A 144,179-nucleotide genomic window follows, 5' to 3' on the forward strand; every position below is an offset into this window, starting at 1 on the left:
TCCAACAAGATTTCTGGCACTTGTGATGAGGTGTGGAGCGACATACTGTGTACAGCAGGGATGATGTCTCAGGATCAGGGAGTGCTGCACAGAAAAGACCCCTCTCCCCACTGGGCCTGTGTAGTTCTTGAAAGAAAGAGGCAATTACTGCTTGTAAATCCCTGCTGGCCCTGCTTCTAGTGACTATCATAGTAGAAAGCCTCATTGGTGCCAACTGTGCTTGAATCCCAGCTCAGCCACTCATTTTTAATAGCAACAGCTCCCCTTCCCTGTCTACTAGGCACTAGGCTATTTCACATAATGATGATCACATGTAATCATCTCAACAACCTCAGGAAAAGACTGCCATCATGATCAATTTTACACTGATACATTTTAGATTTTACAGATGCTAAAGCTGAAGTCTAGAGAGGTTTGAGGAAATTAACCCATGGAAACACAACTTGAAAATGATGAAACCAGATGTTGGGTCTAAGCTTGTGTGATCCAAAGGCCAGGCTCTCAGAAAATCGGAGGAGACAGTAGGGTGTGGAGCTTGAGTGATCCTGGACCAAGCCACTGTCCCTTTGGAACCCAGTTTCCTCCTGTCAATGTGGGAGGCTTGTGAAATACTCAGCATCATGCCCCAAGTTTTCTCCAGTTTGGACCTCCTGCAAATCCATGCACCACATGTTCAGCCTTTTCTCTGTGGCCAGATGCAGGGATAGGAGAAAATATTCTCCTCCTCCCAGGCAGCATTCACAGGAGCACAGTCTCAGTCATCCTTTGTGCTCAGAGAAAGGTTCCCGGAGTCCCTGTCTTTGTCTGGAAATGCAATTCCCAAGGAAGTTGGAAGCTGCTTTGTCGGCTGCATCTTTGAAATATATCTGTATCTGATCACTCCTTATCACCTGCATTGCTCCCACCACCCTCATGTCCTGTCTGGCTTGTAATAGTCTTTTAACTGGTATCCTTGCTTCTCCTGAGCCCCCACAGTCTGCTCAACATGGCAGACATAGATCAGATGACAGAATTTCCCTGCTCAAAACCTTCTAAAGATTCTCCTTTTCTCACTGAAGATAAGCCAAGGCTTTCAACATGGTCTATAAAGTTCTATCATCTGCCCCTTGCCTTCACCCCATTATCCCTCTAATGGCAGGATGAATTCTCTACTTAAAATTTCAGCCTGCTCCCTCTCAGCAGTCCTATTCCTTTTTCCTTAGTTCTTATGACTTTCTAACAAGCAATGAAAGTGAAAGTTGCTCAGTCTTATCTGACTCTTTTTGATCCCATGGACTATATAAACCATGGAATTTTCCAGGCCAGAATACTGGAGTAGGTAGCCTTTTCCTTCTCCAGGGGATCTTCCCAACCCAGGGATCAAACCCAGGTCTCCTGCATTGCAGGAGTGTTCTTTACCAGCTGAGCCACAAGGGAAGCCCAAGGGAATCCTAACAAGCAATATAGGCTACTTATGTTTATTGGTTGCTATCTATATCCTCCTGATAGAATGAAAGCTCCAAAATGGAAGGGCTTTTGTTTATTTTGTGCATGGATATATCACAAGAACTGAGAATAGTGCCTGACAGCACTTAGGGGATATTCAATAAGTATTTTCTAAAGTCAGTATTAATTGTTATACAGAAACACACATCTGTAAATATGTAATTTAGAGTTTATATTATAAGAAGTAGATTTAAATATTTTTAAGTGTGTGTGTTAGTCACTCAGTTGTGCCTGACTCTTTGAAACCCCATGGAACCCACCAGGCTCCTCTGTCCATGAGATTCTCCAGGCAAGAACAGTGGAGTAGGTTGCTATTTCCTGGGAGTGGGTTGCCATTTCTTTCTCCAGGGGATCTTCCTGACCCAGGGATTGAACCCAGGTTTCCCGCATGCTGGGCAGATTCTTTACCATCTGAGCCACCAGGGAAGGCCAGGGAATCACCAGGGAATCCATATTATAGAAACATTTTTATAATATGGTATAAAGTATATTTATTTATTCCAACCCTACCTTTTGGGCTTCCTTGGTGGGTCAGTGGTAGAGAATTCACCTGCCAACTCAGGTGATGTGGGTTCGATCTCTGGGTTGGGAAGATCCCCTGAAGAAGGAAATGGTAACTCACTCCAGTATTCTTGCCTTGAGAATCCCATGGACAGAAGAGCCTGGCAGGCTATAGTCTACGCGATCACAAAAGAGCCCAACACGACTTAGCGGCTAAACAACAACAACCCCTACTTATACCGAATTAAAGAGAGAGAAGGAGAATAGCAGGAGGGGAGAAGAAAGTATGGCGAGGGAGAGAGTAAGAGAGTGAGCAAGAAGGGGAGATGGAGAGGAGGAACAAACCCTCTTAAAGTTGTTACCTGAGGAACGTCACACTCTAACAGCACATGCCTTTCAAACCATAGCTTTCAACCCCTTAGCTACTAACCCCAGTCTCCTGCCCTTGAATATTTTAGACTTTCATATCTTCATTTGGTTGGTTCAGACCCTCCAATATTGGACCCAGCTGGTCTCTGTGGCTCCCTGGATATGCATCTCATAAGTAGGAGGCATGATTTCAGGTGCTGTAAAATGTGCATGCTGAGCTCTCACAGACAGTAGAGTCTTCAGCGCTCTGCTATCCTCTGAATTCTCTATCAACCTCTGCCTGATCCCTTATAACAGTTACAGATTCCTATTGGGTCTTGTCATCATTTGGGCATATATCCTCTCTCCCTGGGGAGGAAGGAATTGAAGCAGCTAGCCTGTGATGGATTTTCTTTCCCTGTTACTGGCAGACTCTTCCAAGGGAAGGAAGGAAGGCAGGTGACCTGGTTGAATCTCCTTGTCAGCAAAGTAACCGGATCTTTGGGAAATAGACTAATGGTATTTCCTAGAAGGAGAGTCTTTTCCCTATAGATTTCACTTAGCAGAATGTCTTTGGTGTGCTTAGGGAAACATATCTGGGATCTATAGGTTTATGAAGCATGATTCCCTGGAAAATGTCTTATCAGCTATACAATTTTCTTGGGTATAAAATGAAGATATGTCATAATCCCATGCTCCCTGCTATGTAAGGCAACCCACAGCTCTTGCTTAGCAGATCTATCGGTGTGGGGCCTGAAAGCACATATCTAATGTGGGGAGATGGACACATGGGAGACATGGGAGAGCCCAGACCTCTCTCTATTTAGTCTCTGCTTCCTGAAAGTTGTATTCTTGAATTATTAATAAAGCTTGATATTGGGTAAGATCTCTGATTCATGTAAGTTTGATTGAAAATCTAATCCTTTATACTAGCTCAATTTCCTATTAGACCATAGTGTCGTGGAAGGTCAGAACTATATCCAACTCATCTCTGTGGGCCTGGCATTGTGTTTTTTTATATGCCAGCTGTTCAGTGTATAAATATAACACAGTATTTTAAGGGATTGAGAACTGATTTAAAATGTAGCAACATAAGTTTACACAAAGGGAAATGACACACTTGCTAACACTCTGACCATTAGTGTCTCTTTCTCCCTGCATTGGGTATAATACATTTTCAATGTAAATGCAATTTATTTCTTTATTAAATTCAAGAGTTCTTTACGTTGATGTCATGAAAATTGTAAGATGGTTAGGGCTTTTAAAAGTTTTTCCATTTAAGTTAAATTATAGGGATTGTAAGCATATTTTGAATGTTGCTTTAACATTCTGGTTCATAGGAGGTCATCAATCAGTGGTTGTATTCAGTAGTGCCAATTTTGACTTTCCTCAGCCTATACCACATTCGTCATTTGTAGTTCAAATTGATCCCCATGTAAAAAGGTAATTTATATCTGTAATGAACAATACAGCTTGTCTAGGCATGAAATCTCAATTTGTTTCATTGTGGTTGTGGATCTAAGTATGGAAATTTTCATCTTCATATGGGGCAAAAACCTCCTAAGTATGGGTTTATGTGTTGTGTTTGGGGGTATTTATAGGTGCCATATACTTCAAAGTGTCTCCTTTATGCTCTGTAATTGTGTCCCAAATCACCAGCTCAACTGTCACTCCTTTATAAAAGTAAGAGATTATTCTTTTGTTTCTCCAGAGAAGGCATCTGTAAGCACTCAAATGTAATCTAAATAGTGCAGCCTAATATCACAATGACCTGTGACAGAGTATGTAATTTATCTTTTAGGTTTCCCTCCAAGGCAGAGCCTTAGAAAACGACTCTGATGAAGGCAGTTTATTTGGGGTGTGATTCCAGGAAGGTAGAAGGAGGTAGAGGAGCAAGTCAGACAGGGAAGGGGGAAAAGTCAATGAAAATCATGTTAGAGAATTCCTGCTGCTTGTAACCTGGCCTCCTTCTAGCTGAAGATTGTCTAAGGAAATGTGAGAAATGCACATCAGGATTAAGTGAAAACCAAGGACTTCCTCTGACATCCATCCTTTGGTTGTGAGGGTTGCCCCTGGGGGTGTTTAATCTCTGGATAACCCAGGACACCAAGTGCAAAGGCTGAGCAAACACAGGACAAGGTCCCAGTCAGAGAATAGCAGGGAGGGAGTTCCTGAAGTGGGCACGATGGATGGGACAACCACTGCACGTACAGATGCGAGACCTTGGCGTCACCCGTGTCTGCATTGGTTGGTTTATCCTGTGATCTAGAATCAAAGTATGAAAGGACAGAGCAGAGATCAAGTGAGTTGTTTGGGAGAGAGAGGATAGGATGAAGAAGAGCAAAGTGAAAAAGCATTGAGATGACATTCCTTGAAGACAGAAAATCGAGGTGAGTTTCAGTGTGGGGAGCTCTGGGAGAAGGAACTAAAGATCATGCTTCAGAGTTGACTGGAACCTGCCTTGACTCTTTAGGTACTTCTGAACTTTGTCAACTTTGTCACAATAACAAGAGAGTAGGGTTGTGCAGAAGGTAAGAGTTTTATGAAATCTCTCTCCCAGCTCCACCACTACTGATTTCTCACTTAGATGGATCATGCTTCATCATTAGCTTTCTTGGTTCCTTAGTGCTCTTTTCCATGGGCTCTTTGGTACACTTGTGTGGGGATGGGGTCAAGTGCGTAAAACCTGCCTTTCTGCACCATGGCTGGGCAGGGGGCACAGCTCCAAAACTTGTTAACAATTAACATCCACCTTGTTTTTGTCATTTAGTGCTTAAACTTTCAGGGTGACTTGGATCTTACGTAGGCTTTTCCTCAAAAGGAGTGTAGTGTTTTATTTGTATGGATGCATATGCATGTTCTTGCGCCTTGTGCTAACTTTCTGTTGAATGTCTGTTTGAAACTTCTACCCAAATCCTGCACAAGATTTCCTACCTGAAATTCAGCTGTAGACTTATAAGTGGTTTACTCGCCCTCCACTCTCCTTCCCTGAAACTTTTCCTATGTATTCTCTACTCTGTCTCCAGATTAACCTTTTTCTAGCAGAACTCATTGGAGAAGGAAATGGCAACCCACTCCAATATTCTTGCCTGGAGAATCCTGTGGACAGAGGAGCCTTGTGGGTTACAGTCCATGGGGTCACAAAGAGCCAGTCATGACTGACTGAGTGACTGAACAACAAACAGCAAGCAGAATTCATATCACTCCACTTTTCTGCTCAGAAATATTCGGGTTTTCCAGTGTACATCAATTTAAGCACACATTTCCAAGCCTAGAAATCAACATTTTTTTCTCTGTAATAAGGCTCTAATCCAAACTTATTTAAATGTTTCCCACTATGTCCCATTGTCACATAACACTAAAGATTATAACCCAGCTCTTGACTGTTCATTCCTAATCTGTAGACTTTGTTCATTTAGCATACTATTTTTCTTGAATTATTTATTTGTTGCTCACTTTTAAATTGTCTTCACAATTTTGTCTTTTCCAGAATGTTATGTAGTTGGAATTATATAGCATGTGACCTTTTCAGATTGGCTTCCTTCACTTTGTAATAAAGCATTTACAGTTTCTTCAAGTCTATTCATGGCCTGATAACACATTTCATTTTAATACTGAATAGTATTTTCTAGTCTGGGTATAACACAGTTTATTTATCCATTCACCTATTGAAGGACATCATGGTTGCTTCCAAGTTTTTGCAATTACAAATGAAGTTGCTATAAGCATCTGTTCACAGGTTTTTCTGTGGGCATAATTTCTAATTCTTTTGGTTAAATACCACAGAATTTGCTTGCTGGATAGTATTGCAAGAATGTAGTAGTCTTCTCTTATCTGTGGGGGAGGTGTTCCCAGACTCCCAATGTATGCCTGAAACCTTGGATAATACAGAACCTTGTGAATACTGTTTTTCCTACAAATGCATACCTAAGATAAAGTTTAATTTTTTAGGCACAGTAAGAGATTAATGACAACTAATAATAAGCTAGGACAATTATAACAATATACTATAATAAAAGTTATGTGAAGTATCTGTCTTTCTTTCTCTCAAAATATCTTAAAACTTAATGCCTTTTCCATCCTAACTAAGCACTTATCAAGCATTGCAGCCATAACTTGTAGTTTGAGGTTTAACAGCAAACCTAGCATGAATTTCTTTTTCCTTCACAACTTCCCTGATGGAAGATTCACTTTTACCATAGAGCTTAGCAACCTCAGTGCATAATATTTTCTCTTTTCTTAAGTTGAGCGTTTACATCTTTTCACTTAAAAAAAATCACTTTACATTTTCACTTAAAAGGAAGCACTTTATGGCATCTCTTGAGCATATTATTCAAATTGCCAGCATCACTACCCCGTTCTTTGGGGCCATTATTAAGTAAAATAATACAATCACCGAGATAGAGCAGCTGAGATAATTGAGAAGACTTATTTTTTAGTTGCTTATTTGTGTCTGACTCTTTTTTGACTCTGTGGACTTCTCTGTCCATGGGATTTCTCAGGCAAGAATGGGTTGCAATTTTCTTCTCCAGGTGATCTTCCTGACCAAAGGATCAAACCCACATCTCCTGCATTGGCAGGCAGATTCTTTACCCCTGAGACACCAGGAAAGCCCCAGCTGAGAAGGCTACTAAATGACTAATGTACAGGATATGCTCGGAGAATACGCTGGACAAAGGGATGATTCATGTTCTGGGTGGGACCGAGCTTTAATCACACTACTCAAAATGACCTGAAATTTTAAATATTAGGAATTGTTATTTCTGAAACTTTCCATGTAATATTTTCAGACCATGGTTGAACATGTGTAACTGAAACAACAGAAAGAGAATCACCAGATAGGGAGGACTACGGTAGTTTAGTTTTGTAAGAAACCTCTAAAGACAAAACTACTGTGTCTTTCAAAGTGGCTGCATGTTTTTCCATTCCCACCAGCAATGTATTAATATTGAGAATTGCTCATATTAATATTGGAGAAGGCAATGGCAACCCACTCCAGTCCTCTTGCCTGGAAAATCCCATGGGCAGAGGAGCCTGGTGGGCTGCCGTCTATGGGGTCGCACAGAGTCGGACACGACTGAAGCGACTTAGCAGCAGCAGCAGCATATTAATATTGCTCTACCTCCTGTTGCTCTACCTTCTCACCAACATTGGGTGTTGTCAGTGTTTTGGATCTGATCACTCTAATAAATGTATGTGTTCATCGTGTCTGACTCTTTTTGACCCCATGGACTGTAGCCTGCCAGGCTTCTCTGTCCATGAAATTCTCCAGGCAAGAATACTGGAGTGGGTAATCATTCTCTTTGCCAGGGAATCTTCCTGACCCAGGGATCGAACCCAGGTCTCTGGTATAGTAGGTAGATTCTTTACCAACTGAGCCACCAGGGAAGCCTAATAGATACATAGCGGTATCTCACTGTTTCACTTTGCGTTACCCCATGACACAGGATGTGGAGTATCTTTTCATACACTTATTTGCTGTGTGGACATTTTCTCTGGTGAGGTGTCAAGATTTTTGTTCCACTTTTTTAAGGTGTCCATATATTTTATTTTAAAGTACATAGAATACTCATTTAAATTAACCTATAATCATGGTATAGCTGTATATGCATAATGAGTTAAATTCAAGAATGATCCCCACTCCATTAATGATGGTTATCTTCAGGTGATCGTCAATTTCTCCTGGTACTATTACATGTTTCAATTTTTCCAATGAAATTATATTCTTTTAAGTAGTCATTTAAAATCTATTTTAGTTATGAGGGAGAAAATTTCAGTGTTATTACTAGCTATTTCTATTTTCTCTTTTATTGAAGCTTCCCTGGTGGCTCAGATGGCAAAGAATCTGCCGGCAATGCAGAAGAAGCAGGAGAGCTGGGTTTGATCCCTGGGTCAGGAAGATCCCCTGGAGAAGGGAATGTCAGCCCACTCCAGTATTCATGCCTGGAGAATTCCATGGACAGAGGAGCCTGGCAGACTACAGTCCATGGGGTTGCGAAGAGTCAGACACAACAGAGCAACTAACACTTTCACTTTCACATGTCTTTTGCTGTTTTTAATAGTTTGACAATCATTCTTATTGACATATTTCTCCTTTAAATAAAAAATATTTTTAGTATTAAGATCACCATAAACAAAATTGAAAGGCTGCTATTGACTCATTTTAAAATCAGATTATCTGTTTTCTTATCATTGAGTTTTGAGTTTATTTTGGATAATAGTTCTGTATCAGATGTCTTTTGTAAATATTTTCTTCCAGTTTGTGTCTTGTTTCCAATTCTTTTGATGGTATCTTTCAGAAAGCAAAGATTTTAAATTTTAGCAAAGTCCAGCTTGTCGGTTATTTCTTTCATGGACTGTGTCTTTTGTGTTGTATCTAAAAAGCATCAATATACCCAAAGTCATTTAAGTTTTCTTCTACATTATTTCTAGGAGTTTTGTAGTTCACCTTTTACATTTAGGTCTATGACCCATTTTGAGTTAATTTCTGTAAAGGATGTAAAGTCTGGGTCTAGATCCATCTTTTCTGTTTGTGGATGTTCAGTTGTTCTAGCCCCATTTACTGAAGAGACTGTCTTTGGTCCACTGTATTGCCACTGCTCCTTTGTCAAAGATCAATTGACTATGTTTATGTCAGCTGATAGGTCTGTTTCTGGATTCTCTACTTCATCCCATTGACCTGTTTGTCTGTTATTTTGCCAATACAACATTGTCTTGGTAACTTGATAGTAAGTCTTATAATTAGGTACCCTCTCTCCTTCAACTTTGTTCTCATTTAGTAACATGTTGGCTATTCTGAGTCTTTTGCCTCTTTATCTAAACTTAGAATCAGTTTGTTGATATCTATAAAATAATTTGCTGGAATTTGATTGGGGTAAAATCAATTTTCTCAGAAATCTAGAAATTAACTGAAAGCTTACAGAAATCTGTGGATCATTTAGTAGGTAAAAATGACTGAATCTCAGTAAGAAAACTGATGTTTGTGGCATTTAATGTGCCCCATTTTCATCCCATGCTCCCTAGTTCAGTGGTAGCCTTGAAAAATCAGTCTGCATGCCTGGTACTAGAGATAGCCGAATGGAGCTTGAGCTCTTTCAAAACCTCATTCCCAAAGAACTGTTATGACTTGCTTTGCCTTATGGTTTCCTGGAAGACCCTAATCAGAAGACTTTTATTTGACTTGAGCTCACCCAAGGCTTCCCTGGTGGCTCAGAAGTTAAAGAGTCTGCCTCCAATGCGGGAAACCCGGGTTCGATCCGTGGGTTGGGAAGATACCCTGGAGAAGGAAATGGCAACCTACTCCAGTACTCTTGCCTGGAGAATCCCATGGACAGAGGAGCTTGGTAGGCTGCAGTCCACAGGGTCACAAAGAGTCGGACACGACTGAGTGACTTCACTTTCACTTTCACCCAAGGCTAAAACCCTTTCTCTGGGTCATTTGTTGAAAACATTTAGAAACAAATACAGGTACTTCACAGGTGCCTCAGGTGATGGATAACAAGACAAACAATAGACTAAACACAAGCTTAAATGAATTACCTGAACATAATTCTTATTTGCATTCTTCACTGAAGAATGAATTATCTGCAGGTGCTTTGAGAAGTTCTAACATATTCCTGAAAGATCTAGACTACCATATGCACATGTGTGGCCGTGTACACAATTGTGAATGATGCTAGAAGATCCTGTGCCCTCACCTTTGGTTGACCTTGAGGCTCTGTATAAGTAAGAAGTAAAGGCTAAGGCAGAGTCATACGCTGCCTGGTTGAATGTGGAAGACAAACTTCAACCTGCACACAGAAGCCCTCGGCAAAGACTGGAGATTTATTCATTCAGACAATTTAAGAAATTCTCCATTCAGTCATTGCTGCTGCTGCTGCTGCTGCTGCTGCTAAGTCGATTCAGTCGTGTCCAACTCTGTGTGACACCATAGACAGCAGTCCACCAGGCTCCGTCGTCCCTGGGATTCTCCAGGCAAGAACACTGGAGTGGGTTGCCATTTCCTTCTCCAATGCATGAAAGTGGAAAGTGAAAAGTGAAAATGAAGTCGCTCAGTCGTGTCCGACTTGTTGAGATTCCATGGACTGCAGCCTACCAGGCTCCTCCGTCCATGGGATTTTCCAGGCAAGAGTACTGGAGTGGGTTGCATTGCCTTCTCCACCATTCAGTCATTAGTTGATTATAAAGCTGAGTAGAGACGTCAGTTGGACACAATTGAAGTGACTTAGCAGCAGCAGCAGCAGCAGCAGAGACCTCAGTGGTAGTCCTTGACAAAGAATATATATTTTATAGACTTAGCTCAGAAAAGTCACAAGACAAACAACTTCAACAAGCAGCAACAACAAACCCTGGTGGAGGGAAGTGAGGATCTGATTTCCAGAGTTGCTACATTATATTATTTGAAATGTCCAGGTTTCAACAAAATGTATGAGACATACAGAGAAACAAGAAAGTCTGACCTATACACAGGAAAAAAAGCAATTAATCGAAACTATGCTTCTGAGAGAGGGAGAAAAGCCTTGATTCTCCTGTTATGTACAATCCTTTGAATGTAAACCAATTGTCTCAGGAAGTAAAGGGGAAAATCCCTACCCTGGACTGCAAGCCTCCTGGAGAGACAAATTTGGTTACCCTAGAAATGGGAGCCAACAGCTTTCAGTCTAACACTATTTAACTTCCAAAGTTTGCTTTTTAACCCAAATTTTAGTTTTATTTGCTTGGAAAGTCCTAACTGTAAGAAAAGTAAAAATATTTTCTCTACTGCTGTGCAGTCATTTGACTGGCTAAGATGACGGCCACCCCAAGGAATGCCTACAAGATGTAACAAATTGGATGATGCTACAGTTTGGTTTATCCAGGATGGTCCCAATTCATACATGTTGTAGCTCAGTTAATGCTTGTTGATGATTTTAGTGCCTTCTTTCATTTTAAAAAATCTCCCAGTGTAATAATTAGTTATGCCAACCCCCCACAAAACTTTAATGGTGCCTGTTTAGCTGTAGGAGCGTGAAGGAAAGCAGGAGGCAAGGAGATGGGGCCTGGGTACCAACTAATTTGTCAACCGGAGTGAGTCACACATTCGTAGATCTGAAGTTTCATTTTATACAGGCAGTATTCAAACTTGATCCCATATTTCTAAAGCAATTGAATGTGACCTGGGAAGGGAAATCTAAGTTTCAAAAAATTATAGGAAGTCGATAAGATTCAGCTAAAGAGAATAACAACGGAAATTATACAAAATAGTGAAGAAATGAATCAGCGCTGAGTCACAGGTAATAAGAAAAAAAAAAAAAAATAGCCCTGGTCCATTTTGGAGATGTGAATCAGAAGAGGAAGAAAAGAAAAGGAAACAATCCCAGAGGAGTTTGGCTTTCAGGGAAGCCCGGGAGTCAGTGAGTATTGATTCTTACCTGAATTTATCCTCAGGAAACACTTGGATATTAATAATGCATCCAAGGAGTATCATCTGAACTAAGCTCCAGTGTTGTTGAATCTAAGCCTTTTGCTGTTCAGTACGGGGTGGTGAGATGTTGAGGAGCTTACCCAGGGCTTTCTTGTCCAGAGATTTCCTTCAAAGATCCATGGAAGGGCTTATTGGTGGCAACATCTCTGAGAGGCTATCATTAATCTCATTTGCCTCTTGGTTTCTCAAGCATTTTACCCAAATGTCTACTGCAGATTTATCACATTAAGTTGTTTCTATCAAGCATCTTCCCGATGCTCTTACAGGGCAGGGCTGAGTTTTATTCACCGTGGTAATGAGTATCTCAAGATTTGGAGACTGTCATACTGAGTGAAGTAAGCCAGACAGAGAAAGAGAAATACCATATGACATCCATTACATATGGACTTTAAAAAGAAATGATACAGATGAATTTATTTACAAAACAGAAACAGACTCACAGACTTTGAGAACAAACTTATAATTACCAGGGGGCAAGGGTGTGGGGAGGGGATCGTTTGGGAGTTTGGGATTGACATGTATACACTGCTATATTTAAAACAGATAATCAACAAGGACCTACTGTATAGCACAGGGAATTCTGCTCAATGTTATGTGGCAGCCTGGATGAGAGGGGAGTTTCAGAGAGAATGGGCACATGTATATATATGGCTGAGCCACTCTGCTGTGGATCTGAAACTATCACAATATTGTTAATACGCTCCTCAGGTCATTTGATGTTTTCATACTGAATGACGTACTGAATCACAGTCCCATGGACTCTGCTTCTAGGGATCCTATGATGTGTTTTGTGTGGTTTTTTTTTTTTTTTTGGTCTGGGCACTTAAATTTTTCTCATTCTCCCGAGCTCAGTCTCCTTTCTGAATTGGCACACATGAACTCATTCTCATTCTCTTCTGTTGCATTCTCATTCTGCTCAACTCTCTCTCTCTCACACACATACACACACACACACACACACACACGCATACACACACACACACACACACACACACACAGTATCTTTCCAAGGGAAGACTTCAAGGGCTCACTCTTTTCAAATCACTAGGGTCATCCTTTGAAAAGATTATGGCTCTCTGGGATTTTATTTTCTCCTTCAGTCATCAAATACACACTCTACCAAAATTTTAAATCCACTAGTCACATACCTTATTTGAAATCGTTTCACTATTTATAAAGTGAGGAAAACAACATCTGCCCCCTCAAAGAGTTATTGACAGGAATAAATTGACTTATATTCATGAAAATAGTATTCAAATAATTATGTTATTACTCCTTTTGGTCAGGGAATCCAAAGTAGCCTGTGTCTGATAAAAGCGTGAGTTGTGTTATTGAAAAGGTTAAAAAACAATTGCAACAAAACATATCAGCCAGGTGGAAGTTGGTCTCTGTGAAAGGCAGCTTTAGCTTCAGGCAACAATCATAGGTTATTTAGTGAACATCTAAAGGCTGGGGCCACTGGACAATGTTTGGTGGGTGGTCAGAACAGCACTATACAGATGGTGGGAATGTAATGAATACATGCTGCCTCTGTGGATATTGATGATGGTGGCGGTGGTGGTGATGATCACATCAAAGGTCATTGCATTTATGAAGGTTGGCACAATAAAGTGGTATTGATGTTTGCAAAGATGTAGCCATTTTTCTAATGATGCTCTCTGGAGGTCTTCTCATGTCTAGATTCACTGATGAATGGGCAATTATTTTCCACTGATCTGGTTCTACTCTGGCTTTCCAATTTCCTGCCTCACTGCAGAGCTAATCAGAGGATATTTGCAGTGGAATTTTGCTGGTTGGCTGAACACCAAGCCTGACAGCTGTGTCTGGAGAGTCACAGGCAATTAACCATAGAGCTCTCTTTCAATGAACCAGTTTTTCAGGGATTCAGTGATGGACTGAGATCTTATGAAATAATCATGTGAGTTTGGCCAGGGAACAATGGGCTACATTTCATGACTCAAGACACATGACCACCTTGACAATTTGACAATTTGACAATACAGTCAAATTTCCAGGGAAATAACCAGACGAGTTTTAGAAGAAAGCCAAGGGAAACAGGATAGTCACCACATCATCAAGCAATACTAATCCACAGTCTTTTAGACATCTCTGGTGGCAATTAAAGCTCCTGGAGAAAGTACATTGGGCTTCTCATGATGCCAGGGTACAATTTAGTAAGTTACTAACATGTTTCAATAAATTAACTAAAGTTTGGGTGACAGTTACCATCTGGGGACTAGTTTTATTCCTGCCTTATTTTAAAGTTAGTGTTGTTTCTCCTGGAGGTACAACAAGGCTATAATGGTAATAAAATAATCCTTGGTTCAGCCTCCACAAGCAAAATCAGTGGATCCTTAGTGGTGCCCCTTGCCACAAACTGAAAAATAATCCTCTTTTTTTTTTCACAGGCATCTGGGACCTGAAGTGTGATCACCAGGGCTCCCTTCTTCTACTTTTATCAATCTTACTGGGGCTCCAAATCTCTGGGAGGCAAGGCTGTTTTGTGTCTTGGCCAAAGACCGGTCCAGGAGTCAGTGGATGGGCAAATGTACCAGTTCAGCTGCATAGCTCTGGGTGAAACTCTGTGCCCAAGGTTGGTTCTCAAATCTCTTCTCGTTTCTTAACTTCTTGCCGTTGGCAATCTCATGGCTCCGACTAATAGTATGCACAGGTTCAATAACTCAATGTTTGTTCAACCAATATTTACTACCTGCTCACTATGTACCAGGTACTGTTCTTAATGCTTGCTGAAACACACACACACAGACACTTTCTAGTGGTAAGAGATAAACAATGAACAATTTAATAAACAATTAAAGAAAATATGTAAAATGAAGATGATAAGCACTGGGGAGAAAACTAAAGCAGGGAAAGCAGAACCAATGAGGGGGTGGGGTTAACAGTCATTTGCAAGAGAGGCTGGAGGAAGTCTTAATGTGGAGATGGCATTGGAGCAAAGTCCTAAAGGAGGGAAGAGAGAGAACCATTGGAGAGAGGATCATTGGAGGGAAAGTGCTCCAAGCAGAGGAAATGGCCAGGGGAGATTTCCTGGGGTAGGAGTAAGCCTGGTGGGGCTTGTGGTCCAGCCATAAGGCTGATGTTGCTGGAGCTGAAGGACGAGGGAAGACAGCAGAGGAAGACGAGTTCTGAGAATTAGGAGTACCCATCAGGTGGGGTCATGCAAGCCTTTGTGAAGACTTTGGCTTTTACTCATTGCAAGGTTCTAGCTGAAGGTGATCCAAATTATGTTTCAGAAGGACCACACTGCCTATTTTAAGAATAGATGGGAGGGATGGGGTGTCGCAAAAACAAACAGCCAAACCAGTTGTTTCGCTGCAAGTTTTCTTTTTGTTTTAGGTTTGAAGGATTCATTAACAAAAGAAACTACTCAACATACACACAATAAACAATTTCAGTATTTAATAGAGGATTATTTAACTTAAGTATACAATCATTAAAAGAAAAGAGAAGTAGAAACAATAGAAAACTGTAACACCACAAATATCACAAAATTAGGTCGACCAACATCGAGACGAATAGTGCTGGAAAGTCCCTCATTAATAGCAATCTGCAGGCCCCATTGGGAAAAGGTCCTGGGCAGTGTGTCTACTCCAGGGGGTGAGACTTCAGACTGCAGTTTCGGGGGCTCCTGTTTATAATGCCAACATCAGTTTGCAGGCAAAAATGCAGCTTTGGTTTTACTTTAACCTTCTTACAATGCTGTTTGTTTCACCTTGTGAGTCATAGGATTTCATGAGACCCTGAGGGGTTGACCAGACCTCCAAGGGCTCAAGACTTCTAAGGGCTGCTCACTCTGACTTGTGCTTGCAGGCAGGCATGGAGTCTGGGCAATGTCCAGGCAGGTCAGAAGCAGGTCAAAGGCCTGAACAAGAACAACACTTGGTAAGACACATCTATAAAAAATCGTGGTGGCTTGGACCAGGGTAACCATGTTAGAGGAAAGAGTGATTAATTTGGGGATGATTTATAAGCCACGGCCAACAAGATGGGCAAGAACAATCCCAAATAGACATCTCTGATTGGCTTCTTTCTCAAGTACCAGTCCCACAATTTTAAACTGTGTCTGGACTATGCCACCTGATGACTTTTTAGCACTCCATATTTATCATGCCCCTAACACCAATCCCATTCTAACCACCTCTCTTCTTAATATTTTTCCCCCTGGACAAACGAACTTAGAACCATGTAAGTCTTCCTCACATTCACACAGAGTAGTTGATAAATTCTCAAGATTCTTTCTGCCTTGCCTCTGAATCCACAGCTAGTCCTACTGGGACACTGAAGTTAGTCTTCCCTAGTCTCCCTCTTGAAGATTCAACTCCACTGATACTGAATGTCTATTATGGACAAAGCCCTCCTGGAAATGCAAGGAGGGGTTGAATGCAACCCAGCCATCCAGGTGGCTTGCTAATAATGAGATGAGATGGTAGCAAGACAGGAAGCCTCTTGCTGGTCACACAGCAGCATCCCAAGACTTGGGTCTCTAGACTTCAATCACACTAGGGCTGGGGGTGGTGCTCACAGCTCCCATGAATGCTGAGTTGGCAGATGTGGGCTTCAGCCATATCACATCCCTCTTACATCCCGGCTCTTGCCATGTCCTTGGCCTGCTGATGAAAAAACCAACAGTCATCATCCCAGAGAGTCTGGACTTGCTGTAGTGCAGAACCATGAATTCTGATTCACACACTCAGAGCTTGAGCCTCAGTTCTCCCACCCATTCATTTCAGGCCTTTGATGAGCTGATTAATTCTCTCCAAGCAAGATTCCTGGAGTTTAAATGTAGTAAATATAAACTGGCTTGCAGAGTCAGCATTTCATAAACAGTAATGTGTACAGGAGGCCTTCCCAGGTGGTGCTAGTGGTAAAGAGCCTGCCTGCAAATGCTGGAGAAATAAGATACTTAGGTTCGATCCCTGAGTAGAAGACCATCTGGAGAAGGGCATGGCAACCCACTCCAGTATTTGTGCCTGGAGAGTCCCATGGACAGAGGAGCCTAGCCATCTACAGTCCACGGGGTCACAAAGAGTTGGACATGACTGAGCGACTATGCATGTATTCTGCATATTGGATGTTGTATCTCCTCTTTTGGTAAAACTTTATGATATACTCAATTAGTTTTCCTAAAACACATCTAGGTTTGCTACATTGCCTGTGTGGTAATTTATCTTAAAAGAAAAGCCTCAAGGAATGTAATGTATATGTGTGTTTTTAAACTTTAATCCATATTTATTTTTAGATATTTGACATCTTCAAGCCTTTTCAGCAATAGAAGCCACCTTCTCTTCCTTTAAAGACCAGAAAATAGAAAGAAACTTTTTCCCCCATCTTCTTATTTCTTTTGGGATAACTCAGTAAATTAGAAAGTATTGTATCATGTGCCTTAAACATTCCTGGGTTGGGCAATAGGGGTTACAAGTACATAATATTTGTCCTCTGTTTTCAAGGGTCTTATAGTCCAATAGGAGAGACTAGATTCATATATAAAACACTAAGAGCAATACAGTTGCAAGAGAAAATCTAAGCAATGAGATGATTATGTGAAAAAACAAAAGAAGGCTCACACTGAATACCAAAGATTGAATAGACTGGGCTTGGAGAAAGGCAGGGAGAGGAAATTCCAGTTTATATTGGTGATGCTCTGCTCTGATGTCTAATGCCCTGTTACAGATTATTTGCCTAGTAAATGTCTCATTCTGAAAAATCCACATTTAACACTGTCATACTCAATTGAATTCAAAAATTCATTTTAGAGCCTTTACCCATCCCTTCCTACAGGACCCCTTTGTAGCCCCCAGCTTGGAAATTTTAGCTTTCCCTGTTATTTCTAGTATTCTCAGCTGAAAGTGGGACCTGCATTAGGCAGACAAACCCTGATAAGGAAACTGGGGTCACAAGTCAGCTTTTCTTTTCTCTGGGAGTTTTCAAACACCCAAGGAAAGCAAAGCTTTTCCCCATGGAACCCAGATTGCTTAGGTCTCCAGTTTAAAGCCAGGAGGTTCCCATTATGCAATTTGTTCCCACTGTTTCTCTCACTTCACACTGGAATGTTGATCTTAAGCAACTGTCTCTTCTACAAAAATACACAGGGCATCTTTTAACACAATATCTCTTTTTATTTCATTTGGCTGGGGACGGGAAGTTTTGTAAAAGGGAATTTAGAATTTAACTGAGTTTGGGTTAATCTCTCTTGAAAATAAAAGGTAGATTACCGTTTCCCTTCCTTTTCCTAGAAGAGATCTAAATTCAGTTTTATTTCGCAGAACTTGCTGGACTTATGTCTGGGCTTTTTCAAGGTAAGAGAAAGCTCTTTTCTTAAAACCCAATGGCGCCCTCAAGTGGCACAAGCTTTGCTTCGTAGAAAGTCGAGAAATTATTTTTTCAGTAACAAAGCTGCAGTTAGGTTTATCCTCTTTTAAGATGACTTCTAAGTTCATCCTTATTAGCCTTGGATTCCTGGAGGACTTGAGACGCTTCTTGCTACCTGCTGCCACGAGGAAAGAACGGAGATGCCTGCATTGATGCGACAGGGCATGCCTGACGGATGGTTTCTCAGAACGTTCTCATGGGAAGGGTGCGATCGCTCCCAGAATCAGTGGTTGTGCTGAGTTAAGGCTTGAGCAAGGGAGGAGACTTGAGAAAATAGGTAAAGGATTTGAACCTAAGCCTACCTTGACCTTCTCCCTCACACACATGCAGTTTCAAGCAAGCACAATGATTTATACTTCACAAGGTAGTAAATAATGCTCCTGAATTCTTAGGTTTCCTCTCAAGTGTCAGTGATCAGGTTACTGGTGGGGTGAAGAACTACACTGGTCACTAATTTTCAAGGCTGACTTAGAACAAAGAATCTTTGAGGCATTCTAAGGAGATAGATTCAGAGCTTCCCATGGGCTGACAAATCATTCACCAGACCTACCACATACCCCCGTGCAACAGGAGTGACATGGCCAACAGGAGAGGCAGGCCAGCCAAGGGCTGCGGCTGAGTGGGCCAGTGTCTGTTGCGTGGGTGTGTTACTAGTCACTTGGTCCAAAGAACTAGCTTCCTAAGAGCCAGGAAGCACTGCCCCTCCCCTCACTCAACCAGGATGAGTGGTTTGATCCACAGTCAGTGCAGACCTAACTTGGCACATGCAGACATGATCTGGGGTGTGGGATGGCAAATTGCTTCACACAATATCAGTCAGGGGAATAACCTAGAATGATTCTCGGGCTTACAGTTTCCCAATAATTTTGGCATTTTACACAGGCAAGGGTCAAAATAATTATCTAACAGCTTAAAAACTAGGAGTAAGGAAGAAAAGGCTTTCCTAATGTCTCTTCATTGCTTGGAGAATGAAAGATCAATTTCAGCAAAATGTCTTTGAGATGTATGCACAAGTCAGGAGGTTCATCAGCTTCTGAGACATCAGGATTCTGTCGTTGTTGCTAAACTCATTAATATTCCCAGGAAAGCAATGGATACCACTCTGCGAATCCTGGGATTACAAGTCCACACCGACTTGGGAAATGAAAAGAAGCTGAAAGAGCCAAGAAAGAGAAAATACAAATAGAGGTGGGATTTGTTGGCACAAAAGAGAAAGAGTTTCTTGGTTTTGCTGCTTGCTCTTCTGGGAAAGGAACTAACTAATTTTTGCAGCACCAAGGTGTTTTCATAAAGTTACAAGACTGAAAGATCAGCAGAGTTTCATCATGGAGAAGGAGGTCTCACGCTCCATGCTTTCTCATAATGCATGTGCCTGGGAGGTGGGGACAGCCATGTAAAGGACAAGACAGGACTTCTAGCTCTTTCAAAGAAAGCTGAGCACAGTGGGGAAAGGATTGAGACCAGGAGACACTCCCTGGGATTTAGGATCATTATTCATACTGACCATTGGAGGGCGCCTGTGAGTCGTCACTGCCCAGAAGCCCAGACAAGAATTTTTAGACGCAGATTCAAACGTATTGCAGGGTTTCTCAGCCTCAGCCCTGGTCATACTTTTTTTTTCTTTTTAATTTTTTTGTCCCTTTTTTATTTTTTAAATTATGAAAGTATGATAAAACATTTATAGGAGACTTGGAAAATATAGGGCAAGGTTACATATAGTTATAGTCCTGGTAGCTCAGCTGGTAAAGAATCCGCCTGCAATGCAGGAGACCCCAGTTTGAGTCCTGGTTTGGGAAGATCTGCTAGAGAAGGGATCAGCTGCCCGCTCTAGTATTCTTGGGCTTCCCTTGTGACTCAGTTGGTAAAGAGTCAGCTGCAGTGTGGGAGCCCTGGGTTTGATCCCTGGGTTGGGAAGATCCCCTGGAGAAGGGAACAGTATTCTGGACTGGAGAATTCCATGGACTATCCATAGGGTCACAAAGAGTTGGACACGACTGAGAGACTCTCACTTCACTTCTTGGAAAATACAGGGCAAGCTTACACATAGTTCTACTACATATCACAATTGCAATTATTTTTCAAGTAGCTAAATTAAGATTTTTAGTTGGAGTTTCAATACCAAGCTCTCAAAAAAAAAAAAATAGAATGGATATAGTAGTATAAATAGAAGGATATAATAGACATGAAAAGCACTATGAACAAATTCAACATAATAAAGATTTATACAATTTTCACACAATAGTAAGAATACAAATGCTACTCAAGGTCCCATAGACTGTAAACTGAGAGACACTGGAACATATCTAGGGACATAAAACAAGGTGCAAAATTTTCATGGTCTAAAGGTGTTGAAATCATACAGAATCTGGTCTCTTAGTATTAGCACTGGTGCTCTTTTGACCAATCTTTAAGGCAAGGCAGCCGCCCTCTGCATCGTAGCGTGTCGCAGCATATCTGACCTCTGACCACTAAATGACAATAGCCCTCACTGCCCCCCTCTCCTAACCCAGTCACGACAAAAAATATCCCCAGACATTGCAAATGTCCGGAGAGGGCAAAAATCGCCCTCCTGTGGACAACCATTTGTGTCTTGAATGTTGGGTCTAGACATCAGTCAGACCATTGTTCCAAGGCTCAGATTCTCTTTCCCTAAACTCTTTCTTTACCCTGGGCTCAATAAACAACTGCACAGACACCAGAGTTTCTCTGGCCAACATCTGCAGCAATTTCTCAGTTAAAGCCCAGATACAGGGCTTCCAGTCTGGTATGATACAGACGTGCATCCTGCCTTCTTTATCTGCAGCTGTCTCTCTTCAAAACTCCTCCTCCAGTTCCACCAGAGAGAGCAGACTACTAGGGGGTGAGGCATTTACTTACATGAAGCTTCCCTTTTTCATCTGGTATACTTCTGGGCATCATCATGCTGAGGGATATGCACATTTAAAATGAGAGAACTGCCTGAAAGAGGATGTGATTTAAATCTAGTAAATGAGTCTCTAACAACAGAATTCTGGGAACTGCTGGATCTGTAGCATGGGGGCATCAATAGTATTTATCTCCTAAAGTTATAATGTGGACTAAATAGGTAAAGCACTTACAACAGTACCTGACAAAAAGTAAACAATCTAAAAAATACTAGTTGTTCTTTGTTATTATTACTATTTTATTATCTGTCCAAAAGACATGTTTGGAAAGAGGTAGACTAGCTTCCAGGCTGAACCATATTCCTTTAAAACTGTCTTTATCTGATAAATAAACATTTCTCCAAAGAAGACATACAGATGGCCAACAGGCTTATGAAAATGCTCAACATTGTTAATTATTAGTGAAATGCAAATCAGAGCTATTGTACAAGGAAGTATCACCTCACATCAGTCAGAATGGATATCATTAAAGGTCTACAAATAACAAATGCTGGAGAAGGTGTGGAGAAAAGGGACCCTCCTACACTGTTGGTGGTAATGTATATTGGTGCAGCCATTATGAAGAACTGCATGGAGGTTCCTCATAAAACTAAAAACGAAGTTACCATATGATCTAGCAATCCCACTCCTAAGCATATATCTGGAAAAGATGAAAACTCTAATTAAAAAAAAATGCATGCACCCTAATGTTCATCAGTTCAGTTCAGTCGCTTAGTTGTGTCCGACTCTTTGAGACCCCATGGACTGCAGCACACCAGGCCTCCCTGTCCATCACCAACTCATATCCATTCAGTCGGTGATACCATCCAACCATCTTATCCTTTGTCGCCCCCTTCTCCTCCTGCCCTCAATCTTTCCCAGCCTCAGGGTCTTTTCAAATGAGTCAGCTCTTTGCATCAGGTGGCCAAAGTATTGGAGTTTCAGCTTCAACATCAGTCCTTCCAATGAACACTCAGGACTGATCTCCTTTACGATGGACTGGTTGGATCTCCTTGCAGTCCAAGGGACCCTCAAGAGTCTTCTCCAACACCACAGTTCAAAAGCATCAATCCTTCAGCGCTCAGCTTTCTTTATAGTCCAACTCTCACATCCATACATGACTCCTGGAAAAACCATAGCTTTGACTAGATGGACCTTTGTTGGCAAAGTAATGTCTCTGCTTTTCAATATGCTGTCTAAGTTGGTCATAACTTTCCTTCCAAGGAGTAAGCGTCTTTTAATTTCATGGCTGCAGTCACCACTTGCAGTGATTTTGGAGCCCAAGAAAATAAAGTCTCTTACTCTTCCCATTGTTTCCCCATCTATTTCCCTTGACGTGATGGGATCGGATGCCATGATCTTAGTTCTCTGAATCTTGAACTTTAAGCCAACTTTTTCACTCTCCTCTTTCACTTCCAACAAGAGGCTCTTTAGTTCCTCTTCGCTTTCTGCCATAAGGGTGGTGTCATCTGAATATCTGAGGTTATTGATATTTCTCCTGGCAATCTTGATTCCAGCTGTGCTTCATCCAGCCCAGCGTTTCTCATGATGTACTCTGCATATAAGTTAAAAAGCAGGGTGACAATATACAGCCTTGAGTACTCCTTTCCCCATTTGGAACCAGTCTGTTGTTCCATGTCCAGTTCTAACTGTTGCTTCTTGATATGCACACGGATTTCTCAGGAGGCATGTCAGGTGGCCTGGTATTCCCAGCTCTTGAAGAATTTTCCACAGTTTGTTGTGATCCACACAGTCAAAGGCTTTGGCATAGTCAATAAAGCAGAGGGAGACCTATTTCTGGAACTCTCTTCCTTTTTCTATGATCTAACAGATGTTGGCAATTTGATCTCTTGTTCCTCTGCATTTTCTAAATCCAGCTTGAACATCTGGAAGTTCACAGTTCATGTACTGTTGAAGGCTGGCTTGGAGAATTTCGAGCATTACTTTGCTAGCATGTGAGATGAGTGCAATTGTGTGGTAGTTTGAGCATTCTTTGGCATTGCCTTTCTTTGGGATTGGAATGAAAACTGACCTTTTCCACTCCTGTGGCTGCTGCTGAGTTTTCCAAATTTGCTGGCATATTGAGTGCAGCACTTTCACAGCATCATCTTTTAGGATCTGAAATAGCTCAACTGGAATTCCATCAACTCCACTAGCTTTGTTCGTAGGGATGCTTCCTAGGGCCCACTTGACTTTACAATTCCAGGATGTCTGGCTCTGGGTGAGTGATCAAGCCGCTGTGATTATCTGGGTCATGAAGATCTTCTTTGTATAGTTCTTCTGCACATTCTTTCCACCTCTTCTTAATATCTTCTGCTTCTGTTTGGTCCATACCATTTCTGTCCTTTATGGTGCCCATCTTTGCATAAAATGTTCCCTGGTATCTCTAATTTTCTTGAAGAGATCTTTAGTCTTTCCCATTCTGTTGTTTTCTCATTCTATTATTTACAACAGCCAAGACATGAAAGCAATCTAAATGTCCACTGACAGATAAATGGATAAAGAAGATGTGATATATCTATACATCACCTTGATGTTACTTATCCATAAAAAGAATGAAATTACATCATCTGTAGCAACATGGATGGACTTAGAGATTACCAGGTTAAATTAAGTACATCAGACAAAGACAAATAATATATTAATAACTTAAATGTGGAATTTTAAAACATGATACAGATGAACTTATTTATAGCACAAAAAACAGATTCACAGCCATAGAAAACAAACTTATGAGAAAGGGGGAAAGGTGTCAGGAGTTGAGGACTAACAGATATACACTACTATATATAATGGCTTCCCAGGTGGTGCTAATGGTAAAGAACCTGCCGGCCAATGCAGGAGGTATAAGAAACGCAGGTTTGATTCCTAAGTCAGGAAGATCCCCTGAAATAGGGCATGGCAAATGATTCCAGTATTCTTGCCTGGAGAATCCCATGGACAGAGGAGCCTGGCAGGCTACAGTCCATGGGGTCACACAGAGTCGGACACAACTGAAGCAAGAGGTTAAAGAGTCTGCCTGGAATGCAGGAGACCCGGGTTTGATCCCTGGGTCAGGACGATCCCCTGGAGAAGGAAATGGCAACCCACTCCAGTACTCTTGCCTGGAGAATCCCATGGAGGGAGGAGCCTGGTAAGCTACTAGTTCATGGGGTCGCAAAGAGTCGGACATGACTGAGCGACTTCACTCACTCACTCACTCACAATATATAAAATAGATAAAGAAGGTCCTGTGCATGCCAAGGGACTTCCCTGGTGGCTCAGATGGTAAAGAATACGCCTGCAATGCAGGAGACCCAGGTTCAATCCCTGGGTTGGGAAGATCCCCTGAAGAAAGGAAATAGATAAACAAGGTCTTACTATATACCATAGAGAACTAAATTTATTATATTTTAATAACCTATACTGGGAAAGAATCTGGAAAACTGTGTGTGTGTGTGTATATATATATATATATATATATGTAACATAACCACTTTGCTGTACTCCAGAAACAACATCGTAAATTAACTATACTTTAATAAAGAAAAAAAACACAAACTGTCCTTGTCTCTAACATCTGACTCTGTGGCATCTAGAAACCTGGAACAGACCTGCCCATGAAGCAGAATTAATTTTCATGGTGAAAATTAATCCACCTTGAAATTTCCCTTTGAAGTCACCTTTGAATACTGCCCCGAGTTCAAACATCATTGAATAAATGAATGTATGAGCTATAGAGAAAATGGAAACCGGTATTTGTGAAGCACCTACACTGTGCAAGGTGCCATGAGGCTATCTAGAATACTAGACCTAACTGCCTAATTAATAAATATGAGGGCACGCAGATCATCAGGACCAAGCGGGGCTGATGAGAGGAGAGTATAAGGTGTGCGGGAGTGATGAGGAGGCAGTGTGAGCCCCACACAGTGGTTTGGTGGGGAGTGCACTTGGCAACTGAGTTGGGGAGGAGGACCGAGAGCCTATATTTTGGGCCCAGGTGTTGCAGCGCTACCTGGAAGCTGGGGCTCCTCCATCACAGAGTCCTAGGCTCACCCAGGGCAAGTTTCACGTGGGCCATTTTCACAGCAACACCAGCAGACTCTGAAACCCTAAACTCACACAAAGGCCAAGCAGTTTTTCTGAACCTTCCAGTCATGCTCTCTATATTCAGGTTCTTGATGGTTTCTGAGAAATGCTTCCTGGAGAGTAGATGGTTTAAATCCCAACTTTCGCTGAGCCTGAGAAATAGGCGCCTTCAAGAAAGGGCACAGCTATTGCCCAGTTTTCTCAGTTTCTTCCAATGCAAACAGAGAAGGGCTTTGCAGTGTGTGTGTGTGTGTGTGTGTGTGTGTGTGTGTGTGTGTGTGTGTGTGAGAGAGAGAGAGAGAGAGAGAGAGAAGTGTTGATTGCCAGTTGATTTATATTGGAAGGAGGATGAGGGTTGTCCTTGAGCGAGAGCATTAGGGTTTACTTCTATTTTAGAGTCAATCTAATATTGTCTTTGGATTAATTTACTTTAGAATAATTTGTATAAAGGGTATGACTTTTATGTACAAGTTAACTCCAGTCTTCATCCCAGAGGTGATTAACCATCTTTGAAACTTTCAGGGTTATTAATTAGTTATAGTGAATCCTAAATAGCAATCTAAATCTCAAGTTGATCTCTTGGCTCTTAAAGTATTCATACTGAAGTAAGACCTAAGAGGGCATGTAAATTAGCATAAGGAATGTGAGATAATTTTAAGTAGTGGCATTCATAGTGTGAGAGAAGGTTTGACTGGGAGCATTGTATAGGACTTGCTGTCCTTGAATGAATGATGTTTAAGAATCTGACAAGCCCAGGACTTTGATACCTGTTTTCCAGATCTAAAACCCCTTTGTCCCTGCTTCTTCTGTCTATAAGGAGGACTTTGTCACTGGATTTGACCACAAAGATGGGCGTTCATGCACCTTGGATTGGGCCTTTTATGTAAGCATGATCATATGGCCAGAGCACAGTGTGGGGTTTCTGCCACATAGAAACTGGGGATTGAATTGTAACTCTCAGTGGAATTTGTCCCTTTCATTGTTCTACTACCCAGTAGTGAGGTTCTGGTGAAGGGAAAGTCTAACTGCTCCCTCTCAGAACCACTGGAGAGTCAGCTTCCGGTTGTTCGGTTATGTTGTGTTAGTTGCTTGTGTTTGACTCTGATCCTATGATCCTGTGGACTGTAGCCCACCAGGCTCCTCTGTCCATGGAATTCTCCAGGCAAGAATACTGGAGTGGGTAGCCATTCCTTTTTCCATGGGATCTTCCTGACCCAGGTATCGAACCTGTGTCTCTTGCATTGCAAGTAGATTCTTTACCATATGAGCTACCAAGGAAGCCCTCAGCTTCTGGTATCCACCCAAAAAGAACCAGAAGTTTGCTGAATGACCAAAGGGACTTAGGGCCAATTTACAGCAGAGCAAGTAGGCCTCCAATGGCAGCTCTGGGGGCATGTAGTTGGCTAAGACATTTTGTTCAGAAGTTTCATATGGGAATACAGGCTTCCTGAGGAGGAGGGCCCTGGGCGCCCCCATATCTGTGCAGTGAGTGATGCAGTAAGCCTCCATTAGCAGGATCTCTTGAAGCATAGGAGAGCCTCAGTGAGGAGCCACAGAGCGGCAGTCTCCCTGAACAGATGCTGTGGGTATGTCAAAGCTGCGTTTTGGGCTTCTGCTTTATCAGATGACACTTTCCGAGCAGCTGAAGATGCAGATACCTCGTGATGCTCTAGCAAAATGCCTGACACAGAGCTGTGGGAATGCGGGCAGTAGGGCATAGGGCCTGAGGACTGTGGCTTTTAATCCCGACACTCTTACAAGTATTACTAGAAGGGGAATAGAAAAAAAAAATCACACTCCTCAGCCTATACGTTCTCATGTCTGATTTCCCTCTAGATTCCTGTCCTTCTCTCCCATGACATAAAAATAGAGGCTGTCACCCAGTTGCTGACCCAGAAGAGAGATGATGGGGTTACAGACTAGAGGAATAAGAGAAAAGCAGGTATTTTTCATGGCGACACGCAGAATGCCAACTTTCATGGTTTTAGGAATTCTTCCTGTAACTCTGTGGCCTGTCGGGGAATTGTGTGTGACTTGTGCTGAAGGACTAATCCTGAATCTAATCTTGCTAAAGGAAGTGGCTCACATGGTCCTGAATCTCCAGAGCTGTCTCTGAGAGGAAATAGAGGAAAATCCCCACTGGCTCATGTGTGCTTTAATATTTTTTTCCTTCAATTGAAAGCCTTGCTTCCAGTGGCAGACTTTATTTTTGGGGCTCCAAAATCACTGCAGATGGTGACTGCAGCCATGTAATTAAAAGACGCTTACTCCTTGCAAGAAAGTTATGACCAACCTAGACAGCATATTAAAAAGCAGACATTACTTTGCCAACAAAGGTCTGTCTAGTCAAGACTATGGTTTTTCCAGTAGTCATGTATGGATGTGAAAGTTGGACTATAGTGAAAGCTGAGCGCTGAAGAATTGATGCTTTTGAACTGTGGTGTTGGAGAAGACTCTTGAGGGTCCCTTGCACTGCAAGGAGATCCAACCAGTCCATCGTAAAGGAGATCAGTCCTGAGTGTTCATTGGAAGAACTGATGTTGAAGCTGAAACTCCAATACTTTGGCTACCTGATGCAAAGAGCTGACTCATTTGAAAAGACCCTGATGCTGGGAAAGATTGAAGGTGGGAGGAAAAGGGGATTACAGAGGATGAGATGGTTGAATGTATCACTGACTCAGTGGACATAGGTTTGGGTAAACTCCGGGAGTTGGTGATGGACAGGGAGGTCTGGCGTGCTGCAGTCCATGGGCTCGCAAAGAGTCAGACATGACTGAGCAACTGAACTGAAATGAACTTCCAAATACTCTGGGAGATGAGTCCTTAAGTGATTATCACTGATCTGCACTTTTGTATGGGTAAATTTCATCTACTTTTTTTTGAGTAGGTTTTGTCTATGAGACATCATGAAGACAGCTAAGAGTAGAAGGGTCCCATGGGAGTAAGGGCAGGATTGGCACTGGGGGTATTCGAGTGTCCTGACTTTTAAATTTTTCCTGGGTGTCTCTGAGTTCTGCTGTGAAATGACTCCTGGATGGCAAGTATTCTCTAGTAAACTCTAAATTGAAAAAAAATTCATATTCTTTTTTTCACCCTATATTTACTATCAGCTGTGTCTGGGCCAATCAACAAACCACTGCTCCAGACTCTAGGGGTATAAGACAAAGAGAGTGGTGAGGTGGCTTAGGGCAGCAGTAAAGATGGAGAGAAGCAGGTTAATTTAGGTCACGTTCAGAGGCAGAAATGAAGAACCTTGGATATGATGGAAAGAGATGAATGAAGATGCTTAAGGTTTGGATTTGAACCACTGAATAGATGGTAGTGTTATTTACCGAGATGAGGGATAGGATTGGGGAGGTAAAATAGAGTTCTAGTTCTGTTATGTTAATTTTGAGATGTCTGTTAGACATTCAAGAGAAGATGGCACGCAGGCTTGTCTTAGCTCCGGCTGCTATAATAGCATAAACTGGATGACTGAAGTACCAAACATTTATTTCTCACGGTTCCAAAAGCTGAGGAGTCTAAGAAGAAGGTGCTGGCAGATCCAATGTCTGGTGAGAGCTTACCTTCTGGTTTGCACTTAGCTGTCTTCTCAATGTATCCTCACATGGCAGAGAAGAGGACAAGCCCTCATGTCTCACCTTGTAAGGGCACTAATTACATTCATGAGAGCTCCAGGCTCTTGGCCTAATCACCTCCTAGAGGTCCCACCTCCAAATACTATCACATTGGGGTTAGAACTTCAACATATGGATTTGGAATGCAGGGGCAGACACATTTAACCCATAACAAGGTTTTTGGAAATGAAAGTAAGGCTGAAATCCAGGGTGAAGTTCATAACCAGGGATGTGAATTTGTGAGTCATTTCCATGTAGTGGGCTTCTCTGATAGCTCAGCTGGTAAAGAATCTGTTTGCAATGCAGGAGACCCAAGTTCGATTCTTAATACCATGGGATTGTAGCTAGAGACGAAAGAAGAGGCAGGGTTGAGCTCTAAGGTTTTGCAGCCTGTAGAGATGGCTTGGAGCTGGCAAAGGAGACTGTGGAGGTATGGTTACTGCAGTAGGAGGCTGACCAGGAGCCTGTGCTTAATGGAGGCCAAGAAAGGGAAGGGTTTCAAGGAGGGAGTACTTACCTTGAATGCTTCTGAAAATCAGGTAAGATGAGAATGGAGACGTGCCCCTGGATGAGGTGGCCAGTGATTAGTATAGGACCAGGTGCAGGGGAGCAGAGATGAGGAAGCCAGATTGGTAAAAAGAGTCTGGGAGGTGAGAAAGTAGAGGCAGTGAAAGGAGATGACTCCTCCCCGCAAAGTCTTTTCTGTGTTATGGAAGGAGAGGCATGTTGGGCTACAGGAACAGGATGGAATTTGAAGTCAGAAGACTTGAATCCTAGGACTGAGACTCATCAGTTGGATGATCTTGAACAAATACCGTTCCACATCTCAGTGTCAGTTTCTTCATTGGCAACGTGGGTTTGACAATACTGCCTGCTCCATGGAGTTTTGTTTTGCTCTTGGTCTTTAAATATTAAATATTAATATTTGCCTTTTGCCCTTGATCCCAAGAAACTGAGCATAGCTCACCTATCCAACAGATTTACCTGAAGGGAGATAGAGGCCACTCATCTACTCATATTGTAAGAATCAAGAATCTCATAGAATCTCTCTCCCGTTTGATCATGAAGACTTATCAAAATCCATTAAAACAGACATTGCATTAAAACTCGAAGTAACCACTCATTCACTTATTTTTTTTTCATTTAGTCAATGCACAGTAATTAAAAACCTATAATGGCCCAAACCGTGGGCTTACTGCAGGGGACCAAACCAAGTCTCTGCCACACAGAGTTCACATTGTAGTGTGTGAAGGCAGACAAGAAAAAGTCCACATACATACTAGACAGTGATAAATGCTATGGAGAAAAAGCAGGGGAAGTGAGACTGAGGAGCTATTTTCCACAGGTGGCTATAGAAGGCCCCGCTAGTTAGAGGGCATTTAAGCAGAGACCTGCAGACAGAGAGGGATGGACCAGGAGGACATAGGAGCATCGCTGGCAGAGGACACAGTGAGTGTCAAGGTCCAGAGCAGGGAATGTACCCAGGGTGTTGTCTGCTATGGGGTTGACTTTTCCTTAGGAATCCACTCCAGACATCCTTGATGTTTTATTGTCCCTCTGAGTTTCAAATTTCATAAACGGCTTTTTAGAAAAAGAAAGCGAAGTCTGGTAAAGTGAAGGTTGCTAATAGTTGACTACACAATTGCCATTCCTTCCATATATGGCCCTTTGGAGTTTGCCATTCAGGATGACAATATTTTCCCTTCTCTGGTAACCCCCAGATTTCCTCTTTCCAGCCTATCACAAGTCCCTCCAGTCCCATTTGTGCATCACGAAATTCCCACACCCCTCCTGATGTATAAGCAATTCTCAGGTGGGTGGGCGGGCCTTCAGTTATATCAGTATGTAAAACAAAGTCTGAGCTTCCCTGAGCCTGCCAATGCAGGAGATGCAGGTTTAATCCCTGGGTTGGGAAGCTCCCCTGAAGAAGGAAATAGCAACCCATTCCAGTATTCTTGCCTGGGGAATCCCATGGATGGAGAAGGCTGGTGGGCTACAGCCCACGATATCACCAAAGAGGCGGATATAACTTAGCGACTCAACAACAACAATAACTTAATGCTAATGTATTAAGGATGTGGGCTGTGGTGTTCATGCAAGTTCTAGGCACTTCCCTCCCTCCTTCCTACAGTGCAGTCTTCACTGTAAACTCCGAGGCTGTTGTCTCGTTTCCCAGAATGAGTAAATGAGAGGGAAGCAGTAGAGGGTGGGAAGTGGACACAGGTCAAAAGCACCTTGTAAGGCAGAGTTTCTCCTCTGGGAGATGCTTAAAACCGCAAAGTTTTCCGTCTTCTTACCTGTGTCTCACAGAAACAGCACGGCTGGCTGCCATTATCTCCATGCTGTCCAGTTACCAGAAATTTTGAAGCTCTTGAATGTCCAGCCTTCCACTTCACCAACAGAGAAACATCCCAACCCTGTACTAAAACATAGTATAGTCAATTCTACATTTTGCTTTGTGTCTGGATGCAGGGCTCTGTACCACAGGAGAAAATGACACAGTTGTGTAGATTGAAAAAAACACGAATCTCTATCTGTCTGTCTAAACTATTGTTCAACTAGGACATTGTCGAGAATGAATGGATACTGTGAGAAATCACACCTGGACAACAGGTGTGAACCAGGACTCTCTTGAACACAGAGCAGGTAATGGTCAACCTACTTATAAACAAGTTTGCACAACCAAAGAAAAGGGAAGGAGGAGCAGATCAAGAATGACTCCAAATATTGTGTGATATCATTTCATACAGAATCTAAAAATGAACTTATTTACAAAATAGAAGTAGACTCACCCACAAAGAAAACAAACTTATGGTTCCCAAAGGGGATACCAGGTGGAGGATAATTTTTTCTTTTTTCAATAAAAGGATAATTCCAAACCTTCCAGACCTGTGTTGAACCCATCTACACTTAGTAGGCATGTTTTATCCCATTTCATAGAGAAAATCGAGGCTACCAAGCTGACTTCCCTGTGCTCTGACCCATAAACTTGCCATGTATCTAAGTTCACCCTCCTCTCCTCTCCTCTCGTTCAGGACAAACCTCCACTCACATGTGAACCCCATTCCTTCTAGGACCTACCGCCAGCTTCCCCTCTCTTTCCTTAATCTTCAATCTCTTCTTTTCTGTTTTTCACCACCTAAAAACAGACTCTAATCCTAAAAATCTCTGTCTTGATATTATGACTGCCTCATCCTATAATCTAATTTCATTCCTACTCCTCTAATCAAACCCTTTGAAGTGCTATCTGCATCTGATGGCTCCTCTTCTTTGTGTCCCATCTACAGAGGCTTGAACAATTTCTGTCTCCCTCTGAGTTATTAAAGCTAGTCTCATCAAGGACAGTTTTATGGAAACTTCCCTAGTGGTCCAGTGGTTAACACTTGACGCTTTCACTGCTGGAGCCCCAGATTCAATCCCTGGTTGGGGAAGTAAGATCCTGCAACATGTACAGCATGGCCAAAAGAAAAAAACGTTAGCTTTATCCCAGTGGTCAAAACCACTGGATGACCTTTATCCTTCTTCACTGCTCTGGATGCCTTTAGCACTCTGAGCCTTCCTGATGAACACTGACAAGTCCCTCATTCTCCATGAAGCAAGATGTCCTGGTTCTCTTGGTGACTCTGTGAGACTGCTCACTTACAGTCTCCTCCACAGTCAGCTGTCACTAGTCCATTACCTGGACTAACACCATATGAAGATACAGAACATCTGGCTGTTTCTACTTCCTGCGATGGCACCAGACACACAGGGTCAAGAGCCGGTGGTCAGAGAAGGGGCTCAGAAAAGCTGGTGATGCTCTTTATTCCTGACTTGGAAACCCTCAGTGCTCTGGATCTGGAGGAGTCATGTGGCTGAGGGATCTTTTTAGCACTTAGTTTTTTTCAAGTCTCACCCAACTGTGGGGTGAAGGTAGGAGTGGACCACATGTGTAACTTGCATAAGAGGAGGCCAAACACAGCACTAAATTGTTTTTTGGGAAGCAGAGTTCAACAATTTAAAATCAACTTTTGTTCTCAGATAGCCAAAAATAGTTTTCTGTGGCTTCTTCTATTTCTTTCACTAGGGTTACCAGAACTCAGCTTTGTGTTAGAAATGCAAGTTTAGCAGAAACATCTTCCCCTAATGAGGCCTGGTGCCTGTCGGTATTATGTCTGAGTCCCTGGGGCTGTTCAGTGGGTGATTTTCCAGTTGTTGCGAAGCCCATAGGCATCCTGCGGACATATTAAACGGCCATACCCCTCGCCCTGGGACTCAGTGTAGAGCTTCCATGTGGGGCTTGACTCTGCATAGAGCCCTGTGGGGAGCAGCTTACCACTCAGAGCTGGCTGTATGAACCCCCTGTTTCTTGGTGGGTGTTACATTGAAGCCTGTGGCCTGATGGAGCCTTGATTCTGAGTGAAGCTAAATTCTTTATACCACCAGCATCTCGCACTCTTTTTATGAACTTGTTGCTGCTGTCTTCTGTCCTCACCTGACATGGAACAATGGACTGGTTCAAAATTGAGAAAGGAGTTCATCAAGGTTGTATGTTGTCACTCTGCTTATATAACTTGTAAGAAAATCTGGCCATTGGAAGCAGAGGATTCACCAGTTGTGGGAAGGTTGCAAGAATTCCCATTATGGCTACAGACCAGAGTCATCTTCATGTGGTCTGTGTTACTGAAAGGCCTCTGGAAAAGTTCAATTGTTCAAGGCATCATGGATTGCAAGAGCTGACAAGGGCTCAGAGATCCACCAGCCCAGGATGCTCAGTCTTTTTAAGTTTTGAAAGAGCCTGACCTCCATCATTGTATCAAGTCCTGTTATTTCAAAATGTCTTACATTCCTTCAATGTTAAGCTCTTCATCGCTGACAGCAAAACATGAAATGAGAACCAAGCGAAACATGAAGGTCTTGTAAAGATAAATTTGTTATACCACCAGCATCCCCCACCCTTTTTACTAACTTGTTGCCACTGTCTTCAGTCCTCACCCTCTTCAGAGACAGATCTCAAGGCCTTCATGTCCTCTTTCTTCCTGGGCTCTTAGGCCATCTCCAGTGACCCACGCTTCAAAGTCAAGCTCCAGTGCCAAAAATGGTTCTTGGTCCCCTCATGTTCATCATATATGGCCTTTTGTTCTACCCAAGGCCCTTCTAATGGGATGCTGTTCCTTGCTGACAAACTAGTGTGGCAGAGTAAACTTCTTTATTATTTATTTTGAGGAGGTCTTTCTTTTTCTTAACTGAGGTAGAATATCATGTAAGTTACAGGTGTACAAAGATAGTGATTCATAATTTTTCAAGGTTATACTTCATTTATTGTTGCTCTTTAGTTGCTAAGTCATGTTTGACTCTTTGTGTCCCTATGGATTGTAGCCCATCAGGCTCCTCTGTCCATGGGATTCCCTAGGCAAGAATACTAGAACGGGTTGCCAAATCCTTCTCCAGGGGATCTTCCTGACCCAGAGATCCAACCCACGTCTCCTGCAGCTCCTGCATTATGGGCTGATTCTTTACCACCGAGCCACCAGGGAAGCCCCATACTTCATTTATAGTTATGATAAAATATCAGCTATATTCCCTGCACTGTGTCATATATCCTTGTAGCTTATTTATTTTATACATTGTAGTTTGCACCTCTTAACCCCCTAGCCCTCTCTTGTCCTTCCTCCCTTCTGTCTCCCCACTGGTAACCATTAGTTTGTTTTCTGTATCTGTGAGTTTGTCTCTGTTTTGTTATACTCATTCATTTGCTTTATTGTTTGGAGTCCACGTAGATGATAGTGTATGGCATTTGTCTTTGTCTGACTTATTTTATTAAGCAAATGCCCTCCAGGTCCCTCCATGCTGTTGCAAATGGCAAAGCATCATGGGTGTCCTTGTGGAGGCATCCAAAATCAGAGAGCTGCCAGGCCCCCTCTCTCAGTCATTCCTGTTTTGGCACTGCATAAGGTCTATGGCACTTCGACATAACACAACATAGGGCAATGCAGGAGAGAAAACTTCAATTCACTAAGAAATAGTTTTGCGTCCACAGCAAATTGAGAGGTCAAAACAGAAATCAAGTTGAGTTTTTAAAAAATGTAGAAAATGATCACTTATGTACACGTGAATTTGTGAAGCTAGAGTTGTATACCAACTCAGTAAAATGTGGATTTATCAAGAGAACTCAGAAGAATCTCATGGAAACAAAACTCAGGAAGTACATCTGTGTTTCATGGGACTAAGAAAGCCAATGGGCAGCAACTTACGGTCTGTCTCTCTGACTGTCCCTCATAATCACCTTTTCTCTGGGACCCGGTGCCAATCCTCTCTCTGCAAAGACCTAGAAAGAGGCAAACAGCTTCCTCTCCTGACTCATGGTCCCTCCAGACCTTTGCGGACATGGGTCTTTGGCTGGTGCTCACTAAGGTGCCATCTCCACATGACTTACTGGTCTGAGATCACCACCAATCATTTCATTCTTAATGCTTCTAGGATGAAAGTTTTGAGAAGGAATCAGCTTTGACACTCTTTTCTCTGGAGTCCATGCTCCTTAGGCGAGAAACCCACCCTGCCCCAGTCATGGTGGGGTGGGGGTCAAAGGGAGGGTCGTCATGTAAATGAGACATGGCTGCTCAAGCCATCACATCATCAGAGATGTATGGCCTGGACAGTTCCAGAGAAGCCCAGTTTCTAATGCACCCTTATTAAAATTACCGCTATACTTGTCTTACACTCCTCTCAATATTTTTACATTTTATTTCAGTTTTTGGCTTTGCCAAATGGGATCTTAGTTCCCTGGACAGGGATTGAACCCATGGCCCCTGCAATGGAAGTGCAGAGTCAACCACTGAACCACCAGGGAAGTCCCAACTCCTCTCTATTGTAACTTCCTTGAACACAGGGGCTCTAATTCATTTCTGTGAATGACATCTTTTCTGTGCCTTTTCCATTTGGAAGAGTTCAATGAATATTTGTTGAGTGAATGTCCATCTCTATATTCATTCTCTGTTCTCCATATCTTCATTCCTCAGAGAACAGTGTTCAGGTTAACATCTGAACAGAATAACTCCTGTTGCTGGGGCATAGCAGGTGAATGCCAGTCAAAATGACTAGATGATTAGATCTGAGTGACTATAGGTGGGTTACATAGGTGGATTTCCTGATCAGACACTATAAACATCCTTAGAGTCACGATATTTATCATGGGCCTTTCCATAACAACCAAGCATGATAATTTCTCATCATTCTAGAGCCAACTTCACTGCTGCAGAAATTGGCTGGAGACTTCATTCAATCTTTGAAGAACTTATGTGATAGATTAGAACTAATTTAAAGAAGAGGAGCAAGTGGTACTTTATAGGGAGATAATTCGTAGTCTCTTTTTGACACTTTGAATGATTTTTCTAAATTAAAAGCTCGAAGTTTATTGGCAATCACTGCTTGAAGTAAAGAAATTCAAACATTACGTGATTCTTTGTGCACTAATTAAAAGGGCTCTATTTAAATGGCCGAGCTATCCTGATGCCAAAGATGACAAATCAGAATCATAAAATTTTGGACCTGGAGGGAATGTACAGATCATTTAACCAATCTTTGCATTTTATAGGAGAGAAAGTGGAAGCTGTGATACATTTAGAGGTAGAACTACCACTCCCACCAACCTGGTCCAAGCTTCTGCAGTCCCAGGAAAATCAGCTGACTATGGTCAAGTGGGGGATGCTGGAGATTATGAACATGATGACATACGGCGTCTTCAGTAGTTCAGATCAGTATAGTTCAGTTGCTCAGTTGTGTCTGACTCTTCGTGACCCAGTGGATTGCAGAACATCAGCTTCCCCGTGTCCTTCACCATTTCCCGGAATTTGCTCAAACTCATGTCCATCGAGTCAGTGATGCCAACCCACCATCTCATCCTCTGTCATCCGCTTCTCCTCCTGCCTTCAATCTTTCCCAGCACCTGGGTCTTTTCCAATGAGTCAGTTCTTTGCATCAAGTGGCCAAAGTATTGGAGCTTCAGCTTCAGCATCACTCCTTCCAATGAACATTTAGGACTGATTTCCCTTAGGATTGACTGGTTTGAACTCCTTGAAGTCCAAGAGACTCTCAAGAGTCTTCTCCAACACCACAGTTCAAAAGCATCAAAGCTTCCCTGGTGGCTCAGATGGTAAAGAATTTGCCTACAATGCAGGAGACCTGGGTTCGATCCCTGGGTTAGGAAGATCTCCTGGAGAAGGGAAAGGCTACCTACTCCAGTATTCTTGCCTGAAGAATCCCGTGGACAGAGGAGCCTGGCAGGCTACAGTCCATGTGGTCACAGAGTCGAATATGACTGAGAGACTGACACTTTCTACTTTCTTTCAGCTTTCTTTGTGGTCCAAGTCTCACATCCACACATGACTACTGGGAAAACCATAGCTTTGACTAGATGGACCTTTGTTGGCAAAGTAATGTCTGCTTTTTAATATGCTGCCTAGGTTGGTCATAACTTTCATTCAAAGGAGCAAGTGTCCTTTAATTTCATGGCTGCAGTCACCATCTGCAGTGGTTCTGGAGCCCAAGAAAATAAAGTCTGTCACTGTTTCCATTGTTTTCCCATCTATTTTCCATGAAGTGATGGGATTGGATATCATGAACTTAGTTTTTTGAATGTTGAGTTTTAAGCCAACTTTTTCACTCTCCTCTTTCACTTTCATCAAAAAGGCTCTTTAGTTCCTCTTTGCTTTCTGCCATAAGGGTGGTGTCATCTGCATATCTGAGGTTATTGATATTTCTCCTGGCAATCTTGATTGCAGCTTGTGCTTCATCCAGCCCAGCATTTCTCATACTCTGCATAGAAGTTAAGTAAGCAGGGTGACAATATATAGCCTTGATGTACTCCTTTCCCTGTTTGGAACCAGTCTGTTGTTTCATGTCTGGTTCTAACTGCTGCTTCTTGACCTGCATACAGATTTCTCAGAAGGCAGATGAGGTAATCTGGTATTCCCATCTCTTGAAGAATTTTCCACAGTTTGTTGTGATCCACACAGTCAAAGGCTTTGGCATAATCAACAAAGCAGAAGTAGATATTTTTCCAGAACTCTCTTCCTTTGTCTATGATCCAACAGATGTTGGTAATTTGATCTCTTGTTCCTCTGCCTTTTCTAAATCCAACTTGAACATCTGGAAGTTCTCAGTTCACGTGCTATTGAAGGCTCATTTGGAGAATTTTGAGCATTACTAGCATGTGAGAGAAGTCCAATTGTGTGGTTGCTGAACATTTTTTGACATTGCCTTTCTTTGGGATTAAAATGAAAACTGACATTTTCCAGTTCTGTGGCCACTGCTGAGTTTTCCAAATTTGCTGGCACATTGAGTGCAGCACTTTCACAGCATCATCTTTTTCAGTTTGAAACAGCTCAACTGGAATTCCATCACCTCCACTAGCTTCTTTCATAGTGATGCTTCCTAAAGCCCACTTGACTTTGCATTCCAGGATGTCTGGCTCTAGGTGAGTGATCACATCATCATGGTTATCTGGGTCATTAAGATCTTTTTTGTATAATTCTTCTGTGTATTCTTGCCACTTTTCTTAATGTCTTCTGCTTCTGTTAGGTCCATACTGTTTCTGTCCTTTATTGTGCCCATCTTTGCATGAAATATTCCCTTGGTATCTCTAATTTTCTTGAGGAGATCTCGGGTCTTTCCCATTCTATTGTTTTCCTCTATTTCTTTGCATTGATCACTGAGGAAGCGTTTCTTCTCTCTCCTTGCTCTTCTTTGGAACTCTGCATTCAAATGGGTATATTTTTCCTTTTCTCCTTTGCCTTTCACTTCTTTTTTCAGTATTTGTAAAGCTTCCTCAGACAACCATTTTGCCTTTTTGCATTTCTTTTTCTTGGGGATGGTCTTGATCACTGCCTCCTGTACAATGTCACAAACCTCCATCCATAGTTCTTCAGGTACTCTATCATATCTAATCCCTTGAATCTATTTGTCACTTCCACTGTATAATCATAAGGGATTTGATTTACCTGAAATTTTTCCCCATTTTCTTCAATTTAAGTCTGCATTTTGCAATAAGGAGTTCATGATCTGAGCCACAAGTCAGCTCCTGGTCTTTTTATTTTTGTCTTCAATAGTACATACAGCTAAGCCCATGGAAGGAAAATGAGACGGCGCTCCATCCTGAAGGAAAGAGAAAAGATGGCTCACTCTCAGGAGTGTGTGTCTAGCCAGAGTTGTTCCAAACTGGTCAGAGAAGCCCCATGGGCCTGGCTGGGGTCCTGGGTATAACGAGACTGCCCAGTGAGTTCTTACCACAAGCCAGGCACCATGCTCAACACTCAGTCCTCATGGGCTGGAATAACCACACAACCCACCTATGGGATCGGCATTACCTTCCTTTTACAGGAGTGGAGACAGAAGTTGAGACAATTAAGAGATTTGTTCAAGGTCACAGACCAAGGTCACCTAATAATACCTGAATCGTGATTTGCCCTCAGGTCTCTTAAGGAACCGAGCTTCTGTCCTTAACCAGGGATGGCGTTTGAGTAGAGGCTCCCTGGGGACACTGGTGGCCGTCTCGGGCTCTCTGGGCAATCTCGCTCTGCACTGCTTGCGTATTTACGTTTCTCTGGTTACTTGAGCCTGCCAGGAGAAAGTCTGCATGCCTGGCTCAGCCTGCCCGTCCAACCCCAGGCACAGCTACACCTCCAGCTCTTGGCTAGGACACAGCCAGCCCGGGGCGGGACCCTTCTCTGTGCCAACACTCACATTCCTCGTGGACAGCGTTTCCATTTGTTTCGAATTCGAACTTGAGAATGGTAAAGCTGGAAGGGCCTTAGAGATTTGGTGCAATCTCCATTTCCAGAAGGAAGTAACAGAGGCTCAATTTGTGTTTAACTCTTATTCATCTGCTGGTGTCTATGCACCAGGTCAGCATTGGGGATTCAGCAATAAGCTGGCGCTCACTCTGGCACCTTAAAGTCGTGTTCGGTAAGGTCCTACCTCCACCAGGAATGCTTTCCCCTCCATTCTCCACTTCTCATCAGCGCCCGCCTGCGCAGAACTCGCCGCGCAGGGCTGGCGACTCGTGCTCTCTCCGTACCGAATCTGCCGGGGCGCTCTGGCCCCGGCGCCGGGCGGAGCGTGATGGGGCGCAACAGCTGCGGGCTGCCTGAGGCTCTCCCCGCCCCGGCCCAGCCCCGGCGCTGGTTGGGGGCGGCGCCCCCTGGTCCCGCTCTGGGTCCCTGCCGGGGCCGGGGACGGGCCGAAGCAGGTAGCTCAGCAGCCACCCGGGAGCGAGCTCGGAGCTCGGGGCTGTTGCAGCGGGATGGGGCGCCTCGGGGCCCGCCGCCTCGTCCTGCTCGCCGCCTTCCTGGGGCTCTGCGGGGCGCGCAGGGCGCTTGGAGGTACGCGCCCCCAACTTCCCCACTTCCCCTCCCCGTCCCTTCCCCGGCTGGCCGCGCGCGGAGCCCGCTAGAGGCGGTGGGGAGCGGGGCGGAGGGCGCGGGCGGGAGCCCCATGTGATCCGAGGGCCCCGGGAGACCCCGCGGCCCGGCCAGTCCCGCAGCGAGCGCGACTTGGACTCTCAGGCGGGGCCTTGGGAGCCGGGCAGCCGGAGGAGGAGACAGCTCGGCCCTGCGCAGTGGCTCCGTCGCCTCCGCGGAAAACTTCCGACTCCCCGCCCCGCGCGGCCCGGCCCCTCCGGTCCCGGCCAGTTCGCGAGCCTCGGGGGCGGGCCCTGGCGCCGCGGGTCTGAGCTTTGGGGACGGACTCTCGGCGGCACTCGAACGAGCAGAAGGAAGGCTTCCTGCTGTCCTCCCTTCTCAGACTTTCCAGCCCTGCCCTACCCAGACCCTCCCTCGACTGCTCGTGACCCTCAAGAGGCCTTCAACTGCTCGCCGAGTTTCTTTTGTGGGTGGCTGCCCTCTCGTTCGGAGAAGGCAATGGCAGCCCACTCCAGTACTCTTGCCTGGAAAATCCCATGGACGGAGGAGCCTGGTAGGCTGCAGTCCATGGGGTCGCTAAGAGTCGGACACGACTGAGCGACTTCACTTTCCCTTTTCACTTTCATGCATTGGAGAAGGAAATGGCAACCCACTCCAGTGTTCTTGCTTGGAGAACAATCCCAGGGACAGAGGAGCCTGGTAGGAGGCCGTCTATGGTGTCACACAGAGTCGGACACGACTGAAACGACTTAGCAGCAGCAGCAGCAGCCCTCTGGTTACTTAAGTCCCCTCACACGTCCGCAGACATTTTCTGGACCCAATTCGCTGGAGGTGCTTTACATTTCCTTGGCGGCTTTCAGAAGTCAGAGATGGCTAGTAAAAGCACAGTGACTTTTGACATCATTGAGCTGGACACTGGGGCCTTCCCGCCCTCTCTGGCTCCTTGAAATTTATTTCACTTTATAACAAAAGACATTCTTCGAGACTTGAGAACGCATTCTCAATCAAAGGCCTTGCCAATCTTTGTGGTCTTCTGATTAAGTTCGGAATGGTTCTTTACTTCACTTTAGGCAATTTCGCAAGGAGCTCTGGAGTGATGTACAGCGCACGGCCCTGTACTGGGGCACGCCTGGCTCTCACCCCTGTGCAGACCTGTTTCAAAGTTCCTCTGACACTGGGCAGTCAATTCTGCCCTTTGAGGCATTTGCGAACTCCTCGCTCTTCATCTTCCTCCTTCCAGATTCTTTTTTCTGCCCACTTCCCGGCCTCTTCTTGCCTGGCGGGCAGGGAGCAATGGAGGGTACAGGAGTCCAGGTGTGAGGCCCCTGTGGCTGTGGCTTTGGTGTATCGTTGAGAGGGAAGGTGCTGGCTGCAGGCCAGGGGGATCTGAGTGGGCAGTGAATGGTGTTGGGGGATAGGTGAGGTGGTGATGGTCACGGCCAGGGATCTGAGTGGTCCCTGTGGGGTGATGAGAAGCCTATGGCTTTGGAATTAGGTGGATTTGAGCTTTAATCTGGGTGTCATCACCTATTCTCATAGTGACTTTGGGAAAATTTCTTGGTCTTGATGTTGCTTTTGTAAAACTGGGATGATAATTGCTTCTTTAGAATTCTTTATGAGGGGTAAAGAATCCACTTGTAATGCAGGAGACACAGGGGTTGGGGGTGGGGGAGGTGGGGGGAGGGTTTTAATCCCTGGGTTGGAAAGCTCACCTGGAGGAAGGCAGGGCAACTCACTCCAGTATTCTTGCCTGGAGAATCCCATGGACCTGTTGCAGGAAGGGGGACTCCTTCCAGGGCCCCAAAGTGGGCTCTTGTCTAACACTCAAAATGAATTGTCTGAGGAGACACATCTGCTGACAAAGCAAGAGATTTTATTGGGAAAGAACACCCGGGTGGAGAGCAGTAGGGTAAGGAAACCCAGGAGGACTGCCCTGCCAGTCAGCACGACTGCTGTGGCTCGCAGTCTTGGGTTTTATGGTGATGGAATTAGTTTCCTGGTTGTCTTTAGCCAATCATCTGACTCAGAGTCCTTCCTGGTGGTGCATGCCTTGTTCAGCCAAGATGGATGCCAGAGAGGAGGATTCTGGGAGGTGGTCGGACATGTGGTGTCTCCTTTTGACCTTTCCTGAACTCTTCCAGTTGGTGGTGGCTTATTAGTTCTGTGTTCCTTACCAGGACCTCCTGTCGTAAAACAACTCATGCGAACAATTACTATGGTGCCTGGCCAAGGGTGAGCGGTTTCAGTCAGTGTGCTTTCCCTAACAGACCGAGGAGCTTGGTGGGCTGTGGTCCATAAGGTCACAAAAAGTTGGACATGACTGAAGTGACTGATCACGCACGCAGGCAAGACCTCCACACAGGCAAGACATGGCAGCCTGGAAACTACTGGATAAACGCTCATTTCCCTTCTCTCCTACTAATGACTCTCCTGTCCTCTTCATCTGTGTGATTAGCTTGGGCATGAGACCCAATAGGTTAGATATCCATTGAGGGGTGCAGAATATGGATAGAGGAGATTTATTGAATGAAGCCCTGGAGAAGGAAATGGCAACCCACCCCAGTTTTCTTGCCTGGAAAATTCCATGGACAGAGGAGCCTGGTAGGCTACCTTCCACAGGGTCACAAACAGTTGGACATGACTGAGTGACTGAGCACAGATTGAATGAAGAATTCCATAACGTATAATTTAACATGTATACTGTTCTTTACTCTCAGCTCTAATTGCATGACAAATATCGGATACTGAGGTCTCACCAAAAGCTGCTTTCAGGCACTTTGAAGAATATATTCTTGCTTAGCCAGATGCGTAATGTGAGTTTATCTTTCTTCCTTGGGTGATTCAGGCTGTTGTTTTGAAGAATCTAATTGAAGATGCCAACTAAAAAACGCACAACGTGAGAGTTGCAAGTTAAGTTTTATATTTGGGGCAAAATGAGGAGACAGCAGGGAGACAGCATTTCAGATAGCTCTGAGAAACCGCTCCAAAGAGGTAGTGGGGAAGGTCAGTGTATACGTGATTTTGGTGAAGGTGGAGTGCATGCACTCAAGCAGCTATTTTCTACAGAAGGTTTTTGCTAGTCACAGGAGCAGTCGTCACCATGAAGGATTTTAGTGCTTTTCTAGATGTGAGGAGACTCAATAAATGCACTTATAAAATCGTCTCCTGAAAATATCTAACTATCTGAGGACCTGTTCTGCAAGTTTTTCTCAGAGCACAGAATGCCTCACTTCTAATCTCCACCCTGAACTCCTTGCAGAGGGTGTTTTGTTGAAAATCAGCAGCTGCAGTAGCAACTGATTTAGTCCTTGTAGAGGTAGATGGCAAGTATCAATATATGGTTGACAAAGGCTTAGATAAACGCTGCTGTCAGTCTTTATGTGACACAGGGTGTTATGTCCTTATGGAGTCTCGTCACAGTAGGAAATCACCTTTGTCTGGTAAGCAGATTGGGGATGCTACAGATACTCTGGTTGAGATAGTCACATCTTAATTCATTCAACATGGATTATATTACTTTACATAGTGAAAGGGACTTTGCAGATGATATCAAATTAGGGCTTTTGAAGGTGGAGAGATTATCCTGAATTATCTCAACGGGCCCTAAAGGTGATCATAGGGGTGCCACAAGAGGAGGGTAGGAGGGTCAAAATCAAAGAAGGAGATGGTGTGATGGAAGCAGAGGTCAGAGTGGTATGATTGCTGGCTGGGGTCACAAGTCAAGATATGTGATGGTCTCTAGAAGTTGGACAAGGCAACGAGACAGAGTCTCCCCCAGAGCTTCCAGAAGGAATGCAGGCATTCAAGCACTTTGATTTAGCTCAGTGAGAATGCAGGCATTCAGGCACTTTGATTTAGCTCAGTGAACTCCAGAACTCTTTAAGACGATCAATGTGTGTCATTTTAAGCCATTAAATTAGTGGCAGTTTTTAGCAGTTCAGTCGTGTCTGACTCTTTGTGACCCCATGGACTAAACAGTCCATGGAATTCTCCATGCCAGAATACTGGAGTGGGTAGCCTTTTCCTTCTCCAGGGGATCTTCCCAACCCAGGGATCGAACACAGGTCTCCCGAACTGCAGGCGGATTCTTTACCAGCTGAGCCACCAGGGAAGCCCTAACAGCAGCAATAGGAAGTTTATAGAGGGAGTGTCTGAATTAGTAAGAGATCATATAAAGGGCTATTTAATTCTGTTTGTTTTTAAACTTTTTATTTTATAGTAGAGTATGCATGAGTGCTAAGTCATTTCAGTCATGTCCTAGTCCGATGGACTGGTCCTCCAGGCTCCTCTGTCCATGGGATTCTCCAGGCAGGAATACTGGAGTGAGTTGCCATGCCCTCCTCCAGGAGATCTTCCCACCCAGAGATCGAACCCATGTCTCTTGTGTCTCCTGCATTGGCAGGTAGGTTCTTTACCACTAGCCTCACCTGGGAAGCCCTTTATGTTAGAGTACAGCTGATTAACAGTGTTGTGATAGTTTCAGATGGACAGTAAAAGAACTCAGCCATATATATGTGTGTATTCATTCTCCCCCAAACTCCCCTCCCATCCAGGCTGCCACATATCATTGAGCAGAGTTCCGAGGGCCATTTGATTCTGATTGTCAGGATAAGGCCCATGCCATCAGAGAGCAAGGGAGCTGGGAGCTTTAGAGAAGGTTCTGTCCGTGAGCAGAGTGAGCCTGGCTCCAGTACTCGCTCTAGAGCCTGTGGCTGGGCCTAGAGAGCTCCTAGACAGTGGGGGAGCAGACACAGAAATGTCTGAGTGTCACTCGTGGAGCATTCAGGATAGGACACAAGCTCTGCTGTCACTAAGGAAGGAGCTGTCAGCTCAGCCGGAGGTGGCTGGGGACCAGGATGACCACTACCTCAATTCTAGGGGTTTCTATAGGAATCTACAACGTCTACAGGATTAGCTCCCCCTGCAGTTGTGCGAGACACAATCTTTATGACCATTTTTAGCAGGCCTAGAGAACGCCCCATTGAGAAGGGGTATGGGCAGGGCAAGTGCTGGTTTTCTCTTGCAACCTGAACAGTGGGCATGGAGACTGATGTTCAGGGAATGAATGAAAGTTGAGAGGCGGTGAGACATGTTCTGCAATAGCCAGGATTCCAGGGCTGTGGATTGCTCCAGCTCTTCCTGGAAACCTAAGATTTCCATCCTCACAGTGGCCTTGGGCCTACTACTCGCTTCTCCACTACCCTCCCAACTGTGTCAGCAACACATTTAGTATAGAGATGTGGAGCCAGGGACCCATCCCACCCTCCCAGTCTAGTGAACACCTGGTCAGCTGCCCAGCCTGCAGCCGTGGAGCAAATATCTATTCACTCATTAATTTTCTTTCTTAATTCAAATGTTAGTGGACCTGACTCTTGTGGGAGAGACTGTTAGAACTTTCCCTATTGGGATTTGCTTTCAGTGAATAAAGGAGGTCTGGCTTCCTGGGCATGTTAGATATTTGTGCTAATTTTTTTCACATTTGTAAGTTTTCATCTATCTTAGAGTGCTGTGGATTAAATTGTGTGCATGTGAGCTAAATTGCTTCAGTTATATTAGACTTTGTGTGACTCTATGGACTGTAGCCTGCCAGACTTCTCTGTCCATGGGATTTTTCAGGCAAGAATACTGAAGTAGGTTGCCATGCCCTCCTCTAGAGGATCTTCCTAACTGATGGAATCAGCGTCTCTTGTGTCTCCTGCATTTTGGCAGGTGGGTTCTTTATCACTAGCGCCACCTGGGAGGCTAGTGCATAAAGTTAGTGATCTCTTGAATAAATGCTCAACGTCAGTTTGATAAAGTATGGGCCTTCAATACCATGGTGAAACACTGTCAAGGCTCTTACGGATGCATTTGTTGGGTAGAATGTGACTTTCCTTTCCAAGTGAAGTTATTCCACTCAAATGATACAGTATGAATAAGAGCTGTTTTATAACTTCAGCCCTTCTCTTAGGACTTCATCTTAAGAGTCTGTATAATGCAAATACTCTAGCAAAGAAGTTTGCTTTCATTGTTTTTTATTTTAATTTAAAAAATAATTTTCTACGCTTATGCCATATCATCTATAGAACATTTTGGAAGAAACATAGTGCATAAAAAGGCATGATATAAAGTTACCAAAAATACTGTATTATGAAAAGACAATTCTAATTTCAGTGTAACCAAACAGTTCTGAAATCTTTCTTTAAAATACTTTCCTGGTTAATTTCCGTCCTATTCTTGTTTTGCCCTTGCATAGTCACCAGACTGATCTTTCTAAAACACAGAACTGATATGTCTTTTTCCAACTGAAAACTATAATGCTTCCTTACTGTCTGCAGAGTAAGGTTCAACCTTCTTAATATGTAAGTAATATGGAAGTAATGTGTAAGTCTGCGTAAGTCACCCACCCCTTTAAGTCGGGATCCACGTGATCAGTCAGTTATTTACTCCCTAAACATTTATTGAGAATTTCCTGTCATATATACACAACAAAACAAAGGAAAACTAAAGCTCCCCTCCCAGGTTCCCTCACTTAATAACTGGCTACTCCACCAGAAATTTGGATTGCCCCCTTGGCCTCTCACTTTCCCTCTCCTGACAGTCTTACTTTTTAAATATCTCTTTAGCTTGCCTACCTCTCCCCTCTGCTTGCTTCTCCCCACCCTACCATCCCCTTGAGTCCCTTCTCTGCATTTCAGCCAGAGTCCTCTTCTAAGTTGCAATCTGGTTATGTCATGTCCCTGTGTGACCCCTTTATGGCCCTCTTCAGATAGTCTAAACTCTTCAGCTTGGCTTCTAAGCCATCATTTACAGAGTGCCTAATGTGCCCTGCACTGCTATGTGCGCGGTGAAGCTATGATCAAGATCAACAAAGGCTCCTGACCTCAGAGTCTTACCTTCTGTTTGGAGTGGTGTGGTGTTGGGACCGAATAATAGCCCAGAAAACAAATAGAGAAGATAATCAGAGATTCAAGTAAGAGTCTTGAAGGGAGTAGTCAGGTACTGGGACTGTTTTCTACCTTTGCAAACATGCATGTGTGTCCGTGTGTGTGTGTGTGTGTGTGTATGTGTGTGTGGCTGTGCACATGCACTTTGAACTGGAAGTTCAGGGAAGGCCTCAAATGGATGCAGTGGTATTTGCCCCCGACCCTTCGTGCCTCTGCCAGCTGCAGCCTCTGCAGCTTCTATCCTGCCTGCCCACTTCTTATACTGTGCTGAGCCACACTGGGCTTCTGGTTCCTCTCTTCTATCTCTCCCCACTTTTTTTCTTTCCTCGTCCTTTCCTCCACCCCTCACCAGCTCTTCCTAGAAGCCAGTGCCTTGCCTGAAACACCTTTCCTCCATCTACCCTCCTTGACAAGGCCCAGTGCTTCCGTTGTGGTCTGAATTTCCTGGTTAATAATCAGGCAACTGTAATTGCTTGATTTACAGTCTTTCCAGTCACCACTGAATTCCCAGGACCAAACGGTCTGTGTGAACAGAATATGCACATGGGATGGGATATTTACATCTGCCAGGGAGAGACCTTAGTAGATTGCTCCTTCCCTTATCCCCACTGGGCTCAAGCCAAGCTTCTGTTCTAGTACTTTCTGTTATCACTTGGATACCCTCTTTTTTCTAAACAATTTTCTCCTGTGATAGATTGGGGGTTCCTTTGTCTTATTAATTCTCCAACCAACCCCTCATAGTACCTGGCACACAGTAAACGCCAAAAAACTTGAACGTAAAACCAAAATCAAACAAAAATCCAGGAAGATGTAGTTTGAAAGAAGGAATTGAAACCAATTCTAAAGTAGGTAAAAGGAATCATATGGTCACCTACCTGATAGAAATTACAGAAACCTTCCACGCAAAGTATTTTATTTCACGGCAAAACTTTGGTTTCTATTCAGACATTTCATCATTTATTTAAGGACACAAAATCAGGAAGTTGCTCGATTTTTTGGTTCAACTTGATTCGCTTCCCTCCTGTAAAACACCCAAACACACCTTTCCCTTCACTGCAGGTAGAGACTGCCTTTCTTTTTCTAGAAACCAGTTTTACTTGTGCTTCTACTTGCTTTTTATTCTGATTTTGAGGCACTTACTAGGGACCACAAAAGTTAGGATTGACTTGGAAGTATGGGGTTTCAGGCTGTCAGGCCAGAAGTTTTAAACCTGCTTCCTCGTTTTTCCCCTGAGGCAATGGAAATTTCTAGCCACCAGCTGAGACTGGGATTGATTCAGTGCCAGAGGTGAAACATGGGAAAATATAGGGATGTTGTTTATTAAGGTTACTTAGTCATTCTCAGCAGTAGATTTTATGATTTAGAAAACATTTCCTGGTTTTGAAAACTTAACAATACATCCTCTAAGTCTGTCAAAAATCGGAGTGGGGGGTTTCAGTAACGGGAGAGCCAGAAGGATAAGCTAGTGGATTTGTAATTGCTTTGTTCAACTTTATGACTGTGTCTCTATATTCTAGTTTTATTGAATTTAATTATTAATGGCTGTTTTTAATGAGGAAAAAGGATGCTTCTGCATATCTGAGGAAGTCTGAAAGAGATCATGTTCATCTCCGTATCAACTTTGTATCTTGGTGAAAAAAAACAAACAAAAAACACTGGCTTGGTGGTTGGTTATGCTTAGGTTTTGTCTTAGCTCTGCTTCAAATTAACTTCGACTTTACCTAAGTCCGTAAGCTTCTTTAGGCCTGACTTGACTCAACTATAAAATGAAGGTTTATTGTTTAGTTCAGTTTGGTTCAATAAATAATTGCCTGATACCTGCCTACCTTGGATTGGATTCCCTAGAGAGAGAGGCTTAGGAAAGGATTCTTGTGGGAGTAAATAATTGAGTGAGTACTACCAGGAGAGAACTTTTAGGAAGTGATGGAAGCAGAGAGGGCAGGAAAAGAAACCAAGCAAAGATGGGGTCTCATCTCAGCTCTGGAATATGAAGAGCAAAACACCTCTTTCGATCAGTCATTGACTAGAGGTCGCCCTCCAGGACAGAGGGTATGATTTTACTGAAATTTCTGGATAACAGAGGTCATCAGCTAGGGGATGCATGTACCAACCTGTTAAAAGAGATCTAAATGGGGTATCAAAAATCTAGTATGCCACCTGGGTACCAGGTACTGTGCTAGGTATTGGAGAGAGGAAGGCAAAAACGATGGAGTCCCTCATCATAGGAAACTCATGGACTGGTGCAGGAGATAGATGAATAAACAAGTAATTTTAATCCCCCAGGCAAATGCTAGGATAAAGAAATGCACAATGTTGTAGGAACAAAGAGGAGAAGCAGGCATTGCAGCCTGGGTTACTCAGGAAGCCCATCTGGCCAGGCTGTTTACTACTACCTATCAGTCTTTATTCTAACCTCAAGCCACTTCTGGCTCCATATAAACCAAATGATTAGATGTACTACCCTTAGTTTTACCTTGGGGAGAATTTTCCCTCACTGGTGGTTTCATGGCCTCGCCTAAGAGCAGCTGCAGTGCAGTTGGGATCCATTTCCAGTCTGCGTGCACGTGATGATGCTGACTCAGCCATGAACCAGGCTTAGGTGTTTGGTCCTTCCATCAGCTGGAAGTAAGGGGTTTCTCCCTTATTAGGCAACCAGACTCACAAGCTGAGGAAAAGGTGCTGACACAAGAAAGGTGACGACGTGAAGTTCCAGGCCACCATGTCGTGTGGCTTGCTCATGACTTCTGGTCCTGTCCATGCTCAGTTCTGGATGTCCCACTTCTGTCCCTCGAATCTCTGCTTCCACCATCCATCCATCATGGCAATTCTGCCATGTGCGTCTCAAACTGAGTCATCACACTTTCTGTGCTTCTAGGATCTACCTTAGCTGTGAGTCCGCATCATTTATAGCCGTCTGTGCCAGCAGGCTACATCCTGCATCCCTGGGGATGTGCCCCCAGAAGTATATAAAGTCTCCCCATTTAACTTTATGTTCCTGCCCCCTTGATTAGGTATCCTTAGTCCCATGTGCATTTCCTGCTGGCACTACCTTCTGGATACGTCCTGCAGCTCCTGTAGGGTCTAGTCATGTCTCCATACTAGAGTTATATTGTGACTTAGGCTTTTGGGTCTAGTGGTCAGGAGGAGAGATGGGGGTGTGTCTTCAGGGGTTACATGTTATTTGTGGGGAGAGGTTTCTGCATCCTCTTTCAGCAAAGGGAGGATCACTTTAATCAGGGAATGGGTCTTTTCTTCAGGATCAGAGCGTTCAGAGGGATTTAGGGACACAGGGTATTTGAGCATTAATACCCCATCCCATAAGATGACTTATGAGATGTCCCCATCCCATAAGTCAAGTTTCCATTCTTTCCCAAACAAAGCCTTGGACTTGTCAGAGGCAGCCTGACATGATTGGAACTTGAACTTTGCTTGAAGCTGACAATGCCATTTTCTGGCTGAGAGTCTCAACTTCCCCTGCCCACCTGCTGTAGGAGATGAGAAAGACTTTATATGCTACAAGGGAAGCCCTTTGGCTTTCACACCTGCCTTGTAATTGTCAGCTAATCTCTCCTAGTTTTTCTTTATCTTTTCCAAAGCTTCATTCAAACTTATCAATAGACATGCAATTCCATTGTTCTCATTGCTATTACTTGCCCTATATTTCTCATAGGTTGATATTTTAGAGCTGGCTAATGTGTTCCCTTTCACTACAATACCAGTTCACCATCAGCGACTTGGGATTAACCCCTTTAGAAGGGAAAGAAGCAGAATTGGGTATATAGAGAAGCAGATTTGCAGTTCAGTTTCAGTAGAAGCCTTGGCCCTCTTAAGAGTTCTGAAGAGGGACTGATCCATCAGAAGTGTCCTGAGTTGGAGTAAGAGAACACAGCGTTTATACCCGCCACGACAGATCTGTGGGCTATCCCAGGAAGCAGGTGTGGCCTTGGGTAAGGCAGCTGTCTTCAGCATGGTCTCTCCTGCAGGGAGGTGACAATATAAGTGTAACAGTCATTGTGTAATAAGTTTACTGACTTCTTTTTTTCCTACAGCTTCTTTTTATGGTGAAAGCTACGTGAGGCTCAATATCATAGACGTTTCCTCTGAGCTATCTCTTCAGTTAAAATTTCAAACCAGCAAACCACAGGGATTACTTTTTCTTGCAGCTGGGGAAAATGACTACTGTATAATTGAACTTCTATCAGGAAACTTACGGGTAAGATTTTTTTTAATCTTTAAAAATGTACAATGATTCAGTTACTGGAGGGAAAAACAGTGAGAGAAAGAGAACAAAACGCGTGATTATTGCTATTTCACTAGAATAAAATCAGATGCCACATGTAAGGGTTGAGATCTTCCCCCAATGTTACGAGCATGTCTTAAATATTCCAATGCAAAACATTTTAATTTCAATATGTAGTCCATAAGTGTGGGAAGGGGTTTCCATGTCCAGGTTTCTCTTTATCTTTGTGAATGGCCATATTTTCTCAATAAAACACTATGAGATGAGATTGCTTAATTATGATTCTTGGTCTTTCAGGTGAGAGTGAATTTGGGGACAGGTGAACCAGTGCTTCTTTCTGAGCAAAGGCTTCGTGTGGATGACTTGGCTTGGCATTTAGTGGAAATGTACTGTGTTAAGGATCATGTCTCTCTCGTTATTGACAAACACTATGAGATGACTGGCCGGATCACTGGTGGGATGCACAATTTGCACTTTCAGCATGGAATCTACATCGCGGGCCACGATGGACTTGATGTCTCATTTCTTGATGGACAGCTCCCCAATTTCCGTGGCTGTATGGAGGATGTGGTGTTTAACCAGAGGGAGATCCTTTCCTCTCTTAGATCTTACCCTGGTTTTAAGAAAGTTTATGAGGTGTCACTAGGATGCAGTGATGAATTTTTTGCAGGAGAGGATGAAGCCATCAATTTCTTTAGCTCCAGATCCTATGTCACCTTCCCAGAGTGGAAGGTCCAACGGGATGGGCTGTTGGAATTTGCTTTGCAGACTGGAACTCAACAAGCCTTGCTTTTATTTCAGTCAGGTAGGGAAGGAGATTTTGTCGCTTTGGAAATAGTTAAAGGTCTTTTGAAGGCTCATGTAGGAAGGAATAGGAGTGATACTCAGCTCTCTTCTTTCAGCTCAGTTAGTGACGACCAGTGGCACGATATTCAACTCAGATTCACTGAAAGATACTTGGACCTGATGGTGGATGAACAAAGAGTAAGGACAAACCTGCCTTTGCAGAGCAAACTGTTTGTATCTGCAGGCCCTCTCTTCGTGGGAGGTCTTGATAGACACAAGGGAGAAGAAGTTAGGAGGTTAGGACTTGCCTCTGTGTCTGGGAAATCTGCTGGAGGAATCTCTTTTAAAGGGTGCTTAAAAGGCTTGGAAGCCAACTCAGAAAAGAAAGCATTAAAGGATGCCTTTGTTTCCAAAGATATATCTGCTGGGTGTAAAACGGAGGGCAGTGATAATGAAAACCCTTTTGCAACAACCTTGGAGAAACTGCTGCTGGCAGAAGTTCCCGTTTCCACTGCCGACTCTGAGGCGGGCAAGCCTAGTCTTCAAGATGTGAGTAGCTATTTCTTGGTCCTGAATAACTTGGAGGTCCAAGAAGGTGGGCAAGCCTTACTGGAACAAAGGCATATGAAGGTGGATATGGAGCTGAAGGATTTGGGTATCCATCAGTCTCAGATACTCTTTAAAATAAAGGAGATGCCTGTTTATGGGTTCCTTCGATTAGATGTTTCCCCTGAGCAAGGACCGGAAAAAGTTTTCACTCTGCTGGATTTGGAGCAAGGGAACGTTTGGTATGTCCATGACGGTTCAGAAGAACCTAGGGATTATTTCACATTTTCAGTCTCTTCCAACAGCAAGAGGGAAGTGCCACTGCATCTGCAAGGACATGTTTCTTATGTGTTTAATATTGTTGTCATTCCAGTAAATGATCCCCCAAACCTTAAGCTCCCTGAAGGAAACTTGCTTCTCGTGTTTGAGAATTCTAAGAAACGACTGACTCCAAATATCATACACGTTTCAGACCCAGACACAGATTCCTCGAGTCTTAGTGTCTCAGTGCTTGGCAACTTCAATTCAGATGCTGGGTTTTTAGAAAACATCAATGATCCCGGGAGAGGCATTAGTGGTTTCTCATATGGGGATTTAAGAGATGGCAATATTTTCTATGTGCACAGGGGCCATCCAAACTCCCGGATCCTTCTGAGAGCAAATGATGGAGAGCTGGTTAGCAGTACAGTGGTGTTGCGGGTCATGGCTATTCCTTGGGAGTTGGCAGTGGCCAAGCGGACCGGTGTGGCCGTACAGCAGGGTGGTTCGGTTCTGATTACACAGAGCAACTTGTCGGTGGAGGTTAATGGTGAACGCCCTGAGGTGGACACCCGTTATGTTATCACTTATCCACCTCGCTTTGGCCAAATTCAGCAGCAAGGGCCAGGTGGCGAGTGGAAACAAATCAGTACCTTTTCTCAGCGTTCTGTTGATCGGAGTCAGATCCGGTACTGTACTACATTTAAAGATTTGCAACTAGAAAATGTTACGGATCACTTTAAATTTAAAGTTGACATAGAAGGAAAAAGCAGCGAAGAGCTGGTGTTTCCTATTACGATACAGTGGCTAAAGTTTACCCTTCTGAAAAATGTTGCCCTTGAGATCAGTAAAATAAACAGGCATGTATTGAATTCTGATCACTTACAGGCCGTGACAGAGGGGGTGGAAGTAGCTGAGAGGGAACTGCATTTTAAGTTACTGAGCCCCCCTAAGAAAGGAAAATTGTTACTTGGCACAGAAGTTCTACAGATAAACTCAGTCTTCAGCCAACAAAACATTACAGATGGAAAGATAAGTTATGAACCACAGGAGAGGCCCAGGGAACATTCACAAGATATTTTCAGGTTCTTGATGGTTGCAAAACACATAGAATCAAAAGATTATACTTTCAGAATCAACTTTAAAGCAGAGAGGAGGCACATTATTGTAACGAACAGAGGATTACTTGTAAAAGAGGGAGAAGGGAAATTAATCACAAAGTCGGAATTATTTGCTCAAACCTTAGACAATCGGACTTTCCAATATACAGTCACCAAGAGTCCGCAACACGGGAAGCTGAAACTGATCCGCTTTTTAGATTTTCCTGGAAATCAGGACATTACTGCCTTCACGGATCAAGATATCCTGGGTGAGGAGCTGATATATGAGCACGATGACTCTGAGACCCAGAGTGACGAATTCCTCCTCGTGGCCTCCACCGCAGGACCAGACCAGGAGGGAGCGTTCAGGGATCTTGACACGGAGCATCTGTCTACAGAAATCAAAGTCACCATTTCTGTGGAGTTAAAGAATGACGAGAAACCAGTGCGCGTGGTGGATAAGGTCTTTCAGGTTGTGCGGAACGGCCAGCGCTTGTTGACCCTCTCAGATCTCTGCTACCATGACCCTGACTCAGATTTTGACGACGGGCAGTTGCTCTACATCCGGCGGGGCATCCCGAACGGGGACTTGGTGCAAGCCAGTGACCCGACGCAGAAACTCTACCAGTTCAGGCAAGAGGACCTGCGGGAAGGACGCGTGCTCTTCAGGCACTGGGGCGCAGACTCGGCCCGCTTTGTGTTGTTCGTGACGGATGGTGTCCATTACACATCATCCCTCCTTGAGGTCAGCGTGTCAGACCCCTACGTCCGTGTAGTCAACAACACGGGGCTGCTCGTACAGAGAGGAAAAGACAGCAGCCTCACAACAGCCAACCTCAGTGTCACCACAAACCAAGATGTCAGAACAGACCACGAGGTCGAATTCCATATTGTGCAGCCCCCAAAGCACGGCAGAGTGCTGGTCAGCAGCTCAGCGCCTGGCTCATTTTCCATGCATGACTTGAAGCAAGGGCATGTGACTTATAGGCATGATGGCAGTGGCAGCTTCGATATGTTCAACCTAACAGTGCGAGTTAAAGATATACATTTATATGTGGGAGTCTACGTGCAGGTGGACTCAGAAAGCCACCAACATCACACGCGAATTCTGCACAGCAAGACCCTTATGGTTGAAGAAGGAAAACCAGTAAAACTGAGTAGAGGAAGGCTTCAGGTAAGTGCTGGTCCCAGCTCCTAGCATTCTCCCCCTGTGGAACCACAGGGACAAATGATCTCTTTGTTTGCTCCTGAGAGCTATTTTTGTGCTGATTTCTCTCCTGGTATTTGGAATGACTTTTTAAAAATGCAGATGCCTTTGAGAAGAAAAGCCAGACGGTTCCACGATTTTGATACTGCTAATTGTTCTATTGGAAATGGAATATAACGAATCCTAAGTTCCCTTCATTTTAAAGTTGTGTGCATATGATCACACGAGTATGCATATATGTTTATAATGTAGAATAACCTGCGAAGGAGGAGGGAATGTATATATTATAGTCAATAAAGAGGTCATTACTTTTTTCATTTCTCATGGCAACACCGCCAATATTTCATTTGATCTGAGTTACATTTGTAATGTGGTGAAGCAGGGTATAAACGTGTAATTTAACAGACATAAAAAGGATTCCTAAAACAGACGAGGATACTATATTACACAGTTTATTTCTTTAGCTCTGAATGTGGCCTTGTGTAGTTTCTTGAAACTGATGGATAAATTGGCCCAGACCTGGGGAATGCCAAGGGTGAGACTTCACACCAGAAGCCGCCTGGTTTCCTGAGACTACAACTTGAGAGCCTCTAGCAGCACAGCCCTGCTGATCAGAGTTAGGGGAGAATGAGTAATCTGTGCAGGGTATGTAAACTGATTTATGACAGTTGGCCACAAATGCAAGCTATTCTGAATCTACCCTCAGGACTGCAAGCGAGTTTGCCTGCTTGCTAAATACAGCCGATAACATTAAGTAAAAATGAATTTGGACTTCTCTGGTGGGTCAGTGGTAAAGAATCTGCCTGCAGTATAGGAGACCTGGGTTCGATCCCTGGGTCGAGAAGATCCCCTGGAGGAGGGCATGGCAACCCACGCCAATATTCTTACCTGGAGAATCCCGTGGACAGAGGAGCCTGGCGGCTACAGTCCACGGGGTTGCAAAGAGTTGGACATGATTGAGCAACTGAACAGTAGCAGCAGCAGAAATGAATTCAAGTCAGAGCAATTTACTGAATAATGAGTTTTGACCAAGAGACTATGGAGCCCACCAGCTTTTTTCTCAATTATTTTTCAGGATCTTAGAGAATTTGTTTCACCACAAGGGGGTGTACACAGACTAAATCTATGGACTCTAAATCTGTCACAGAAAGTTTTGAGATGAATTTTGCTGAATCAGTAAATTAAATGTATATTTAAAATGCTGAGCTAGTTTAAAAATAGACTTTCCTTTAAAGTCTTGCAATTTTAGTACTTTATCTGCTACTTCTTCTACTATCTTTTGTTCCTTCTCTAGATACCATTTTATTTCTTTCAGCTCTATTTTCTGAGTCCTAGGTTTCTTGCCACTGTGAACTATGTCTTGATAATACATTAGTAACTGTTCAAATGTTGCTTTGTCTTTGTGATCAGGACTGAAATTCGAAATATTAGCATGGTTACCAGAACAGACCCAGGCTTAAACTGTGTCTTAACCTGGATTGTAACTTAAGCCATTTGTGAACATTAATAGAAAATAATTTGGTTCATCAAGGGTCTTGACTCTTCCATAGATTAATGTTTTTCTTTTTGTGTCTCTGTGTTGTTAATGTGCACTCAAGGCTGTGCACGAAGACCCTGTTCCTTCAGAGGCAGTGTTCATTGTTAGAACTCCGCCAGTGCATGGATACCTTCGAAGGACTTTCCCGGAGGAGGGTAGCGTGAGTACAGACGAGAAGTTCCCTTTGATGTTTACGCAGCAGGATGTTGATGATGGTTACATCCATTATGTACAGACAATGCCTGACCAACAACGGGACCGTTTTATACTGGATGTTATGAGTGGCTTCCAAGCTATGAGCAGACTTGAAATCCTGGTGGATATTGTCCCTAAACGTATTCCTCTGGCAGTACAAAATTTCACAGTCCAGGAAGGTGGCTCCAAGGCACTTCCAGAAGACTATTTCAGAATTCCAAGCAAGCATTTTGAGGGACTTGACTGTGAATTTGTTCTACTAAAACCACCCAAACATGGTTATGTTGAAAATTCTCATTTCCCAAGAGTAAAGCTGATGAAATTTACCAGGAAACAGGTAATAACTCTCAATTAATATATTTGGATTTGGATATGTTGGATAAGAAAAAATCTGGCTATTTATCACTTGGATTCACAGACTTTGGGAAGGGATGGGGCCTTAGAAGATATCTGGTCCAACCTCCCAGCAGATAGAGAAGCCCTTCCATGACGACTCCATAGAGAGATCATCTGGTCATTGCTTAAATATCCTCAGTGAGTTATTAGAGTGTTATTACTGTGATAGTTTGCTTTCTTACCATGAATAAAAGAATGATTTCCATACTTAAAAAAAATATTGCAAAGTATCCTTCAGATCCCCATTATTCCCTTTATAAGCTCCTAGGAACACACTGTCTTCAGGATGGAAACCATGAGCAGCTATCTAGCATCTTTGGATATCTTTGTCCAGTTAGCTAAGAACGTGTGTTGCTGCTTCATTTTGCTTCTAAGGATTTCACCTCATCAAGTGACTTGAATCCATTTACTAAAAACTTACTCTGTTCAAGTTACTGTGTAAGGTTTCCATGATAAGTAGACATATTTTTTTGCCTTCAAGAATTGCTGTGGGGGAGTTAGGCACATGAGCTTTAATACAAGCTGTACTGTTCTTGTCTTTCATGTAGCACTTCAACAATGATACTGTGGGTGTGCAGAATGGTCACATTTGACTCTAATTGAAGGTTTCTCAGAGGGAATAAAGTTTAAGCTAGACTTTTAGGATAGAGAGAAAGCTGGGAGATAATAGAGGTGGAGAGAGAAAGCAAAGAAATGCAAGCAAAAGGGGACTATATGGCAATGATGAGAAGGCATTGAAGTGAATGGTGTTCTGGGGGCCAAGGAATAGTTCATGAGGTTCCCAGATGGACAGAGTGTGCTGGAGGGTGCTTAAGGGCCAGCTTTGGAGATCCCTGAGGCACATGTCAAGAGGGTTAGACTCAATCAGGTGGTATTCAGAGCCATGGGGGAAGTGGAGAGTGCTGAGGGTGGAAAAGACCTTGGAGCTCAGTGCCTCTCAACTGGGGACCCAGGGGAGGTGATTCTTCACTGACTCCATGCAGCCATCTCTTAATCATAGCTTCCCTCCCAAAGGCTGGACAAACCACCTAAGATAACCACCTGCTCTCATGTGAACGGAATTTTAATTCTATTCACCCCATGTACTCTGGGTGAGAGACTGAGCTCTAAATTTTGGTTCTGTCTTAACCAATTCATTATCGTCTGTGCTTTGTATTATGAGAAGTGTATATTTAAGCATGGTTGGTTGAAATAGGCATCAAGTGTGTGTGTCTATCCATGTTGCTGTGTAGCCTTGTTCATAGTCAATATTGTATGTTCCTGATCTTCAGGTGACCCTGTTGGCTTTAAAAATAGTCACAATCTAAAAGCTGAGAGTTGTGTTTTATTTGGTGGAAATTTTTAGGACTTCAAGCCCAGGAGACAGCATCTCAAGTGACCCTGAGAGAATTGCTCCAAGGAGGTGGGGGGAGGAATCAGGTTATATAGAAGTTTGCAACAAAGCGCAGGTAGTCTGAACATCAAAAGATTATTGTTAATGAAGTAAATCAGATTAACCAAGCTAAAGAATTTAGCGCTTTTCTATTTACGGGACAATGAAAGAGCCTGGGCTCACTTGAATCATTCCTTTCACATACACCTCAGCTATCTGGAGCCAGTATCCTGCTTTCATATCCTGAGTTGCTCAGAACTCACTGTAGGGAGTGGCTACAGCCTAATGGCTGCCAGGTTGTGGGCATTCTTCTCCTTCCTGAGTGCCCGAAAGGCTCAGGAATTCACATTTAGAGAGCCAGAACATCACTGTGACATCCTTTGTTTACTGTTGTGACAGGAAATTCTCCATTTCTCAAGACCTTTGCATTTTCCCTTCTTTTATGCCTTCTGAGGTCTCCAGGGTTTGAGACATGGTCATTTTCACTTAGGGTGACACCTCACAACTCGTGGCTATCACCTTCAGTGACTCAGAGAAGGAGAGGTCTTGGCCATTTTTGCCCTTCATTCATTCAGTGAATAATTTTTGAGTGTCCGTTATGTGTCAGGTATGCTAGTTCTGAGTATTGAGTGTAAAGCAGTGAATTAACCCGGCAACAAACCCTGCCCTTATGGATCTTTCTTCCTGGTGGGGAAAGAAAGAGGCAGAGAGAGAGAATAAATAAAATAAATAAGTAAATTTCTATAAGTAAAATAGTTGAATGAAGATTAGTACTATGGAGAAAAATAGAACAGGAAAGAGAGAGAGGAAGTGCTGGGAACATCAGTGGTGTTTGTGTGTCTGTGTGTGCTGATGCTCAGCTTCAAATACAGTGGTTGGGGGCCCAAGGCAGCCTTGAGCAGACACCTGGAGGACGTGACGGATAGTGAGCTTGGTGGATATGGAGGAAGAGCATTCAGGCAGAGGGAAGAGCAAGCGAACAGTTCTGTGAGGGGAGCAGGAGGAGCTCAATGTGTGGAGCTTCACACAAGGGTGGGGGGCCATAGGTGAGATTTAGGGAGGTCCAGTATGGGAGGGCTTTTGACTTCACCTTTGACCCCTAGTGAGGTTCAGAACAATGGGGGAGGGGGAATGTGAACCGTTGTTAGTTTTCTGTGTGCTCAGTGATGTCCAATTCTTTGTGACCCCATGGACTGTAGCTCGCCAGGCTCCTCTGTCCACAGAATTTTCCAGGCAAGAATACTGGAATGGGTTGCCATTTCCTACTCCAGAGGATTTCCTACCCAGGGGTCAAAACAGGGGTCACGTCTCTTACGTCTCCTGCAATAGCAAGTGGATTATTTACTACTGAGCCACCTGGAAAGCCTGCTGTGAACAGAAGGGGGGAACTTAATATTCCCTGAACATGACTGGTGACAGGACCAAACGCTTTTTAATCTTTTAAGATTTTCTACAAGTGTATTAAGTACCTGAAGGTCAGCAGATGTTTTTCTAGCATTAGAACTAGGAATAGATACATTCCCACCAAACCCTCCTTGCCTGTAGATTAATACCTACTATCTGGCATTTTGGGCTTCCCAGCTGGCTCAGCTGGTAAAGAGCCCACCTGCCAGTGCAGGAGATGTAAGAGCTGCGAGTTTGATCTCTGGGTTGGGAAGATCCCCTGGAGGAGAGCATGACAACCCGCTGCAGTATTCTTGCCTGGAGACTCTCCATGGACAGAGGAACCTTCAGGCTACAGTCCAAGGGGTCACAACGAGTTGGACACGACTGAGGTGACTTAGCACATGCATGTGCGCACTGGCATTTTACATGGTAATTTGAGAGAGTACCACTCCATTGAGAAAATGATGTATTTCTGCAGGAAGGATACAGAGAAGGTGATGTCTATTTAAATGCTATCTTCCTAAAGCATGTTAGGTTAGAATTTCTCCTGCCCTCAGATCAGTGCCATCTTGTACTTTTTTTTTTTTTTAATAGCTTTAAACAGTATGTTCCAGGAATATGTGGTTAGGCCTATGGTCTGGAATTCTCTTCCCACGGAACTCCAAAGAAACTTTCATGCACCTGTGTTCAAGTGACTACAACTTTCCCTTGAGACGGTTCGTGAACTTTTCAACTCTTGTCAGAGACACCTCTGAGAGATCAAAAGTCTTTGCTCAAAGGAAGTGCGCCATAGAACTGGACAAAGTTGAACTGTTAAGAATGTTGGCTGTATTTTATCAAAACAAACACAACCCCAGAGACTTTTTGGAAGTTCAGCTACTCCTGTTGGGCTTTGGAAGTTCTCTGCTGTTGTATTTTGGGGTCACAGGTTCACTGAAGCTAAGTTCCCTTCTAGCTTTAAAATTCTCCTGGTGTCTGGTTTTGATCCGTACTTCCATCAGAGCCTTAAAGACATGAAAGGCATTCTGATTAAATCTGTGGCTATCACAAATCCAAGAGGAATAACTGATTCATTGGACAACTGTTTCAGAATGAAAATTAGAAAGATGAAATCAACCAGGGATAAAAGTAAACATTTGCATTTTGGTTATTACAGTGAAAGAAATCTGGCTTGATAAAATAATTTATTTACAATATATTTCATTATACTCTGTCCTCAGGAGCTTTTTGGTAGCTGTTAAGAGATGCACCAAAAAATGATTGCATTCTGCTGGAGGAGGAGGTAGCAGGTGTAACCTCACATACAAAGAGCAGTTAAGGAAATAATGCATACTTAGCTCAAAAAAGAGAAGTTTGGGTAAACTTAAAGAGTCTGAGTAGGCATGCACGCACACAATAGTTGCACTGGACCATGTGTCCCCAAAGAGCAGAAATCCAACCAGTGGATGGAAACTTCAGAGCCTAAGCCCAGCATTCTGAATTGTCCAACATTCTGAATTGTCTACAGCCTCAAAAATTAGTCTGTCTAAATACACCAGCAGAGTCTGAATTTTAATGGGTGATCTGTTGGAAGAAAGGGAAGACTATGTCACCTACAACGCATTTTAGGGTTTGAAATAGCCTTTGAACTCAGGCCTTGTGATAACGAGTCCAGCATTTTCTTTATTACCCCATGTTGCTCAGTCACTCTCTTCATCCTTAAACTTACTTTTGGGATACTGCCCTGCTTCATCAAAATTATGCCATCCATCAGAATTTGCACTCTGATTGTCAGAATCAAATTTTATGGGATGAACACATGCTTCTGTGTTTTAAAGAGATATAAAATATCCGGATTTCTCTTAGAGCATTTTTGTCATAGTTTTAAATTACATAACCAGTAGTTTGGTGATTTTTTTTGTTGGTTACAGGTAGAAAATGAATTGATTTCCTATGTGCATGATGGTAGTGAAGCACTTCTTGACAGTTTCATCATCTTTGCAAATAGCTCAGAGCTTGGAAAACAGAGTTTGCCCCAAACTCTTTTTGTGACTGTTGAATCAGTAAACGATGAGGCTCCAGTAATAACAGCCAATAAAATCCTCCAGGTGAGTGCGCCATGCTTTTGAATTTATCATAATAATACAGGGCTACCTGCTTGATTTTCTTTCGTATTATTTTTGATGTTAATAAGATATATGACAATGTATGTATAGTTGACATATTCCAGCTGGTTTTAAATAAATGTTAGTCATACCAAGACATTATGTTGATTTTGGCTTGTGCTATTCTAAACCAGTCATCTGAAATGTTATTTTCTAAGCGACAAAGGATCTAGCCCACCAAGCTACAACTTGGTGCAACATACCCATGATATCCAGCTGGTAGTTGACACAAAGAGAAAAAGGATCTTTGGAGAGTGGTGTCCTGGCAGGTGACAGAGAGGGGCAGGAAGAAAGCAAGGAGAACAACAAAGAAATAAGGAACAAGAAGCCTTTGACCTTGATTTATAAGACACTCCAGCACCAGCTGGATGATTATGCTGGCATACCCAGGAACCCACCAGGGGCTAATCTAAATAGAAAATTTTGCATTGTTAAAAATCACTGGAGTTTTTATGTTTTTATTTGCTCACAATAATTGGATCTGGGAATAGGCTTTGTAGTGCTTTTAATTCTATTACAGCTTGTTTGTTATGCAGCCTCTACATTTTAAGTGAAAAACTGATGATGGTGTTTCTAGATCTTTGGAACCCATTCCTTTATCTTTTAGTTGACTTCCCAGTCGTCGCCCAGGTACCTGGGGATAGTGTATTCCAACCGGTCAACCGTGTGGGCCTCCCCCTCTGTTTTCAGCTTCCTTTCTCCCTCTCTCCAGACTAATTTTAGTACCTGTTGACCCACTCTCAGCAAAATGATCTGAGAAGTAGGCTGTGGGCTAGTGTGATGAACTGTAGGAGTCAGTCATTATTAAACACAGTTATAAAAGTTTGCATTTATTACTGAGTAGAGTACTGTCCATCTTCCATGCTGGTGTCATTTTCACAGCCCTACGAAAGAACTGCTGTGATTAATACCCTTGTTATAGATGGGAGTGCTGAGGCTCTCAGCAGTCTCAAGGGAAGGTGTGGACTTCAAGCCGAGTGTGCCCAAGCCTGACTGTCTCACCACTGTGCTCTGCCACTTCCCCTCTTACCCATGACTGACTCAAGCTCTCCCAATGTGTCTGTGTGATCAAGGGCTGTCTTGCTAGTGAAGAAAAATCTCCAGAGCTTTTCTTCCTCTTGCTCCTACTAAAGTGGACTTACAGTAATAGGTCTGAAGCAGGCGTATTGACACATCTGTGTGCTCAGGAGCCTCGGCAGAGGATCTGAGCACTTTGCTGAGTGATGCTGAACTAAGGGGTGAGAAAGATCTAGGGGAGGGACTGGGGCTCTAGAAAGAGAAGAGCTAGAGTTGCCTGAGAGAGAGAGGAGGACCAAGGAATTAGGTAGTGAACTCTCAGGCTTCCTTATGGAAAGGAACTGAAGCCCCGCTGTGGGCTTGGTGTTCAGTTCTGAGGTACCATCAATTGTAAGAGGCACCATCAACTTAATAATAGCTTTACTATATTTAAATGTACTTGTCAATTTAAGATGTTCAGAACATTAGATTGTGAGGAGAAAAAAAGTATACCCTAGACTTTGTCTTAAAATCAGGAAAATATAGTCTGCCGGGAACCTTGCTTGCTCAATTAGTCTGGCAGACCTCTTGCCCCATCGCTGAATCCAGTGTTTTTCTCAATAATAATAAAAAAATAATAATAGTAGCTGGGAGCAGGGCCCATTGCCTTTACTCCTGCCTGTCCCCCTTGATAGCCTGGATCCAGGCCAGGAAAGATGCAACTTCCCAGTTTTGAGTTGTGTAGTCATTTGACACTGGCTCTTTCTGAACTTATTTTTTATTTATTTAGTAAGAAACTCATTTCTGCCTTGAAAGTTCTGGATTAAAGTTAGGAGACCAGAGTTAAAAGCTTGTAAACTGCCCAATTTAAGCAAAATTTCCCTGGGCCTCAGCTGAGCTTTCAAAGAATTGATGCTTTCAAACTGTGGCGCTGGAGAAGACTCTTGAAAGTCCCTTGGACAGCAAGGAGATCAAACCAGTCAATCCTAAAGGAAATCAACCCTGAATATTCATCAGAAGGACTGCTGCTGAAATTCCAGTACTTTGGCCACCTGATGTGAAGAGCCGACTCATTGGAAAAGACCCTGATGCTGGGAAAGATAGAAGGCAAAAGGAGAAGGGGTCAGCAGAGAATGAGATGGTTAGATAGCATCACCAACTCAACAGACATGAATTTAAGCAAACTCTGGGAAATAGAGAAGGACAGAGGAGCCTGGTGTGCTGCAGTCCATGGTGTTGCAGAGAGTTGGACACAACTTAGCGACTGAACAGTCACTGGGCCTCACCTTCCTCAATAGCAAAGCCATAAGCATGTTGCAGGGTGGGGTGTGTGAGCGTCTATGCGTGTGTATGTGTTCCTTGATCATCTCGCAGGCCCGCCCAGTTCTAACATCTTGTGGTTTTTATGACTGTAAACATTGTTTGACACTCTCCGAGTAAAGCTACACTTAGATGGATGAAGGGGCTATTGAGCTTCCATTTTCTGTTGGATGGAATCATTCCAGGCTAGACTGGGGGAACCTTTTCTCTGACTGGGAAACATATGAATAGTTTTGGTTTTAAAGTCAGTGTGTCTAAAATCTGGAGGTGACTAGATACGACGGTAGGACATATTAACTAGTCATGTATACATGTAGAAATAGTTTTGGTAGGATTTGCTTAAAATGGAAGAAATCTCAAGAATTTGTTTCTTCAATTGTAGATGGTGGTCATGGGGCTCTATCAATGAAAATCTTTCCATATCAAGGTGTTTAGGCTTATTTGCCAAAAAAAAAGATTTTTTTGTTGTTTAAATTGTGATGATTGTGAATAGAGGCTTTCTAGATTTCACTGATTACCAGTCATCTGGTGCAGAACATATTAATAGTGCCGGGACTCCTTAAGCATGGGTTTGTTGCCTGCTCTGGAAGCCTAGCTGGACCCTGGTCACCCAGCCTTCTAGGCATGCTCCTCTCATAGATGCTTCCCTGATGGCCTTCCCAGCTGAAGGAGCAGTGTGCCGTCCTCTGTCCCTTGACCCTGCTTTATTCTCCTTGGTAGTAAACCAATATTGATTGTCTCCTCCCATAAACGTAAGCTCCATTGGGAAGGGAATTTGCTCTCCCTTTCCTGTGGTGGCCTCACTGTCTGGCACAGTCCCTGACAAGTAATAAGGGCAATAAATTTTGACTCTCTAAGTGCTCCATGGAGTTTCTGTTGATTGGCGAAGACCTTGATGGTATGTGATAAACAGTGATGAACTGTGGTAGTTTTCTGCAGAGCACTTAAGAGGACAGAGAGCCATGGGGTCAGAGAATGATGACCTTGCAGAGAGCATGGTGAGGGAAGGTCTTATCAAGGAAGGGACATTTGAGCAGAGCCCTGTGTGTCAGGGGTTCCCAAGCCCTCTACAGGTTTGTTGGTTAGCGGTTAGCAAGGACTCATAGAACTCAGCATAGAGTCAAATCATGGCTAAGATTTGTTTCAGTGAGAGATATGAAGCTAAGTCTGCTTGGGGAAAAGGCACGTGGGGTGAAGTCCAGAGGAAGGGAGGTCAGGCTATAAGTGAACTATATGTGTGCTATATGTGTGACTCTCTCAGTGAAGTCACACAGGATGCACTCAATTCTTCTGGCAGCAAATTGTGATGATGTGCAGGAAGTGGTGTCTACCAGGGAAGATCATTAGATCCTAAGTACCCAAGATGTTTACTGGGGGCTGGAGCTCAATAAACAGGTGCCCTCTACCTAGTATGTACCAAGTCCCAGATTCCCAGGAGGAAAGCAGGGGCCCAGCACAAATTACATTGTTTGTGCTGTTTAGATACACACTCTTATTATTTTAGGAAAAGGTCTGTATCAGTACAGGAAACTTTAATAACGGAGTTCCCAGATGCCAGCCAAGTAGCGATTGGCACACAGGACTCCCTAAGGGGAAAGGCAGTCTTAGGCCTACTTTTTCTGAATAAAGGCCAGGGTGAGTGGGCTCAGGTGGGGGAGAGAGGAACCATATGAATGTTAGGAGCACAAGCATTCCCAGCAAAGGATTCAGCTAAAGCAAAAGTTGTGAGTCTGTAGCAGGTTTGGAGTGTTTGAGGACATGAGAAGCTCAGAGTGACCAGAGCAGATGGAGGGAGGAGAGTGGTCCGCCATCAGGTTCCATGGTAAGAGCTGACTGCTGGGCATAAGGACCCCCAATGGTAAACCATTTCATTACAGTAGGCTTCAGAGGAGATGGGGAAGTGGGCCAGCATTTATTGAGCCCCTGCCAGGCTCCATTCTCGAAGCATCACATGTGACTTCTCATTCATTGCTCTCATAGTCCTTGATATAGAATGAGGATTGCAGTAGATCTGGGTGCAGAAAGGTTAAATTACTTGACCACAGTCATATAGTTAGTAAGAGAGTGAGTTTTAAGCCCAGGTGGTCTCAGCAGAGTCCACTCTGCTATCCACAATGTGAATGATCTGGTTCAGTGTCTTAAAACTCCAGGTTGCAAACTGTTCATAGTCTGTGAAATTAATTGAGTGGAACAGGAAAAACATTTTAAAAACAAATTAAATAGAATCAAATAGAACAGGTAGCATCAGAATGTACTGTGTGTAGCAACGGCAGGATTGTAATATGAAACTTTTGCTTCATTTTAAACACACACACATACAAATACACATATATGTTCTAGGTTGTTGTGTAAAAAGCATCCCTCTCTTTGGGTGTTAAAGAACATTATACGACACTGATCTAGCAAATCTAAATGTTTTGATATAGATAAATCGCTTTTTAAAATTACTCTTCCTGCTCCTAGGAACACCTGACCTTTGACAGGTTGAGTCAAGTCTTAGAAGTTCATTTGTAGAAACTTCTATCTAGCAGGGACCTGGAAGTGGATACTGGAGGGATTTAGCAGAGTTAATACAGCCTGTAACAACCCCCCACCCCACCTCACCGCCAGATACTCCTTCATCAGGGTACTTTACCACATGCAAGAAGTCTCTGTGTTCAGGGGAGGAGGCATAGATTGTCACTATCAGCTTTGAAGTCTCCCTGTGAACACTGTCATCATAGGCCTACCTGCTGGTTCAGCCCTGCCCGCCCATTCGCTGCCCATCTGCCTGTACCGTCCAGCAAGAAAGGAGGTGGGGATGGTCAGACTAGGTACAATGTCTACAGACATGTCTGATTCACTTTAGGTACTGCTCTACAGCCCAGAGTCATGGTGAGGAGGGCATATACAGAAAAGGGCATATACAGAACATCATAAATTATAAAATTTTAAATATTAGGGAAAAAAGGGTTTTAGACCAGGGTATATAATGACAACCTTCCTTTTCTGTTATATATAGTATAATGTGAATGAAATTGGTTTAAAGATTTTAGAAGAAGGAAATCTTGAGCCCTAAAATTTTATGATATAATTATAATGTCTATTATCAATCTCAGTATAATTTAGACCTGATGAAAAAGAGCCAAGAGGCAGCTTATTTCGAGAGCCTGTGTTGGCAGTTTATGACATCTAAGATATCCTTTACTTTTTGCCCCTAATATTTTTTTTGTTGAAGTATGATCTCTCTGTCATATCCATGACAATGTGTAATAGCAATGACAAATGAACACAGAAAACTTCCTGGAAAAACTGTGTGTGTGGAACATATTGCAAAGTGTTCTCCAAAACTGACAACTCTTAATACAATTAAAGAAGTGCCACATGTTAGGCTTGTTAACTTTCTGAAAATTAATATATAAAGTGTATGCATTTCATCAAAATAGTAAAGCTCTGGGAGTAGTTTTTCCAACAAAATAATAATTTCCCCAAAGCTATGGTTACTAGTTACTTCTTTCTAGGGAAAATTTCAAATGTAGGGAATTATTTCAGGCAGTGATTTTTCTTTTCCTAGATTTCAGAGCATGGGAAACAGTAATAATAACTATAATTTACATAATCAAAAGAAAGGTAGTACTAAAGAACGTTCTAACAGTTGAACAATTGCGCTCATCTCCTGTGCTAGTAAGGTCATGCTTAAAATCTTGCATGGTAGGCTTCAGCATTATGTGAACTAAGAACTTCCAGATGTCCCAAGCTGGGTTTAGAAAAGATAGAGGAACCAGAGATCAAATTGCCAACATTTGCTGGATCATAGAGAAAGCAAGAATATTTCAGAAAAACATCTACCTCTATTTAATCAACTACGCTAAAGCCTATGCTTTACGCAAAAGCCTAAGCTTTTGCTTCCCTGGTGGCTCAGAGGTTAAAGCATCTGCCCACAATGTGGGAGACCTGGGTTCAATCCCTGGGTCAGGAAGATGCCCTGGAGAAGGAAATGGCAACCCACTCCAGTATTCTTGCCTGGAGAATCCCATGGATGGAGGAGCTTGGTGGCCTACAGTCCACAGGGTCGCAAAGAGTCAGACACGACTGAGCGACTTCACTTTCACTTTCAAAGCCTATGACTGTGTGGATCATAAACTGTGGAAAGCTCTTAGAGAGATGGGAATACCAAACCAGCTTACCTGTCTTCTGAGAAACTTGAATGCAGGTTGAGAAGCAACAGTTAGAACCCTGAATGGAACAACCGATTGGTTCAAGACTAAGAAAGGAGTACAACAAGGGCTGTCTGCTGTCACCCTGTTTGTTTAACCTATATGCTGAGCACATCATGAGAAACGCTGGGCTGGATGAGTTACAAGATAGGCGGGAGAAACATCAACAACCTCAGATACACGGATGATACCACTCTAATGGCAGAAAGCGAAGAACTGAAGAGCCTCTTGATGAAGGTCATGGAGAAGAGTGAAAGAGTTGGCTGAAAACTAAATACTAAAAAAAACTAAGATCTTGGCATCTGGCCCCATTCATGGCAAATAGAAGGGGAAAAGGTGGAAGTAGTGACAGATTTCCTTTTCTTGGGCTCTAAAATGACTGCAGATGTTGACTGCAGCCGTGAAATCAGAAGACGATTGCTTCTTGGCAGGAAAGCTATGACACACCTGGACAGTGTGTTGAAAAGCAGAGACATTGCCGATAAAGATCCATACAGTCAAGGCTGTGGTCTTCCCAGTAATCATGTATGGTTGTGAGAGCTAGACCGTAAAGAAGGCAGAGCGCCAAAGAATTGATGCCTTCAAACTGTGGTGCTGGAGAAGACTCCTGAAAGTCCTGTGGACAGCAAGGAGATCAAACCAGTCAATCTTAAGGGAAATCAACCCTGAATTTTTATTGGAAGGACTGATGCTGAAGCTGAAGCTCCAGTATTTTGGTCATCTTGTGCGAACAGCTGACTCATTGGAAAATTCCCTGATGCTGGGAAAGATTGAGGGCAGAAGGAGAAGAGGGTGTCAGAGGATGAGATGGCTGGATGGCATCACCAGTGCAATGGACATGAACTTGGGCAAACTTTGGGAGATGGTGAGGGCCAGTGAGGCCTGGTGTGCTGCAGTCCATGGGGTCACAAAGAGTTGGACATGACTGAGCGACTGAGCAACAACCTCAACAACAGTCGCTGATGCTTACATTGCACTTACTCTGCTTCTAACATTGTTCTAAGCATTTTGTATTTATTTACTCATCGAATCTGTAGCAACGCTATGGGTTGTGGTTTTCATTTTAAGGATGAGGAATCTGGGGCACAGAGAGACTCAGACATTTGCCCATGATCAGAAATGGAAGAGCCCCTAGTAGACAGTAAGTGACAGAGGTGAGGATGTAAGTTTTCACTTGTAGCTGTGATGCTCTACTCTGTCTTTCTTCATGGTTATAGGTAAGAAGCCCAAGGACCTGAGGAAGTAGATAGAGTGAGTTTTACTGTTATTTCCATTTTCAAAAAGAGAGAAAGCTTCAGAAATGAAGTGAGTTGCCCAAAATAATCAAGTTAGACAGTGGCAGAGTCTGGGACAAAAACAGTCCTAAATATGAATTAATAAGGCCTCTGTATTATGAAGCATTCTTCAGAGAAAGAACCAATAGGGTGAGTGTGTGTGTGTATTATTTGTTGGTTTATTATAAGGAATTGACTTACGTGATCATGGAGGCTTGCATGTCCCAAGATCTACGGGCAAGGGGGCAGGCTGCAGATGCGGGAGAACCAATAGTGTGAAGTCAAGGGAAAGTCTCCAGGCCAGAATACTGGAGTGGGTAGCCCTTCCCTTCTCCAAGGGATCTTCCCAACCCAGGATCGAACCCAGGTCTCCCGCATTGCAGGTGGATTCTTTACCAGCTGAGCCACAAGGGAAGCCCAAGAATACTGGAATGGGTAGTCTATCCCTCCTCCAGCAGGTCTTGCCGACCCAGAAATTGAACTGGGGTCTCCTGCATTGCAGGTGGATTTTTTTTACCAACTGAGCTATAAGAGAAGCCCCATGTAAAGGCTTTCCTGGTTCAAACGCAGTCAGGCAGGAAAGAATACTCTTTACTCAGGGAAGGATCAGCCAGTTTGTCCCACTCAGGCCTTCAGCTGATTGGTGAGGCCCTCTCACCTGAGATGGGGCTTCCCTGGTGGCTCAGACAGTAAAGAATCTGCTTGCAATGCAGGAGACCTTGGTTCAATCCCTAGGTTGGGAAGATCTCCTGAAGAAGGGAATGGCTACCCACTCCAGTATTCTTGCCTGGAAAATCTCACAGAGGAGCCTGGTGGGCTGTCCAGGGGGTGGCACAGAGTCGGAGGCGACTGAGTGATTCACACACACACACACACACACACACACACACACCCTAAGAGAGGGAAATCTGTGTTATTCAGCTGATTTAAATGTTAACCTCCTCCAAAAACATCTTCGTAAAAACACCCACAGTAGTATTTGACCAAATATCTGAGTACCCTGTGGCCCAGTCATGTTGACATATAAAATTAACCATCAGAGTCTTCAGATTCTCTTGCTGTCTTTGACTTTCAAACAGCATTTTCTCAAGACCTTCAGACCATCCCACATGACCGCTCATTCTCCTCACTTGTCATCGGAGCTTAGAGGAGATGGCACGGAGACTCATCTACAGCCTGTGTGGGAGAAGATGGCGGGAGGACGGGGTAGAACTGCTGAGGCTCTCAGACTCCAGATGGGAGTTCAGAGGCAGGAATCTGAGCATTCACCACTCAGTCCCAGCATTCCAAGCACACTCCTTTCTCCTGGAGTACTTTAAACAACATTGCTTTGAAGCACATGACCAATCACTGGTGGTACAGGAGGTCATTTCGGCATGACAGACTGGAGTTAGGAATTTGAGTTAGACTGTGTGGGGTGAATCCTTTGCATTTTCCTCTGAAGTATGCTCTCCTGAGTACTTTTGTACTCAGGCATGACCAGTGATTTTCGTGCATGCTTGATAAAATGTATTGGTGTCCACAAGGGGGCTTCGTTTTTCTATTTTTCACCTTTTGCTTTCAATGCTACAGTACATTTTGTTTTGTTGTTGTTGTTTATACCAAAAATAGAACTATTTGCTTGTTTCTGATAAGCACTTGCCATCACTGTAAAGATCTCTGAGAGCTATGGACAGTAGAGAAACGAAGGCAGCGAAGTCTGAAACGGTGACTTGGAGGCCTGGAGGCCTGGAAGGATCAAAGAGTGGGATAGTCCATTGACAGATATTTCACATCCCTCCTGAAACCCCAAACAAAGGCCTGGGTTTTTAAATATTTGGATCATAATTTGGATATATTGGATCATTTTTCTAAATCTAACGTCCTGTTTAAATTAAAAGTGAATTAAAAAATACATCATTCCAGGTTCAAGTGTTAATTTTTTCAGATATTTATTCCTTAAGCCATTATTTATTGGGCTTTGGATCACACTGAAATCTGAATTCAAGTTTGGAGTCTTTGTTTTCTTGTCCCTGCCCATTTGAAGTTTCTGTTACCGAAGACTAGGCATTAAATCAGGTCTCATCAAAAGCAATGGGACTTTTAACTGAAGTAAATTTTGTTTGAGTGGAAATGGAGAACTGAGGTTACTAGCTCTTGTTTTGAGTGGCAGATTTTACATTGGTTTTGGAAGATGATATATTCTAGAGGCAAGAGGGGCAAAAACAGTGTTTCACAGAATAGTAACTACAGTGGAAAACATGCTTCATGCAGCTTTTGTGTGCACCACTGGAAAAAATGAGTATCTGCGAGTCACAGGAAGAGAAATGGCAGTGTGTTTCCAAATCAAGTTCCTGAAGAAATGAAGATAAGATTCATATATGGATTTTAAAATGTAAAAAGGGCAAAACTAGGATGATTGGGCTTAGAATTTAGTTAGGCAGTCCAACTTGTATATTTTATAGAAACTGTAGCCTTTTCATGGATTAACTGAAAGCCAAAACTTACAATTTGACATTAGGTTGATTAGTATTTCTGGTAGCTATTAAAATTGATGTGCTTAGAGTTTAGGGCTGAAAAATCCTCTGTGGGCATATTCCAAATACCAAGACATAGGAGCATCCATTGGCAACACAAACATTAAACAGACAAACTACGCATCCCAAATTATGGAGGAATGCTGTGGGATGAAGCAAAATGTGCGGTGCGTATCGTAGAACAGCCAATTCATGGTTATCAAAGGGGAAGGAGATGGGGGAGGGGTAAATCAGAGTATGGGATTAACAGATACAAACTACTATACGTATAATAGATAACAAGGATTTACTGCATAGCACAGGGAGCTATATTCAATATCTTATAATAAGCTATAGTGGGAAATAATCTGAAAAAATACATACATATATATAACTGAATCACATTGCTGTATACCAGGAAGTAACACATTATTGTAAATCACCTACACTCCAATATTCTTTTTAAATTTTTGTGTGTCGAGGGGGTGGGGGATTTTCCTTGTGGCCCACGGGCTTAGTAGTTGCGGCATGCAGACTTAGTTGACTCGTGACGTGTGGGATCAGCTCTCCAACCAGGGATCAAACCCTGTGTTGGAAGGTGATTAACCACTGGAACACCAGTTAAGTCCCTATACTCCAATTTTTGTTTAAGTTAACAAATAAAGAATAGCGTTAAGAGTGATATTACATTCCAGGTGACTTTTAAGTAATATTAAAAAATCACATCCATTCTCAGAGCCAAATCTGATGAAGAAAGATGAGTAACATAAAGCTAATATTTACTGGATAGTTACTCTGTGCCAGGTAAAACTTGTTCTCAGTACTTTACAGTGCTTTATATCACTCATTATACATAATAATTCTATTATTCTACTTTACTAAAGAGGAAATTGAGGCATAGAGAAATTGAGAAATGTGCCCAAAGTTTCATAGCTAAAGTGGCATATCATTTCTGGTAGAAAAATGTAGAAATCCTATGTAGTTTCTGATTGCCCTTTCTCAAATTCTGTTTAGTCATAGTTAATTTCACAAACTGCATTTTCTATTAAAGAGAACAGCCCATTAGACCAGAGCAATTACCTCCTAAATAGTTTAGGATAGAATTTTTAAAGAGTTGGTAACAAGTGTAGAAGAGGATAAGGTTCTTGTCAGAGAGCAGAGAATGACACATAAGCTTGGAAGCATGCACAGTATTTTGTGGGATGACTTTATAAACACAGAGAGAAATGTGAAAATCTATTTAGTGATAAAGCCGCCGCCTTTAGTGTTGGTGAAATATCACATGACCATAGGATTAGAGAAACCCCAGGCAGCATGATTCCATGAGATGTGATGTGATGTCTCAGCAAGCACTTTAAACTCAGTGGCCCTAGTGGTAAAGGACCCACCCGCCAGTGCAGGAGACATAAGAGACACGGGTTCAATCCCTGGGTCGGGAAGATCCCCTGGAGGAGGAAATGGCAACCCATTCCAGTGTTCTTGCCTGGAGAGTCCCATGGACAGAGGAGCCTGGCAGGCTACAGTCCCTGGGGTCGCAAAGAGTTGGACACGACTGAAGTGACTTTTGGGGCTTTGGGGCTTTCAAAACTGAACTCCTTCTCTTACTGCCCAGATCCGCGCCTCCCGCACCTACCCTCATTTCGGTTGATGGTGATTTGGTCCTTCTAGTTGCTGAGACCCAAACCAGGTCCTTTTCACTGTCTTCCTTCTTCTGCACCTCACCACACCTAGCTCGTCAGAAACTGTCGACAGCACCCAGAATTTCCCCACTTCTTCCCTCCTTTCCAATGTCCCCCACTCTCTTCTCTCTGCCTAACTGTTGTCCTGCTTCTATCCTTGGCCTCCCACACTCTGTCCTTGACACAAGGCCACAGGGATCTGTTACCACTAAGCTGGCCCAGGTTACGGCTCACCTAAAGCCCCATGGTAATTCCTGGTTGCACTCAAGTGAAGCCCAGGCGGCCTTCAGGAGCCTGCAGGATTTGACCTTGGAGGCCGTGTCGATGTGCCTCCTTCTGCTCTTCAGCTTGCTAGTTCTGGTCCCGCTGCGCTGACCTCTTTGCTGCTCCACAGACGGCCGAGGCTCGCTCGCACTGTAGGGCTTGCTCTCTTCTTGGTTGTTCTTCCCCACGTGTCCTCATGGATCCTCCCTCACCTCCTTCCAGTTTTCCTCAGATAAGCCTCCTATTTAACATCTGAGCATCTCATTTTGCTTCATTTAAAATTTTTTCACAGTGCCTGTGACTCTCTAACAGACTGTGTCATTTATTTTTTCATTATTCCTATCATTTCTTCGCTGTATCCCTTTATCCCCTGCTGCTGGAATGTATGCTTCATGAGGACCGGACTCTGTTTTGTATACTAATGTATTGCAAGCACCAGAACATTGCCTGGGATATAGCAGATGCTCAAAAAAGGATGACTTGTTGAATAATGTAAATAGATTTTAAATACAATTGGAAAAATAGAGACTGTTACTCAGAAACAACTGTAGTAAGCACTCACCTGGGCTTCCCAGATGGCTCAAGTGGGAAAGAACCTGCCTGCCAATGCAGGAGATGCAGGCAGGAGACTTGGGTTTGATGCCTGGGTTGGGAAGATCCCCTGGAGAAGGAAGTGGAAACCCACTCCAGTGTTCTTGCCTGGAAAATCCTATGAACAGGGGAGCCTGGCAGGCTACAGTCCATGGGGTCCTGTAGAGTTGGACACAACCAAGCAACAGCACACACACACGAGCATAGTAAACCTGGCAAGGCCATGGGGACTAGGTATTTGTTTCCCTGCAAGATGGATAGGATAAAGGAGAATTAAAAAATAAAAAATGTACTGTTTATGTTCTGCCCTCAAATATTTAAAAGCTGATGAAATCATTTGCTTCTTAAAGTAATGAATAGAAATCCTTAAGTCAACCCTATGGGGTAGTTTCTGTGATTATTTGAGATTCCATATGGAGTGCTTAGCATATACCAGCCACACAGACAGTACTTAGTAACCATCAATCTTATTGCTTTTGTACTTTACATAAATGCATATGCAGTTTAAATAATTGGTTCTGAATAAATAACAATGAATCCTGTTTTTTTTATTGAAATCTCATAAATTAAATAAACACTACAAGATGCTCTGCATTTCATCTGGCATTTAATTATATGTCTGTTTTGAATTAAGACTCATCATGCTTTAAAAACTTGAGTGAGTTGCTCTAGTTTTTTTTTTGTTTAAGTCTTTGTGCAAGGGGCCGGTGTCTCATAGCTATTCAATTTACTGGTGTTATGTGCTTGGAATTTGTCCTCACAAGATCTGTGATTCTTTCTTTTTAAGGTGTGGGTGAATTCTGTCACTGAGATTACCCGTGATGAACTCTGTGCAGTGGATAGGGACTCCTCCCCACAGGACCTGGCCTACTTGGTCTCTCCACCCAGCAATGGACATTTGGCTCTCAAGTCCATTCCTGGCCGTAGCATCCAGAACTTCACCCAGGCTCAGATCAACGAGGGCCAGCTAGTGTTTATACACGCCGGTAGGTAACTGAGAAAAGCAATGTGAAACTAAAATGTGTTTCAGTCAAAGGTTAACATGTAGTCAAACCTCATAGCTGCAGACGGAAAACCACAAGCCATCTAAAACCCTTGCAGACTGTATAGTTTTTTTTTTAAAGTGACACATTTTGGTAAGCCCAGTACATTTAAGCTTACATTTGAGTAAGGCCAATAATAGCAAATATCAGAGGGTACCTGTAACTCATACTTGGCTTACTCACATTGTCATGTGAGGTGAAATATGTACATTTCAGATTCTTTTCCTTTATGGGTTATTGCAAGATATTGAATACAGTTCCCTATGCCGTATAGTAAGTCCTTATTGTTTATCCTTTAGATATAAAATAGATAAATGCAAGCTTCGCAGAGATCTTTTTCCTGACCACCCACTGAAATCACATCTCTTCCATTTATCTCTATCCCTTATTCTGGCTACCTTACATTGTAGTATAGACTGATTTGTTCACTTTTGTGCGGTCTGTCTTCCCCACTAGAGTATAAGGGCTAGAAGAATAGGATCTTTCTTTTGCTTGCTCTTACATTCTCAGCACCTAAGAACAGTGACTGGAACATAGTAGGGGCTTAATAAAAATTAGTTGTAAGAATGAAGTCCTATTGATACCTATTACGTGCCAGGTAATGTTCCAAATGCTAGGAATACAACAAATGCATTTGTTAAATGAATAACTACAAAGATGAATGAATGGATATAACTGTAAATCTAAGAGACCCTGATATTAAAAGGCTTTGTTTTCTTCCCTCTGGTCATCAGTAAATCAATAAGTCACATCACCACTGTACATCTGCAGGAGGGGTAATCTAGCTGGCCTGTTTCCTGGTTGCCCTTGACAGTGGTCAGAGAGGGCAAGCTGCCCATTCTCAGCCACAGGAGGAAGTGGGAGGAGGAGGAGTGTGAGCCTGGGGTGCATGATGGGAAAGCTAAAAGCTGTATCTTTCCAGCCACTTTTAATTACCTTCTTTGAAAATATAATAAAGAAAACAAAGATTAAAATCTGCTAAATTCAGAGGTAGTAATTTCCTGATTATCTCTGCAGTTAAGTACAAAGAATTCCCAGATAACCTGAAAAGCATTTACTATGTGACTGCTCTTATCTAGTGGTTCCAAACCTGTAGCCCGGGGACCTGTTGGGGGTTAGTTTTACTGCAATAAAATCTAAAATCGTAAATCTACGCACATGTGTACCAAAGCGTTGTTTCTAGACTGAATGATCTTTTCCACATGTGTTTTATTTTGTAATTGTATGCAGCTGTTCTCATTAATAAAATAAAATTCATTTAAAGGAGCATTGAATTGATAGGATGTTTCTGCCAATTATGTGTGGTTTTGGTTACTAAATACTAAAAATCCAGGTATTATTAGGCAAGGGCCTAGAAGTTTTTTATCTCTATGAAAGGATTATCATATGTTCAAAATAGTGAGAAATGCTTTAGAGACTTGCACAGAGAGAGTTTCTAAGACTAAGTAGTGTGCAATGGGAAGGAGTTACTGATTGTCTGGCATGTGCTAGGCACTGCAGGAGATACAGTGACAGGACCCATTTCATTTAATCTGCAGAAGTTTTTAGAGTGATTGGGAGTAAACGATCTCATTATAGAGATGAAGAAACTGAGGCCCAGAAAGATAGAACTGGCCTGACTCTAAAGCTGGGCTTTCTCTAATAGCTGCCACCCATAGAAGGGCAGAGTAGTTTGAAGAGCTGAAGTTACTCTTTGCAGTGAAGGATTGAAATATAAATTAGCTCTTTGGATTGATTTGTTTGTCAACTACCAGGTTAATATTTGCTTTTGGCAAATAGAGAAAATAATTTCTCCTAAAAAAGCAGAAAGGAGAGTTAAAGTTAAGCTCTCTTGAGAGTAATCCATCACATTTTCTAAATGGACCTGGAGGCAGTAATAGCCTTCAAAGTGGCAGGAGCCCAGCTGCAGATGAGCCTCTTGCTAAAACCAGCTGGTTCTCCCTGCTACATCTGTCCCTCAGCAGCCCCAGACAAAGGCTTAGGTTTAATTAGTCTCTCTTAGCATTTATATCTGCAAAGTGCTCCGCCATTAATCTAATTCATTTTTCCACATAACAACCTAAGTAGGTCGATACAGCCAGAAGTGGGGGGATAAATGATTTCAGGTTGCCCTTCTGAAAGTACTGTCAGGTCAGGAGAGTCTAAGGTTATGCAATAAAATCCACAGGTCACTTTCATGTTTCCCTCCCTCTGTCTCTTTGGTCATAATTCGTGTGATAGTCAGTGTACCTAGTACACTGTTCTAGTATTCGTTTTGCTATAAATCCTTTGGATTCCATTTCCATTTTGTTTCTGAATTCATAATAGCAGAAAACATTTTCTCCATACTTTCACATTTAATTAAATACAACTTTCAAAGTGCTATTTCTAGTAAAAAGGAGCAAACAAACAAAAATAATATTTGGCTGTGCGCCTCTATTCTAAATTAAGCAGACCCAGAATTCTCTTCCTCTGTTATTTTTTAAATATGGTGACTCCAGTATATTGGGGAAAAAATGTTTAAAAGCTGTAACCTTTTATTTTGAGGAGTTAGAACTCTCTGGGTTTGCTTAAATAACAGAGACTTAAGAGAAGGTTAAGCCATTAACCAGCCTTTTCTTAAATCATGTTATTAAGGGAGTACTTGTAGGCAATTGCAGATCCTGATCATGCCTCCTTTGTTCCTTGTCGCATGTCCCTGAGGGCAACGAGGAGGGCATTTCTACCTATTACATGATGCAGAGACCTGTGGGCTGCACATTCACTGCTGGATGAACAATTTCAAAAGGCGAGGGGACTGTGATCGTCATGCTCTCTGCGTGATGATCTTGCCTGGTGCTTTGGGAGTCAGACTGGTAAAGCACTCGGGGAAACAGGATCAGTAGGGGCCCAGCCCAACTTCTGTTTCACACATAAGTTAATTTATAACTTTGTTGATGTCACTGATCCCTTGACAGAAGTATGAGAGTAGAATTGTCTTCTTGCAGAAATTTAACAAAACTGGGGCTGAGTCTTTCTCCACTTTGCTCTTTCCCCTCTTAGCAGGAAACAGAGAGAGATGAATAATGGGAAAGTATTTGGGGGGGGAGGGGCTGTGTTATTTAATTCCCTCTAGTTTTGATTTTCATTATCATCAAGTGTTATCAATAGTTCAGAAACTGCTAAGGGATGCATGTGTGTGCAGCATCCTTGTATTACTTTTATTGGTATAAATTGACTCCAAGATAATAAAATACAGGTAATGAACATGTCTTAAATTTTTAAAAAAATTTCTTGGAGGTGATATCTTTGCTTTCTTTTATTACTTTCAGGAGAGGATGAGGTGGGAATATGCATTGTAGACCTTTTTGGTATTCTTTTCATTTCATGTTTTGACAGTATTTGATTTGGTGAGCTTGGTTACCGTATTAACTAACTCTCAAATTGATAGGAGTAGCTTTGCAGGGAGATCAGGTGGGAGAGAAGGTGAAAGTGGGTGGCTTTTGCAAAATGACCAGACTGATCAGTGTAATTTCTTCTCTTGAAGGAGCAATGTCAGGAGGCTTTAATTTTCAGGTTACTGATGGTTTGAACTTTGCACCACGACAAATTTTTAGCATCACAGCTCGAGCTCTGATCATTAGCTTGGAAGTAAACAGAGGACTGAGCATCTTCCCAGGTAAGATTTTAACTTCATTGAGTGTTTGAGTTTAAGTGTTTTTCAATTAATAAATTGAAATATAACTTAATATAATATCTTTCTAAATACAGAAAGTTCTACCTGCATAGTATAAAGTATTATCTTTTACTATAGAGTGACTTCAACAACAGTTACAAAGTCCTAAAAAGGATTGTGTCTTTGCAGGAATTTAACAGAAGTAAGGCTGGGTATCCCCCACCCCTGTCCCTCCTCTTTCCTGTTCCTCAGAAGAGGGCATGCTGGTGATGGGCAGTGGGGGAAGGAATCTTTGTAGTCCGTGTACACTGCTTTCCTGCACTAGCCTTAGGGTCCTTAAAGAAGCAGGAGAGCTTCTATCATGACTACCTGGATCTTGGGGTTTTCTGGTTTTGAATATAAAAAACCTTGTGTATCAGGGGACCAGCAGTTCTTGCTTTGAGGCCCTACAGCCTTTGAACTGGTTTTTGCCAAGCATTTCAGCCTGGCTGAGATGGAGAGATATAAGTGAGCATCTCTGACTCAAAACCCTCACTGCAAGGATAGAACAAGGTTTTACCCAATGGCAAGGGTAATAAAAGAGGAAGAAAAAAATTTTTAAACTTGTTATTTCTTTCCAAAAGCACTGAGGTAGATTGCACAGAAAATAATAAAATTTTACATTACAGTTTAAAAAAACCCTGTGTATTATAACTTGTTTAACTGATATACATTATCAGTAATGCTGCAGTCCAGTGGATTGCAAAGAGTCAGATGTGAATTGGCGACTGAACAACAACAGCAATGTTATCAGTAAAATATAGACATTGATCATTTTAATAATATGGTCACTCCATGGTTACTCTAGCCAGTCATTCTCAACCACTGCAAAGCTTTAAAAAATACCAGTGTCTCAGCCTCACCAACTGAATGGGACTCTTTGGACTAGGTGCTGGCCACCATTTTGTTTTAAGTTTCAGGTGGTCCTGAAGTACAACCAGGACTGAGATCATGGGGCTAGTGGTGTACTAGTCTTTTAATCCTTATATCTGTGTGAAATAGGTGGTATATTCACAGCAAGTTGGCAGAATTTGTGGCTTAAAGAAATGATATAACTTGATTGTGCAACCAGGAACTAGACAAAGCTTACATACCTCTAAATAAAAACCTAGAGAAAAATCACTGTTCATAACTTTCAAAAAAAACAAGAATTTTAAGGAAAATTTTTGAAATTTTTAGGTGCCTTAAGCCTTTGAGCTCACAAAAAGAATCTTTATCAAAATTTAACTGAAGAGATGTTAACCTGGATTCTTCTCTTCTAAAACCTTTTTATAGTCCATAATTTTTCTCTGAAAAGTGCAATGCTTCTATCGTTTTTCAAGGCAATTAGAGTGCCATTTGTTGTTTTAAAAAATAAGCGAGCTACTACACCCTAATATTTTGGGAAAAAAATACAGCCATCTATTAAAAAGAGGGTCTAAACTTAGAATAAATCTTGTTGCTGCAAAAGATTAAATACCTTTCATCTATTCTGGCTAAACTCTGGTTTGTGATTGAAGACAGATTCAAGGGGAGTTATAGCCACTACAGCTTAGAAAGTTTCGAGTTTCTGGCACCTGTTTTACTGACTATTAATTTAGCAAGAAAAACATGTTAAAGTATCTCTTGTCACCCTTGTGGAACTCTGCAAAACATAGAGTAACCATGGACACAGCCCTGAGTAACCCTCCCCTTTCCCTTTCCGACAGGCATTGCACCTGCCCTACTCTGGCCTCCCTGCATCCTGTATCTAAGAACCCTCCACCAGAACTTGTACATTATCCTCAGATCCCAAAGTGAGCTGTTTCTTTTTCCAGCTCCCCCTAGCCTGTTAGGTCTGTTATTCTTGGTTCTCTGTCATTCTCTATCCCCAGACCATGACTTATATCCAACTCCAGCCCCTGGTCAGTAAGAAGGAAGATGAATTTTCGTGTACATTTCCATCAGTTGATTCTTACATTTGATTTGAGCTTGGGTGGGTGTGGAATGAGAACGAGGGAGTCATAGATTTTAGAGATGGGATGGACATTATGGGTCCCTTGGTCCAGTTGTTCTTGGCATTCTTCTTACCCTAATGTCCCCAAGTAGCAGTGACCCCTCTGTTCTGCATCAGAATTCCTGGATGTGGGCTGTGATTCTGAAGACCACATGGCCTCATCCTCTCTCCAGAGGCATAGTTGAGTCTTGCTCAGCCTGGCTCTGCCGCAGCCTCCCGAGGATATTGGTCCCTGATGCTGTGTAATGCTACAGGGGTGATGATGACAGATGCCTGACTCATCTTCCCTTGGGACCCGCCTCCACCATATCAGATCCTGCTGGGAGCAGGCCTTGAGTGACCTCTGCCTCCTTCATCTGTTAGCTAGCCCTTTGGCAGGGGAAGGAGATAGGGGGACTCTCTGTGTCCCACCTCTGGTTTGGCTCCAGGTGTCAGCTGTCAGCTACTGTAGCTCTTATCAGACTCGAGTTGACCTATGTGTCCTGAAATATTGGAGACAGTTTATTCCTTTTTATAGAGCTATGGACTTCATAGAACTATAGTAGGAGAAAATCTATTTCTATTATAGGATGGTATCAATAGATACTATTGACATCTGGATTTTTATAGTGTTTTGTATCTTTTTAATCTACTGAACTGGGTTGTTATAAAGATTTAAACAAAATAATGTGTTTAAAAGCAAGTTTTGATCATCTTTATTTGGCACATAAGTAACTGAGACGTGGGCGGGTTCAAAGTCAGGTGACTGATAGGAATCATAAGCCTCGAGATCAAGGGCTGACACGACCCCCAAAGCGTGTGCTCAGATCACAGTATCTGTTCTTTCTGTATGTGCCTCTGTTCCAGGACTGCCTCTATGTTAGAATATCAGCTCCCTTAGAATAAGACCATCATGGTGGCTGCTTATTCTGTCTGCTTCTTAATGTTATTGATGGATTGATACGCACAAACTGAAGTGGTGCAGAGCAATTTAATAAGCAGCAGTGCTTATGTGGAAATTTTGTGTGTTTTACTTTCTTGGATTATTAAAATATTATATAGCCCAGCGTTAGTCAATTTTTTTTTTCAATCACTCCCACTGAGCTCATACCAATTGGCTTTTCATCATCAGCCCAGCAGACTTGGGCCATGCTGTTCTGCCTCCTTTGTATACTGCCTTAAAAAGCGGCCCTGGCTTGAAACTTGTGAGAATTTGTAGGGTAAGCCAAAATAATTATAAAAATACTTACTGAGTGAATGTTTGAAGGTTAGTTATAATTTGTGTTGTTGTTACTGTTTAGTTGCTAAGTCATATCCGACTATTTTGTGACCCCATGGACTGTAGCCTGCCAGGCTTCTCTGTCCATGAGATTCTCCGGGCAAGAATACTGGAGTGGGTTGCCATTTCCTTCTCCAAGGATCTTCCTGACCCAGGGATCAAACCAGCATCTTCTGCATTGCAGGCGGATTTTTTACCACTGAGTCACCTGGAAAGCCCGGTTATAATTTGTATGCCCTGCCAAATTTGAAAAGTCGATCTTTAACTCAATTATTTTAAAGTAGGAAGAGCTGTAGTTCTAAACAGACTTTTTGGTTGTCAACTAAGAAAGTAAATTTAATGTATATTTTCATTATTATTTTGTATATAAGTATCAATTAAGTTCACTTCAGTTCAGTTTCTCAGTCGTGTTCCACTCTCTGCGACCCCATGAATCGCAGCACGCCAAATACACGTACATGTATATGTGTGTGTATGCTTATACATATATTCTATTTCTTTCAGGAAAATTTGTTCCCCAGAAAGGAATTTTGTAACCAATTTTTCACCTTGAATGCCACCACTGAATGTGTTTATATTTAGTTATAGCATGTTGGAACATACTGTGGCCTTAGGTCCTAGTCTTTCTAGGACCTAAGAGCCAGAGCTGTACCTGGCTCTTTTACAAAGAGTGTAGAGGTGGGGGTTGACCTTGAGAGTTTTGTCAAACTGGTCTGGAATATAAGCTTGCACAGACCTAGAGTTAAATAACTGAGCAGTGAAGGATATTCATAGCAAACTGTGTGTCTTCAGTCCCCTTGGGGTTTGGTTATGCTATGGAGGGAATCATGTCTCACCAATGGGCCATCTGTCCTGCATGATGGGAATTGAGGGAGAGAAGAAAGCAGAAGGAAGTCACAGCATGTTGCTAAAGGGTTTGGAGCAGAGATTTATAAAGTCTTTTAGTCAGATGGTCTTGAAACACTGAATTGAATATTGTAAGACTTAGCGGGAGATAACCAAGAACTTTAAGAAAAGACTGTCAATCCTCAAGGGAAAAATTAAAGACTTACTCGTTAGGGAAAAAAGAGACTTATACTCAGGAGTATAGTAATCATGCAAAATATATTATCCTAAGTGTCCAGTGAGGGTGCAGCCTGGGTGAGCTCCTTGAGTTTGGGGGAGGAAAATTTCCCATAGGCAACAATGGGGAGGGAGATCTTGTTGGCCAGATGGGTCTGAAGCTGCCCTTGCAGAGTGAGCAGCATTGTGATGGTGGGAACAGAGAGGGAGAGGTTACCAGTGAGGACAGCATGATGCTGAGGCAAAGCCCAGGGAGGAGGCAGGCTGTGTCTGGAAGGTGGAGAGCTGCCTCTATCAGATTTCCTGAATCATTCATCACATTTCCTAACTCAGGGGTCATTTTAACTGAGCTCAAAGTATTGGATTGGCAAAAAGTTCATTTTGGTTGTAGCATCTTATAGAAAAACCGAAATGAACATTTTGGCCAACTGAATAGTATGATATAGGCAATATAGTGAGTTCCAGCTTTCTAATAATACTGACTTCAGAGTCAGTGAGATCTACGTTTGACCATTAGACAAGTTGCATAACCTTATCATCCCTTCTTAGCGAGGAGGAAAAAAAATACATACATCTTAGGAGTTATCATGACATCTAAATGAAAAGGCAGGACTGGGTCTGTGCTGTTTCCTGGTATATCTCCATTCCTCATTAGAGGGCTTGTCACGTACGAGGCACCTGATAATGTCTGTTGAAGGAATGTGCAAGACCTCCTAGCCCAGTGGCCATGAAACTCATGCTGCTATGGTGGTGGTTGTTTTTCACGAAGCAAACATAATAGGATATGAGTATGTTTGAGAATTGCTGTACTTAAAAGAAGGGTAAGAAGATATCTTTACTGCAAGACTTAGAGTCTTCAACGTGCCAACTTGCTTTTGAAATTGCCGTGAGGTACATATAGGGTGGGAGCTTGCCAAACAGATATGGTTACAGTGCCCTTTTATTACCACACTCCTGGTAGGGCAGTTCTTCTATAGAATATAACTTTGCTGCTGCTGCTGCTGCTGCTGCTAAGTCGCTTCAGTCATGTCCGACTCTGCAACCCCATAGACGGCAGCCCACCAGGCCCCCCCATCCCTGGGATTCTCCAGGCAAGAACACTGGAGTGGGTTGCCATTTCCTGCTCCAGTATAACTTTAGGTGGGACTTAAGTGAAATCTTTCCCAAATTAAGTGCTTGAAGCTAACTGATGAAAATATCAATGCTTGGATGAAAGAAGATGGGGTTGGGGGGAAGTGATGTTTGGCTCTTGGTGAATTGGGCTGCGTAGTCAGAGATGCTTATCAGGCATTTGCAGCAGGGAGCCAGCTAGTCTTGCTGACTGAGCATGCTCTGGGTGACTGCTGACTAGGAACTGGACATCCTCCTGGGTTAGGAAGCTGGACAAGAGAATGAGGGATTAATATACCCTGGCTGAGCGAGAAGTACTCTTGACCTAGGGCATCTCTGGTGGGCCCTCTACCCAAAAAGACTTTAGGAAATTAACCTCTCTGGTGGTCCAGAGGCTAAGACTCTGCCTTTCCAGTGCAGGAGGCTCAGGTTCAATCCCTGGTCAGGGAACTAGATGCCACATGCTTCAACTAAAGATAATTAAAATGATTTTTTTAAAGAGCCCTCCCACCAACGCCCCCTTCACCTGCCAAAGATAATCCTTGAGGTGAAGGAATAAATGAAAAGATGAGTCTGATTTCATTAAGGAAATAATTAAGAAAGCACAGTGTTAAAAGTTCCAATGAAAAATTGAAGATGAGAAGAAGCTGGATGTTGGGGTGCCCAGAGGCTGCACACAAGAGATATAATCCACCTGACAGGAGGGGGGATCCTTGCTCAACAGGTAACAGAGAATGGGCCTCAGCTATGACTTCATGTAACGCTGACTGAATATACAGAATAATTTTTCTTGGCTTCCCTGGGATGACCTCATTGCCTGGGTCCCCAGTTCCAGAAGCTAAAAGGTAGCAGTGACTTTCAGCAGCAAGAACTATAGAAATACAGGAGCCAATTAAAGCATACTTTTGTGTGTGTGTGCCAAGGCAGTTCTGACTCTGCCCAAGAGTCAGAACTGTGTTCCTGAGGCTGATATTTCCAGGTACTTCTGCCTCCTCTCAGAAGCCCCAGGGCCTAGTGCCTATCCCCAGAGCTCAGATATTTTATTTTACTTTATTATGTTTATCTTTTCTTGTTTTATTTTATCTTATTTTAGACTTTTTTTTGGTAGCTTTATAAAGGTATAATTGACAAAAATTGTAAGATATCTGAAATATATAATGTGATTTGATATTTGTGTACACTGTGAAAAGATCCTCCCCAAATCAAGCTAATGAATACATTCATCTCTTCCTATGTTTACTTCTTTCTTTTCACTTTTACTCCCTTAGCAAATATCAATTATACAATGAAGTGTTATTTACTATAGTCACCATGCTGTACATTAGATCTTCAGACCTTATTTATCTTACAACTGAAAGTTTGTACCCTTTTACCAAACTCTCCCCGTTTCTTTCACCCCCAGCCCCTGGCAACCACTTTCCAATCTCTGTTTCTGAGTTTGACTTTTAAAAAATTCCACATGTAAGTGATACCATTCAGTATTTGTCCTTGTCTTGCTTGTTTCTCTTGTTTCACTTGTTTCACATCAGCCTAATGCCCTCTAGCTTCATCCATGTTGTTGCAAATGACAGGATTTCCTTCTTTTTTAAGGCTAACTACTATTCCAGTGTGTGTGTGTGTGTGTGTGTGTGTGTGTGTGTGTGTGTGTGTGTGTGTGTTCACTGTGTAGCTCAGTTGGTAAAGAATCTTCCTGCAATGCAAAAGACCCAGGTTTGAGTCCTGGGTTGGGAAGATCCCCTGGAGAAGGGATAGGCTACCCACTCCAGTGTTCTTGGGCTTCCTTAGTGACTCAGATAGGTCCTCCTATTTTAAAGTAATTGAGTTAAAGATTAACTTTTCAAATTAGGCAGGGCATACAAATTATAACTGGGCTTCCCTGGTGACTCAGATGATAAAGAAGCCACTTGCAATGTGGGAGACCTGGGTTGAATCCTTGGGTTGAGAAGATCCCCTGGAGGAAAGCGTGGCAACCTACTCCAGTATTCTTGCCTGGAGATTCCCCATGGACAGAGGAGCCTGGTGGGCTACAGTCCATAAGGTCGCAAAGAGTCGGACACGACTGAGCAACTAAGCACAGCACAGTGTACGTGTGTGTATATATATGTGTGTGTGTGTGTATATATATGTATGTATGTGTATATATATCACATTTTACAACATTTTTTTGATCTGTTCATCCACTGATTGACATTTAATTTGTCTCTATACCTTGACTATTTTGAATGATGCTGCAATAAACGTGGGAGTACAGATTTTCCTTTGAGATAATGAATTTGTTTCTTTTGAATGTATACCCAGAGGTGGGATTTCTGGATCATATGGTAGTTCTACTTTTAATTTCTTAAGGAAACTCTTCTGTTTTCCATGGTGACTGCATCAATTTACATTCCCATCAACAGTGCACGAAGGGTTCTGTTCTCTTTACTCCACGTCCCTCACTAGCATTTGTTACTTCATGTCTTTTTGTTAATGGGCATCCTGACAGGTGTGAGGTGATATCTTATTGTGGTTTTGACTTGAATTTCCCTGATGGTTAGCACTGGTGAACACCTTTCCATGTACCTGTTGCCTATTTGTAAGTCTTCTTGGGAAAAATGTCTATTTAAGTCATTTGCCCATTTTAAAATTGGGTTATTTGGGAATTTTTCTACTAAGTTGTTTTAGATCTTTGTATATTTTGGATATTAACCCTCTATCAGATATATGGTTTGCAAGTATTTTCTCCCATTCCACAGGTTTCCTTTTCATCTTGTTGACGGTTTCCTTTGCTGAGTGGAGGAAATTTTGTTTATTTTTGGTTTTGTTGTCTGCTATTTTAAAGGGAACCTTAGTTAATTCAAGGCTCAGAACATTCCTTGCATGTTTGAAAGTCTTACTGAAAGCTGGTTTTCCCCGTGTATTAGCTATAGTCAAGGTCCTGCCTTTAAGCATCTAACATGGTTTAAATACTGCAGTTGGTGGCCCTCACTCTCCAGGGCTATTATCATTGAGTAATGAAAGCACAGTGGATGCCACTTAGGAGGCTTAAACAATTTATCGAGTGCCTACTCCAAGAGCTAATGCAAGGTCCCTGTGCAAGACCTGATGCTAAGGCCCTTTAGCTAGGGCTAAAACAGAAGAGAGAAGATGAAATTCTGGGCCAGGGGAACTGCATAAATCTCTCTCAGATCTGCCATCCTGTCAGGTTGGGATTACTCCTTAATCCCGTGCAAAGTGAAGGGATATGTACTTCAGCCCTGTATTCCTCAAGCTGTGGTCCATGGACCTTCTGGTCTGTGCAGTGATAAGAATGGAAAGTGAAAGGAGGTGTTTGGAAAATTTTATAGCAATTTGAAATTATTGCGGTGTTTTATTGTGTTTTATAAAATTATTGACCCACAGTGGATTTGGGGGGAAACACTGATCCTTCAGTACAGAGCATGTGACAAGCACTGCTCTAACCTGCATGTCCCCCAGTCTCTCTGGCCATTGATTATCAATGAGGTCACATTAGCACACTGACCACTCACACTGGTTCTTCTTCCCATGATATCTACACAGGCTCTTCCCTCCCCATGTTATCCATGTAGCATGCATGTGTGGGGGTCCTCTGGAGACCTCTCACATTTGTCCCAGAGCCAGGCTCTCCCTCAGGGGTCCACAGATGGACACTCCATGGAGCACCTGCAGCTGCCTTCAGGCCAAGATGGGCCTGTCCTCCCGGGGAGGGGGCTGTCTCCTGTTCTCTCCGTGCACAACATCAACTCTCCCTTCCTGTGCCCAGAGCTGAGCTGGGTGCCACTCACCTGGCAATGCCTTCTTTCTCTTGGGATCAGTTAGACACACAGGACTGTGGAGGCAGAGGGGGTCTTTTCGTGGGATTTTCCTCTTCAGCTCCAGCACCAGTAGCAAAGCACATCCACAAACAGATGCCTCATGGATCACTAGCTCCTCAGAGCCCAACTTCAAGTTAAAGTTAGCCAGTCTCCTGTACGTAACTACGTGTTTTCCAGTTCCCAGGGGTCTTTAAAAGTCATTAACCATAGTCTTCATATGCTTTACATGCATGTTTTAATCTTCACTTAGGTTCCGTGAAGCCCCTTTCATCTCGTGACCTGAGAGCCGTGACCAATGACGTGGACAGTGAAGGAAACAGAGCTATAACCTTTACTGTCATACGTTCCCCTAGACTCGGGAGGCTGCTATGTGTCAATTCTGACAACAGCACAGAGGACGTTTCCGTGTTTACGCAGAATCTGGTGAGTCCTGATGTAGTTGTGCAGCTGGACAGGGCTCGGTATCTGTGCAAAGCGGGCCCCTCGCCGCTCATCCTCATCCTGTTAGAGTCAAGCAGAGGTGCCCCTTTGCCCAGGCAGTTACTCATTCCAGCTGTGCCGCTCTTGAAACTGGACACTTTGTGGTGAACACAGGGTAAAACACAACTGCAGAAAACACCAAGCAAATTCAAACCTTGTGTCTAATAAGTAAGAGGGGATCCTGTTATCACTAAAGATGAATTTAAAAGGGAACCCAAAGCAGAGTTGCAAGAGTAAATCCTGAAGGATATGTCTGTGTACATTTATGCTTGATATATGAAATGATATACATAATTTCGCATATTACAGTTGTATGTATGCATGTAAATATGTATGTGTATAAAGTGTGTGTGTGTGTTTAATCTGCACCCAGAGCCATCTGTTTCCAACTTCACTGATACTTTATCACCACCAGCATCTACGTACGTGCCTTTTTATTTAAATGTATAAGCCTTCAAGTCATTTGATTTTTTTTTTTTTTTTACTTTTGCACCCTAGGAATCTGACTGCTTATGTGTGATTTCATTTTCTAAAAATCTTTGTTTCCAAATTGTCTTCTTGAATATAACTATAGCACGTCAATTCAACTTTCTTTTTCCATTCTTAAACAATGGGTACAGGGATATGGTAGCTGATCTGGCTATAGCTTTACATGACTAAGGAATAAAAAAGCTTTGTCAAGTTTAGAGGAAATAGCCAGAGTGAACCACAAGTCTGCCTTTAACCGCTGAGCCATTTTTCTCCAGTGTGATGTAGCAGAATTGAATTTAGCTTTTGCTTTGCAATTGCCTTTGTCTAGGATGCAGTGAAGGGAACAGATCATAAGGTTAGCAGAAGTTCTGAAAGGGACACTGAAAAGAGGAAGTATAAATTCTCTAGTTCACAGGTGCACTCTGGAGGAAGGGAAAAAGGAATTAAGGATGAAAACTACATTGTGAGGGGGAGCTTTTAATGAGCCCAAAGGCATCAAAACTTGCCCAGTTTTTTTTTTTTTTTTTTTTTGGCTAGTATTTTGAATACTAGCAAAACTGATGACAGTCATATTAAGATGCCTTGACTCTAGCCCTAGTTCTTTAAAAAATTATTTTTTGATGGTGATCATTTCAAGCTTTAATTTCCGCTATTTTTCATTGCAAATATATAATAATTTAGATTGGAGTGCGTGCATGCTCAGTCATGTCCAACTTTTTTGCAACCGCATGGACTGAAGCCCACCAGGCTCCTCTGTCCATGGAATTTTCCAGGCAAGAATACTGGAATGGGTTGCTGTTCCCTTTTCCTGGGGATCTTCCCAGGGATCAAATCCAGATCTCCTGCATTGAGGCAGATTCTTTACCGTCTGAGCCCCCAGGGAAGCCCAGAAGGCCAACTAGTAGGGCAGAAAAAGTCTTGATTGATTAAAAATCAGTTATTTAAGGTTTTATTTTTTCTACTTTATGAATCAAAAGGGGAGTATCAGGAAAATGTATTCTCAGTGGCAGCTGTTTGTATCATCAATGGCAGTTATTAGTCTGTGGGTGATGTGTTACTGTGGGGCTCATGGCTGGAAAGTGCCTGCACAGTGGTGTTGGGGATGAGGGGTGTTAGATCCAGCTGGTGGTCCTCGTTGGGGCAGGGGGAGGCTCCAGGGAAGCACAGCCTGGGCAACATCACAAGTCAGGTGTGGTAAGAGAGAAAGGTGTGTTCTCCTTGAATGGACCGGGAGAACATCCCTCTTCTCCACACAGCCGTTTCCTCTCCAGAGCATGCATCCAACATGCCAGTGTGGCCTTGCCCAGTGCTTTGAATCAGAGGACAAAGGGGAGCCCCTTCTGTTGTGTACAAGGCATCAGGTCTTTATGCAGGTAACTCCCGAGTGGGATGATTCCTATCTCCCCAAAACAGCATCTAAGATACATTTAGAGTCTGTGGGAATTCAGCACAGCAGCCCATACTCCCAGTCTTTGGTGTAGGAGTGGGGACAGAGCATATCATGTAGGAATCGGGTGCCTTCTTGCTGCTCCTTGAGCCACTACTGACCACTTATGACTGAAGACAGTGCCTTGACCTCTGAAGTGGGAAGACCTAGATTAACTCTGCGAGTTATAATGTATCTTTTAATCATTAGTTTCCTCATCTGTAAAATGGGAGGAAATAGTAGTAATGACAGTTGAAACCATTTTGAACATTCCCTGTGTCCTGGAATGCCGTTAGAATGGAACTTTCTCAGCTTTCTGCTGAATTGTGTTGTTGTGCAGTTGCTCAGTCTTGTCTGACTCTTTACAACCCCTCTTTGCGGCTGCAGCACACCAGGCCTCCCTAACCTTTACTGTCTCCCAGAGTGTGCTTAAATTCATGTCCATTGAGTCAGTGATGCTATCTAACCATCTCATTCTCTGTCTCTCCCTTCTCCTTTTGCCGGCAATCTTTCCCAGAATCAGAGTCTTTTCCAGTGAGTTGGCTCTTTGCATCAGGTGCCCAAACAAAGTATTAGAGTTTCAGCTTCAGCAACAATCCTTCGAATGAATATTCAGTGTTGAGTTCCTTTAGGATTGACTGGTTTGGTCTCCTTGCTGTCCAAGGGACTCTCAAGAGTCTTCTCCAGCACCACAATTTGAAAGCATCAATTCTTTGGCACTCAGCTTTCTTTATGGTCTAACTCTCACATCCGTATGTGACTACTGGAAAAACCATAGCTTTGACTAGATGGACCTTTGTCTGCAAAGTGAAGTCTCTGCTTTTTAATATGCTATCTTGTCATAGCTATTGATCGGAGGAACAAACGTCTTTTAATTTCGAGACTGCAGTCACTGTCCGCAGTGATTTTGGAGCTCAAGAAAATAAAATCTGTCACTGCTTCCCCTTTCCCCCCATCTATTTGCCATGAAGTGATGGGACTGTCTGCCTTGACTTAGGTTTTTTGAATGTTGAGTTTCAAGCCAGCTTTTTCACTCTCCTCTTTCACCCTCTTCAAGAAGCTCTTTAGTTCCTCTTCATTTTCTGCCATAAGAATGGTATCACATGCATATCTGAAGTTGTTGATATTTCTCCTGGCAATCTTGATTCCAGCTTGTGATTTATCCAGCCCGGCATTTGGTATGATGTACTCTGCATAGAAGTTAAATAAGCAGGGTGGCAACGTACGGCCTTGACATCCTCCTTTTCCAATTTTGAACCAGTCCGTTGTTCCATGTCCAGTTCTAACTGTTGCTTCTTGACCCACATGTGGTTTCTCAGGAGGCAGGTCAGGAGGTCTGGTACTCTCATGTCTTTAAGAGTTTTCCACGGTCTGCTGTGATCCACACAGTTAAAGGCTTTAGCATAGTCAATGAAGAAGTAGATGTTTTTCTGGAATTCCCTTGCTTTCCCCATGATCCCACAAGTGTTGGCAATTTGATCTCTGGTTCTTGTGCCTTTTCTAAACCCAGCTTGTATATCTGGAAATTCTTGGTTCCCATACTGCTGAAGCCTAGCTTGAAGGATTTGGAGCATTACTTCCTAGCATGTGAAATGAGCACAATTGTGTGGTAGTTTGAACATTCTTTGGCATTGCCCTTCTTTGGGGTTGGAATGAAAACTGAACTTTTCTAGTCCTGTGGCCACTGCTGAGTTTTCCAAATTTGCTGACATATTGAGTGCAGCACTTTCACAGATTTCTTTTATATTACTCATTATATTGCTTTGCAGGCTGGGATCCTAAAGCACAGGGAAGTTAAGCCACTTGCCTGCAGCTACACAGTTAACAAGTGTCAGAGTCAGGATTGGAACTCAGGGTCTCGACTAAAGGTCATGCTTATCTGCTAGTCCATAATTTCCTCTTAGAGTTTGTAATGAATTAACACAAGAAAGTAAATACGAAATGTTTAGCACACTGCCCCATGTAGCAGATGCTAAATAAATAGTAGCTAAGGCTGTTGTGATTATCTTTTTGTCCTTGAAAAATGCGAGAGGTTCCTTTCCTCTCGTAGCCAAAGGACTAATTTCCTGGGGCAGGCCATTTTCTGGGACACTGGAATTTGCTGCTGCATCTCCCCTAATGGGCTGTGATGATTCCATGAATGGGAATGAGGCCATTAGAGGAAAGTGGCGTTTGCTTCATCTTGTCACCCACTCACTGATTCCCTTTGTGGAAGAGTCCCTGGTGTTCTGGAACACATTTCCCTGCAATGACAAGAAGAGGAGGCTGGGGACCGTGTCAGGGGCTTCATATCTGGATCCAGCAGGACTGCATCCTGGGGCTGAGCACAGGCTGGAGGCAGACTGAGGCCTGAGGCTGGGGCAGCGCCAAGGATCCCACCCCGGAGGGTCAGGGCAAGGAGGACCCGGTGAAAGGCCTCACCAGAGCAGCTGGGAGCGGCTGAGCAAACCTGGTGTGTTTTGCAGGGTGTGTTTGGCTAAGCTTCTAAGCTTCTGTAAATAAATTTCATCAAAATACCCCAACTCCCTTTCCTCTTCTTTAGTCACAAAGAGCATCCGTACTGTGGAGGAAAGGAGAATCTGTAGAGGAAACTCTGCAAGAATACAAACCCAAATGCTAACTCTGGCTCTTTCAGTGTGTGTGGGTTTTTTGAGTTTTCATATAACACATGCTTTTTGTAAAAATAAAATTAGGAACCATTAAAGCAAAACATTAATATTGAGGTATGTATGGCGGAGTCCCTTTGCTGTCCCCCTGAAGCTATCACAACATCGTTAATCAGTTATACTCCAATATAAAATAAAAAGCTAAAAAAATATATAAAAATAAAAAAGGTCCTGACATCAAAACAAAGAAAATTAATACTGAAAAAGAGTAGAGCATCATCAACAAATTCAGTGCAATTGGTGTTTAGGTGAAGGCGTTCCAATTCTGTTTAGCTTGTGTGTTCAAAAATGCACATTTTGATTTGTGACTTGGGAAGAGAAAGAAACTTATTACTTACCTCCCTGACTTTCCTCTTTTCAGGTCCTGTCTTCTTCTTCACATGCAAATGGATTATGAATTCTTTCATAAAATCAATAGTTTCATGGCCTCTGACATACAGGACCTTGGTCAAATTCTCAGCCATTTTATGATGGTTCAGTTTCCTCCCCAGCAGCTCCAGAAAAAGTAAAAAAGAGGGTGGGATAGGTTTTGGAGGTAGCAACAATGGTTAAAACCTTTTCTCTGAAATTACTGAACAAGGACCTTAATTGAACACTTATTGTGTGCTTTGATTAGTTATCTTTAATCTGGTTGGTGAGAAGAGATATTACAGAGGAAACAATTTTCATTATAAAAGGAGCTCAGAGCTGTTCAGCCATGTTCATGTAATACAATGGCTTCAGTTGCTTTTTGACTTTTTAGATTAGTTTTTTCTAATTTCAAGAGTTGGTTCTAGCCCATAACCTGCTAAGGGTCCAATGGGGAGAGGGCTTCAGACAGGTGGTGGTTGAGTCTTTTTTCACACCTTTACCTTAAAGGACTAAATTCTTTCCAGCTCTCTAACACTCAGCTTGGGGAGGCAGAAACACTGTATCATTTGCATGTAAAACCTATACCCTGTCTGGCTTTTGATGGATAAACAAAAATGACCATTTAAATTAATGGCTCTGGATGGTTACAGCTCATGAAAGAAATCAAGACATTTCTTGCTTAATATCATCCTTTGGAAGAGTAATTGTGGGGAAAACATTTGTTAGTTAATAGCTCAAAATACTTTCTTATCCTGGAAGACATTAATGATTTTCAAACCATACCATATCAACCTACCAAGATAAACAGGTAACATTCTTGTTTTTCACCTGCCTAATTTTACAGTTGCCCAAGAGGGAATAGATAAACCACAGAAAAGAATTAAACATACAAATACACAGAAAAGGTGAATCATCAAATTTTAAAATGAAATAAAACCTTTTTACAAATGTAGAGAAATTATTGTTCATTTCAAAGAATGTGCAAAAAAGTAAGAAATGAATTCTCTAAAGAATTCTCTTACTAGTAGAGCACAAGGCTAATTGAGTGATTTTCATTCCAGTGCTTGTTTAGATAATTTGGAATCATTAAAAAGCAAAGTGTTCTGGTTTTGAGGTTTATGACGCCTGGCCTTTTTTCTTTTCCATAAAGCCCAGTAATTGTGTTTCAGCCATTATGCTGTTATGGGTAGATCATCCATCTTCGTCTCTGCCTGCTGCTTCAGCACAGATACAGGATTCCAGGACCACATTTAGAAAATGATACAATCGATTCTGGGTTATGAGTTTTGTCTAATAACCTGTTCTAGACTCTGAAATCAGTGTGTACATTTTAAGAAATTGTGAACGCATTTCCCATAGGAGAGAAGCTAATTTATTACAACTTAATGGGGAGTGCAATGGGATGGTTAAACTTTGGCTCTTTTATTTTCTGAGCAGGGAAGGATAAGCTTCTTTGTGTTAGTGATCGCTCTTGCCCCACCCTGACCCCTGCTTTCTTGGGGTCTCTTCAGTGACAAGCCTAATGGCAACTAGACTCAGTAGACATTTTGAACACTTTCCAGTTTCTTGTTTTAGCAATTTTGATTTGGCCCTTGCAGTTCACTGAATTATGTGGTAGCATATTTTTGCATGCATGGAAATGATTGTATTGCATTGTCATCTAGCCACCTATTCATTGTCCAAACTTGAAGCTGGCTTTGAATAACTAAAAAAGCAGAGAGAACTAATTCCCATTTCAGTAAGCATGGTTGAGCCTTTCTCCTTTTATTAACTTCCTAAAGCTGCTGTAATAAATGACCTCAGACTTGGTGGCTTAAAACAGCAGCAATTTACTGTCTCATAGTTCTGGAGGTCAGAAGTTGGAACTCCATTTCACTGGACTGAAATCAAGGCATTGGCAGGGCTATGCTCTCTCTGGAGGCACTAGGGGAGAACTTCTTCCTCTCCTGTCTTCCTGCTTCCGGTGGCTGCCAGGCTTTCCTGGCATGTGGCCGCATCTCTCTAATTTCTGTCTTCGTGGTCACATTGCCTTCTCTTCTGTCTGTATCTTGTAGCCCTCCACATCCCTCTTATTTATGTGATTGCAGTTCGAGCCCACCTGAATAATCCAGGATACCCTTCCCATCTTAGGAAGATTGACTTACATCTGCAAAGTCTTTGCCATAGAAGGTAACATTCACAGGTTCGAGAGATTTGGACCTGATATTTTTGATGGGTGTTTTTAGCCTAGTATGCTCATACAGAGTAAAAGCTGGGGGTCCCATATGATCTCACTTGGTAGTTTGATTAAAGGACTCCATGCTTGTAATGGTATAAGGCCCATGAGAATCTATGTCTGTGCGTGTGTGCTAAGTCACTTCAGCCGTGTCTGACTCTTTGCAACCCCATGGACCGTAGCCCACCAGGCTCCTTTGTCCATGGGATTTCCCAGGCACGAATACTGGAGTGGGTTGCCATGCCCTTCTCCAGAGGATCTTCCCAACCCAGGGATTGAACCCAAGTCTCTTACATCTCCTGCATTGCTAGGTGGGTTCCTTACCACAAGTGCCATCTGGGAAGCCCAAATCTGCGTCTGAAAGTGTTAGTCACTCAAGTGTGTCCAACTCTTTGCGACCCCATGGACTGTAGCCTATTAGGCTCCTCTGTCCAAAGAATTCTCCAGGTGCGAATACTGGAGTGGGTAGCCATTCCCTTCTCCAGAAAAAAAGAACTCTGGTCTGGCAGCAAGTCTGCTTCCATATAAATGTGGATTTGGACCTCTCTGTCAGGTAGGGCTGTAGATGGATATATTGCTTGGCTCCCATGAAGAGCTTTTTGTTGTAATATTTTTATGTAAAGTATGGAGGAGCATGGATAATTGTTTGGGCCTGGTTTTCAGTTCCCCATTTCTAGCTGGAGATTTCCAGATATCACTGTTCAGGAACTTAAGTTTCCTAAAATGCCTCCTCTATCTATTTCCACTAAGGAGAGTCATGCCTGGGACTTATGCGTGCCTGATACCTGGGCACCCTCTAAGCTGGTTCATCCTGAGCTGCCCCAGACTTCTGACCTCTTCTGGGAACCTTTGAACCCTCTGTGCCCAGCTGTTCTCTGCAGGCATGGTGGTCCCAGTCCTGGTGGAAACAAGAAAGGGCTCACAAAAAGGAGTCATTTCTCTGAGATCATCCTTCAGGAGCACAGGATCTTGTTGTTTTCCCACTCTTAGCCTTTAGGACTTTTTATTAACCTACGTGGAACCTCGGAGATTTTATCTTTTTGAACTGTTTGGATGCCTATAGTCTCCTTTCCTTACAAATATCTGTCCAAGATACAGATTTTTTGGCCAGTCTCTTTCCCTTGCTCCTTCTGGCCAATCATCATCCTATCTAGAAACATGCCTTTTGGCAAAGCCATCATGTTATGGAGAATCATGTGAGTGGCCTGCATGTCCCTCCTTCTCCCTGCCTCTTCACCCAGCTGACCCTGAGATAATTTGGTTACTCTCTCCTCCAGTGGGACTATCAAAGCTACAGTCAACTTTTAGTATCCACTGTGGGGAAGATCAGGCTTCCCTGATGGCTCAGACGGTAAGGGATCCTCCAGCAATGCGTGAGAGCTGGGTTCGATCCCTGGGCTGAGAGGATCCCCTGGAGGAGGGCATGGCAACCCACTCCAGTATTTTTGCCTGGAGAATCCCCATGGACAGAGGAGCCTGGAGGGATACAGTCCATGGGGTTGCAAAGAGTCAGACACGACTGAACGACTAAGTACAGAGAGAGGGAAAGATCGGTGTAAAGAACTCATGTTCTGATTTTCTTATCAGGATCATGGGGAGCTATATTTAGAAAGACTCCAAGAATGAACACGTAATCCGGAACTTTCTAGCCCTGCCCTTTGGCCAAGTTTGACGATTTTATTCTCCAACACTCAGTCCTGACCACATGTACTTTTGGACAGAAATTGCCCTCAGTCTGGAGCCAGGTGGAGCTCCTTCCCTTTCAGCCCTATTCTCTTTCCCTCAGCGTCCTGTAAGAAAACCTACCTTATCTACAATGGCAGCAGTAAAGAAAATGAGTACAACCTTCCCTTAACTTGCTGTTTGTAATAGATACAGTATGTGGAGCTATTTCTTTGAATCCTTACAAGCTCTGGCTAATAGTGACTGCAGACATGGTGGTCCCAGTCCTGGTGGAAATAAGAAAGGGCACACAGAAAGGAGTCATTTCTCTGAGATTATCCTTCAGGAGCACAGGAGCTTGTTGTTTTCCCAGTCGTAGCCTTTAGGACTCTTTATTAACCTACATGGAACCTTGGAAATTTTATCTTTTTGAACTGTTTGGATTCCTATAGTTTCCTTTCCTTACAAATATCTGCCCAAGATAGAGATTTTTTGGGTGAGATTACTGACTGTGTCCTAGACAGGCCAGACCAAAATGGCACTTGTCTGCCCTAATCATACCTACCCATTCACTTTCCACATTCCTGAATTCCTCACTGGAAAAGACTCTGATGCTGATTGGGGGCAGGAGGAGAAGGGGATGACAGAGGATGAGATGGCTGGATGGCATCACTGACTCAATGGACGTGAGTCTGAGTGAACTCCAGGAGTTGGTGATGGACCGGGAGGCCTGGCGTGCTGCAATTCATGGGGTCACAAAGAGTCGGACACGACTGAGCAACTGAACTGAATTGAACTGAGAGAGCCTAACTTGTGAATTTCTGGCTTACTATAGTGCCACTGAGTTTTCTGGGCTTCCCAGGTGGTACTAGTGGTAAAGAACCCACCTGACAATGCAGGAGAGGTAAGAGATAGGGTTTGATCCCTGAGTCAGGAAGATCCCCTGGAGGGAGAAATGGCAACCCACTCCAGTATCCTTGCCTGGAGACTCCCATGTACAGAGGAGCCTGCTGGGCTTCAGTCCATGGGGTCGCAAAGAGTTGAACATGACCGAAGTGACTTAGCACACACTGAGCTTTCCACACATAGGTACAATGAACTCTGGAGTCACACAGGACTAAATTAAAAACTGAGTTCTTACACCTGTTGGCTAGTGAATTATTTAAATTTTCTGAGCCTCAGTTGTTGTTTTTTTTAAATCTGTCAAATGAATATAACAATCCCTCCTAAAACAAAAATAAAGTGAGTTACATATGTGCCAAACAGAATGCCTGGCATATATTTAGGACACAATTAAGGTTAGTTACTGTCAATGTGTTTTTATTAAATAAATGGGTAAGATGTCTTGTATTGCCTTATTTCTACTGCTTCATGATGTAAATGTACACTTTATAATTAAGTTTCGTAAAACACTTTGTAAGTAGTGTATCTGTTTGTTAAACAAATATTTACTGAATCACCAAGTGTAGAATGGTGCATGCTTGCACGCTAAATCTCTTCAGTTGTGTCCGACTCTTAGCAACTCTATGGACGGTAGCCCACCAAGATCCTCTGTCCATGGGATTCTCCAGGCAAGAATTCTGGGGTGGCTTGACATTTCCTCCTCCAGGGGATCCTCCCAACTCAGGACTGAACCCTTGTCTCCTGTGTTTTCCGCATCAGCAGGTTCAATCTTTACCACTGACCCCACCTGGGAAGCCCATAGAATGGTGAGCTAATACTTATTTACAAAGCAACTGAAAGTAAGCTTCCAAAATATGTGCCAAAATTCCAGCCTACAATTTCCTTTGTTTTATGGGAAAATATTCATTTTATTAGGCATATTTTAGAACTTTCTGATTGCTTAATATTCTCATGCCATGATTCACTATAAAAAATGAATATAGCCTTCCATCTGTAAGGAATTGTTTAGTTAGGGCTTAGATCCTTTCTTGCAAGCCCTAGAAATGCCCAAAGCCTACCATTTTGAACATTGATATGGCAAAAGACCAATTAGGTCAAATGCATATCTGCAAATCAGATACAATTCTGTATTTTAATGCGTAAATGGAGGCTCAGTGAGATTAAATAACTTGCATAAAAGCCACAGAGCTGGCTGCTGCTGCTGCTGCTGCTGCTAAGTCGTTTCAGTCGTGTCCGAGTCTTTGAGACCCCATAGACGGCTGCCCACCAGGCTCCCCCGTCCCTGGGATTCTCCAGGCAAGGACACTGGAGTGGGTTGCCATTTCCTTCTCCAATGCATGAAAGTGAAAAGTGAAAGTGAAGTCACTCAGTCGTGTCCGACTCTTAGCGACCCCATAGACTGCAGCCTACCAGGCTCCTCCGTCCATGGGATTTTCCAGGCAAGAGTACTGGAGTGGGGTGCCATTACCTTCTCCACAGAGCTGGCAGTTGGTAATATTTATATTTGACTTTGGGTCTGATCAATCTGGCTTCCCGGGTGGCTCAGTGTAAAGAATCTGCCTGCCAATGCAGAAGACACAGGAGATCCCTGGGTCAGGAAGATCCTCTGGAGAAGGTAATGGCACCCCACTCCAGTATTCTTATCTGGGAAATCCCATGGACAGAGGAGCCTGGTGAGCTATAGTCCATGGGGTTGCAGAGTCAGACACAGCTGAGTAACTAAGGCTCAGCGCGGCTGATCAATCCAGGGCTCAAATGTTACTACATTCCTGTGCTTCCATTTTTATATTAATGAACATCCTTTTCCTTCTTGGAGGAAGAAGGTTAATGGTTCAAGTAGTTGGGGGCAAAAAGTTGCCAGTAATGTGGCTCTAAAGAAAGAGCTCTTATCTATAAGCCTGGACATCTGGCTTCTGGCCCCTGCGCTGCTCCCAGCTAGTCCTGACACTGCAGGGAGGGAGAGGAGTTACTGAAATTCCAACTTCTCTGAGCATCTCAGGAGCCTCTCAGCTGTAAACTTTAGCCCATCACACAAAACCCAATAGAATCCCTAGCCTTCTTAGAGCCAAATCTGTCTCTCTAGACTATGATAAATGTTTTTCTTTGTGGTTCAGTAGGAATCAAGGATATGAGATCCAGGATGTTTTGATCTCAGAGATCCAAAGGGTGTTATCCTAGTGTCCCTTCCAGTAAAAGCACTACTCTGAGAAGGTCTAGGATCTGGAGCCACATATCCATCCATTCGGAGAGGAATACAACCTCAGTAAAGTCCTAGAGAAATGGACCAGTTTGGAGGTGGGGTGCATGCTGGCAGAGCCTACAACCTCTAGTTGATTTCAGAGTGCCCAAGGCACTTCCCCCATCCTACATACACGGAGTCATCAGAGAAGAGGGACTGTGGATCCCTTCTTGAAGTTGATATAGTAAGACATCCCAGGATTTACTTTTTAAAATTGTTATATTAGCTTTTTATTTTGAAATAATTTCAAACTCAGAAAAAAATCACAGTAGAATACAGAATTCTCTTATATTGTTCATCCATATTCACCAAATGTTAGCATTTATCTGCCTTTTAACTGCCTTTATCATTCTCCCTATACACACACACACACACACACACACACACACACTTTTGATATTTTGAGTTTTGAGAGCCAGGTACAGACACAGTGCCCCCCTTACCACTATATTTAGTAACATATTTGTATTTATTTACCTCTATATTTAGTACATTTATGTTTAGCTCTGTATAGTTCCTAAAATCAAGAAGCCATTCTCTTATATAACCACTGTTTAATTTTCAACAGCATGAAATTAACACTAATGCTGTTTTATAATCTATAGACCTTACTCAAATTTGACAAGTTGTTTCAGTGACTGTCCTCTATGGCAGAGGGGAAAACCTACAGCACAAAACATAGCAAATAGGTGTCAGGAGCCTTTAGTCGCCTTTAATCTGGATTCATTCCACAGTCCTGTTGACTTTTGTGACCTTGTCATTTTTGGGGGCCAACAGGCCAGTTATTTGTAGGAAGTCCCTCAGCTTGGTTTCATCTGATGTTTCCTCTTGTCTGGGGCAAGAGAGCCTCAAGAGAGGCCGGATTCTTCCAGAGCTTCCCGCCCGGTGCTCGCTTTGCCCTGTCCCTGATGATATTTTCTTTCATCACTTGGTCAGGTGCTGTTTTTCCGGTTTCTCAACTGTAAAGGTACTATTTTCCCCTTTGAAAATTAGTAAGTATCTGTGAGGAGACGCTTTGGAACCATCTAAATATCCTGTTTCTCATCATAATTTAGCTCAGTAGTTTTACCAGTCATTTTAGGATTCTTACCTGAAGCATTTATTGCTAGTTGGTTGCCAAATGGTGAGTTTTCTTTTCTTTTTTAAAATCATTGTATCTGTCTATTTTTGGCTGTGCTGGGTCTTCACTGCTGCGTGGACCTTCTCGAGTTGCGGCAAGCGGGGGCAACTCCAGTTGCACACAGGCTTCTCGCTGCGGTGGCCTCTTTGCATGGGCTGTAAGGGGTGAAGCTTCAGTAGCTGGGACGCTTGAGCTTAGCAGTTGCGGCTCAAGGGCTCTAGAGCACAGGCTCAATGGTTGAGGCACACGGGCTTAGTTGTTTCATAGTGTGTGGAATTTTCCGGGATCAGGGATGGAACCTGTGTCTCCTGCATTGGCAGGCGGATTCTTTACTACTGAGCCACCAGGGAAACCCTGACTTTTCTGATTTTCTATTTTTCTTTCTATATTGAAAGTATACACCATTCAGTTTCTAATGACGTACCAGAAAAATTGTAAAAGAGAAAACATCTGGGCTAATCTAAATCCATAGGAAACAAAAACACCCCTTTCCCCTCCCCTTAATCCCAGAGCCCAGGTATTTTGCTAAGTGGCTTATCTGTCTATATTTAACACAGTGGAAATATGCAGAGCTGTTGGAAGTTGTTCCTAAGGCTGCCTTCTATTTGAGGTAACAAGTAATTCCTAATCTCCTCTGAGAACCTTCTCTCCTCAGGTTGACCCTATACTTTTTCGCATAAGGTCTTGATCTTATTCTTCCTTTCCTGGCCCTGTCTCAGCATGCACACACACACAGGCACTCTCACAAATACACCAACTCACACACACACACACACACACACACACACACACACACTCCTTAGAACCTGACTCTTACAGCTGGTGAAGCCAAAGTTGTTTTCTAAACATCACCTCAACCCTCTTATCCTCTTTCAAGGCATGAGTGGCAAGTTGACATTCCACAGGTGCCCTCACTTCCTTTGACTTCTAGCTCAGCCTTTTTAGTTACCTGTTCTCTGGTCTTGGAAGCTCACACACTCAAGATGAATCTAATTCCATTCCCTCTCTCTCTCCAGAGTAAAATGTCACTTTGTTATCCACAATTTCTTACTCTTAAAATGCCTTTCAAAAACAGATCTCAGAACAGACCTCTCCTACATTGCTGCTAAGTGCTGCTAAGTCACTTCAGTCGTGTCCAACTCTGTGCGACCCCAGAGATGGCAGCCCAGCAGGCTCCCCCGTCCCTGAGATTCTCCAGGCAAGAATACTGGAGTGGGTTGCCATTTCCTTCTCCAGTGCATGAAAGTGAAAAGTGAAAGTGAAGTTGCTCAGCTGTGTCCGACTCTTCGCGACCCCCTGGATTGCAGCCTACCAGGCTCCCCTGTCCATGGGATTTTCGAGGCAAGAGTACTGGAGTGGGGTGCCATTAGGCTCCTAAAAAACAGAGCTATGTTTAAGACTCTTTCCCAGTTACTTCTTTCAGAAGATTTCTGACCTTCATGTCTACCCTTCCCATCTATGAAAACCATTCTTTCCATGGGAAAATCATTTTCCTTACAATAGACATCAAAAGACCTTAGATTAGTCTAACAATTTGTTATATAGTTTTTAGGGAAGCTGACTTTCACTCATACCAAAGAAGCAGTGGCCACAAATGACCCATATCCACAAAAACCTTCCTCCTGGTTAATAGTCTGTGATTTTTCATATTAAGTAACTGGATCTTGTTTGTAGAATGGAACCATTTCAGGGACCATCCTCTGGTCTAAAATCCATGGCACAGTCACCTACTTCTAGAAGGAGGAATATATTGATAACTAACCTTTTGTCGTAAATCTTAAACTAGGAATAGACATGGTAGATCTACTAAATAAAACTGACTTATTCCCCAGGAACTTCTGGGGTATTCAGTTACTAGTTAGTAGCAGAAATTACTATCTTTGGAGAAAGTCTGATTTCTCATGAGTAACCTTGTTTTTTTAATTAGGAAATGTTGAGAGATGATATTTTCTTCTCCCCACTTAAAATCCCCAAGTGATAGCACTTCCTTGCTTTATCCTTGAATAGGACGAGAAACAAAGAACTCCTCGTCAGCAGTTTTGGCCACTCTGGGAACACAGATATTTTATTCCATGAAACTCACTAGCCAAAAGCCTTTCTGGTTCTAGATACATCCACTGTCCTGAGCAAAGAGTCAGAGCAACACATTGCCAAACCTCTGTTAATTAATACATTACAGTCATCCTTACATATCTGTAGGATTTTAGTTCCAGGACCATCCCTCCCTATATCCCCCACCACTGCAGATACTAAAATCTGAGGATGCTAAAGTCCCATATATAAAATGGAATAGTATTTGCATATAACCTGCACATATTCTTCTGTGTACTTTAAATCATTTCTAGATTACTTACAATACCTAATATAATATAAATGCCATATAAATCATTGCCAGTATGTAACACATATCAATTTTGACTTTTGGAACTTTATGGGATTTTTTTTCCAAATGTTTTTGATCCATGGTTGGTTGAATCTTTGGGTGTGGAACCCATGGATACATATTTCCAAATACTGACTGATGGAAATTTCTCTGTAAATTATATGATAGTTTATCCTCAGCACTTTTGACACGGACAGTCAAGTACTTTGGCAGAACCTATCTGTAAGTTCAGATATTGTAATGGATAGCAGGTCAGAAAAAGATGTGACCTATAGGAATTAAGGGTTGAATATTGTATCTCTAGCCTCCCCTTCTTGGTTATAGTTTTAGAACGTTCAGTCACTTGTTGGAGGAAGGGCTGCTCGCATGGTATCTGGACAACAAAACACTGAGTGGGACCATATCCATCAGTTGATATAAAAAGGACCTTGATAGTATGTGACCGCCTGGACGGGAGGGGAGTTAGGAAGAGAAGGGAATACGTGTTTATGTATGATTGAGTTTTCTGTCCACCTGAAACTATCACAACATTGATAATTGGCTATACTCCAATAGAAAATAAAACGTTTTTCAAAAAAAGGACAGTGATAGGTCACAGACATGAAGGACTTTGATTAAATCTTGAAAAATATCTTAAGCAAGATGGAAAAACTTAAAAATCAGTAGGAGTTATACTTGCAGGAGAATGATATACACCATATATTAAAATTCATGAATTAATGATGATTCTCAAGCAAATAAAACAAAACCAGTGGTCAATGTTTGGAGATTGGAACCAAGGGACTCATTCTTCTGGAGAATGATATTACAAGGAAAAGAATAAAACACTTATCCTGTCTGTTCTGCATGTACTGTATATCAGTGTAGCCAACTAACTGATAAGAGAAAGTTTTTCATAGAAGAATTACAAATAAGAATGAAGAGGGAATGATGAATAATATCATTGTTTTGTCACTGTGAAAATAATGTGCTTAGTTTCTCAGTCGTGTCTGACTCTTTTTGACCCCATGGATTGTAGCCTGCCAGGCTCCTTTGTCCATGGGATTCCCCATACAAGAATACTGGAGTGGGTAGCCATTCCCTTCCCCTGAGGTTCTTCCTGACCTAGGGATTGAACCTGAGTCTCCTGCATTGCAGGTGGATTCTTTACAGTCTGAGCCACTGGGGAAACCCATGAAAATAATGAGTTTAGGCAGTTGTATCAATGAGCACGTAAAACTGTTAGTTGATAAACTCATGGGGAGCTTAAAGATAGTTGGATCAGTCTGGCAACACTTGAAGCCGCCTATCAATCTTAACATATCCAAAAGAGAAGAAGCCCAACATTATTTTGCCTTGGGATGCAATGCAAGAGGAAATATACATGTAAAACATTCTTACTGCAAAATTGAACCTGATTCTTATTAAAGCTCTAGATATAACTACAAGTACATAAGAACTATAGGTACCAGAGGCCACATTAAATGATGCCATGTGAGTGGTAACTGAATATTTGAAAAAAGTCATCTTTTACTAATACTTACAAGAGCATTTACAGATGAAATTATTTGATGTCTGTGTTTTGCTTCAAAATAATCTGTTGGGCAGAAAAGTAGGAATACATATGAAGCAAGATTGGTTGGGAGTTGGTAGTTATGATGCTGACACGGAAGTAAAGGTTCATTATACACTTGCTATAATATAGATACTGCAGGCATCAGTCATCTCAAAATCAATGTGCTTTTCCTTCTCTTTTGGTAATAGAATCACCTAGGTTTGACCAATAAGTTACCACACTTTTAATGTTTCTGAATTTGCATGGAAATGTGCAATACTCTGAGGATGAATAAACCCTGAAAAAACATGCATCTCTTCCAATTGGGATATATGTTTATTCTCATATGATCCCTGAAACCAGGGGCTGATTTTTCTTACTATCTGGCCAGGTGAGTGAACAGCTGATATTATACCAGCATATGGACTGGGAGAACACAGGCTGGACCGCAGAAGACTCTTTCACGTTCACAGTGTCCTCCCCGCCAGCAGCTCTAGGCCCTGAGGAGTTTCATATAACTATTTCATATGAAATTAACGAACCTGGTCGGCAGAGTCGTCTGCTTGCAAATACAGGTAATTCCACCTTATCCTACTGATAAGGTCAGTACCTTATCTCCACTTCTTAGAACAGGGACATTTGGGGAATAAATCTTTCCCTTTTCAATTATCAATGCCATGATATCAATCTTTGAAATAAAACTTATATGGCTATGAAATGTGTTATTTCTTTATGTATGCTTTTTCTCTGGGCCTCTGCTTTTTCCTCTCCTGAGCCTTAATAGTTTCAGTGGGCAAAGGATGGAAAATTAGCTTTCAAGAATTCTTATTTGTACTTCCAAATGGGGACTTCACCATGCCCACGACTGAAAACTGTTGATGGAAAATGAACATAACAAAAAGGGTAAATTCTTGAAAAGAAAGAGATACTGAAAGCTATACCTGTTTCTATGGTAAGAGAAAGTCAAGTAGTGGGAAAGTTAGGAGATGGACTTGTTATAAGTGAATCTCAAGGTTTAAAACTCTCTTACTTGAAATACTGACTTAGTGTGGGCGTGTGTATTTAAAATTTATTTTTTTAGTATGCCTTGGGTAGCAATGCTAATTCAGGTGTTAAGGTTTTTTGAATCATTCACTGGGACAGGCAAATGTGAGATCATTTGAAAGTTTTAATGAAATGCCACTTTGTTCTTTACATATGTTTTTAACAGGAGCTGTTGTCAAGGAGGGAGACAAAGTTCTTATCGACCAATCTAAGTTAGATGCGTCCAATCTCTTACTTAAATTGCCCAAATCTCAGCGTTCTTCATATGAAATTTGGTTCCAAGTTACATCTCTTCCTCACCATGGAACGCTTATGGTTGGAGAGAGAAATATTACCAAAAGAAAACCCAATTTCTCTCAATATATAATTAATAAATTTGGAGTCACATACCTTCACGATGACTCTGAATCCCTGGCTGATAACTTTACCTTTGCCATTTGGCCCAATGAAAAGAGCAAGTCCACCATGAAGCCAGAGGCCGACTTTCATGAAGAGATGTTTAACATCACCATCATTCCTATAAATGACCGAGCACCAGAATTAAAAACAAAAGGGCTTCGACTGCAAGTTCTGCAGGGCAATAGGTTGGTTTTAGGACCTGAAAACCTAAAAGTGGAAGATCTAGATAGTCCTCCAGAAGAGATCAGGTATGTGATCATCCGTGATCCTAATAATGGCTTTTTGGCAATGGCACACCATCCGCATATACCTATTCACCACTTCTCACAAGCCGACATTGATAACTCTCGGGTGTGGTTCATACAAGATGGAAGCCCATCCTCTGGAGCGTTTTACTTCAGTGTCACCGATGGCCAACACCGGCCACTCTATAAGCTCTTCCACCTGGATGTCATCCCTGTCTCCATCACCCTTGTGAACCTCACTGACCTTCTTCTTCCACAAGGCCAGACAAGTGTCACCATCACCAGTGCTCACTTATCAGCAGTGACCAATGGGAGGAGCCCCCAAATCACTTACAAGGTTATGTGGCCCCTCCAACATGGTCATCTGCTCATTGAAGACCAGGTGGTCATCAGTTTTGGACAGGAAGATGTGAATTTAGGAAAGCTCTCTTACCACATGACAAACCTCACTGCCTCAGAGGACCAGCTACAGTTCTCACTGTTTACCTCAGAAAGCAACCTGACAGGACAAACACTGTGCATCCGAGTGCAGCCTTTACTGCGGGTTACGTCAGACCTGACAGTTGCCAACAGCATGGCCCATCTGCTGACAAGAAAGGACCTTGATGCTGCTGAGCTTGCTAACAGGACTAACAGTGACCCCACATTTGAAGTGACAGAGCCCCCTCTCCACAGCAGACTTGTACGAAGAGCAGGCCAGGACACCGCCTTGGAAGATGTTACTCTGTTCACTCAGAGGGATATTGACCAAGGACTGCTGATGCTCGAGCCGCATGCCAATCTGACAGGCCCCAGCAGCCTCAATGACTCCTTCACATTTCTGCTCAGGGCAGACCATGTCCAACCAGCAACAGGGTGTCTCCCCTTCACCATAGTGCCACCTGGCCCCTTTCTTTCGCAGACTTTTACCCCCAATGTTTCCTTCTTAGTCACTGATAACCTTGTGACTATCAGTCTCTCTCAGGAAAAGCCTGTGGTTTCCTCAGAACCCACAACACAGACAGGAACTCTGGGGAAGCTGACCCAGACCAGATGGCCGGAAGCAGCTCCCTGGGGACGACACGGTGGTGAGGAGCCCACTCTGGATGTCACGGCTTCTCCCACCAGAGTCATTCGGTCACCAGATGCTGCCAGAGCCAGCCCTGGGGCCCACACCCAGCCCTGGGAGAGCAGTCACCCTCTGACGGTCATCATACCACTGACAGTGGTGCTCCTCCTGCTAACAGGAGCCGTGGTGGCCTTGTGTGTCTGGCTGCTGGGCCGGAAGGCAGAGAAGGCAAAACCTCTTACTAAGGCCCAGATCGACCTAGAACCCACAACCACGGGTCCTAGGGCAGAAAGGAACACAGCAGTCCCCACTGTCACAGTGACGCCTCTCCTGAGAAGCTCTGGCAGTCCTCCAGTCAGTCTTTTCAGGGCCCCACAGTGTGAGTGCATGGAGAAGTCTCCAGCTTCCGAGCCAGCAGAAAGATGTGCTCCTTGGGAGACATGGGTGAATTTGGATCCTGACATGGTCCAGCTCTGCCGACAGACCAACCCAGCACTGAAGCGCAAGCAGTACTGGGTGTAGACTCAGGGTGCTCGTTCCTCACTGACCGCCTGCTGGGTGCCCGGTCCTGGGATACCAAGGCAGAGAAATGCTGGTTGGATCAACTGAGAAAAGCCTGGCTCTGCCACCCCTTGGTGCTCAGTTTCAGCTCCATGGTTAGATGCTGGCAGGTGTTTACTGTAACTTTTGTGGAACACTCACCTTAGGGGCTGTCCACAAGTTTTGTGTGCCTTCTTTCTAGACCCAGTGCTCTGAGTGTGCTTAAGATTTTGTCACTGTTTACAAGACAGAACGTGCTGACCTGACTGCAGATTAACACAGGAGCTATAGTTAGTGGAGGAAGGCTTTGAATGTTTTTCCTTGAAGATTCACTCTCTGAGTGAGTCAGTGAGGAAGTGAAGGAACTGTGTCAGCAAGTAGAAGACGGAATTGATGGTATCTGTGAGTTTGTTTCTGGTGTTTTTCTGTAATGACTTTTCCTCCTTGGAGTCTCCAGCTTTGATTTCCTAATGCAGGAAATGCCTTGGTGCTCTAGATAGTGGGACAGTCTGGCCCCTTTTGAAGGTATTCATTGAACACATTGTGTTTGATCAAGAGGCCTTATCTATTCTTATTTGTATTATCAAACATGTTGTACAAACATTATTTAAAGCCCTAAGGAATAGGTTTAATGTTTTTGTGATGCCTCAATTTGGCTTAACTTTACAATGAATTGAAATAATGGCAAATTTGTATTTGACCTGCCTAGTCGAGCCTACAATTGGCCAACCCACCTTCAGTTTCCATAGTTTTAAAATGGATACATCAGTACTTCTATTAGGAATGCTTTGGGTAGCAAATCATTAGACATCTGCTATGAGTGGGATTTAGGTTGGGGACTGGCGAACTTGTTCTGTGCAGGGCCATATTGTAAAAATATTTTGGTTTTGTGGATCACATATGGGTGTTTATTTTTATTTTTTAACAATCTTTTAAAACTGTAAGAACAATTCTTAGTTTCGGATGTGACCCACAGACCATAGTGTGTCAATTGTTGGTTTATCTAAGCAATAAAAATGTTGAATTATTTCAACTAGCAAGCAGCCCAAAGTGGATATTCTGAGGCCAGTTCAACAGTTCAAAGACATCATTGAGGACTGAAGCTCTTTTGTTCTTTCTACTTTACCTTCCTCAAGCTATTGGCATTTCAGCCTTTTGTTTAGTTCCTTGTGACTGTGACATAGCTGCTGAAGCTCCAAGTAATATAGCCCAACTCACAGGCAAAAATCCTAGTGGGTGAAAAGGAGAGATGGCCGAAAGACTTTTTCTTAGAGAGGATCTTATTTATTGTTATTTATTGATATTTCTTAAAATCTTGAGGCTTTCTCAAGCATTTCCCCCACTTTTATCTCTTATTGTCTAGAACCAAGCTACATGTTTCCCATCCATTGACCAACCACTGGCAAAGGGAAAGGGGATTTGCATGATTGGCACCTCCTCCGGGGCTGGGACAGGATTCTGCCAGCTCAGAAATCAGTGAATCCAGGAGTTCTCTGGCAGTCTAGTGGTGAGGATTCAGTGCGTTCACTGCAATGGCCCTAGTTCAGTCCCTGGTTGGGGTAATTGAGATTCCACAAGCCGTTCAGCAGGGCCGAAAAAATTTTTAAAAAATGTCAATGAATCAGCCCACCATGTAATTACAGAGGGCTGGGAAATGGCCATTAGATAGGCAATGAATAAGATCTACTAAAAAAGTTTTCAAGTATTGAAATATTGAAATACTTGGGAAATGAAGATTTTGAGTTTTCAAATTGGTATCTAATGTCTCCTGTTCATATTTTAATGATTTTCTTAAAGCTAGTGTTTCTAGGGTGGGGGGAGGAATTTCTTCCTAAGAGACATTTGGCAATATCAGGAGACATTTTTGGATTTTACAGCTGGTGCTGATGGCATCTAGCGAGCATAGGCCAAGGACGCTGCTAAATATCCAACATTGTACAAGAATTTTCTGGCCTCAAAAGTCAGTAATGCCAAGTTGAGAACCCTGGTTAAAGTCATAAATGTGGAGTTTTCCTTTATATCCAGTGAAGGATTAATAGATACATTACCAAGTCTAGGCAAAAACTGTATTCTAAAAATGGAATGGAAGGGTGAAAATTCCATAGTGTGTTTGAAATTGTGATTGGCTAATGGCAAACATGAACATTTTTAAAGAGAATATTAAAAACCAAACCAAACTTGACCAGACTCATTTCTTTATAATCTTTTGTCTAAGGAAAAAAGTTTCCTTGTGCTAACAAGTGGAACACATCAGGAGAAAAAGAGAGAAAAGTGGGGAGGGGAGAGGATATTTACAAAGGTAAAGATGAGATCAGAGTGTCCCCAGAAGTCTGATGCCCCTAAAGTGTTCCATATAGAAAAGGCTTTTTCCTTGCCTTCTCCCTTTTCTGCTCTTCTGGATTGCTTTTCTCTCCCAACCCAATTTTAACTGTTCTTGGGGAAGCTGATTTCACAAACTACAGAATAAATGGAAGTATAGCATATATAGGGGCTTCCCTTGTAGCTCAGGCGGTAAAGAATCTGCCTGCAATGCAGGAGACCTGGATTCAATTCCTGGGTTGGGAAGATTCCCTGGAGAAGGAAATGGCAACCCACTCCAGTATTCTTGCCTGGAGAATCCCATGGACAGAGGAACCCGGCAGGCTACAGTCCATGGGGTCGCAAGAGTCGGACACAACTTAGCGACTAAACCACCACCACCATAGCATATGTGCGCCTAGAGACAGCTACCCTGTCTTAGATCCTTAGATATATGCCACAGACAGCTTTTGCCACCATCCCTGGCCATGGACAACTGCTGCTGAACTAGACTTCTCTTTGTTGTTGTTCAGTCACTAAGTCATGTCCACCTCTTTGTGACCCCATGTACTGCAGCACACCAGGCTCCTCTTTCCTCCACTGTCTCCCAGAGTTTGCTCATATTCATGCCCACTGAGTCAGAGATGCTATCTAATCATCTCATCCTCTAGCAGAAGTAGATTTCTCTGCTCTTCTCCCAAAAGTGATTCTCTCCTGTAGTTTCTGGATTCCTGAATTTTATATAGACCTCCCAAGTGTTTTTTGTACTTGATCCCTTTAGAAAAAAGGAGGAATGATAGTCGTAATCCAAGGTTGGTTTGATCACTGTACAACATAGGCTTGTTCTTAGGTCTGTTCTAAGTAGTCAGACACTCAGAAGAAGCAGAATGGCAATGTGTGCTTGAGTTTATGCATAGAAAGAGAAGGCCAAGGAGCATCTTTGCATACAGTAAGTGAGCCTTTGCTCTCCTTTGACTGGGAAGGAGAATGCCTGTTCTTTGTGGGAGAGCTGGACATACTTGGCTCTGTGACTATGTTGGCCTCTTCCTTGCTTCAGCCATAAAGTCTCTGGAGCTAGGACTACCAGCCAAACCAAACAAAAAAGCCTGATTTCCCTTTTTCCTGTTAACTCTGCAACTCCAAGCAAACTTGGTGTCCATTTTGGAATGAGACACAAACAACTGCTTTAAAATGATAATTCACATTGTTTGTGAGGGTGCCTGCTAGAATAAGAACATCAGTGTGAGATCCAGATGTCAAGACTCAGTCATAAATCAAGTAATTAAAATAGAGCTTGGAACGATTTCTTCCAGAGGACCTGGAATATTCTACCGATTTGCATATGGGTTCAATTAAAAGGAAACAATGCCTATCATTTGGTGCTGGCTCAAATAAAACATGAACTAAAACATTTTGGCAAAGCCTTGTTTAGTGTTAAATCAGTCCGAAAAGGTTTCTCCCATTTGCAGAACTATAACTGCATAGTCTCAATTCTGTCATGATGAATTCAATGCTTCTTAACAAGCGACTGGGCTTCCCTGGTGGCTCAGATGATAAATAATCTGCCTGCAATGCAGGAGACCTAAGTTTGATCCCTGGGTTGGGAGGATCCCGTCGAGAAAGGAATGGCTACCCACGCCAGTGTTCTGGCCTGGAGAATTCCATGGACAGAGGAGCCTGGCAGGCTACAGTCCTTGGGGTTGCAAAGAGTCGGAAGCCACTGAGCAACTTTCACTTTCATTTTGACAAGTGACTGGTGATTTAATAAGTGGATACTAAGGGTTAGTATCAGAAGAGTGGCTAATTTTGCTTAAGAGAAGGTATATTTTGTCTGAGGTGGCCTGGGAGGGGAGGGTCTATATTTTTCCTTCTCTGGAGTCTTTGGCAAATTCTAACCTTTCAGAAAAGTGAAAATGTTAGTCACTCAATCGTGTCCAACTTTTTGCAACCCATGGTCTGTAGCCCACCAGGCTCCTCTGTCCATGGAATCTTCCAGGCAAGAATACTGAAATGGGTTCCATTTCTCCCTCCAGGGAATCTTCCTGACCTAGGGATCGAACCCACATCTCCTGCATGGTAGGCAGATTCTTTAACATCTGAGTCGCTGGGGAAGCCAGTCGTGCTCAAACAGCATCAGGAGACCCTGTTCAAACACTTGGGAATACTTCTGTAGAGTCGTGCATTGATTAAGTGGAGATGACACAGAAGCTGTTTCTTTAGATTTCTGAAGCTGAAGTAGACACATTTGGAGGGTGGATGGTAGGTTACAGGAGGCAATGGACCATATCAGATGACATTCCCTGAATTTGGGAATGGGGGCTGCATTACACACCTCCTGCATCTTTCAGAGGCATTGTAATTAATAACGAGCTTTGTTTTTGAGAGGGTCGCAGAGTCGGACACGACTGAAGCAACTTAGCAGCAGCAGCAGCAGCAGCAAGAAGCAGGAAAGCCAGGGTTCTCCAAGCGGAGGAAATAGGCTGCAAGTGCCAGACATTTTTTTCTCTCTGTCTTAAGCAGCAGGAAGAAACAAACAAGTGTTAGATTTTTTCCCCTTCTCTATACAAATTTAAAAAGAGATTTCTCTTAAAATTCTGTGTTGCCACGACAACACCTGGCTCCACCTGAACTTAACTTTTCTCAAACCTTGAGCTAACCAAGGCATTTTTCTTGTGGAAAAGTTTGTCTTAAGTTATGTTAATATACTATGTATTTACCCTAGACTTGATCTTCAAATCAGTTCTGCTAAGACTCAGAACACTCTTGACAAACCAGTATGTTTAACTCATACATTGTTCTCCTAATCTATGTTAATGAAACTATATATTTGCTTGGAAATCTGCCTTTCTTCAAGATACATGTCAATCGTTTTATGCCCCAGATGACTCACCTGGTGCCAATGTTATCTCAAAATGCATATTGTGGGTGAAGGGTCTGGTGCCATTCTCTCAGTTTTGAGACATTTCCTTTCTCTAATTTGCAGACTGCTAGTAGCTATATAACATCCGGCTAAAAACTAGCAGGGGGGCACTCTTTCTGCCCTCTTCTGATGTCTATGTCAGAAGCTTTCTTTATCTCTTTAATACTTTAATAAAACTTTATTACACAAAAGTTCTGAGCGATCAAGCCTTGTCACTGGCCCCGTGTTGAATTGTTCTCCTCCGGAGGCCAAGAATCCCAGTGTCTTTGGTGGTTCAGCAACAGCCTTTCATTTTGGTCCTATGTAGGGAGAGATGTGGCAAAAAAGTGGGCATGGAGCCCACTGTGTGGCATACTGGATGACAGAGACTTTGCCAGGCTGCTCAAGAACACCACTGGATATTTCATGGGGACCTGGAAGAGGCTGCCTTCCCAGAGTGATCTGCAAACATTTATCAGGCACCTACTATACGTGAGATGCTAAATGCTAGATACTGCTCCTAAATATTGAAGATGCAAAGATTTTGTCCTAAAAGGAAATTTTTGGTCTGTTTCCTCTATTGGCTCTGCCAGAATCACACAAGGAATGCTAGGAGAAAAAAGGGTACAGAAAAGAAGGACAAAGAGAAACAGAGGTGAGGACAGGACCTTGTGCTTTCATTAGAAACCCTCTTAGGTAAGTGCAGCACACCCAGTGGTGCAGGAAGAATTACGGAGCTCGCTGGCACCAACCTCCGTGCTTCTCAGTGTGGTCGGCATCAGCCTCCAACCTTGCATCACTGCCCCTCAGGGTGCCCCACTCATGTTCTCACAGGACTGGTGACATAGCAGGGGAGTTAAACAATAGACTTCGGATCTGTTTTGGATCCTGGCCCTCAGCGTGGCTTTGAGTAACTTATTCAGTCTCTCTGAACTTCAGTTTCCTCAGCCAAAAAATGGGGATGGTATTAGCACCTATTTCTCGGGGTTTTGTTAGGATTTAATGATATAATCACCTGATGTTAATATCATCATCATCATATGTGAGCAGTATCTTCAATGCATCAGGCACTATACTAAGTGCTACTGAATCTTCTTGCCTAGGGTTTTAATGCATATTAAAAGAATTAACACATGAAGCCACTTGATTAAACGAGAGGTTCATATTCTACCCAAAGCAGTGCAGTACTGGCAGTGGAATGCCAGGTGGGTGATCTAAGGATAGATGAGGGGTTTTTAAGAGCTTCCCGAATGCTCATACTCTACCTGACAGTTCAGTTCAGTTCAGTGGCTCAGTCACGTCCAACTCTGCAACTCCATGGACTGCAGCAGGCCAGGCCTCCCTGTCCATCGCCAACTCCTGGAGTTTACTCAAACTCATGTCCATTGAGTCGGTGATACCATCCAACCATCTCATCCTCTGTCGTCCCCTTCTCCTCCTGCCTTCAATTTTTCCTAGCATCAGGGTCTTTTCAAATAAGTCAGTTCTTTGCATCAGGTGGCCAAAGTATTGGACTTTTAGTCTCAGCATCAGTCCTTCCAGTGAATATTCAGGACTGATTTCCTTTAGGATGGACTGGTTGGATCTCCTTGCAGTCCAAGGGACTGACAGACAGGGCTTTTTCCTTCATCCTTACACAGAGCCTTGGCAAGAAAAATGGATGAAGGAAAAAGCACATTAAGAACACTCACAAGGGGCAGACTTGAGTTTGGAGGTATTGCTGGTTCTCTATCTTGTAAGGGATGCTGAGTTGCTGGTAAAATACCCTGCACTCTTCTCTGTCTATCAAAGTAGCATCAAATCCTTACATCAACCAACCTCTTGATTTTGAACACCTATCTTCTCTTCTTCCTCCCAACCCAGTCTTTCCAGGTATTCATGAGCCAGTAATTTTCTTAAGTCCAAAACTGCAAAGGACTGACACTCAAAAAAACGAATATCCTTTTATAGCCAAAAAAAAAAGTGCTGTTTACTATCACCATAATTTCATTTCTAAAGTAAGGAAGAAATCTTATATTAAAGAATCTTATGGGAAAAAAATAAGCAGCTTCATGAAAAATTCTCTCCTTTGTCCAGACTTGACCTGGGCCTGGAAAAATCTTAGCACACACCAGGGTGAGGAACCCCCTTGCAGAGGCCTTCCTTATGGGTGTGTGGTCAGAGCTGAGGGAGAGGCAGGGAGAGGGGAATTCAGCTCCTTGATGTCGGTGTTTCTTATGAAGATGTTAGTCAGGAATACCTGGGGTGTGTGTGTGTGTGTGTGTGTGTGTGTGTGTGTGTGTGTGTGTATGTGTACCTGGTGTGTGTGTGTGCGTATGTGTACCTGGGGTGTGTGTGTGTGTGTGTGTGTGTGTGTGTACCTGGTGTGTGTGTGTGCGTATGTGTACCTGGTGTGTGTGTGTGTATGTGTACCTGGTGTGTGTGTGTGTGTGTGTGTATGTGTACCTGGTGTGTGTGTGTGTATGTGTGTATGTGTACCTGGTGTGTGTGTGTGTGTGTATGTGTGTATGTGTACCTGGTGTGTGTGTGTGTATGTGTGTATGTGTGTATGTGTACCTGGTGTGTGTGTGTGTGTGTGTGTGTGTGTATGTTGCCAGAATGGGAGTTGGGATGAAGGTAGTTTGCTACTTTAGAGTCCGGACAAGGCCAGCTTCATGGCCGTGTGCAACCGGTGCAGTCACACAAGGTCCACTCTCAGAAAAACCCTGGGTTTGGCTTAATGCTCTGCTGTCACTATCTGGAAATTCTAATAATTTTTGAACCAAGACTCCACATTTTCATGTTTCACTGAACCTTAAAAATTCTGTAGCTGATTCTGAGACCTCACCGAACTTAGCTGATGGTTGCATCAGACACCTTGTAAGCACTGTTCTCAGCTTGTTTATAGCTAAAAATGAGGGTATGGCGTGCCTGGTACCTTCTGCCCTGGGCCCCTCGGTCCCCACAGCATGCCTGTGGGAACTTAGGCTTGCACAACCCAGACGGAGGGAGAGTTACTTCTCCACAGAATGGCCGTTGGCCGCTGGCCAAGTGGAGCTGACAAAAAAGCACTTCCTCCATTCATCTCAGGGGTAAACAGCTATAAAATGCATTGTGAGGCTTCTCAGAATGTCCTGAAGGTTGGGCACAAATACACTGGCATGGATACTTCCAGTCCTGGTTATTAGCCCTGTCCGTTTCACAGAGGACCCTTTGCTTTGGAGGAAACCTAGGCTAAGATGACAGCTCACATTGTCCTTGTACTGTGTGCCCCAGGACCGTGGACTCTCAGGGTCTTGGCCCTTGCACAACCCTTAGGCACACAGTTATGCTCTGGGTTACTTGCCTCCCGGATCTGTTTCCCAAAGGACCCGGGTCTGCTGGGACATGCTGTCTGCCTGCAAGTGGGAGCCAGGAAGCCTTGTGCTGGTGGGAGACTTGGCTATTTTGGCCTCATGCTGAGAAGCTAGGCTTTTCCCAAACCACCTTTTAGTTGAATATCGCCTCACTCTAGACTACAGTTTCTCTGCTGGTTGTGTTAGATCCCAGAAACAATAAATTATCCACCACAACTTGTAGCAAGACCAAGATTTAGTGCATTTTGTAATATTTGAAAAAAAAAACTCCTCTGCATTTCATTTCAGCATTGCGGGTCTTCACATAGCAAAGACTACACTGGCACTTTTTAAAGAACTACAGCTTTATTGAGATATTATTTACATACCATACAATTCACTCAAATTATACAATTCAGTAGTTCCTAGTCACAGAGCTGTGCAGCCATGACTACAATCAATTTTAGAATATTTTCATCACTTGAAAAAGAAACCCTGTGCCCATTAGCAATCACTTTTCATTTATCCCCAAATCCCCCAGCCCTAATATATTTTCTGTTCCTATGGATTTGCCTATTCTAGACATTTCATTTCAATAGAATCATACAGTATTTGAGCCTTTGAGATTGGCATCTTTCACTTAGCATAGTATTTTCAAGATGCATCATGTTGTGGCATGTATCAGTTCCTTTCTGTGGCTGTCTATGTTTCAGCGTATGAAAGTGTGTGTGTTAGTTGCTCAGTCGTGTCTGACTCTTTGCGACCCTACTGACTGTGGCCCACCAGGCTTCTCTGTTCATGGGATTGGTTTGCTGTTTCCCTTCTCCAGAGGATCTTTCCCCTCCAGGGATCAAACCCTGGTCTCCTGCATTGCAGGCAGATTCTTTACCATTTGAGCTATTTATCCAGGCATCAGTTAATGGACATTTGGGTTGTTCCCACCTCTTTTCTGGCTATTGTAAAAAATAATGCTTTGAATATTTGTGAACCTGCTGTGTTGATATGTTTTCATTTCTCTTGAAATGAAAGTAGAATTGCTAGGTAACATGGTAATTCTGTGTTTAATCTTCTGAGAAACTGCTATACTTTTCCAAAGTGGCTACTACATTTTACATTCCTGCTAGCAATGTGTGAGAGTTCAAATTTTTCTACATCCTTACCAATACATATTATTTGCCTTTATGATTTTAGCCATCACACTGGGTGTGAAGTGGTTATCTCATTGTGGTTTTGATTTGCATTTCCCTAATGATTAATGATACTGAACATCTTTTCATTTACTCATTGGCCATTTGTCTATCTTCTTTAGAGAAATATCTACTCAGATCCTTTGTTAACACCATTTTCTTTTTATTCTTGTGTTGTAAGATATTTATATATTATGGTAGTAATCCTTATCAGATATGTGATATACAAAATTTTTCTCCCTTTCTGTGGACTGTCTATTCACTTTTTTGATGGTGTCCTATGAAACACAAAATGTTTTAATTTTGAGGATATCTAAAAAATTTATTATTTCTTCTGTTGCTTGTACTTATGGTGGAGAATCTAAGTAAATATTTCCTAATTTAAAGTCATGAGGATTTATGCTTGTGCTTTCTTGTAAGAGTTTTGTAGTTTTAGGTCTTAAAATTAGACCTTTGACTCATTTTGAGTTCCTTTTTACACATAGTATATATGGTGTGAAATGTAGGTCCAACATCATTCTACATTGAATGTATACTTATCTTAGCACCATGTGTTGAAGAGACTATTAGCTCCCATTTAATTGTCTATTCTCCATTTTCAAAAATGAGTTGATTGTAAGAGATTATTTCTATCTTCTCAATACTATTCTATTGATTTTTATATCTACCGTTATGCCAGTTCCACCCTGTCTTGATTACTATAGTTTTACAGTAAGTTTTGAAACTAAGAAGTGAGTTCTTGAACTTTATTCTTCTTTTTCAAGATTGGTTTGCCTATTTTGAGCTCCTTAATTTTCATATGAACTTTAAAATCAGTTTTTTAATTTCTTCAAAGAAGGCAGCAAAGATTTTGATACATGTCTCATTGAATCTGTAGATAAATTTGACAAGTAGAATTTGAAAGTAGAAATTTTTCTTCTCCCCTGACCTCTTCACTCTGAGTGTGCTTCAGCTCTGCAGGGTTTGAAACCATCAAAGCCAGAGGAAGCACAGATAAGAGAGCAGACAGATCCTCTATTTCCTTGACTTCAGACCCACGCCATCAGAGGGGGAGAGGCCACAATTTAAAGGCAAATCTGAAATTTTGACTATTATGTAAGACTAGATACATTTTGAAGCAAATCTGAAATTATGATTTATGACTTTAAGTGACCCTAGAATTGTGTGTATTACTCAAGAGTGACCAGAGAATTCTTGAGGACTTTCCATGCTTCCGGCATAAAAATCAGCAGACATGGCCTCACAGAGCTGATTGAAGGGGACAGTGAAGGACAAAAATGAAATTGTTTTCTGCTGACACTCTGTGCACTGCTTGTTCAATACAGTGTTTGCATGAGAAGGATGCATTTTTATTTGTTAGAATCACACCTTGACCACAGGGCTGAGTGCCAGAGGCTGCTGAGTTTTATTTCAAATTCGGTTTCACTCTAATAATGCCTTATCTATACACTATTTCTTCCCAGGGGCCTTGTCTGACCACTCCATTTATGTGGACTCAGTCACCACAATGGACCTATGTCCTTCTTTCTGGCCACTGAGCATTGGAACCTCCTTCCTATGTCTGGGAAACCTCTGATCTTAGGAAGTGGAACCCCACTGAGGGATAGAAGCCAAAATGTCAGGTGCTGAAGTCCCACCCTCCCTGTGGCGGTTGTGCAAGTGTAGCCCAGCAATGGGAGGAGTTGTGTTGTCTGGACTTCATTGTGGTGACAGATGGGGGTAGCGGAAGCCACATCTGTTTCTAGAGGCAGCAGTGAGCGAGGAAAGGGCCTGGAGTTATAGTGTGGGTGTAGAGCTGCAGAGCCTGTGCCCCGAGGGGGCCATGGAGTCTGTTGGCCCAGGTCTGCCATGTGGGTTTGGCAGCAGATCCTGGCTCCGTAGCTACGCCTGGTTCTCTGGCGCTCCTGGACATTCACTGAGCTTCTCAGTCATCTTTTCTCTTTTCTATTTTTTTGGAAGTAATTATAGATTTACAAAAAGCTACAGACATAGTAGAGAGTGCCCTCAGGTACTCTCACCCAGCTTCTCCTAAGGTTAATATCTTGTATAACTATGATACTTTTATCAAAACTAAGGAACTACCATTGGTATAACACTATTATCCAAACGACAGATTTTATTTCACCCACTTTCCCACTAAGGTTCCTTTTTTCTTACAGGATCCAGTTCAGGAGACCACTTTCCTTTTGGCTGTCATGTCTCCTGGGTTTCTTTTCATCTGTGACAGTTTCTTAATAGTCTTTCCTTGTTTTCTAAGAGAACTTGTCAGTTGTTTTGTAAAATGTTTCTCAAGTTGAATTTATCTGATGTTTTCTCACTATTTGACTGGAATTATGGATTTGGGGGAAGAACTGCATAGAGGTGAAGTGTCTCTTCCCTTCAAGTGTTGAATATCAGGGCATACATGATATCCACATGACTTATCACTGGTATATTAACTTTGATCAGCTAGTTAAAGTGCTGATAGATTTCTCCACTGTGAAGCTACTATTTTTCCCTTTTCATACTTTTGTTAGAAGGGAGTCTCTAAGTCCAGCTCACACTTAGAGATAGGGAAGTTGAGTTCCATCTGCTAGAGAAGGCTTGTGTTCATATATTAATTGGAATTCTTCTGTCAAGAAAGGTTTGTCCTTTCTCCTCTATGTATACATGTATATATACACATCTATTTATCTATCCGATTCTCATTCTAGCACAAGAAAAGGACATTTGTTAGTAAAAATTCAGAGAGAAAGTTTAGAACCCAATGGCAGGAAAAATAACCAGCATGATAAGATCTAGAGAAATATTATAAACTGAGATGAGAGACCACATGGAGGAAACAAGACAGATGATCTCTATTAACCTGCTCTATTTCCTTGGCAGTGGACTGGCGCCTGCTACAAAGGTCTTCGTTTTAATTTCCTCATGGCTTCAACTAGCCAGAGCCTCCATATAGCCTGAGCCTGTCCTTTATCCCCAGGCTACATGACTGTTGTATCAGGTCATAATATCATCTGACTATAGTCCAGGGCCACTTGGCTCAAATTCTCAAGAGAAAGGAATTTTCTCAGTCTAACTTATACAGTCATTCCTCCTGAGTCAGGTATCCACTTGAATTCAGTTAGCTGTGACTAGCAGTGGGGTAGAAATACTTGGCAAAAAAAAAAAAATGCCAGTATGATGGGCTGGCATTGCAAAATACTGCACTTTCTTTGGCTCTTATTGGAGTAAGCGTTCTACTACTAAAATAACATATTAAAAAGCAGAGACATCACTTTGCCAACAAAGGTCTGTATAGACAGAGTTATGGTTTTTCCAATAGTCATGTATGGATGTGAGAGTTGGATCATAAAGAAGGCTGAGCACTGAAGAATTGATGCTTTCGAACTGTGGTGCTGAAGATGCTTGAGAGTCTCTTGGATAGCAAGGAGATCAAACCAATCAATCCTAACAGAATTCAACTCTGAATATTCATTGGAAGGACTGATGCTGAAGCTGAAGCTCCAATACTTTGGCCACATGATGTGAAGAGCTGACTCAATGGAAAAAACCCTGATGCTGGGAAAGATTGAAGACAAAAGGAGGAGGCGGTGATAGAGGAAGAGGTGGTTGGATGGCATCATCAACTCAATGGACATGAGTTTTTAGCAAACTCCAGGAGATAGTAAAGGACAGAGAAGCCTGGTATGCTGCAGTCCATGATGTAGCAAAGAGTCAGGCATGACTTAGCAACTGAACAACAACTAAAATAACATCCAGAGTTGCATTCACTTCAAAGTCTACATATGGGCCCTTCTGCTTACCAAACAGTGCTCTGCAGTGATCATCTTTATTCTCGAATATTTTGGAGTATCCACTTGAGATTTTCTTAAGCAGATAAAATTTAGCTGCTCTGGAAGCCTTGATAGGGGCTTTCATGTCACCTTCTCAGCCTCTCCATCCTCTCCCCAGTAGCTGCCAAGATCCCCTTCAGAATATGGTTTAAGGGATGTAGACCAGATAAATGACTTACTTCTCAGTTTTCATGTTGAAGAATGAAAAGTCACTGCTCTCATGTATCATTCTCCTCTATGAAACTATACTGAGGGGCCCTGGGAAATTCAGAGTTCCTGCCTCTAAAAACAGCGTAACAATGAATTTAGTAATAAAACCTTCAAGGTCCCGGAAGGCACACCCAAACTGGGTCACTGAGAAGCAGCTAACAGCAGACTACAGGGATGTGGACAGGGTTCTGGAAAGAGAAGTATGGCTCAGTACGCCCAGGACTTGCCACCGCAGGGAGCCATCGCAACCCCTCAGGCTGGGAAGACAAAGGAAGAAGTGGTTCCTAGAGTTGGAGCGAGCGGTTCCCTGCCTGTAAGAAGGAGCCAACCTCAGAGAATGGAAGGGAGAAAGCTGGAGGGGACACACACTTATCGCTGCCTCCTACCTTCTGACCTCCTGCCAGTTGACTGCCATCCACTGAACCCAATGGGAAGCCAGAGGGCCAGGTTGCCTTTGATTTAGTCCATAGAGAGCAGCCTTCCCGGACAGACAGCAGGGTGGAGAGGGTGGGGAAATGGCTCTACAGAAACACAAGGAAGGTACAAGACAGATGGTGTGTGGCCCAACTGGGCCTAGAACCCCAGTTACCAGACTTGTGTCATCAAGCTCTTTAAAACACTCTGACTTCTCATTTTCTCCTGTTACCCTAGGCTGGCTGCTCCAAGGTTTGTTTCATGTTACAGATGAAGGAGCAGCTTAGCTTTGCAAATTGTGAGGGCCCCCTGCATTTTACACAGTCCAGTCATGAAAGACCTTGGCCTTCATGCTTGCTTTTCTTGCGTTTCCTCCCAGTTCTAGAGGCCAGAAAACTATCTTATGGCCCCTCCATCCTGTTTTCTGATGGACTTGCTTCTAGATGGAGTGCTTTGCTGAGAAACCCTTCCTTAGAGAGCACCGGAAAGCCCCCAATAATTGTGTGTGTGTGTGTGTGTGTGTGTGTGTGTGTGTGTGTTTGCAATGGAAAAAGAAGCCTCAGATTGCTTCCTGAGTAAGTGAGGTCTGCATTCTTCCTGGAAAGAGTTTTCTTCTCTGAGGCTGCTATTGCCACGGTCAATTGAGAACTAGGAAGCTGCTTGCAGAAACCCTCGCCTGTGCTTTGGAATGTAATTGAAAACAACTGTTCTGTTTCTACTGAAATGTGTAGGGAGTTGGAACCAACACTGGCAGCTAGTCCAGGAGTGGGTGGGGGAAGAATGGTTTGGAGGAGGGGAAGGGAAAATAGTGGTTGGGTTGGGGCAGGAAAAAAAAAAGTTTATTGGTGAAAAGAAGGGAAAATAATTGGAGGTTTCCATGTAGAATAAATTTCCGTCTGACCCACCCTGATGGCAGAGTAGGCTATGGATGAGAGAAGCTGGTTGAACTTTTTAGACTAACAGTCTCAGAGGGAGGCAGTAAGAAGGCGAGTCCTGCACAGAAACCTTCCTTTCTTTATTGCCATCCACATTTTCAAAAAGAGGAGCGGAGGCTAGTTCACACCGCCATGGGGATATTAATAGTTTATAGAAGATAAGGAGAGACCCTCCCAGACTTAGAAGGAAAATTTCCATTACCTTTCCAGGTATCTGTCTGACTTCAACGAGGAAGGTTGAACACTCATCCCATCGTGCAATTTGCCTTTTGTTTCCTGCAGGCTCCATATTCTCTGGCCTTAGCTTTTTTTTTTTTCCCATCAGTCAGAATTTTATTCCTAAATAATGGCCCATACCAAATGCGGATGAGGGCGGAGTCTTTGCTGGCTAGTCCCCACATGGAACAATTCCTCCCTGAGCAGTGTCTCTTCCAGCCCTGAAAGAGTGGAGGCTGGGATTCCTTCAGGAGATCTGACATATTCTCCCATTACTTGAAGAATGCAGAGAATCTGGGGGCTAAGCTCAAAAGGCAGAGCTCTTACATGCCTTCCTTAGGAGAGAGAAAACACTTTCCCTGTGGTACTGAGTGAGGTGAGAGTTGATCACATTCAGAAGCATTAAAAAGGACCTTTGAGGTGAAGTTATTTTCTTGAGCTTTTATAGTTGTAAGCTTAGGAATGAATAAGAAGTGATCTGAAGTCTTTCATGCTAACCATCTTGGCTGAGAGCCTGGGCCTCTGAGGAATCAACAATGGGCTGGGTCACAGATAGATTTTTGTGTAGACATCTCCCCTTTTTCTGGTCTCCCATAAGATTCCACAGTTCCAATTAATCCCCAAATGTTAACATTCTTGTTAATGTGCAGTTTTATGAGAGGCATGTGATAACTAACACTTGCAACAGTGCTAGGCATATAGCAAGTACTTCATGAATGTCTTACATGTCTTAACTTATTTAATTATCATACTCTATGAAGTTCATGCTTCCCAGGAGGCTCAGTGGTAAAGAATCTGCCTGCCAATGCAGGAGACTCAGGAGACATGGGTTCGACCCCCAGATCAGGAAGGTCCCCTGGAGAAGGAATTGGCAACCCACTCTAGTATTCTTGCCTGGAAAATCCCATGGACAGAGGAGCCTGGCAGGCTACAGTCCATAGAGTCACAAAGAGTCAGACATGACCGGGCACTAGCATGATGAACTACATATTCCAATAGTATCTCATTTTTCTCCTTTGTAAAATATAAAGAGACTAACTTGCTCAAGGTCATGTAACTAATGAGTACTTATAAAGATGTTGAGATGTACCGCTCAGCTCCCTCTTCAGAGTTGAAAGACTTGCACCTCCAGCTGCTGAGAGTGTGGCTGCAGACAGCCCTTAGCCGTCAGCCCTTTTTGGGAAAGGCCTTTGCTGAAGAGAACCATCAAGCCTAGGGCCATACTTGCTTCTTAGGGCAGCCTGTATCCAGTGACTGATTAACAGAGGAATACAAAGGTAACCCCCACCCCCAGTTCATCTCAGGATAATGCTGAAGGTCCATCTCAGTTTCAGAAGCCTGAAAAGTTGACTCAGGCCTTCACTGAGATTGCCCTGCAGCTTAACTTCTCCCTTAACCCAGTCCTACTTATTTCCTTTTCCTTCCATAGTAGTTGATTCCAGGAACACTCCCTAATAACTCTCCAGCATTCTAAAACCCTTGACTCAGAATCTGCCTCCTGGAGAACCCACAACATGACAGTACGAGGGCCACAATTTGAACTTGGGCTGTCTAGCTCCATAGGCCATGTTCTTAGCCAATGCACTCCCCCCTTCCCTGCACATGTTTTAATGATATGAATAGAGATCTGTTGCCCACCTTGGTAGAAATAAGGGCCTCTACTGTTTTTCAATGAGCTTCTAAAAGTTTGAGTTCAATGACTCTTGGGCCCTTGAGAACTGAGTAAATGACAGCAAGGGGGGCAAGCCCTGGAAGAAGGTTAGAAGCCACCGCAGCTTTCTCCATCAGGGCTTTCTCTGTGTGGAATCCTTGGTGAAAAGCTTAGTGATCATCCATGTACCATCCTCACAAGCTTTATGGAATTGTGTCTTTGGATGCAGGCATAGCTCTGGACATACAACCCTACTTCATCTTCTATAGATGAGGATGCTGACGTATAGAAGAGCAGAGGGTTCCCTCAGCTAACCACTGGCAGAAATGGCTCTGGAACACTGCACCTGGACTGTTACTCAAGGGCTCTTTCTACCGCCCTGCTCTTCCATTTTGAGATTTCATCCAACATGATGAACGTGCCAGAGACAGCTGATGCGCAGTGCCTATTGCCTGTGTCCCTCTAATACTTCCCAGCTTCCTCTGTAGTTAGGTTGGAATCACGAGATCATCTGGCTTGAACTGTGAGTAGAAGTGGAGGAGGAGCCTCATCCAAGCTAGTGAGTTCAGGCCAGTGTCCCTTTTCCATTCTTCATGTGCTCTGCAAAGGAGAACTCGGAGATCAGCTGGAACATATGGCAAAGCTGCAAGGCAGAGGACGGCCTTCCAACTTACATGAGACTTCATCTGAGCATGAAACAAGCCACAGCTCTCTGAAGCCTCTAAGACTTCATAAGTTTGCCTTTGAGATGCAAGTATCCACTACCAACTCAACAGGCTTCTATTTCTGGGCCAGCTTGCTGGAACAAGACATAAGGAGCAAGATTTGGCAACAGTGGGCCTCCATGTGGGAGAAGTCAATAGGAATGTGATGCTCATCACTTGGACACCTCTTTCTCAACTCAGAGGCAGAGGCCTGAGAGAAGGCAGGAATTTCAAAGTTGAGGAAAGACTAGTTGCTACCTGAGTGTACCTTCCTACTCTAGGAAATGAAGTTTCCAAGGATATAGAGAAGGCTGTTAGGTAGCTCTGGTGTGCTCTTTCTTGATTCTCTTTCTACAACCAGGGTGGGGTTGTGGCCACATTGCCTTTTCAAGCCTGAGCCCAGCTGCATCCCATCTCACAAGTGACCTCGGAACTGGTAGGAGGAACTGAGCCAATGAGACTTCTCTATGAAACCTCTTCTTCAGACCCCAGTTCATGCCCCACCTGCAGTGGGCCTCTCAGGACCTGGCTCTGAGCTGAGAATTCACACCCCTTTCCCTTGGTGGGCACAACTGTGATTCCAAACAAACCCCTCTCTGCCAGGTAGTTGGTTCTGCAGCAATAACTGGGTGGCCATTGGCTCTAGAACCTCAAATTGAAACATGGATTGCTGGCCCCAGTGTTGAATTCTGGCCAGCTGACCTTGGTTTTGGATGTCCTGCCACTGAGGCCGGTACACCCACAGTGGTGAAGTTCACTTCTAGACAGCTGGGTTGCCTGTGCCTTTCTCCCTCCACAGATGGCAGTTTATTTCAGAGTGACTCCCCCATAGATGATCACAGTCGCATGTTCCAGCATCAGCAGGTGCAAGGCCAGACTTTCATATCCTCACCTCATGTAGCTTTTGATAAGACTTACTATTTAAAGTCGTAGTTAGTGGTTTCATTGCATGCAGACTCTTCTCAGAGAACAGGATGTGATACAGCTGGACGGTGATTCTGTGGTTGTTGATCATATAGATTAAGTGAGAAATCCCTGTAACTGGGTTGACCTCTTCCATTCTCATTAATAATGACAGAGTCTTCACTAGGTTCTGCTAGATATAATAATTAGCAAATAAAGAATTAGAAGATCCAGCAAATGCCCAACATTTTATGCATAAAACCAAGGAGTTACTATCACAAATACTTTATTTTCCTGACATTTATCTTTTTGAAAAATCTGTTTCAATTGTAAAGATTTAAGTAATACAACAGAAAGAAATTGTCATTTTCTAGTCCTAAATCTCTAACAGGTAAGTGAACAATTTGATATATATTCTTCTAAGTTTTTATGCTAACATATCCACAGGGTATGGCAATCCACTCTAATATTCTTACCTGGAGAATCCCATGGCCTGAGGAGCCTGGTGGGCTACAGTTCATAGGATCACAGAGAATTAGATACAGGACTGAAGCGGCTTAGCATGCATACATGCACACAAATCCACATATTTAAAAAAATATAAATGGGATCATGCATGCACACATGCTAAGTTGCTTCAGTTGTGTCCGATTCTTTGCAACCCTATGGACTGTGGCCCACCTGCAGGGCTCTTCTGTCCATGGAATTCTGGCAAGAATACTGGAGTGGGTTGCCATGCCATCCTCTAGGGAATCTTCCTGACCCAGGGATCAAACCTTTGTCTCTTATGTCTCCTACATTGGCAGGAGGGTTCTTCACAACTAGTGCCATCTGGGAAGCCCAAATGGGGTCATACTGTATATATATATTGCTCTGTAACTTTAATTTTTGTTTCATTTTAAGGTATTGGGACATTTTTCCATGTCAGTGGGATCTACTTCATTAAAAAAAAAAACCTACAGTGTATAACTATGTGGGTGAACCATGACATATTTACTTAACTCTCCATTGATAGGACTAGGTTATAGTCATTCATTTATTATTATGACCAATACTACAATAAGCATCTTTATACAGTAAATCTTTGTACATCTGTCCTATAGTTTCTTTAAGATAAACCACTAGAATTAGAAATATTAGCTCAAAGGCATGTACAGGAAATCTTTCACATTGTTAATAGATTATTTTCTAGAAATGTTGCAACAGTTTGTACTCCTAGAAACTAGAATAAGAGTACCCATTTTTGCCATACCTTTGGATCACTGAATATTACCACTCCAATTACTCTGAAAGGTTTAAATAAATCTTCAATCTTGCTTTTAAAAAATTTGCATTTCTCTGTTTATAATTGAATTTAAGCAGTTTCTTTTCAGATAGTGGTAATCATTTGTATTTTATCTAATTGAGTGCTTAATTTTTGCCCATTTTTCTTTTGCTTATGTTTTGTAACTGATAGATAAAAGTTCTATATATTTTATAGATCTTAAACCTTTGTGATATACATTGAAAATATTTTATAATACATTTTATTATTTTCTCATATTGAAAGACTTGATTTAAAGTTTTATGTACTTCTGTAAAAGCAAAAGTCACAAAGTTAATTTTCTGCTTTAATATTTCTGGCTTTGTGACACGCTTCGAAAAGCCCTTTCTACCTCAAAAGTATAAAAGTCTTCTACATTTCCTTCAAGTACTTCTAAATGTAAAAACAAAAGAACTTATGAATATTCTCTCATCATATAAAAAAAATTTCTTCAAAATGGAGTTAGCATATTTCTTTACCCAGTATATAACCATCATTTCAATGCTACATAATGAAATGTGAAACATTAAAATACTCCAGTTATTTTAAAATTCATCTGTAGGTTTTAAACATAAAAATAAATTATACATGTGTGGATTTTAACTTAGACCCTATATTCTGTTTCATTCGTCTCTTTTTCCATACTTAATTCAAACCCAGAGTGTTTTCATTGCTGCGTCTTTAAAGTATGTCTTGATATTTAGAAGGGCAGATTTCCACTCATTAATTTTTTTGTGCATTTATTCTTTCAAATGAAAGTTAGAATCAATGTAACTGATTTTAACTTTTTGATTCTTTCAAACTGTTATTAAAACTTTATTAGAATTGTGTAAATTTATAAATTAATTTGAAAGGAATTGAAACTTATGAGATTGAATCTTCCTAAACAGAAATGCAATATTCAGTTCAGTTCAGTCACTCAGTCATGTCTGACTCTTTGCAACCCCATGAACTGCAGCACGCCAGGCCTCCCTGTCCATTACCAACTCCTGGAGTCCACCCAAACCCATGTCCATCACAGTATAGAAATCCATTTATTTAAATCCTTCCTGTTTTTCAGTAAAGTTATTTTTTATGGACATCTTATGGAAATATAAATATTTAGTAATTCCTAAATTATTTCTGCTGTGTTAATAATTGTTTGATATTTAAATATTGTCTTGCTATATGATTGTCTTCCTAAACTCTCTGTTATTAGTTCTAATTGTTTTTGAGGTATAATTGTATTACAAATAATGACCACCTGTCTCTTCCTTCCTGATATTTCAACTTGTCCTATTGAATTTGTTAGAATCTTCACAAAAATGTATAATATTATAAACAATCATATTTACCTTATTTCGGATGGAATGTATAACACTAGAAGCAGTTCCATTCAAGTACGTGTTATCTGTTGACAAAATGTTGTCAAATGAGAAAACTTCTTTCTATATCTGGTTTAAAAAATTTGTGTATATTTATGTATATGCAACTGCTCAGTCAGTAAAGAGTCTGCCTGTAACGCAGGAGATCTGGGTTTGATTCATGGGTCAGGAAGATCCTCTGGAGAAGGAAATGGCAACCACACCAATATTCTTGTCTGGAGAATCCCATGGACAGAGGAGCAGTCTGTAGGGTCACAAGAGTTGGACACGACTTAGCAACTAACTACCAACTAAGTACACAGCCCACACATGTATATTTTATCAAGAATAGATGTTTAATTTCACTGACTGTCTTTTGACATTATCCAGATAATTATATAGTTTTTTTCATTCAATATAAAATACAATGAATTCTATTAATTGATTTTCCAAAATATATTAAATGAATAAATGAATGAATCAAATCATCCTTGAATTCCTGGAATGAGTTAATTGATTATGATATATTTTAAAAATATATTACTGTATTCCATTTTCTCATATAATATTTAGAATATTTGCCTGTATATTTTTAAGTGTGACTTAATCTATTCTTTATCGTGTGGCATTTTTGTCAGATTTTGAATACATATTATTCTGGCTTCATAGATGGCTTTACAAATGACTTTTTCCTTTTAAAATGAATTTTAAATATTACTCTGGGTCACATCCCAGAAACAAAGTGAGAATACTTCTTATTGAGTATGTAGCCCATCTATATGAACAAATTAGGGCTTCCCAGGTGGCACTAGTGGTAAAGAACCTGCCTGCCAATGCAGGAGACATAAGAGACTCTGTTCGATCTCTGGGTCAGGAAGATCCCCTGGAGGAGGGCATGGCAACTCATTCCAGTATTCTTGCCTGGAGAATCCCATGGACAGTGGAGCCCAGCAAGCTGTATCCATAGGGTGGCAAAGAGTCAGATATGACTGAAGTAACTTAGCACACATGCATATAACATATTACCCCCAAACTTTAGTAGCTTAAGACAACAAACATTTATTTCCTCACAACTGTTATGAGTCAGGAATTCAGGAGCGGCTTAGCTAGATGGTTCTGGATCATGATCCCACATGACATTATAATTAAAATGCTGACTTGATTGGAGCTGGAGAGTGAGACTGTTAGCTGGAGCCTCAGTTCCTTGCCATGAGCTTCTCCACAGAAGCCACTTGAGTATCCTCATGACATAGCAATTGGCTTTTCCCGAGGTAAGTGATCTAAGAGAGACAGAAACAATATCTTTTATGACCTAGCTTCATAAATTATACACTATCACTTCTGACATATCCTACTGGTCACACAGACAAATCCTGATACAGTGTGGGAGGTGACTACACAAGGATGTAATTATAAAAAGACAGGGCTCATTGGAGACAATTTGGAGTCTAGATACCATACTCCATCTCCTGTCTGTATGTTTTGGTCATCCTTCTTGATACCCAGTGGTGTCAAAACTGTACCACTGTGGATACTAATTGTAACTAAAACTTTGTAAGCAAGATCAGATCTCATCTTTAGTAACTGGGGTAATTATAATACCACTCTAATGGCAGAAAGCAAAGAGGAACTAAAGACTCTTGATGAGGGTGAAAGAGGAGAGTGAAAAAGCTAGCTTAAAGCTCAACATTAAAAAAACTAAGATCATAACATCCAGTCCCATCCCTTCAAGGCAAATAGGGAGAAAAGTGGAAGCAGTGACAGATTGTCTCTTTTTGGGCTCCAAAATCACTGCAGATGGTGACTACAGCCATGAAATTAGAAGATGCTTGCTCCTCAGAAGAAAAGCTATGATGACCTAGATAGCATCTTAAAAAACAGAGACATTACTTTGCCAAAAAATGTCCGTATAGTGAAAGCTATAGTCTTTCCAGTATTCATGTACACATATGAGAGTAGGACCATAAAGAAGGCTGAGCACCAAAGAATTGATGTCAAACTGTGGTGCTGGAGAAGACCCTTGAGAGTCTCTTGGACAGCAAGGAAATCAAACCAGTCAATCCTAAGGGAAATCAACCCTGAATATCCATTGGAAGGACGGATGCTGAAGCTGAAGCTCCAATACTTGGCCACCTGATGCGAAGAGCTGACTCATCCTAATAGACCTGGATGCTGGGAAAGATTGACGGCAAAAGAAGAGGGTGGCAGAGGATGAGATGGTTGGATAGCATCACCGATTTAATGGACATGAAGTTGGGCAAAACCTGGGAGATAGTGAGGGACAGGAAGGCCTGGTGTACTGCAGTCCATGGGGTTGCAAAGGGTCAAACACAACTTCAATTCAGTTCAGTTCAGTCACTCAGTCATGTCCGACTCTTTGTGACCCCATGAACCGCAGCATGCCAGGCCTCCCTGTCCATCACCAATTCCTGGAGTCCACCCAAACCCATGTCCATTGAGTCAGTGATGCTATCCAACCATCTCATCCTCTGTAGTCCCCTTCTCCTCCTGCCCTCAATCTTTCCCAACATCAGGGTCTTTTCAAATGAGTCAGGTCTTCGCATCAAGTGGCCAAAGTATTGGAGTTTCAGCTTCAACATCAGTCCTTCCAATGAACACCCAGGACCGATCTCCTTTAGGATGATCTGGTTGGATCTCCTTGCAGTCCAAGGGACTCTCAAGAGTCTTCTCCAACACCACAGTTCAAAAGCATCAATTCTTTGGTGCTCAGCTTTCTTTATAGTCCAGCTCTCACATCCATACATGACTACTAGAAAAAACCATAGCCTTGACTAGATGGACCTTTGTTGACAAAGTAATGTCTCTGCTTTTCAATATGCTGTCTAGGTTGGTCATAACTTTCCTTCCAAGGAGTAAGCATCTTTAAATTTCATGGCTGCAGTCACCATCTGCAGTGATTTTGGAGCCCAGAAAAATAAAGTCTGACATTGTTTCCACTGTTTCCCCATCTATTTGCCATGGAGTAATGGGACCAGATGCCATGATCTTAGTTTTCTGAATGTTGAGCTTTAAGCCAACTTTTTCATGCTCCTCTTTCACTTTCATCAGGAGGCTCTGTAGTTCCTCTTCACTTTCTGTCATAAGGCTGGTGTCATCTGCATATCTGAGGTTATTGATATTTCTCCCAGCAATCTTTATTCCAGCTTGTGCTTCATCCAGCCCAGCGTTTCTCATGATGTACTCTGCATAGAAGTTACATAAGCAGGGTGACAATATACAGCCTTGACATACTCCTTTTCCTATTTGGAACCAGCCTGTTGTTCCATGTCCAGTTGTAACAGTTGCTTCCTGACCTGCATACAGGTTTCTCAAGAGGCAGGTCAGGTGCTCTGGTATTCCCATCTCTTTCAGAATTTTCCACAGTTTATTGTGATCCACACAGTCAAAGGCTTGGCATAGTCAATAAGGCAGAAATAGATGTTTTTCTGGAACTCTCTTGCTTTTTCCATGATCCAGCGGATGTTGGCAATTTGATCTCTGGTTCCTCTGCCTTTTCTGAAACCAGTTTGAACATCTGGAATTTCATGGTTCACATATTGCTGAAGCCTTGCTTGGAGAATTTTGAGCATTACTTACTAGCGTGTGAGATGAGTGCAATTGTGTGGTAGTTTGAACATTCTTTGGGATTGCCTTACTTGGGACTGGAATGAAAACTGACCTTTTCCACTCCTGTGGCCACTGCTGAGTTTTCCAAATTTGCTGGCATATTGAGTGCAGCACTTTCACAGCATCATCTTTTAGGATTTGAACTAGCTCAACTGGAATTTCATCACCTCCACTGTCTTTGTTCTTAGCTACTGAATAACAACAACAACATGCATGTGTTCAACCCTGGTGACTAGAGACAAATTTCTACCTGACGAATATGGATTGCTGGTTGTGAATATGACATTTCTAGTATTTTTTAATGACCCTCATCTTCTGTCCAGAAGTTACTTGAAAATATTGTTTGGAAAGGTTGATGTGTCTGTTAAGAATTTACCCTAGATTCTTCTCTACTCCCACATTTTGCTTTAAAAAGGATTCATGTTGATGTATTTACAATACAATATTGTAAAGTAATTAACCTCCAATTAAAATAAATAAAATAAATAATAAAGAGTTAAATATAAAACTGGGTACTTCTTCAGGGGTGGGACAGCTAAGGTTAGATATATATAAAATGTCCATTTTGGAAAAATTTTGTATACATCCTCATTTAGAACAGAGAAAAAAAAGAAGTATTTACTCTAATGGCATGACTTCTGAGGCTACGTCATAAAAGGCATTGTTACTTCTCTCTCTCTTGGATCACTGGAGAAGCCAACTGCTATATCACTAGTGAGTGCGTGTGTGTGTGTGTGTGTGTGTGTGTGTGGTTGGGAGGAAATTTCTTCAGGGTGAGAGGAAAGTGTCATGGTATTTTAGTTGAACTTGGCATTTAGTCCCATCTTCTTTCCTCTCTCCACTGAAAATATCACAGTATTAGAAAAACATTGTTTATTTTATTTTTTCAATAGTAAAAGATGTTTATCAGTTTTCACAGTCAATAGTCAGACACAAAATAAAAGATAAATGCACTTGCAAGCCATATGGAAACATGATTGACTTAACAATATAAATAATTACATACAATTTAGGGGGTTAAGTAGACTGATGCATCAAGTGGAAGTGCAAACATGCACATGTTCTCATCTGCCCAGCCAGTTGATGCTTTTTGGTTGGTGCTTTTAATCCTTTTATATGTTATATTAAATCGCTCAGTCGTGTCCAACTCTTTGTGACCCCATGGACTGTAGCCCACCAGGCTCCTCCATCCATGGGATTCTCCAGGCAAGAATACTGGAGTGAGTTGCCATTTCATTCTCCAGGGGATCTTCCCGACCCAGGGATCGAACCCAGGTCTCCCACATTGCAGGCAGACGCTTTAACCTCTGAGCCACCAGGGAAGCCCTTTTTGATATGTATGATCCTGTTACCATTTTCTTAATTGTTGTGGGTGTATTTTGTGTAGGCCTTTTCCTTCTCTTGTGTTTCCTGCCTAGGGAAGTTCCTTTAGATTTGTTGTAAAGCTGGTTTGGTGGTGCTGATTTCTCTTTCGCTTGTCTAGAAAGCTTTTTTGATTTCTCCATCATATCTGAAGAAGGGTCTCGGTGGGTAGAGCATTCTTGGTTGTGGGTTCTTCCCTTTCTTCACTTTAAATATATCATGCCATTCTCTTCTGGCTTGTAGAGTTTCTGTTGAAAAATAGGCTGAAAACCTTATGGGAGTTCTCTTGTGTTTGTCATTTTTCTCTTGTTGATTTTAATATTTTATCTTTGTCTTTAATCTTCGTCATTTTGATTATGTGTCTTGGTGTGTTCCTCCTTGGGTTTATCCTATCTGGGACTTTCTATGCTTCCTGGAGCTGGCTGACTATTTCCTTTCCCATGTTAGAGAGGTTTTCAGCTATTATTTCTTCAAATATTTTCTTGGGTCTTTTCTCTCTCTCTTCTTTGGGGCCCTCTGTAATGTGAATGCTGGTGCATTTAATGTCCCAGATGTCTCTTAGGCTGTCTGTATTTTTTTCATTTTTCCCCCCTATATTCTGTTTTGCAGCAGTGATTTCCACCATTCTGTCCTTCAGGTCACTTTTTTGTCCTTCGGCATCAATTATTCTGCTATTGATTCCTTCTAGTGTATTATTCATCTCTGTTTGTTTCTTCTTTAGTTCTTCTAGGTCTTTGGTAAACATTTCTTGCATATTTTCAATCTTTGCCTCCATTCCTTTTCTGAGATCCTGGATTATTTTCACTATCATTATTCTGAATTCTTTTTGTAGAACGTTGCCTATCTCCACTTCATTTTGGTTGTTTTTCTGGGGCTTTATCTTGTCCCCTCATCCTGGACAAAACCCTCTGCTTTTTCATCCTGATAAACTTTCTGTGATGTGGTTTTGGTTCTAGCCATTGTAGGATTATGGTTCTGCTTCTTCCCATATTCCATAGATATAGATAGATAGATATAGCTATGTTCTACTTACAAATAACCTCTCTAAGTCTATGTCTATGTAGATCCCTGTATTAGCTTGTTTGCCTGAACTGACATAAAAGATAGTTTTTAAACTAAGTTTTTATTCATTTATTTTTAATGGTACAGAGAAACTTTACCTTCTTCAAATTCTTTGGTCAGATACTTTATTCCTCCAACCATCCTATTCAGTTATTAGTCCAATAATTCAGCACTTTTGCCACTTTGTCTGCATTCTGAGAAGCATCTCTGAATTATTCTTGCATTGTGGAATGTATCTTATCTTATCTTTTTTAACCTCATCTGGAAGCTACTTGTTCTTCTCTCATTTTCCTACTTTACCAATTTTGTTTTCACATCTACCTTTTCAACCTTTTTTTAAACATCATATTTGAACATTAAATCAGGAATGGAAGAAAGGCAGAAATTTGTGAAAGGGAGGCTTCAAAGAAGATCTATTGGATAAGAAGAACTGAGATACAAGTGAAGTTTTCCTATTTTACTAAAATGTCTCCAGTCATGACAAAGGTCCTTTTCAGCTCAATTACTTTTATTCTATAATCTATGTCTGCCTTTGATGCAAAAACATTTTTTCATGTAAAAGCTTATAAGTAGAGCAGATTAAGAAATATATGTCACCTTAATTGACAAACAATATAGAGTTCAGATTCTCACACACTGTTCTTACCCCAACTCCACACTCCCTTTCACTGTAACGCCTGGAGTTGGAAGAGGGAACTACTCCCTACAACTCCCAACAATCTGCAGAACATAGTTTAAAAATCATTGGACTAAATAGGCTCTGAGCCCTTGCTCTGAAATTCTGTGTGTCCATAACTCTCCTTACCTTTCCTCTCCCCCTATTCAAATCACACTCAAAGCCCAGTCTACATCTTCGACCTCACCTGAATATATTTGTATCACCCTCCTTTGTGTTCTTGCCCATTTTGTTTTGGTCCTGAAGAAGTGTAGAATTTTAAGGCAATAAACTGTATTCTGGTTTGACTGGAGCATGGGACTCATGAAGGAAAACAGTAAGAAAACTGGGTACAGATGATAGAAATAGGAACTGTCTGAGGTATTCTAGGTGTCTAGCCACTTAGGTCTAGACTAAGAAAATTACACAAGTATCAACCGACCTATACAAAAATGACTTCACAGTTCCTTTCTTGTCTAGCATTCCTGACTTTTATGATCAGAGTTGTTTCTGGTCTGGCAGCAGGGGATGGAGTGAACGGGAGCAGGCAGGACCACAGGCACAGACATCATGTTCCATTCCCTGGTCTGTTAGCTCCATAAATTAAAAGCCATACAAAAGCAATATCCACCCAAGCATCTTTCCTTTGCCCCTCCTGTGACATATCTAAGTGGGTCTTCCATTTCTCCACAGGATTGGGAAATCTGAAATCACCTTCAGTAAGCACTTAAATTGACAGATGGTGTTTTGAACTCCTGGCTTCTCTTGGAATTTCCCTCACAATCTCCACTTCTCTATCCCTTTGTTTTGTTTAAACATTCATGTAGCATTCTGAACTCATTAAAAACATTCCACATCCACAATTTCATTTCATAACAACTTAGTAATGGAAGAAATTATTTTCATTTTACAAATGAGGAAACTGAGTGCCTGGCAGGTTAAATAACTTGGTAAGATCACATGTAGTAACTAATATTAGTGGCAAAACCGTAACAGAAAAGTGATGAACTGGGAGCTAAGAGACCAATATGACAAGTGTATGCTCAAATTGTTAATACGATTTCGTGGGAACAGCTCCCTTCTTGGCACCACGCCCACTGCCAAGTTAGACCTAAGGCATCTCCATGATGTCATGAACATCTTTGACAATCTAGTCAATGTGAAAATCTCCACACAAAAGAAAATGCTTTGGACTAATCATCTTAGCCTTTCAAGATGTGGATTTGCGGGACACTCAACATTGTGGATGGCTTAAGAGTTGGCACAATTAGGACAAAGTAGGTTTTCAAAGTTGGTTGGAGGCAAATAGGCCCATGGAGTATGGTAACCAGATTTTGCACATCTAAAATACATTCCTATTTAAGAAAGAGAAACTTTTCTAAATCAGCTCAAAGCAGTACAAGATGGAAATAAAAGTCTGATGCCAAAACTCCAGCCACCACAAAATCTGTCCAGTTCTCTCAGAGTCAGCTTGGCAATGTGTCAGAACATGCCTCTCGTCCCTGCCCAAAGGCTGGAATCTACCATTTCACAGGCAGAACTCTGGCACCTTTCAGAAGCTCTGTGTTTAAAGGGGAGAAGACATGGTGGGCTGGGGGGCTCCGTGAGTACTGGGAGAGGGCGTGGGACCTGGTTACTATGCTCAGAGGCATTGCTGACGTCAAACCCTCACCTCCCTCCAGCTCAGACTGGAGCAAGCACACGGAAAACTCCCTTTTGCAGCTGTGCAAACTGTTCCTGTTGGACTGCAACACGCCCACTGCCCCCTACAGCCATTCCAAATCCACAGTTTCATTGGCCATATTCAGAGGGAAACTATAAAAACCTGTCTATTTACCAGTTAGTCCTTTTTCAATCAGATGAAATTAAAATCAAGCCTGAAGTGTTTTAAATGAAATGCTCTTCCAGTTTATGCTCTGGAGTTTCCATGCTTCTTCCTCTCTGCCTGATTAGGGCAAGCTGGCCAGCTGAGGGCTTTTCTCCCAGTGTCTCCTAAGGAACATTCTGGAAAGTTGGCTATAGGGCTGCATTTCTATCTAATATGCATCTGCTTCAGGCTTCATTCTACCTTCCCTGGTGGAATGTGGGACGTTAAGATTGGATTCTAAAAGCTGGCCCTGTAGAGGGAAGGGGAGGGGACAAAATTACTCAGATTTGCTTCAGGTCTTATGAGAGCCCATTGTCCCCATTGGTCCTGCAATACACAGTCTTCCCAGCTCCGTCTCCTACCCCAGTCTGCGGGGAAGAAAAAGGTCACTTTCCTTTGTGGGAATACATGGTGGAATCTGCTCCTTTCAATGGAAGCTCAGGTGGGAAGGGGTAAGACATCTCTTCCAAATCCCTGTAAACTGTACTTCTAAGAGTTTGACATCAAAAGTGATGTTAGAATTAAGAGGTACAAACAACTGTAAATATGAATAAGCTACAAGCATATGTTATGCAGCACAGGGATTATAGTTAATATTTTATAATAACTATAAAAGGACTGTGGGCTTTCCTGGTGGCTCAGAGGGTAAAGAATCTGCCTGCAATGTGGGAGACCTGCGTTTGATCCCCAGGTTGGGAAGATCCCCTGGAGGAGGGAATGGTAACCCAGTCCAGTATTCTTGCCTGGAGAATCCCCATGGACAGAGGTGCCTGGTGGGCTATAGTCCATGGGGTCACAAACTGATCAGTTGGACACAACTGATCAACTAAGCACAGCACAGCATAAATGGAGTGTAACCTTTAAAAATTATGAATCACAATGTTGTACACCTGAAACTTACATAATATATTCAATAAACAACTCATAGAGAAAGATAGAAAATTTCTATTACTAGAGGGAGGTGGGGGTTGGATAATTGCATGAAGGTGGTCGAAATGTACAAAATTCCAGATGTAAGATAAATAAGCACTAGGGATGTAATGTACAACACGATAAATACAATTAACACGGCTGCATATTATGTATTGAAAGTTATTATGAGAGTAAATCATAAGAGTTCTCATCACAAGAAAAAAGTTTTTTTCTGTTTCTTTAATTTTATATCTGTATGAGATGATGGATGTTTGCTAATCTTATTGTGGTCATCATTTTATGATGCACGTAAGTCAAATCATTATGCTATACACCTCAAACTTATACAGTGCTGTAGGTCAGTTATATCTCAAAACCAGAAGAAAAAAAGTGAAAATAAAATACTACTAAATGAAGATAAATGAGTAAATAAATAAATAGATGGTCACATTTTTTAAAAGTTGTTTTAGAGGTTTGGGGACAGAGGGAACATGGAGCTCTCTTGTTACCTCTATCCCAAGTGCAATGCAAATCCCAGTGGTTCTTGGGTATGTATCGTAGTCATCTCTGGAGCTTTCTAGAAATATAATTGTCATGCAATGAGCCCAAATATTTTAATTCAGTAGCAAGGGCACTGCAGGGTCTTAGCCCTCGTGTACTTTATAAGGTTTTACAGTGATTCTCCTGCAGATGGTTTCGTGTATTTTCCAGTTTTCTCATCTGAAATGTGTATCAAAACCACCCTAAGGGTGGAATTCTAAAATCACTGGGAAAAAATACTTCTAAGTGGAAATCTGTAGCACACGGGTAAAGAGACAGCCAGTTTAAAATGACTGGAGGATATAAAAGCAGGAAGATTTACAGGATACAGGAATAAATGCCCAATTTGTAGACAAATGGAATAAGGCTCTTTTCTAGGAAGACTACCTGGGCCGGCAGCAATAGTCACTAAAATTAATTGTCCTCTAGCTGCAGAGGTAGTACCTAGCCGAGGGTAGAAAGAATAAAAAGTCTCATTCTGGGAGGCTGGCTTGTTTGTAGTTGTTTAATCACTAAGTCATGTGTGACTTTTTGTGACCCCATGGACTAATAGCCCACTCAACTCTTCTGTCCAGGGGATTTCCCAGGCAAGAATACTGGAGTGGGTTGACACTTCTTTTTCCAACAGATCTTCCCAACCCAGGGATTAAAACTACATCTCCTGCATTGGCAGGTGGATTTTTTATCACTGAACCACCAGAGAATCCCCAGAGGTTGGGTAATATTAGACCCATCCATCCTCAAGGAGAAGGGTTACATGTGGATAATCACCACATGCCTCAGGGAAAAAACATAGGTCAGTTATCTTCAAAATTTTGAGCTCTCATTTCTAGTGGTTTTAGATACCTTGAATATGTTCTGTTTGTCAGGACTTCCATTTTTTTAAAACAAGTAATGCTGAGGTTTTTTTTTTTAAATTTTATTGATTTACAATGTTGTTAGTTTCAAATGTACAGTAAAGTGATTCAGGTATACATATACACATATTCATTCTTTTTCAGATTCTTTTCTCATATAGGTTTTTACACAATATTGAGTAGAATTCCCTACACTATACAGTAAGTCCTTATTGATTAACCTATTATATAATTGTAATGTGTGTATGTTAATCCCAGACTTAATTTATCCTCCACTCCACATTTCCCCTTTGGTAACCATGAGTTTGTTTTCAAAATCTGTGAGTCTGTTTCCATTTTGTAAATAAGTTCTTCTATTAGTATCAGTTCAGTTCAGTCACTCAGTTGTGTCCGACTCTTTGCGACCCCATGAGAAGCAGCATGCCAGGCCTCCCTGTGCCTCACCAACTCCTGGAGTCCACCCAAGCCCATGTCCATTGAGTCGGTGATGCCATCCAACCATCTCATCCTCTGTCGTCCCCTTCTCCTCCCGCTCTCAATCTTTCCCAACATCAGGGTCTTTTCAAATGAGTCAGCTCTTCGCATCAGGTGGCCAAAGTATTGGAGTTTCAGCTTCGACATCAGTCCTTCCAATGAACACCCAAGACTTATCCAACCAGTCCACCTTTAGGATGGTCTGGTTGGATCTCCTTGCAGTCCAAGGGACTCTCAAGAGTCTTCTCCAAAACCACAGTTCAAAAGCATCAATTCTTTGGCGCTCAGCTTTCTTTATAGTCCAACTCTCACATCCATACATGACTACTGGAAAAGCATAGCCTTGACTAGATGGACCTTTGTTGACAAAGTAATGTCTCTGCTTTTCAATATGCTATCTAGGTTGATCACAACTTTCCTTCCAAGGAGTAAGCATCTTTTAATTTCATGGCTGCAGTCACCATCTGCAGTGATTTTGGAGCCCAGAAAAAATAAAGCCAGCCACTGTTTCCACTGTTTTCCCCATCTATTTGCCATGAAGTGATGGGGCCAGATGCTATGATCTTAGTTTTCTGAATGTTGAGCTTTAAGCCAACTTTTTCACTCTCCTCTTTCACTTTCATCAAGAGGCTTTTTAGTTCTTCTTTGCTTTCTGCCATAAGGGTGGTGTCATCTGCATATCTGAGGTGATTGATATTTCTCCCAGCAATCTTGATTCCAGCTTGTGTTTCTTCCAGCCCAGGCTTTCTCATGATGTACTCTGCATAGAAGTTAAATAAGCAGGGTGACAATATACAGCTTTGATGTACTCCTTTTCCTACTTGGAACCAGCCTGCTGTCCCATGTCCAGTTCTAACTGTTGCTTCCTGACCTGCATACAGGTGTCTCAAGAGGCATCCATTTTAAAATGAGATTCCGTAAATGAATGGAAATATCATATGGCGTTTGTCTTTCTCTGTCCGACTTACTTCACTTAGTATGATAATCTCTAGGTCCATCCATGTTGCTGCAAATGGCATTATTTTGTTCTTTTTCATGGCTAATAGTTCATTATTAAAACTTTCATTTTATTCTTTCAGTAAATATTATTGTCCACAGCTATATGCCAGTCACTCACTCAATGCTAGATTCTGGAGGGTAGTGACAATGTCATCAGAACTCTTTTTCTCTGATCCTTTCTCTTCTTGCCTTATTGTTACTCGATCTTAGCTTTTCATTTAGACTTTTTCTACATGGTAGAGAAGTTGACTTCTGCTGCCCTTGATTTACACCGTTCAGCTTAGAAACTCCAAGAAAAGGGAGCTTCTTTCTTTCAGCATCTGTCACTCTGAGGGAAGTATTTGGAACAGCTCTGTTTGTGTCACGTACCCAACCATGGTAGATGATGTTTTCATTGGTAAGATGAAATGATCACATTAATACATTCCTTCTTCATTCTAGATAAGCATCTTACAACATAGTTGATACTCCTTCTACCAAGTGAGAGAAGGGGACAGAAATTGGTGGGGGTTCCTGTATTTCCCTTCCTTCTATTTGGGTGGGGACTGTCATGGTTCCAACCAACAGAGTACTTTAGAAACAGAGTACTTTCTAAAGTATCCTCACTGAACTCTTGAGGATAGGACATCAAAAGGATATCAAAAGGACGTCAGAAACACGTTATGGCTGGCAGCCACACTCTCTCTCTTGGGATACTCATCTTTCGATCCCAGCCTCCATGTTGTGAGGAAGCCCAGGCCACGTGGAGATGCAACATCAGCATCAACATGCAGAGATGTTTGTGAGTCTGCACCTGATTTCAGCCCTAGACTTCAGTTCTTCCGGCTGTGACCCCAAACACTGTGTAACAGAGATGAGCCATCCTGCTTTGCCCTGTCTAAATTCCTGACC

The 144,179-nt window shown here is 42.5% G+C and overlaps 1 protein-coding gene across 1 annotated transcript; it reads left to right on the forward strand.

Annotated features, from left to right (window-relative positions):
* Window positions 39,304-111,923, forward strand: LOC102185312 (chondroitin sulfate proteoglycan 4). Its single transcript, XM_018065745.1, has 10 exons — window positions 39,304-40,132; window positions 51,147-51,310; window positions 51,635-55,201; window positions 56,833-57,303; window positions 62,031-62,207; window positions 75,867-76,065; window positions 79,628-79,759; window positions 89,266-89,438; window positions 106,857-107,040; window positions 107,676-111,923. The coding sequence occupies exons 1-10, from the start codon at window positions 40,054-40,056 to the stop codon at window positions 109,721-109,723; spliced, it is 7,194 nt and encodes a 2,397-aa protein (XP_017921234.1). The 5' UTR covers window positions 39,304-40,053; the 3' UTR covers window positions 109,724-111,923.

Source organism: Capra hircus, chromosome 20 (genome assembly GCF_001704415.2).
Source record: "Capra hircus breed San Clemente chromosome 20, ASM170441v1, whole genome shotgun sequence".
NCBI lineage: Eukaryota > Metazoa > Chordata > Mammalia > Artiodactyla > Bovidae > Capra > Capra hircus.

What these genes read in the sequence shown, in the direction of transcription:
- LOC102185312 (XM_018065745.1), top strand. Translation starts at nt 40,054, where the DNA reads ATGGGGCGCCTCGGGGCCCGCCGCCTCGTCCTGCTCGCCGCCTTCCTG. An exon ending in TGAAATTTACCAGGAAACAG is followed by an intron (nt 57,304 to 62,030) that starts GTAATAACTCTC and finishes TGTTGGTTACAG; the next exon opens with GTAGAAAATGAATTGATTTC. An exon ending in GCTAGTGTTTATACACGCCG is followed by an intron (nt 76,066 to 79,627) that starts GTAGGTAACTGA and finishes CTTCTCTTGAAG; the next exon opens with GAGCAATGTCAGGAGGCTTT.